Genomic DNA, 144,179 nt, shown 5'->3' with positions numbered 1-144,179 from the left:
TTATCTGCTCTGCTTGAAATGCATTATTTTTTTTCTGTTTTTTTGGCTCATTAAAACGCCTCAGTCTTCTATTTATTAAGGGTGCTCTTTGGCCGGTGCACATGAATTGGTCAGCAAATTATCTACTCTTTTAGTTTTCCAGCATAAAGTTCATTGAGACTGTTAGAAAAGGAAAACAAGCTCCAGAAAAACAGTAAAAATTTAAGGCTGTCTTTGTTCTTTCGATTTGCGACAGACATTTGTTCTGCATTGGTATTTGTGGGTACATGTTCTCTGTAATGTTCCATGTTAAGTCACATATTTCATACACAAACCTTCTTCCATAGTTTATGAGGGAATGATATGTTTTTTTTGTCATTATTTTCTTTCCCTGGATGTTGAACAGCTTTCCTTGCATCCTGGTTAACTATAAGTCCGGAGTTTGTGGTTTATTGGAAAACTCACTGTGTATGTTCTATTATTCCTTCTCTCGATGCTCATAAACTCCATTTACGTACCATATAAAAAATGAGACAAAGGCGTACTTCAGCCGGCTGCAGTAACAGACACCACACATCAACAGTGAAATTCATCTCTCCTAACTTCTTTCTCTTTCGGCTTTTCCCATCAGGGGTCGCCACAGCGAATCATCCTTTTCCACCTCACTCTATCATAAACATCTTCTACCCTAACGTTAGCCAACTTTATGTCCTCTGTTAAGACATCCATATATCTCCTCTTTGGCCGTCCTCTTGCCCTCCTGCCAGGCAGCTCCATCTCCAACATCCTTCTACCAATATATCCACCATCCTTCCTCTGAACATGTCCAAACCATCTCAGTCTGGCTTCTCTGACTTTGTCGCTAACACAGGCAACATGAGCCGTCCCTCTGATGTACTTGTTCCTTATCCTGTCTAACCTGGTCACTCCTAAGGAGAACCTCAACATCTTCATCTCTGCTACCTCCATCTCAGCCTCTTGTCTCTGTCTCACTGCTACCGTCTCTAACCCATAGAGCAGAGCTGGTCTCACCACTGTCTTGCACACCTTTCCTTTGAGTCTTGCTGGCACTCTTCTGTCACACAACACTCCTGACACTTTCCTCCAACCGCTCCAACCTGCCTGCACTCGCCTCTTCACCTCTTTTCCACAATCCCCATCACACTGAACTGTTGACCCCAAGTACTTAAACTCCTGTACCTTCTTCACCTCAGTCCCCTGTAACCTAACGCTTCTACCTTGATCCCTCTCGTTCAGACACATGTATTCTGTCTTACTACGACTGACCTTCATACCTCTTCTTTCCAGAGCAAACCTCCACCTCTCTAGCTGTTCCTCCACCTGCTCTCTACTCTCACTGCAAATTACAATGTCATCCGCAAACATCATTGTCCAGGGAGATTCCTGTCTTACCTCGTCTGTCAGCCTGTCCATCAGCATAGCAAACAAAAAAGGACTCAAAGCTGATCCTTGGTGTAGTCCCACCTCCACCTTGAACTCCTCTGTCTGACCTACAGCACATCTCACCACCGTCATACTTCTCTCATACATGTCCTGAACTACTCTGACATACTTCTCTGCCACTCCAGACGACCTCAAACAGTACCACAGCTCCTCCCTCGGCACCCTGTCATACGCCTTCTCTAAATCTACGAACACACAATGCAGCTCCTTCTGACCTTCTCTGTACTTTTCCATCAACATTCTCAAAGCAAAAATGGCATCAGTGGTGCTCTTACGGGGCATGAAACCATACTGCTGCTCACAAATCTCCACCTTCTTCCTAAGCCTGGCTTCCACTACTCTTTCCCACAGCTTCATTGTGTGGCTCATCAACTTTATTCCTCTATAGTTGCTGCAGTTCTGCATGTCACCCTTGTTTTTAAAGATCGGGACCAGAACGCTTCTCCTCCATTCCTCAGGCATCTTCTCACTCTCTAAAATCCTATTGAACAACCTTGTTAGAAATTCCACTGCTGTCTCTCCTAGGCACTTCCATACCTCCACAGGTACGTCATCAGGACCAACGGCCTTTCCGCTCTTCATCCTTTTCAGAGCCTTCCTAACCTCATCCTTTCCAATCTCTGCTACTTCCTGCTCCACAACAACCACATCTTCCTCCCTTCTTTCCCTGTCATTTTCCTCGTTCATCAGCTCCTCAAAATACTCCTTCCATCTTTTCTGTACACTCTCTTGGGTTGTTAGCACCTTTCCATCTCTGTCCTTAATCACCCTTATCTGTTGCACGTCCTTCCCATCTCTGTCTCTCTGTCTGGCTAGCCTGTACAAGTCCTTCTCTCCTTCCTTTGTGTCTAACCTGTCATATAGCTCATCGTAAGCTTTCTGTTTGGCCTTTGCCACCTCTCTCTTCACTCTACGCTGCGCTTCCTTGTACTCCTGTCTACCTTCCTCAGTCCTTTCTACATCCCACTTCCTTTTAGCCAACCTCTTCCTCTGGACGCATTCCTGTACTTCCTCATTCCACCACCAAGTGTCTTTACCGTCTTTCCTCTTTCCAGATGACACACCTAGCACCTTCCTACCTGTTTCCCTTATAATCTCTGCTGTAGTTTCCCAGTCCTCTGGAAGCTCATCCTGACCACCCAGGACCTGCCTCAACTTCTGCCTAAATTCCTCACAAGTTTCTTCATTCTGTAGCTTCCACCACTTGGTCTTCTTTTCTGTTTTCCCTCTCTTCTTCTTCCTGACCTCCAGAGTCATTTTACACACCACCATGCGGTGCTGTCTGGCTACACTCTCTCCTACCACCACTTTGCAGTCATTAACCTCTCTCAAATGACCTCGTCTACATAGGATGTAGTCCACCTGAGTACTCCTACCTCCACTTCTGTATGTCACTCTATGTTCCTCTCTCTTCTGGAAGTAAGTGTTGACTACAGCCATTTCCATCCTCTTCGCAAAGTCCACCACTATCTGTCCCTCCAGATTCCTTTCCTTCACACCAAACCTGCCCATCACCTCCTCATCACCTCTATTGCCCTCACCAACATGGCCATTAAAGTCTGCTCCAATAACAACTCTCTCTCCTCTGGGGATACCCTCTATGACCTCATCCAACTCACTCCAGAATCTCTCCTTCACTTCTAACTCACAGCCAACCTGTGGCGCATACCCACTGACTACATTCACCATCACCCCTTCAATTTCTAACTTTAGGCTCATCATCCTGTCTGAGACTCTTTTCACCTCTAGAAATTCATCTCTCCTAACAAACTCTTAAAACAGACACAACTAAACATAAATTGTATTTATTGTATTGTATATTTCACAAATCTTGCTATATCTTGATATATATTGAGTTCTAAAGATCTATTTCAGAACCTTTGATGCTCCCGAAGCTTTTCGAAAGACTACAAGCGTCCACTAACACTAGTTTTTAAAAACGGAAAAAAAAAAAAAGAAGAAGTTAGGGGGATGCACGGTGGCACAGTGGTTAGCGCTCTTGCCTCACAGCAAGAAGGCCCCTGGTTCAAGTCCTGGCTGGGGGACCTTTCTGTGTGGAGTTTGCATGTTCTCCCCGTGCATGCGTGGGTTTTTTCTGGGGTCTCCAGCTTCCTCCCACCGTCCAAAAACACGCTTCATAGCTTAATTGGCAACTCTAAATTGTCCATAGGTGTGAGTGTGAATGGATATGTGATTGTGGCCCTGCGACAGACTGGCGACCTGTCCAGGGTGTCCTCAGCCCTGTGACCCCGAAAGGGACAAAACAGAAGAAGATGAATGAATGAACAAATCTTGCTGGTTGGTGTCCCTCAACAGTATAATGGCTGCTAAATGCATAAACCTTTTCCAACTCCTGTCATCCTCAGACGATAAGCTGTGGAAACTGCCAGTTTTCTGCAACAATCCAGGGGTTTAACCTTTCACTAACAAGTTCTATCACTGCATGAAGGAGAAGATTTAATATTTGAAGAAAGTCGGGAGCTTGACAAGAATCGTTTATCTTCTAAACCTGTTTTGTCCCTTTCGGGGTCACGGGGCTGCCGGAGCCTATCCCGGCCACTCTTGGGCAAAGGCCGGGGACATCCTGGACAGGTCGCCAGTCTGTTGCAGGGCACAGGAATCATTGACTGCATTTATACAGCAATCCAAACAGAAAGGTTGAACTTCCCCTCCAAAACTGACAAATGGTAACTGTTAACTTGTGTTAAGATTTTGCCAATTTAATGACATGAAAAATACCACTGTCTGTTCCAGCCTCACTGAGCTCGTCATGACTTACTTTAATTTTCTGGTGTTACCTTTGGTTTTGTCTCCTTCACAGTTGGCTCAATTTTATAAAGAACAAGCTTGCAAAAAACAATAATGGATGACTTTTCTGTAGTCACTACTGTAATTAAATCATACATCATGGGATGTTGTTTTGGTTAAAAGCCTTCTTGTTTCAGCCCAAAAAACTTATGGAGGTGCCAGTTGTCTAAAATTGACAAATGCGTCCCAAAGATTTTAATTTTCAGCTAGTTTCATACACAATGGGCCACCTAAGGTTACTTGTGTTGAAAAGATGGATCACTATGAGGTAGGATAGATTAATTGGATATTGTCACACATTTTAAATGAGTCAACTTGGCGACTTTCTCACTTTATTTAGCAACTTTAAAAACCTCTTTTGCAACCAAACTGGCAACTTATAATGTGGCATGGTGTAGATCCTCCACTCCACTTTAGCTACTGGGGTAGCTGACTGTTCACATTGCCCTCGGCAACACGCGTTCAAGCGTCAACCTTTAATGAAAAGTTGATGTAAATGTTTGTTCTGGGCTTCCCATTCAAAACTCTTGAGTTGACCTATAGCCATGCAAATTTTTCTGACTGTTCTCAAATTCAACATACAAGTGCATGGCCATTGATTGCACGATAAAAATTAAACCAGGTTCATCTTTGACTATTCAGGGACTCTGAATTGGTAGTGAGGTATGGATGACGTCCCCTTTAATTCACTGAAGTGCCAACCGTTTGAAAATCGAGTATGGAGGACAAATTATTTATTGAGCTTGTTAGCTGAGAAACCTTAAATGTCAGAACAAAACATCTAAATTACATTCAAGCAATTGGTGAAAAAGTACAGAAGGCGGTACATAATTTCATTTTTTTTAATTCTCGTGGCAAACATTTAGTAAAGATTTTGTAAAATAAAGATAGAAAACTTTATTTGAGATGGTTTTCTTTCTTTTGCTTAAAAAAAGTTCATTTTTTATTTTTTATTCAATCTCACGCATGCTCATATTTTTACACCCCTTATATTTAAATAGACTTCACAGTTCAGACAATTAAAGTAAGTTTATCATTGCAAATGCCTATTTGAATTAAAAAATACTCGAGAATGACATTTAGCTGTACCTGGGTATGAAACTCAGACTTAGACCTTGTTGGAAAGGTGTTGATTTCAAGAATCTATTCTGTGCTGCGTTCCACTCTTGAACTAACTGTGGTATTTGCTCAGTTTTCAGTTTTACTTTAGTTAGAATGTGCTTATTTGCAATTAAGGTCAGTACAAGGCAATATCTCAAAAAATATAAAAGCAAGTGAAAAAATATGATCATTTAAAATTTAAAAAGATTGCATTAGTCAGTGGGTCTAGAAAAAGTTAGAAAAGTTAAATTAAAAAATACAAAATATTTTCTAACATTGTTATTTTAACTGTGAAAGAAATTGAGCAACTGTAAAGAAGAAGGACAGAAACCTCCAACAGTACCAGACTCATAAAAGAGCATTCTCGTGGCAGTCTGGGTTAAAATTATGTTTCTAAAAAGACTGAATGTTGATCTCTCACCAGTAGTGAATGTTTGTGGTCCAATAAAGAAGAAAGGATCCTTACAAAATCCTTTTAAATGTAATTTACTCATTGAATTACTACAATTAGTACTCTCACAATCATCCTTTTTCTTACTTTATACAGAATGTTGTTCCTGAAAAAAGAATACCAAAACTTTTAAACATTTATCTGCTTTTGTACACATGGTTTGGAGCAATAGGTGAAGACACCTCGTTTGAAATTAATTCACTTCAGGGATTTACCCTATTTTTTGGAGCACAATGCCTCATTTCCACTGAGTGGTACAGTATGGTACGGTCTATTAGGCAATACATCCATTAAGCCGGACCAAACCGTACCATTTTTATGCCCCGGATGGTTGTAGGTCCAGATAGAATTGAAAAAGGGTGGTTAGGGCGAGCTACCGTTGAAACCCGTTGATTGGCTGACAAAAGAAAGTGCCAAGAAAGCAGCTGTATTCCTGTTCACCACCCACAATCTCCTCTCAAACAACATTTAATGCTTTGTGTCTACCAAATGTACCAAAAGTCAGACGGAAAAAAATGAGTGGCTGAATGACCTATATGGTGGTTGTCAGCTTAACCCTGAATGCTCCGTGACGGTCCAACTTTGAGTGGAACTGCTCACCTGAATTGCCAGGACCATTCTAAACCATCCTGTATTGTTCCATAACATTTGAATTTTCAACCAAAAGTGTGACGTATACTCCAGAGTGACTTATACATTTTTTCTTCTTTGCAATGCATTTTTTGGCTGCTGCGACTTATACTCTGGAAAATACGGTAGTCAGTTGGGGATCAAATAAAGAGAATTTTCCTTTAGTAAAACTTTATTTGAAACAGTTTAAATGTGGGAATTTGTTCAGCGTCACTAAAGGACAAGTTAGTTGGTGCCCTTATTCTAAAAATTGAGCCTGTTTTTTTTTAAATTCTGCCTAAAAATCGTATTGTGCTAAACTCCCACGGGCTGTAAAATATACCATTACTGCCAGTAACTCTTAATACAAAGCAGAAAAATGCAGAAGGGTGATATAACCTCAGTGCTTTTTTTGTTGTTTTTTTTTTTTTTCAACTGAAAGCAAAGAAACTGGATCAGGGATAAAACCTTTTTTTTTCCCAAAGCCCTGAGCCTCATTTAAAAGTATGCTATTGTTGATGCTGCTGAAATAGGAGATGTTCGCTCAATCAGCCTGGAAAGAGATCACATGTCTGTTGCCAAATTAGGCTGTAGTTTGTTTGTGCAGCAGGTGGACTGTGTGCAAACAATAAAAATCAGCGCGGTCCAATTTGGTTTTTGCCATGTTGTTCAGCACAGATAAGCGAGAATCAAAAAGCATGATGCAGTCCAGAAATGAAAGTTGTGTCTTGGGAAATCACACACTTTAAGCTTTGAGAATCAAAACACTTGTTTTTATTTAAAACATTGAAAACCTTTTAAGGCAAAGAATATAAAACTTGGCCGAATATTTTTCTGCAGCCTTCATTAACAAGATGAAATAAAAGGAAGTAATTAGTGGGAAAGAAATCCGCCCGCATTGAAAAACTGAGTGATATTAGCTGCATATTTTGGGGAGCAGTTTAAAGCCTCCAATCCTGTCTATGTCCTTAAAAATAACATTTAAAAACAACAAAAAAGCGCCAAATATCAGCATGAAAAAAATTGAGCCTGGGGCTCATTGTAATTTTTCCAGAAAACTCAGACGTCTGGGCCCCAGGGGGGGGTTAGACATGAAGAGACCGAGCAGAGAGCTCCGTTGCTGTCACCTTTCTCTGTTTACTCACTTTTGCTCTGTCAATATTCCTCCCAGGGCCTGCTGACGAGATGCCGCTCACCGCTTTTCCTTAGATAGCCCTGTTTCCCTGTTAGCGTGTTCTGCTGCCTGGTGACAGAGATGGCGTGCGTTGATTTGTGCTCTGTTATCCACACATCCATTATTTCCAACTGTGCTCTCATGGGCAAAATACAAGAGCTCTAATTCTTCTCCTTGTGAACCCCAGCAGACTGAGGCAGGTATTCATTATGTGCTGATTGTGTTTACTTTCTCAGCATGCTGTTTTTGAATTATGCTAACACAGCTGAAAGGAACCAGTCCCGACTATTTATGTTACTCTTAATATGTAGGTTTCTAATTTGAAAACCCAAGAGCATTATAAGTAGCATTCATATTTTTTTTTTTACCTCTGTGCTGGTGTTGTGCTGTAAACATACCATCATAACTGCAACTACTGTGATGTTGCAAAGTTGTGTTTGTTGTGTTTTCACGAAGTTTCTTTTTTCAGGTACATGAAAATTGCACAACTAGAAGTATTGGTGAACATATTGTTGGCTAATAGATTTTATATCTGCAGTCACTGAAAAATTCTGGATATTTCCTTGGTAAACGTTGAAATATTAGCTTTTCAAGGACAAGAAAAAAACCTTTAATGCTTCAAGCTAACTCTGGATATGTCACTTTTTGTTTAATGAATTATAATTTGATCTATTGTAAAATTTGTTTTTTAATTATGACTGTCATTTTTGGCCAAAAACTAAAAACTTATCATTTTCTAGGACATAGTTTCTGCAGAGCGGCAGTAGTTGATTTATAAAAATTGCCTCTCAGTTGTGGATGTGACCGCTGGTGCGGAGCAACCCGGGCCCCCCTTTCCCTTCCCATTACTGAGAGCTCTCTGTTTACACTTTCTCCCACTAGATTACATCTCATCATGACCCAACCTTATCATTACTGGTGCAATAGAAATGGAAAGCAAAATTGGAGCTATCCAATAGTACAGTTTTGAGCCACATACCAGCTCGGACAAGAAAAACAAAGATGTACACGGATCTATTTGTCTACAAGTAGATACGTTAGAATAGAGTGGAGCAGAGAGCTTGTGGCCCCACCAGTACAGTTTCTACATCACAAATATGCTCTTTTTTAAACTGAATTTTTGAAAACTCAGAAATGCAATATTAAGCCTTATTTTCTTATTATTTGTGCTCCATCATCAGAAAAATGCTACAAGAATGTGTTTTAAAAACACAAAAAACACTTTTTTTTTATCAAAGTGAGTCTTTAAATGCAAATAAAAGCTAAGAATTTTCACAATGCTGCCCCTCGTACATTGTCTTAGTACCTACTGGGAGGCATCTGTGTCATTTCCAATCAAGAAGAAACTTTCTGTTTGATTAAAAAGTAATTTTCCAGTGGACTGAATAATTTCGGTCAACACTGTGGATGCTGATGAAAACTATTTTTTGTTGTTGGGTAAGTGCTGTTATTTCATTGACCGAACTATCTATCCTATGTATATGGTCCCTTCAAAAACCCAATAACTAAAATAATCCCAAAAAAATGGATATTTGGAGTGCATGTGAATGGGCGTTAAAATTCCTCATTTCACCTTTCATACTGACCATGCGGTTTTTACTAGCTCCTAAGTTTTTCGGAACCCTGTAAACAAAAAAACTATCAATGAGCGACATTAAAGGGGAAATACAATTTACGGAATACAATTTACGAAATATAACAAAACCCACATCTGCCAACTCATTATTACCAGATAACAAGTTTCCTTGAAATGATATCATACATTATCTGGAGATTTGAGGAAGACCATAACATTTAATTGCCGATGTGAATTGTAATGGCAATCACAGGATCATGACTAATTGATCAACTTAAGATTGATTATTTTAGTCGTAATCTAACTCAGAGGAAAATCTGTACAAAGTTTGTCGGTCAGAAAACACTTCTAAATCAGCCATTATTTGAGAGGAAGATTAGTGCATCTATGGCTGCGCAGACAACTGCAGTTCAGTGACCAAGAAGTGGTTCGTTTTTTCTATTGTCTCAAGTGTATATATATTTTCCTTCAAGATCACAACTTGGTATTCATTTTCTTTAGAACACAAGCTTTAAAAAAACACACACAGCTGTTCTTTAGTAATTTTGTTCCTTGTCTAAAAGACAGGTTTCCAAGTGGATTATTTGAACAAATAAAGGCTATGCAGCTTTTTACTAGAAGGTTTGCTTTGATTTACCATTTTGTTATCCCCTCACAAGAGTTTCACAAACTAAAACTCATCAGAAAGTCTTGCCTTTGCAGAACAGTCAGAAGGGCCCCGTTTCCTGTTATTTTCTTCACCCTTTTTTTCCCCACAGTGGTGGGCTGAGTTAGCCCCCTAACCCAAAATGTAACACAGCTCAGTGGTGCTCTTCACTCTGGGCAGCTCCCAGAATTCAAAACTGTGTATGTGTGAAGAGGGTTACTGGTAAAAATAAGTTGAACTTCCCGGGTATAACCAGGGATTATAAATTATGCTTCAATCGATCTTGCAGTTTGGTGAAAACATCATGATCCATTTCAGCGTTGTTTTAGAATGAATTAAATTGTAGCATTTGTAAGGAACTGGTGGTGTAGGACACAAGCATCATTAAAAACACTACTCAAAACTCAAACTAAACTCCAGAATCCTGACAGTACCCCACCCCAAAAGGGCAGATGCCCAGACACAATACAACACTTGGGAGGAAGGGACCTGGAGGAACAACAGATTAAAACAATAGATAAACAAGAAAAGAGTTCAGGTTCCTGCCGCCCAGCAGCAGCGAGGGGTGACATTGAGAACCCCTACTCAGGAACAGGCATGAAGAGGAGCAGTCCCAATGACTCAAGTCAGGGACAGGGAAAAAAAAGGGGAGCTGCCTCGGTGACCCTCTTGGGCAGCAAATGGCCAAGATGGATGAACAGCAACCATCCTCAGGAAAAAACACATGAAGGGGAGCGGCCCTGATGACCTTCTACAGGAATGGGACAGGGAACATGAAGGATTGGCCCTGGTGACCCTCCACAGGAACAGGAAACTTGAACGATGGTCCTGGTAATCCCCCTCATGAATGGATTGGCCGAACATGGAATGACATGACTTGAACTTGGCTACAGGAAAACCCATCTGAAGTAGTGTGGCATGGCAGGGACTGCAACTGCAAGAACCCACTACTGCAGCAGGAATTCTCCTGCTGGGTCCAGGGTGATCAGGTCATTTTGTCAGGAACTGGTGGAGCAGGACCCAAAAAAACAAAACCTAACCGCAGAATCGTCACAGCATTTCCCCAACAAATATTTTGTGGAGTCTCCATCTGGCTGTAATACTATTTTTTTTTATGTCAATGAGATTGATGCTATTTCCTTTACTGAACGTGTGACCTGAATAACAGCTTCATCCATCACTCAATCCCTGCTTTCAGTAATTGTCATTTTGATCCAATCAGGAAGCTCTAAGTGACTCCAGATAGAGCAGAGATTGGCCACTCTGTTTCATTATGCAGCACTTTCTAAGCTCCTAGTTCTCTTATGTCTGTTTTGTGTTTTTCTTGCACTCCTCATAATTACAGATCTCTCTGGTGACTTCAGGGTGAGATGATTAGTTGCGTCTCATGTCAGCACACCCTGGCATTGGGGTAGAAACCCCACACCTCCTCCGAAAACACAATTTTTTTTCAACAAACAACAGCCCACCTAGAGCTATTCATGTACTCTTAAACTGGCTCTGCTGTTCTCTGCTCCCCTGAGCTGACAGCATGGCAGGGAAGGTGAAATCGTTGTGTTCACAGGGACTGTGGAGCTGGCAGATTTGATTAAAGCTGCTCCCTGCATGAACTCCAAACAGCTGTGTGAAAACACGGTCCGCCCTTCTTGAGAACAAGGGCTGCTGGAACTCTGCGGATCCACAGCCAGTAAGTCGGTGTTTGACAGGGTCTCCAGATGGCAGCAGGCTAAAGGCCACGCCCACATGGCTGACCTGTTCAGTGGCGTGCTCGAAGGAGGAGCGCGGCAGTATGCTTTCTGTCTGCCGCAACAGCTGCTTGAAAAGTAGAGGAATCAAGCTCTAGATGTATGTTTTTAGATTACTCATTTTTGTACTAAGTGATATTTAGCTTTGTGGAGCAAAATCACATGCAGGCTGGAAAGTGATTGCTCCTCTGTGTCTTTTGATGTAAATGTTCTCTCTTGACTTAATGAATTTGATGCATTGCTGATCATTTCAGTCATTTCGAGACACTGCAGCACCACTCTCGTTATGCGAGCTCGGTCACAGAGCCACGCGACTCCACATGTGAAAAGAAAAGCTTTCTGAGACAATTACTTGGTAAAAAAAAATAAAAAAAAGGCTCCCAGGCACCAGAGCCACTCTTCCAAGCAAGTAAGTTCTTTAAAGGTCTCTTTACTTTTAGGGTAAAAGTCCTCCAGGGCTCCAAAGCTCCCATGAAAGCATTTCTTTCTTTGGGCTTCATTCATTGCTTTCTAAGAGACTTTTTTTTTTCATAAACCACAAAGGCCAACCACATGATGTACAAACTCATAACACTACCAGAAATGTGGGACTTTTTTTTTTAAATCACAGTTGCACATAAAAACAGAGAAGAGTATGGGATAAGATAACTGTTAAAATGAAACGTACTGTATGGATATGAGTTGTGCACACTTTGGAAAAAAATGTGAATACCTTTAGTTTAACGTTTAACATGTCTGTTGTAAATACTGTTGTAAATGCTGTAAGTACTGAGGCTCAACTAAATAAAAATAGAATTGAACTTTGGGAAATTAATTTGTTACCATAAGGCTGTTAAAATAAAACGTCTATCAAAAGAGGTTCATAATTACGACGGAGTATTAGGGCCACCAAAAAAAAAGAAAAGTCAAATTACGAGCGGCACGAGATAAAAACTCGTAAATTTATGAGAAAAAACTCGTAATTTTACAAGATTTTAAGTCGTAAATTTATGAGAAAAAAACTCGTAAATTTACGATATTAAGTGGAAGTGAGCATGCAGAGCAGCACGCCGCGCAGCAACAGAGCAGACCGACTAAACTTAGTTGAACAGGTGATCTGAATGAGCTTGAACGTTCCAAATATCTGGAAGCGCATTTGTTTGATTTACAATTTATTCAAGTTTTATTTATTGATGGTTGGTTTGCAGGATCCCTGCAGTCCGATGAAGCCATCCGTGTCCCTGCAGCTTTCCACTTCAATCCTTTCTTCCTCCACCAAAGACAAGATCTCTACGTTTGTGTGACGCTTCCGTCTGAGGAGGAGGATCACTTTTTTGGCATTTTCAACGTTCTAATGCTAATATAATAGACTATTTTCATTCATCTTTGTTGCTTAATGATATAACGGGACGTTTACTTCCGCATTGGTGTTCGGATCTGATGACAGGTTCATGACGTAAGGTGACAGATGAACTTCAGGGTTTGTGAATGAAAAGGAGAATAAAAGCTGCAGCGGTTCTCTACACCCAAACGTGTCTCTGAGCTCCTTATTTTACAGATGAAACTCCGCTTTACTGACACTGAACCCCGGAAAACCGGCTCCACTGACAACAATCTGATTTTGAGTCGCCAAAGGTTCAGAATCTCTTTGTTTTAAACCTATAATAAACCTGGAAATAAAGCTTCACAAAAGGCTCCAAATCTTTCATCTTCAAGCGATGCTCCGATGAACGGACAACTTCGGTGTTTTCTCCTTGTTAATCTATGACTTTTTTCTCGTAAATTTACGAGATAAAATGTCGTAATTTTACTTTTTTTTTTTTTTTGGTGGCCCTAATACTCCGTCGTACATAATAACGGAATAATGACACAAAAACAAGAAGCTAAAGTAAGTGCAGCCTACTGCAGCGGTGGTTAATAAAAAAAACAACAACAACATTAATAGAATCAAACTATCTAACTTTCTTTCTTTTTCATACAATTTTGAAAACACGTGGCAAGATTGGTTTGTTTTAGCTGCATACACAGCCCTAAATGTGGTGTAGTTCTAAACTACGCTGTCTCTTCTTCATGATGTCACTACTTCAATATGAAGGTTGGTGATGCTTTGTCGTATAATATAATAAAGTAATATTAAAAAATACTACAAAAATACTACAGTCATTTATAAAATGTGCCTGATTGTTCTCCATTGCAGAGGCATCTTTTCTTCTTGACGTTAAATCTTTGTTTAATCAATGTTTTGTGACTTGATATACATGCCTGTGACCCCGTGTCATATTCATGACATTAAATTAAATGGGGAAATTTTGTATTCAAGGCAAAGAGAAGTCGCATTCAAAACAACAAAAAGTGGTATTCAAAAACAAGAAACAGACATATCGAACGTAAAACCAAATGTTGTATTCATCTATATATATATTTTAAGTGTGTACAACTTTGTTTAGGAGGATACGTTTCTTTTTATGAGTAATCTTCCCCCATAGCAGAAGTCTGGTTAAATGCAGAGTGAACCATCTGGCAAAACGAGCTCTGAAAATATAACAAGTGATCAAGACTTTGTTCCCAGCTGCCCAAGACCAACAAGATGTTTGCGTGGACAAAGATCAGTCAGTCAGCCCAAAGGTGAGGATTGCACAACCAGTAAAGTGACAGGATGGAAAGCGACATGCAAAAACAGATGTCGCCAGGAAGCTCGCAGTGGGAGAAGATCAATGGTGCCTTCTAGAATTTCATCAAAGTTTCTGGGGAGCAAAATGTGTCTGTGCTTTCTCACAAACCCCCCAGAGATTTATTTGTAAATGTCACACTTGTCAAATCATCAGCAGATGCATCTCCTGTGGCTGCCTCATCAAACACGGTGGCAGATGCAAATTAAGAAATAACCCCCCTGACTTTATGGATTTTGTTTTTTGAAGTATTTTTTTGGGGGGGTAATTTGCTAGAAAAGCTGTGCTGAAATGAACATTTTCACTGTAATTTCAACGTTGAGTTAAAAACATATTCAGACACACAAAAACACATCGCTTGACAGGCGTCATTCAGGCACTTCTCAGACACGTCTTGGTTAGTCTCATTAAAAATGTCTGCCTGAATGACACCAGTCTGACTGTGACCATGTCGTCTGTCCTGTCAAATCTCCCTTTTGTTTAAATCGTATTATTTTTCAAGTGAAATGAGACTAATTAGGAAAAAAAAATGCCATAAATGGCAAAACTTCTGTTTTGCATAAAAAACCCTAATGTTTGTAATCATCAATAACAGAGGGTTTAAACTAAAGAAGAAAAACATTGAAAAAAAGCACAAATAATTGCCAGAATAATGGCCTTTACTCTGCAAATCAAGTAACTCACTTATATCCAAAATCACTATGTTGTTACCATATTGCGTTTTTTACACGTTTTTGTCAGAAGTCAGAGCTCTATCTCCCCCTCTGGTTATCTTCGGGAACCATCTCTAGAGTTCTAGATGTACTACAACTCCCAGAAACACCAGCGTGCAGCATCACAGTACTGCACACCTGACTCTTTTTGATTTGATTTGAAATGGTTTATTTCAAGCAATCAAATAGAAATAATACACAAAAGCAATATAATCATCAGTTATACATTCATACAGTAACTAATCAAACTTAGGATAATTAGACATAATTAATAAATATTGCTTGAAAAGGAGTGGAAGGAAACGAACTTATATAATCCCACCCCGTTATACTATAACCATTTTATTACATGATTTATCAATATCCGGTTCCTAGGTTTTATCAGACAGAATTAACAATCATAAGGTATCAATAAAGCACATGCCAAAGATGAATTACTTAAGTACTACGTCAAAAATAACTATTTTAGAAATCAACATGGCAAATGCAGCATCTGAAATATATGCAAATTATGTTACTTTTAAAAGTCATTCATATGCTTTAAAACATAATACTATATCAGTAAAATAGACACAACACTGTTACAGAAATTTTCATAGCAAAATTTCATCAAGTATAAAAAGTTAAAAACATGTGCAAAGTTATGCTACATTAGGAAAGATTTTTGAATCAATTTATCAATTTTAGGAGCTAGTGAAGTAATATCATCAAAAGTCAATCAATTTAACAATTTTCAAAAGTGATTAATCATTTGTTTTACTCTTTTTATATTTTTTTTGTATTTTTATTTTATTTTTTTTATATAATAAAGTAATGCTGTAGGGGAAAAATAAAAAGGGTCCATAAACTGTCGAATTGTCCAAGGTTGGCATTTCTTCTTTTACTGATAACAGCCGATTTTCTTGGTTTAAACAGTTAATAGTTTTCTTCCATGTTATGTCTGCAGACATTAGATTCAGGTCCATATCCTTCTTCAGCTGATATCAGCTGCGGTGAAGGTTGAGGTCAAGTTGTCTGCAGGTCAGAACTCTGCTGTTATTCAGGTTACGTCAGACATACAGAGAAAGTGATGATTCCAGGTGTCATATTTCTTGAAATTATTTGGCTCTTTGATTTATTACTCCACGTTGTTTCAGACAACCGTAATCAAGCACTTCTCAAAGTCCTTCATGGTGTTCACGACCAGAACCTTGGCCCGGTCCTCTGGACCGAGTGGTTTGACGTAAATCCTGCTGCCTTTAACCCAAGTCTTCTCAATCTGCTTACGCTTCCTGAGAAGCCGTGCATGTTTTGAGATTTCAGCATTCCTTCTGGTCAGATGGTCGTTCAGATAAACAGCAGATCCTCTGAGATTTTTGCGTTGATTCATCAGAGCTAGCTTGTGTTTGTGATTCACAAACCTGATGAGGATCGCTGGTTTATCCGTCTCCTTTCTCCTGGGGCCTCATTTATAAAACTTTGCGTAGGATTTGCGTCAGAAGTGGCGTACGGATGAAACATAGGACGTGCGTACGCACAGAAATATTCGGATTTATAAAACCGTGCGCACGCACATCCTACGCATCTTTCCCTTTATAAATCACAACCGATTCTAAATGCAGCGCAGCTTTTGCGGCTACATGACACGCCCATAGTTGCCCATAAATAGTCCGTGAAACGCCCACAAATTAATATTCATGGCTTGCTAAATCATGGCAAACACAGAGGGGAAATAAAAAAAAAATGTAACTTCACTCAATGTGAAGTAGAAGTTATCGTTGGCGAGGTGGAAAAGAGGAGAAAAGTGTTGTTTGGAGGGCACAGTGTGGGCATTACTAATGCCAAAAAGGCACGTGAGCGGCAAACGGTGGCAGACGCCGAAAATGCTGTAGCCTCACAACCTCGGACCGTGGCCGAAATAAAAAAGAAATGAAAGAAATGATCGGACATAAAGGCGAGGCAAAAAAACGTCTAGCGCTGCATCGGCAAAGTGTGTCCGCCACGGGGGGGTGGGGGTGGGGGGGGACCGGAGCTGACCCCTCTTGATGAGAAACTGGCCGCTATTATTGGGGGAATCCCTATTAAGTCCCCCTTATCGGCGTCCTCCTCCGCCTCAGTCACCTGACTGAGACGGAGGGGACGCCGACGCGCCAGGGTCAGGGTGACACAGGTAAGAGAAATAATTAAAATGAATGCAGTCAAGTCACATGTATGCAGGCTACACAATTACAGATTATTAATATAGAACAATTTTATTTTAGTTGCTGGGTGTTCCAGCGGGGCCAGTGGTTACGATGCTGCAGCTGAGCAGCCGTCTGGCCCCAGCGTCTCCGGCACGCGGCTCTCAACCCTCCAGCAGTGGACGTGTCCTCACCGATGCAGTCCTTGAAATGCAGAGGGAAGTCAGTAGTTCAATCAGAGAGGTGGCCAAGGAGTTGGGCGAAATCAAGATCGCCCTGACTGAAATAAACTGCACGATGAGGGAATTCTTAAATAAATAATATTTTCCACACCTTTTGTTGTTCTTTACAAGCGACGCATCACTTCCAAACGCTGGCGCACAGCAGCAGCATTTGGCTCAAATGCGTGGGGATGGGGTTCAGGGTCGGGGCCAACATAGCAATCAGCGCCAGGGGGTAGAGGCACGTTTTTAAGCTGTGCCACATTGTGTAGCACAGCACATCCCAGCACGATGTGGCACACACTGTCACTTTCACGTGTTTCTTCCATCTGCCGACGGTGTCGCCGTTTCTCATTTCACCCGTTTTTGTGCGTACGCCTGGGTCAGAGCTTGCGTGGAGGACCGCACATTTTCCCGTCAAGTTTGCTTTTTATAAATCTCAACTATTGCGTAGAGAGTGGCGTACGCCTTCTTTTCTGCGTACGCAACGTTTATAAATGAGGCCCCTGGGGAGCAGGTGGCAGGTCTCGATGGTATTGAGATCCAGGGAAATCCCTTTAGATGTGAAAAATGAATGTATTTGCTGTTCCAGCGACGCTGCACCCATCTCCGTATTAGAACTGCTAGCTACGCTAGCGCTAGCATTAGCAGTACTAGCTCCAGCTGCATTCAGCTTCGCTCGAGGCTTGATTGGTACTCCAGTGAGAATGACATTATTCATCCTTACTTGCTGTTCCACATCGTCCAGTCTTTTCTCCAGAATCTCGACCCGGTTTTCTCGCTGCTCGTTTTGAGCCCGAAATCTTCGGAACTCTTCCATCATATCCCAGAGTGGTAAGCTTAGCCAACACTTGATCCATAAAACTTTTCAGCGTTTCTTGAATAATGTCAAGAGACTTTTTGAGCTCTTCGTATTCCTGGGGTTTCTTCGGGGGCATGGTCAGCTCTCTTTTTTGGAGAAAAATCAACTTTTTAAGTAATTTGAAGATAGTTGTATTCGCAGAGAGGCACGCCACGCGTCCTGCTGTATAACCCGGAACCGGATTATACAATTGCCAAATAAATTACAGCATACTTGACCCTGGTATTATCCTCAAATATTACTCAGACATTTCACCCTTGGGGTCAATTTGACCCCAGGGATATTTGCGATCAGAAAATGATTTATATAAAATTGTTTACCAAGTTTTTGTGTCAGGCACATTGTTTATTTGTTGAATACATAAATACCCCCATGATAATGAAACAGATCAGTGGGTTGACCAGTTCTCTAGCGCCACCATCAGGCCAAACTTTTAAATCAGAATTAATGTAGCTTGAAAATTTTTCATACTAATCTTCTCACATTTACTGACAACATTAATGACCACAAGAGTTTGAACCCTATTGGTTTTGGTGATGATATGACGCTTGCTATGGCGCCACCACCAGGTCAAACTTTCAGCTTTAGAGTTAATCTTTTCTAATTTGGGGTCCACATTCATTACTCTCACAAAATAAAGCATATTGGCTGATGTTAGTGCACCCCCTTTCTTTTCATGAACGTATTTATTTACTTATTTTTATCACCATTTTTGTGACATATTTGTGGTTAGTCACTATAAAGTCTAATTCACCCCTCTTTTGTTATCCGGGCTTGGGACATTTTGGCAGGCTCTCACACCTCACCATGAGAAATGTCAAAGTTCTCGTGGGAAAGGTTGTTTTCCCCACCCCCTTGTTATGTATCAACTCAAAAATATAAAGTCTGCACCTGCAGGTGTGGGGATGTTAGGTCACATGCACAGACAGATACATTTTACACAGCCAAAATAGCCTGGGGTCAAATTGACCCCCGAGGAACACCAATGTATGCAGTATGTAATTAGCACATTGAAAAAAATATCATCATGATCATTTTATGCCTAATTAGTTGTACCCATCATTTTAGGAAAAGTCATGAAGTAAAAAGAAAAAGGTTAACTTTTATTTTTTTTTAATGACAATCATTGAATTGGGGTCAAATTGACCCCAAGGATAATAGGAAGGTTAAACACCGTACTGAGCCTCACTCAGTGCGAAATATTGTTTGTGCCACTCTGCCTATATTACCAAGTGTATCTGGTTAACTAGAAACTCAATAAACTTTATTAAAGCAAATGTTAAAACTGGCAAAACTGAGATGCAGAGAGTGAATATTTATATTCATATTTTGATTAACAACTGCAACAAAAAAAACATGGTCAGTTCAATGTAGTGTATCTGTTGTCCATCCTCCAAATGTTCATAGATCCAGCTCCAAGTAGTTCAGCGCAAGAAAAGTTCAGAGGATAAATCCACCAAATCGACATATGGATCCAGATTACTCTAGTTTCTTCTCTGATGCTCCCATGATCGTTGTTGACCCCTGCCTGCCTGACCCTGTTGTCTTTGTGGACTTTCAGCTGAGCTAATAAACCTGCTGTAATTGGATCCAGCCGTCTGCCTGTTTTTGTGAAACAGTGTGTATGTTACCAGCAAGGAGGATGTATCCAAGGAGGAAAGAAAACTGCCAGTTGGAAGATAAAGAAAGGGAAGTGAATTAGAACGTGTTTGGGTTACGATGCACAACAGAACTAGGCTGTGCTTTGGTGGTCCTCAGTGGAGTCATGGGGATCAACACAAGAGTTTGATCCAGGAAATCAACACACTAATTACACTTTGTTTCTTCTGTCAAACCACAAATAAAGTCAACCTGCTGTGTGACATGAATGCTAATAAAAGACTGGATGACTCTTCGCTTAACATTTTTTTTGACCAAAAATAAAATCCAGATTTACTTTCTCAAAAAAAGACAAAACAAAAGAACAAGAGAGATGAATGCACATCCAAACATTAGAATGATCTAACTTTTATTTAGCAGAGTTGAGAATAAGTCATTAACCCTTACACGACACCGTTGAAGTTCTTGCAACAACCTTAACTTTTGAACCGTTTGCGCAAATAATGTAATTCCAGCAGATTCTGTCATGGAGAAAAGCAGCTTTGCTGTTATGCAAAACTGTACGTCTGCATTGTGTTGCATATTGGTGCAAAGCCAATACGAAAAAGCCGCTTTACTCCACAACAGAATTTGCTTATCCATGTTTGTCGCGTAAACGGTACAAGTTTTACGGTAAGAGTGTAATGTGAGCGTGTGTTATTTTTTACTTGCCAGGACCAGCTTCAGTGATAAAGGTCCCTGCCAATAATTGGCGCCAACCTATGACCACCAGAAGCAATGTGGGATTCAGTGTCCTGCCCAAGGACACTTCGTCACATAGATTAGCGAGGCAGAACCGTGATTTCAATCTTCTAATTAGAGTTTAAACCGCTCTAACTTTGCACAATGGTTGGTAAGTGGTAAGCTTTAAACCTTTGGAGCACATTTACAGCTACTCAAACTAACTAATGTCCAATGTCCACCATTTAGATTGGCACACCTGTTAATCTTGTGACTCTTAATTACTCCTTATTAACCTAACATTAGAAGTTATGTGAATCTATAAACATATATTTTATAATCAGTATTTCCTGAACTGCAAAAAATTGTTGACATTACTAAAATATTGTAGAATTCCGTGAAAATGGGCTTGGGTGTTTAATAATCATTCTGGCCATTGCTGTTGTGATCCTGTGGGCATGCTCTCACCCAGTGCCTGAGCCACACCTGCACCTCGTCCTGGTCACACACCTGCTCCTCATCTGCTCCTCGTCAGCCACTCTACCTAAACCTCACAAGACCTGCAGCCAATGCCAGACTACTGTTCACTGCCCGATGACCGACCGCCCGACCGACCGACCGACCGACCGACCGACCGACCGACCGACCGACCGACCGACCGACCGACCGACCGACCGACCGACCGACCGACCGACCGACCGACCGACCGACCACCCAACCACCCACTCTTGCTTTAACCATTTATCACCACAGCTTTAGCTCCAGTGTTGACATTATTTCGTCTATCGTAACTCTTCAGCCGTTTATGCAATTAACATAATTCCAGTGGATTTTGATGCTGGGAAAAGCAGCCTTGTGCTGATACGCAACACTTATGTTAGTAATATGTTGCGTAGTGGTGCTAAGCTGAAATGAAAAGCTGCTTCTCACCTCGCCAGGATGAGGGGATTCATGTTGATCGAGTAAACAGTCAAGAGTACGTCAAAGAGCGCGTGTTATTTATATCTAGGTGTTAAAGGGTTAGGTTGTTCAGTGAACATCTTGTCTTGTTTGAAGTCTGCACTGAACCAGCTCTAAAAGTTTAGTCCACTTTTGCCTCAGTAATGGATTTTCTGCTAGCATGTTGTGTGTAGATCAAATGTGCGTCATCCCATAACAAAATTTTTCCAAATCAGTTCAGTAAAAAGGGCTTAAGTATAACTTCCCATGTCAACAAAGGGAAAAAAGTTAAGGGATAAAAGTCAAAATATGGCTTTAGAATGTTTCATAGAGCTTTTTTTTGTCCTAATACTTTATGAGACTTTTTGTAGAGATGTTCTGAGGTTTTAGGACAGTTTCCCTTTCTTCTGTGTGGTCCAAACTGGAGTTGTGTTCATCCAGCTGCAGTAAGTCTGCATGTTTCTCATGAAATCAGCCTCTCTGATGCCAACTGTTGTGCCGAGTTTGCTGAGCAGCAGGGGGGCCAGACTTTCACAGTGATTCAGGGTGCAAAGGCGTTGAAGTTCAGCCTTCATCCCTGCTTTTGACAGACGACATTTTTTTTACGGCCCCATAACTCGCCAGGATTGGAACTGGCAGAGCAGCCGTATAAATCATGAATCAAACAGTTCACTGTAGGCGTGAAATAACTGTTTTTAAAACAGATGACTCAGTCAGAACGAAAGGAGGAGAGACAAAGAGATTTTACTGCTCCCATCCATCATCTAATGTTTGTGCTGCATTAGTTAACCATTCATGGTTTAAGATTTTTTAAAGATCTTTAAAAAAAACTCTGTGTTGACCGAGCTGCTCACTACATTAAACATCAGGGATCTTTCCGTTTTTAATGTAAATAGTGTTGTTTCTGTAGTGTCAGCCCGTGCATTTTTGCACCTAGACCTTCAGTTACACCTTTGTTTGCCCTACCTCTATTAATGTACCTCACAAAATTACAAACATAAATTACAAACAACAAAAAAGCTTGAAGTTGTTACATTCAAACTACAATCAGCTACCTGCTCCGCTCCATTCTGATGCCACCAGTCATAAACGACTAGATCCATGTATGTCTTGATATTCTTTGACTGAGCTGGCATCTGGATCAAAACTGTACGGTTGAATACCACCATTTTTGTTGCACTGCTTATGTTAGTTTGGGGTTGTGAGGGGCTGTAAACCAGTGGGAGAAATTGTAAAGAAAGTGATGATGGGAAATGAAGGCTTACTCTGCACCAACATTCCCACCCACAGTACAGAGGCAAATTACTAATGAACTCCTGCCTCTCTGCAGAAACAATGTCCAAAAAAATGACAGTTTTTTTATTTTGGCTAAAAACGGCATAATCATGATTAAAAAACACTCTGGGAACGCTTTAACAGTGGATCAAAATGTGATCAGAGTGGGACTTTAGTGCATTTCATTTTTATTGTAGTGATACGCAAAATACACAACCAAGTTTTAATTAAAAGCTTAGCCTAGGTATAGGAGGACACACCAGCAGCACAGGAAACACTGAACAACAGAAACTCCCAACAGCTGGACAAAAGCACAAAAGCGATAAGGTGATTTTTTTATAATGAGCTCAAAGAGAATGAACAAGAGAGAAATCAATCATTCTTGAGATCTTGTGGACACAATCTTGGGCTGACACAAGTGCGACTGAGTTTAGAGTTAGCTGAAAAGGCAATTTGATAATGTATCCTACCCTCTAAGTGTCCCAGAGGTGACGAGATTGAGTGACTGGACCAAGCCAGGGGAAAAGAAGAATCCACAGCCAAAGGAGGTATGGAGTGTTTCCTTGGAAAAAAGACTCCAACGCTTTGAGGTTGTGATAATTAGTCCAGTAATGAAAAGAGGGGGGAAAAGGGATCCTTAGGGAAAGGTCCGCGGACAGACTGCAAAAGGAATTGTTTTTAAAAGACAATCCACATCTGGTAACAGTGACCAAAAAGACTACAGGGCCAAAGGCAAAACCTTGGCAGGGTGCTGAAATGTTGTCGGTATACACTTGGTTTGGTTTGAAGTGTGGGACATGCACAAGACCTACTATAACATGGCAAGCTCATAAACTGAAAAAGAACAAGATTAACAGCAGGACACAGGTGAACGACAAGTATAATAAGTGTAGGGGAAGCCAGGATGGCCAAAAAAAAAGGAAGAAAGAAGCCAAATTCCTGAAATCTACTTAATACTAATTGAATGGACTGTTTTGTTTGACTTATTTAGATTTTCTTTTTCTTTTTTTTTAGTCTGGGTTTTTATGATAAAAAATAGTGCTTGTTGAGTTCTTATCCAAACACTGGAGTTGTGTATTTGATCATCCGTGTAAAGCCTTTGATGGCCTTATGTCTCAGACTAACTATTCTTAATGTTTGAGAAAAAACATTTCTTTCTAGATGACAAAGTACAAGAATTGAGAAGTTGAGTCTTCAAAAAGAAACATTTTTCCAACCATAAAAAAAGCTATTGCAGGAATTGTGGACCATGGAATATAAAATTAAGGAATGGCGGATCTATATTATACTCCCTCCAACAGTATGAACAAATAAATATTAGAAAAATCAAGAGCACATTTGTTTATATTTATTCAAAACTATTTCAAAGCCAATTGTTAGTTTATTGTTAATACTGCCACATGTACGCCACTATATTTTCTCCACTATGAGGCGCACTTAAAGCCTTCATTCTTTTCAAAAAATAACAGATATTATAAAAACTACAAACAAATTAAGTTATTAACAGATGTGAATAAAGTATAAATATGTATATAAATGTAATGCCGTTGTAAAAATGTGTAACTATTGCAGATATGGTGTCCTGTAAATGGCTATACAAGTAACTGAACAGGTAGGTAAAAATTGTTGTTCACCTTTCAGCACATCCCTTCAGCTTTTGCTGATTCGCACAGGTGATTTGGCAGAGATTTTTACGTCGGAAGCCCATCTTGACATAACCCTGTATTTCATCCGGGCTAAGGACTGACGCAGGGAGACCCAGGCTTGGGCCCTCTACTGGCTAATTAGGCAGTAGTGTGAAGGGTCTTCCCCAAGGACCCACACTGGATGAAGCTCATCGTACCCCCCTGGAAATCAAACACTGGTTTTCCATACGCCAGTTCTACACGCAGCCATCTGAGCCATCCAGCCGCTTGAACAGGTAGATAAATGAGGTAGCCAACTGTCTAAAGCTTCATAAAGTGATTGATCCAGTGAATGGTTAGAGAGGAGTGAGACCTAAGGTGCAGGAGGTCATAGGACTGGGAGCGAGTTCAGTTTCCTGAAAGCCTGGTGTATAAAGCAGTCCTTCAATCATGTGGTCTTTACTTGGAGTCTCTGCAGTCTCCTCCTTGATGGAAGCAGAAAGCTTTGTGATAGGTGGACGGAATTACCCACAATACAAAAGGTCTTGTGGGTGAGACAGGTGCTGTGAATGTCTAGAGGGAGGGAGTGAGAAGGACATCAACGATATTCACAACTTCTGTGACTATTTAGGGTTATTCCTTTTTATTACGAGAAGGCGTTTAGCTAAGTTCGTATATTTTTAATGCTTTTGGGGTTGGTGAAAATAATGATTTTGGTCAACTAGTGCAGTGTATGTGTGTGTCATCACTTTAGCAAAACAAAAGTCTGTCCTAGCTGTTGCTTACTCTATGAATTTTTTTAATTAAGTTACTATGTTGTGATGCAAGCTTTCATTTATGTTGCAGATATTTTAAACTTTTACATTAATCAAATGCGATAATAATGTAAAGTAAAACTGACTTTTAAGTTGGTATATTTATTTACAATTTTGTAGTATTAGGATTTTTATTTTTGTTTGTTTTTAAGCTCTTACATTGGTTTATAGTGGAGACCAAATACTTTTTCTGGAATAAACATTGTCAGATTCATTTCTATTCAACTGCTACAACAATAATAATAATAATAATATGCAAAAATCTCAATTTTTCTTCATTCTGATGAGATTCCATAAAAAGAAAACCTACTAAGATTGAATAATGTAAGCAATATGTCAGACTTCATTGCCTTAGCCTCTGATGGATATCAGTATCACACTGTTAAATGAGCACGATGACAAAGACAGATGTGTCCTTCAACTGCACAGTGCCATTCATCATTTGTGAGTGGCTCTACCTGCCATCCCGTCAACACACACCAACACGCTGTAACATTGCGGGACTCAATGAGAAACTCAGCAGGAGACCTTGTTTTTGTGTCCTCGTCCATCCATCACAGCTCCTTCAGCCCCGGTCTGCTCAGCAGAGCGCTCCTCCTGTTCAGATCTGCTTTGAAAACCCTTCACCCCACTTCACCAACAGCAAATGCTCCCTGTTGAAAGCCATAATCCCGATCTCTCCTTTCTGATCAATTCAGTGTTTATGTGGGCAGTGGCCTAGTTTCATTTTAGTTTGTGACTGATGGCTCCTTCCATCACCTCAATGTCATGATTCAGATGCGTTAAGTAACTTTTGAGGAAAAGTGGGTCAAAAGAAGGAGAAACTAGGGTGTGAACTTTTTTTTTTCTTTTTACGGGAGGGGGGGCTGCATCGGGATGTTTGAAGTCTAGCTTTGGCTCTGCGCCATGTGACAAATCACAGCGGCACTGGCGGTAATGTCAACGCAGTAACGAATTTAACATTATATGGGTGAAATGGAGAGCAGCGACAGCTAAGGTGGAATTTACCTCGGGGTCTGGGAAGTTAACATCTAATCCTGCACCGGAGGAATACCTGATGAGGATGTGTTTATATGTATGAGGAGGGCTGACACTTTTTATGTCGCTGTGAAATGGTGCAGCAGATGGTAATAAAATTCACACTCCAACACAGTTCTGTTTTGTACTGAATAAATATGTGTTTGTGTGTGCATCAGAACCACAACCCTCCCCTCTTGTTTTTGTCATTACAGCTTTTTTGACAACATAAAATCGTATATGAAAAGGGGCTGAAAACATCCGCTTTTTATAGTCTCTCTTAAGTTGAATTTAAATTGTACTGGGTTTGGTTGGAGAGTTATGGCAAAAATGCAAGTTAATGCAAACCAACTCTGGAATTAATGGAAACATTAACATGCAAACATTAAACCATGTCATGACAACAACAAGAATCAATCCGGTGAAACTGCTGGTTTTGCAACATCCTTGCTACTATTAAGCTTCTTTTCCTCTGGTCATAAACATCTCAAGTTACGTTTCTACCTCCCAGGACTACAGCATCTCATTACATTAATACTTTCAAGACACATAAATGCCATTTTGGATGTATTTTTGGGGGCTAAAATAGATTTTGGGGCCACAATAAAAGAACAATTATAAAAAATGGGAATAAAGTCATACAAATATGAGAATAAAGTCAAAAAATTATGAAAAAAGTCAACATTTTAAAAGAATAAAGTCGTAAAATTATGGGAATAAAGTCAGCCTTTTGTTAAAATAAAATTGTACATCTATCATTTGAAGCTCAATTTTACAAGGAGAAAGTCTTGGTTTTCTGAAAATAAAGTTACATACATTCATCCAAATAAAGATAAGGCTGCACATTTATAAAACAGTAAAGCAGATTAAGCGATCTACTTAAGCAGTGTGATTTCCATCTGAGTTCTCTGAACATTAATGAAACCATTAATGTTCAATTAACTGAAGACAGTTGTGGTTAACTATTGAGTGATGCCAGGTGAGACTGTGACTTGAAGAAAAAAAAAAACAAACAACAGAGTGGGATAGCTGTACTTATCAATAACACAGACAAAATAAAGTTTTCTTATATAAATGTCGTAAGATATTGAAGTGTCTTCTCAAAATTTGTACTCATGTTTTATGTTAGGTAGGTTCATTATAATTATTTTATCCACCCATCTTCCAGTAATGCTATTGTGACCTTGTTGTCTTGGCTGTTGCTAAGCTACAGACACACCTACCCCATTACATTTGTAGTGATATCTGGAGATCCTAATTACAGTATGCCTCAACCTGATTTACACATTTTAGTATTACAAATTGTTGTCCGAGAAACATCCAGGTCTCCTGCAGGACTGTGGTTGGGAAACATGGACCATAAGCTAGGTTTCTATGCTCTGTGGAGCAGTGGCGGTTTTACACTGAATTACTCCCCAGGCGAGAACCCCCCCACACACACACACTTAAATGTGACTCAAATGGTGCTCACATCCCAAACGTGCTCTATTGGGTTGAGATTTGGTGAGTCCAGTAAACTCATTGTCATGTTCAAGAAACCAGCCTGAGATGATTCCAGCTTTGTGCCCCGTTATCCTGTTGGAACTAGCCATCAGAAGATGGGTACACTGTGGTCATTAAGGTATTAAGTACTAAGGGGCCCAAAGTGTGTCAAAAAAAAATCCCCACACTTCCCCACCAGCCTGAACCATTGATACAAGGCAGGATTCTTTCATTTTGTTGACACCAAAATTTGACTCTACCATCCGAATGTTGCAGTAAAAATGAAGACTCATCAGACCAGTCAACATCTTTCCAATCTTCTCTCATCCAGTTTTGGTGATCCTGTGTGAATTGTATCCTCAGTTTCCTGTTCTTAGCTGACAGGAGTGGGACTCAGTGAGCTCTCCTGCTGTTTTATCCCATCTGCCTCAAGGTTGGACGTGTTGTTTGTTCCGAGATGCTTTTCTGCAGACCTCAGTTGTAACCAGTGGTTATTTGAGTTACTGTTGTCTTTCTAAAAGATGGAACCAGTCTGGCCATTCTCTGATATCAACATTTCCGCCCATGGAATTGCTGCTCGTTGGATATTTTCTCTTTTTTGGACCCTTCTCTGCAAACCCTAGAGATGGTTGTGGGTAAAAATTCCAGCAGATCAACAGTTTCTGAAATTCTCAGACCAGACCATCCGGCACCACCAACAATGCCAAGATCAAATTCCCTTCAATCACCTTTTGCCCCCATTCTGATGCTCGGTTTGAGCTGCAGCAGATCGTGTTGAGCATGTCTACATGCCTACATGCCTACATGCCAACTATTTTTTCAGTCAGCTCTCTTTATAAAAGCTGAATGAATCATGGATGTTGCTTAAATTATTCAGGTGAGAAAAACATGTAAGTTTGTTGCTTTGATAACAGTGGCTTATGATGCCAAGTTAAGCAAAGAGTTTGGGTGTCTGTTCAGCTGCTTCCCAAACTTTCCCTGTCAACATTGCAAATCCGAGTTTACGAACATCCCAACCCTGGAGGGAGTCTTCAGTCGGCAACTGAAACTGTGTTTGTAGATGAAAGACCAAGAAAGTCAAAAAGCACCACACACGGACAAAGAGGAAAAATCCAAATAAAATAGGAGATAAAAAGCTGCAACAAATAGCTTCAGATTGGAGCACAAACAGACTGGTGAATACAAGAGCAGGGAAGAGGGGGAACTGTCTAAAAACCAATGGAAAATAATAAGTTTCACTGTCAAAAACATCAAAACCAACTCTATAGTTGTTAGTTAGATTACACGTACTGAAAAGAATACTGGCAGTGATTTGTTTAATTGCTTCACCCACATTTATATCACTGTTCAAGAGTATGATTCACATTAAAATAACTTTAGTGAGATACTTAATTCAATCCTGTGTGTTGAATATTTACCTTAGAGTCAAGCAGGGATAAAGGCAGCATGCGGTTTTACATGCAGGCCATCATTCAGACGCCTGAGACGCTGAGGACAATTAATTATACGTAGATGCTAGTTATTTTGGAACGTGAGCCCATCTGCACACTTCAGGCCTCATTATGAGTGATTTGATCACCTCTGTCAGAATCTATTGCTCATCAGCACAAGCAGCACTTTCACAGCTGCAACACTGATGATAAAAAAGTCACAAAGATGAAAAAAATGCTTTTTTTGTTCTGCACATTCTGGTTATATGTCTGGCTATTCCAATCTGTCTTCAGTATGTGATTGCTTTGGTAAGACACAGAAATGGGGTTAACCTCACTGAAACTATACCTGCTGGTTGGAATATACAGCGATAGTCGTCAACTGGAAATATTGCCACCTCACACATATTTCATGTGCTCCATTTAACCTACAGTTTTTCTATTTCTGTCACACACATTTTGGGTGATGCTTCCCCCATCAAAGATGCGACTAACCGAGTGTGATGGAAGGCCGAGAACTCAGCATCAAGTTTAATGTGATGAAGAATAATGTGGCAAAGGGCTGCAGGTTAGAAGAGTTTGAAGCTGTTCCGCATCATTTTGTAGTTATAAAGGCAGGACTGATAATCCTCAACAATCCAACTGGTTTTCTCTCAGAACCTTTTGTCTGGTAATCCAATACTTTCTTCCTACATGCAAGATTTCATGTTTTTTTTCATAAATTTAGTTTTCCATGTACTTTCTCAAAGTAGACAAGTTGTACAAAAACCATGAGCTTCATATAGCAACTGGCACAATTTATATATATATATGTACATTAACAAAAAAACATGCCTATGACTTGGAGGACCACAGTGTGTGACAATTCTAGACCAAATTTAAAACAAACAGATGCATGAATTTGAATAAATGCATAAAAATGAAAAAATTATTTTAAAGCAGCAGATGCAATTTTTGCTTTGACAGAAGAGAATATGAGAACTTTGGGGGGCCGCAGGCGGGAACTGTCAGTCTGCACCAGGGCAGCTGTGGCTACACCAGTAGCTTACCATCATGAAGCATGAATGAGGGGTGAATGAATAATGGACACATTCTAAGCGCTTTGAGCGTCTGGAAAAGCGCTGATAACTCCAATCCATTATTATTATTTAACAAAAAAGGATCAATGTACGGAGCCCCTAAAGCAGGGGTGGCGAACAAGTTTGACACCAAAAGCCAAATTTTTTCACTGTGAGAGTCAAAGAGCCACACCACACATTGACCTGCCAAGACGTACACACACAAACATGCAATTAAAGCCATATTGTTTTCCATAAAACACTCCTCTCCCTACAACGCAAAAGCAAGTTTCGTACTTGTGTTTATTTCATGGAAAGTGTCCATCCTCAATACACACATCAAATGCAGCTTAGCCAGAGTTAATACAGCGACTACCCTGGAGGTCAGATACCCCTTCCACACACACAGGCACCTCTCTCTCATTTAATACACACACACACTCTCTATCTCACTCTTTTCTCTGCCTCTCTCTGACACACACAACTACTCAGTAACGTGCAGTGAGGTTGATGGCTGGTGAAGCACCAACTCCTCTGAAGTCAGATTTATGAAGATAAAAACAGAATATTTCACCATTCATCCAACATTCCTCTTTCAATGACCCTTACACCAACAAACACACAAACAACCAAGTAATTCATATTCACAATAAACACATGAAATACATTACATTTCAGACGTCTGTAGCATAAATTAATTTTAACCTTCATTAAATAATGTTGCTTTTGTACATTTTTTTTATTTTGAATTTAATGACTGACTATTTGCATGAAAGGCTTATAATTGATGGAATATTAAAATATTGCAATGACTCAGCTCATACATAAATGTTGCAGGCAGGTGGGCGCTGTGCTGCTAATTGGTTAGCTGCGTTAGAGAACCACTTGTGCCGCTCCTGTCCAGGATCAGATCCCATTTCATGTATCACACAGTCAAACAACATGGACCTCTCTTCTGCTCTTAGCCCCCTGGATCATGGTTTTACATCCAAGATTCCCCACTTCCCATGAGTCTTAGGGGCTAACCCCCGGGCCAGTCGTAGCCACTCTGAGCAGTTCCTTTACGTAAGTGTCTGTCAGAACGGACCAATGCCTTGATTTCAGGTGTTTCCGTTCTCCAAAATGCAACAGGGCCTTCTTTCAAAAGAGATTTCAGCAAAATCATCTCCGGCTTTTTATCGCTGCCTCATCAGTGACAAGCGGGGATCTCAGGCAGTCCGTCTCCGCATTAAAGGGTCGATGACAAAGTGATCTGCGGCCGTTTCTGCGGCAGATCCTCAAACCGCAAAGTAAAGTTTCCGTCCAGCAATCAGGGTCACGTTCTGCGTTTTACTCATTTGGATTGAAGCCTTCTGCTGTGAGCTCCGCAAAGAAGGAAAGTGGGAGAGATTGCCGTTTTGAAAGTGCACTTTGAAAAGCTTCAACTTGTTAATAAAGGAGACAATTTGTGAAAGATCAGGAAGAGTTTTTCATTTTCCCCGGGATACGTTTTGTTCTTTTCTGCCATGAACAATTTTACTGCTTCCAAAAGCTCATAATATTAATAAACATAGTGACTTGCCATTCCGTTCAGTAAAAAAGTAAGAATCTTCCCATTCTTCCAGAAACGTCCCATGTTCATCTTTATACTCTGAATTTCGCCATTTTGACCATGAGGTCAGAACAGTCTGCACGAACATCAAATGTTTACCGTAGTTATTTTTTCCAGCATTGGGCGTAACCCGCGCAAATGATTGGCGGTCACTTATGTGTTGGGAGCAGCATCAAAACACACACTGCTAATTTACTTTTATTATTGCTTATTATTAATACCCTCTGATGGATTTGAGTGTGGTTTCAGAGGGAAAAAACTATGAAATGAGGCACAGTATATAGAAAATATGATGAGACGCAAAGAGCCGCATGATTATTGACCGAGAGCGCATGTGTTCACCACCCCTGCCCTAAAGGGACATAAAAGTTAAGAAAAGCAATTACTGGTTTCTCGCACAAGAAAGAATGTTGTGCGCAGCACGCCATTTGATCAAAGCTGGTGTATATCCTGCACCACAAACACAGAGTGAACCTAAGCTCAGTCCAATTGGAAACAAACTGAGACCACATCGAAAGATGGGTCCAGGGTCCACTTGGGTGAGTAAGGGTTGTTCCAGATTATCAGGGGAAATGAACTCTGGTTTACCTTAAGCAAACTAAATGTGTCCAGTACTTTTTTTACCTCTATGTCTCTATTAGCCAGGGGTCAGGAACCCATGGCTCTATTGATGGCCACATCTGGCTCGCAGACAAATCTTTAATTGTTAAAAAAAAAGTTTAATTAGACCAGTCCTTCTCGGGCGCGATGCAATCCCAGTTTGTAATGGCCTGAAACTTGTGAATTGCTGTCCTGGCAGAAGCGCACTCCCGTCTTTGAGAAGGAGTCGCGTATGAGAAGGAAAAGGGGAGGGGTGTTGGGCACAGGCAGCAAGGTGAGCGGCGCTCTGATTAGAACACGCTGCCCGTCAAATACCACACACTGCAACGTGTGAATATTGCTGTACTGACAATGTTTGGCTCCACGTCTGCAAGTGAGCAGTCTTTCTCACTTCTGAAGAATATTAAGACCAACCTACGATCACGTTTAAGGGATAGAAGTCTCAACGCCTGCATGAAGCTTAAACTCACCACGTATCAACCAGATAAGACCATCAGCAAAACCACCATGCAGCACCAGAAGTAGCATTAATGCTAAGAAATACTCATTTATTAGCAACAGCATAATGTACCATTCCTTCCCCACAGTGAGGCACAGAGACTTAACCTCTTTTAGGGTTCTTTATTCTGGTTACTGCAGGCCGTAACCAACGGCGTACAATTTATTCACCAACTCCTGAGACTCTCCCGCCAAGAGTGCTCCCCCAACTTTTTTCTACCCCGCTAGCCCTCCTATTTCCTTTATAGCTTACCCCATTGGTCCAAACTACCCAACAACAGGCTGAGCAACAGAACTGAGGGCCGACCAGCATCTCTGCTTGGTGCGTTCAATGAACTCCGGAACCTAGAACGCAACCCAACAGCCACCGAGTCCAACTCAGTCGCCTACAATAACAATGTTATTAAAAAGAACCCGCAGACTTATTGTACTTTAAAAGTGTTGAAATTACATAAAATGCACACATTCACTTGTATTTTCATTTTAAAACGTATTGTTGGCCCTCACGAAATTACATTTAAAATTATGTGGTGTTAATGGCTATATGGCCTCCGTCACAATTTATTTATTTATTTATTTTTAATAAAACATTTGCTGTTTTTTATCAGATTGGAGCAATAAAACATTGGAAATGAAAAAACACCCCACAGAAAGACATTTGTCCAAACTGTTGCAACTTGATGTAAAAGAAGAAATCCTCTTCTGTGATTTCCATTATCAGAATTGAAGACAAACATCATTTGCAAACTCCCTGGCAGTGCTCTATTTTTAACTTTAAACATGCTTAGTAAGGGTTGTTGTTTTCTCCATAAATTTCAATAATCCTGACTTAATAAAGCATTTGTATGTCCTCTATACCCAGCATCATGTATTATCCAAATGACTCATTTCATTGTGGTTCAAACTAAGATTTACACCACAATAAAATGAACGCAGACACTAATTTATTAAAGCTATCCTCAGTAACAGTCCCTCTTATCTTGTTGGACTTTTAAGCCCGTGATTCTCTGACCCCTGTATAATTCCTCTCTGGTGATGCTCTGACAGGTCCACTGACACGCAGCAAACGCTCCCCAACTATTTACATCGTAACGATCATTCCAGGTTATCGCACACTCAGAGCGCTACGCTAATTGCTAAATTTCTGCGGTGAACATATGGCCCCGTGAACTTCTGTAAAGCTAAGCCACAGTCCATTAATCAGTGGTGAAACTAAAACATCAATCACATTAAAAGCGTGTTCTCTTGTTTTCCCACAGGACACAAGTCACACAAAGAGCTGACTTCTGCAGTCATTAGAATGCCACGGTTGGTTCATATATCATCTGTTTATACACATTGAAAAAGGCTTAAACAAACTTTTTTTTTAATCCTGCAGAAATTCTAATAATTACTGCAATAATTCTTCTAATTACTGCAGTAATTCTTATCTTTAGAATTAAAACATGCGTTTTTTTTTATCAGTCTGGATGCATGTTAAAAGTGCATCTATTCTGTTAGCATGTTTTTTTTTTTCATGTGCTATAGGCTTTTGCAGAACTTGATTTATAATCACTGCTAACTCACAGTCATCACAGCATTCGGTGGGTCAAAATGAATCTGCTTAGTTATTTTTTTTTCCTGCAGGCTATAATTTTGTAATAAATTGCAAAATATGTTGAAAAAATCCTACATGCCTGATAAATAATCTTTCATTCAGAGCACATACAGTAAAACGTGAGAAAAACAACTGAGCCTGAGGGCAACCAACTGATGAATATACGCAGAAAAATTTGAAGGAGGGGGACTTGTTTTTTTTTTTTTTGAAGAAAAGATCAAATGCATTTTCATGAAGAGCCAGATTGACATGCAGGACAGAAAGCAGACTGATGTGAACTGGTGGGACAGTGAGGTGAAACCATCAGCAGGGAGAGTTTGTGGCTTTTGATGCTGAAGGCAGCGATGGAGCAGAACAGAGCAGACTTGAGCGGACAGTGATCAGTGGTGATATGATCTGTGTGCAATCTGCACCCATTAAAACATCAAGGTTAAATGCTGGATGTGGGGGTAAAGTTCCACTCCGATCTTCTTTTGATCTATTGTAAAAGCGTTCCCAGTGATCTTTTAATTAGGATTTTTCCTTTTTTAGCCAAAATGTAGGACATAGTTTCTACAGAATGACAGTAGATCATTAGAAATTAGCCTCTGGGTCGTGGGCGGGATTGTTGGCACGGGGCAACACCACCTTCCCTTCCCTTTTCTGTTGCTGAGAGCTTTCCGTTTCAAGGGGAGTAGGGAGACTGTGGCCCCTCCCTTGTCTTTTCTATGTAACACAACCTTTTTATAACTGCGTGTTTTAGTCTGTTCCTGATTCACATCGATTTGAATTAAAAAAAACAACACAAAAATGCCATTTTATAATTATTTTTTTTAAATGTCCTCCATCATGAAAAAATACAACAAGAACATGTTGAAAGCACCAAAAACATGATTTTTATTGTAGTGGGTCTTTAAACTGTTCAACACCAGAAACAAAAACGCATTTTAGTTTAAATATGAGTTTTCTGTTAATTATGGCAAGCAATAAGCCCTATTTAAAAGGTTTACACACAAGATCCTTAAAACTGATTAGAATGGATTTGCACGTTTATCCTTCTGCAGTGCTTTAAATAATTTAGGGCACCCATAGGACCTTCCGTGAGTGACAGGATATGCCACTCAAACTCACTTATTCATTCTGCCGAGATAAGTCGCTCATCAGCCTCCTATGTATACACACACGAAAAGAGTCACTTATTTAACATTTGCCAAGCACCACAGCAGTGACTAATTCAGGCATGAATAAACTTTTTGACTTGTGGGCCAAAAAGGGTTCTAGAATTTGACAGAAGGGCTGGACCGGGAGCAGATTTGTAGAGTGTTTTGGTAAGACAAAGAAATAACGTGGAATCTGGATGAAAACATGGTTTCATTTTGATTAAAAAGGAATATAAATACTTTAAAGCAGAACATTTTGAAGTTTTTATTTCAAAACTGTGACTTTTGTTCTCATTTTAGTACCAATTGCACCATTGGGTAAATATAGAAATGCCGCGGTCATGTGGTGTTGGAATCATCGGAAAAATTAACGTCAGAAAAACATCAAATCTTCCAACACAACACGAATGTAGCATAACATTTTGCAACTTTAAAACTTTAATAAGGATTATTAATATAATTTATTCCAGTTTGGCAGGCCAGAAATAAATAGTTTAATGGGCCGCAAATGGCCTCTGGTGGGTAGTTTGCTGACCTCTGGACTAATTCAAGCAAATCTTCTATATTTTTATCCAAATGTCTGCGGACTTATGCAACCAAATGACCTTTTACAGAAAATTTTCTGAACAGCCTGTTTATCTGCTGTTGCAGGAATATATTTATGCTGACATGATCCTGATTCTGAAGCCAATAATTTCAGCAGGCAAAACATTTTTTTTTTTTTTGTAATATTGTGCCAAACAAGAAAATTGCAATTTTAGCCTGGCTTTGTGTCCAAATGAGCCAGGAGAGAATTGGGGTAAACATTTCAAAAGACTGTTTCCTTCTACGATAATCAAATCATGAAAAAGTTGTCACATGTCCCAGATCTGTTCTGATACTCGTTGTTCCACCTAAAATGTGTAAAAACTAAAATACTCTATAGGTAATAGACACAACTTCCTTCTAAAAGATGGCCTTTCAACAGAAGTCTGAACTCCGTCCCCCCCCCCCCTCTGATCACCTGCTGGAACCATCTCCAGAATTTTAGCCACACTTCCTGGATGCTGCACGCCTGATTCTCGTTCACTCAATCAACTACAGGATACTTCAGCACTGCCTGAAGCTCAGCTCAGTGTTAAGTATTGTTTGTGCCACTCCACACTCACAATGAAGCAACTCAATGTATTCAGGTATGTAGACATGGTCAAGATGATCTGCTGCAGTTCAAACCGCAGCATTAATTCTCCATTAAAATGGAGAATTACAGGTGATTGAAGTGACTTTGAACGTGGCATGGTTATTGGTGTCAGATGGGCTGGTCTCAATATTTTTAGAAACTGATGATCTGCTGGGATTTTCACCTACAATCATCTCTAGGGTTTACAGAGAATGCCCAAAAATGGCAGCTCTGGCCAGACTGAGGACTGGAGAAGACCATCTCTCAACACACAACCCACCAAATCATGAGGCAGATGAGCTACAGCAGCAGAAGACCACACCAGGTGACAGACGTGTCAGCTAAGAACAAGAAACTGAGGCTACAATTCACACGGGCTATCCAAAATTGAACTATAGAAGATTGGCAAAACATTGTCTGGTCTGATGAGTCTCTATTTCTGCTGCAACATCCAGATGGTAGGGTCAGAATTTGGCATCAACAACATGAACGCATGGATCCATTCTGCCTTGTATCAACGGTTATGGCTGGTGGTGGTGTAATGGTGTGGGATTTTTTCTTGACACACTTTGGGCCCCTTAGTACTAGTTGTGCATGGTTTGTACACCACAGACTATCTGGGTATTGTTGCTGACCATGTCCATCCCTTTATGACCACAGTGTACACATCTTCTACTGGCTACTTCCAGCAGGATAAGGCTCCATGTCATAAAGCTGAAGTCATCTCAGACAAATATCTTGAACGTGACACTGGACTCAAATGGCCTCCACAGTTACTAGATCTCAACCTAATAGAACACCTTTGGGATGTGGTGGAACGAAAGATTGGCATTATGGATGTGCAGCCGACAAATCTGCAGCAACTGTGTGATGCTATCATGTCAACGTGGACTAAACTCCCTGAGGAATGTTTCCAGTACCTTGTTGAATAAATCCCACCAAGGATTAAGGGAGTTCTGAAGGCAAAGGGGGTCCAATCCAGTACTAGCAAGGTGTAGCTAATGAAGTGGTCAGTGAGCATATTTCACTTTATTTGAAACATTCTGAAAGTCTTTATCATTATAATTCATCTGCAATAAAAAGTCATGATAGGAAATATCTTGGTCAATTTACTATCACACTATAATTAAAAAAATTTCCTGCAGTTATTATTTTTATTTCAATGTTGGTTAAAAAGTTGAAACTTTAACAGGAAAGGCAAAAAGACAAGTTTAGAGTTTAAGACATTAATTGAGAATTACACATTTTGTGCTAACTGTGAAAAGATTTAGGGATAGATTAAGTTAAAATAAATTCAAAAACATTTCAAAGCACTTAAAAAGAAATAGAACGATGTCCTTTTGAGTACTGAGACATTTTTCAGACAACACACGCAGCAACATCTATTCTAGAGACATCCATTCATTTCCAAGCAGATATGCTAATGCTCTTCACACCAAAATTGAAGCCATCAACGGAGCAGAATGAGGAAAACAAATCCTCCTTGAGCTGCTTTCTTTTTTATTTTGTCAAATTTTTATGCTCCACCACTTTTGATATTGATTGCAAGTCATTCACGGCTATAAGAAATATTTTGATACTTTTCTTTTTAATCTGCCAGCAAAATACGAGCTTGTGTGTGTGTATAGGGAGCTGCCTATGTGTGCATAAATAAAACATTTCTTTAATTTAGCTTAGTGAAGCATGGGGACTCACGCCTTGCGCCAGTGTTCATTTCATACTCCCATTTGTGCCGCACATTTGGAATGTAGATGAGCTACACTGCTGGTATTTTAGCTCTGGCTGTTTGGCTTTGTCCTAATGAGGCATCAGTAAATGGGGTTCTATTAATCCCAATGTGATGCTCAGAGGCAAGACAGAAATATGTTGACAAAGACCAGGATGACGATCCTAATGAGCTTCCCATTTTGGAAACGCCGATAAGAATCGTGTCACCAGGTTTGATGACTTGCAGAGTCCGATGATAAGTGACCTCTTTAGTTTGCCTTAAGGGCAGCACTATTTCAGTGTTAAACTGCTGCCTCCGAGTCCATACTTACACTTTAAAATGAGAGCTAATGGGCCACCTGCCTGAGACATATGAACAAATATTAGTTTTATTGCTCGAGCAGAAATTTCCCTCCGCCTAGAGAATGTGCTTCTCATGACACAACCAGCTTGGTAGTGAACACCCTAGCTTGCAATCTTCTGTCGGCTGTTCAAGGCCCACCCACACCAATCTGTATTGCGCCAGAGTAGGTGTGACCTCACATGGGACCCGTCCTGGAGTCGATTAAGAGAAGAGTTAGCAGCTCTGGTGTAATTTCTGAACAAGCTGAGGTGCAGATCTCCAAAGTTTTCACATTGTTTTTGTCTTTGGAAGGATAAAATTGCATTTAGGTGGACTTTTTTATCCTCTTTGCAGAGAGGCCAGACTTAGATGGTTCGGACATGTCCAGAGGAGAGACATTCTCTAGATTCTCTGGATATGGATTCTGCGTATTTGCAGGTGTCCCTGGTCCCTAAACCCCGCGAATACAGAGAGAATACTGTTTAGGACTTTTAGTTTAACTCATTAGCCTATCATGAACTAAAGTGGAAACCGTTATTTTATTTTCATGAATTTAGGCGAGGTAAAATATAAGCAAATGTCCTTGTGAAACCTAATAAAGAGGAGTTTGAGTTTTGAAAACCTGTTCTTGTGAAGTAGTAATACAACATTTCAAACCAAATCAAATATCAACAGACATGACTCCAAAAAGTACTATCTTAGCGTGTAAGACTCTGTTGGAGGCCCTAGGCGATCGACTACCTTTGTCTAATGTTAAGTCCACCACTGGGAAGAAGGATGCTGAGTCTACAGCTGCCAGCCAAGCGGTCTAGAGGAAAACCAAAGAGGAGGTTTAGGGATGCAGTGATTTCAAGTCTGGTTTAGCAAATTTAGGCATTTCTTTAATATACAGTGGCACTTGGCACTTAGACCTAACTATAAAATAATTACTTTAGCATTTTAAGGTAACATTTCCAGCTATGTATTGAACATTTTTGATAAAGCATACTTTAACTTATTCAACTATTTCAGCATTAACAAAAGTCCTTTAGCATTTTCAGCGTTTAGCTTCGCATCGTCAGTGGCCACATTACAGCATTCACACTTGCATTATTGCAGGGAATGCTATATATCTAGTTATTTATTGTTTTCATAATATTTCATTTTGTTGTTTTATTTATTTAGCTTTAGATTTTGCTTTGAATCCTGAGCAGAGTGTCATTTCCTTAAACCACAACAACTTTTCCTAGAGAAAATACGGTATTTGCATATGACAGTTATTTAGTAAAAAAAATAAAATAAGTAAAACCGTGTTATCCATGAAATCCTACATACTTAAAAACTACATTTTATCCCATTTATTTCAGTAGAGAAAGGTTTTTATTGATGGATTTGAGGTCAGGAGGACTTGGTGGAAAAACGCTTTCACACTGCAGATGTTACTGGGCCCACATACCAGCTCTGAACCACAACAATGATCGCTCTGGGATCGCTTCTATACCTGCATGTGCTTGGAGTCAAATTTATCATTAGCTTTCCAGCCTTTTTTTTGTCTAGTGATCTGCAACGTTTTCACAAGAGTCAGCAGTGACTGTTGTGATTAATTAACTGCACAGCTGCCACACTTGTTGACTTTCTCCCGCTCTACTTCACACTGAGCTGAGAGCTCAGAGGAGACGACGGCAGAAGGTGTGTGATTAAATTCAACCACATTTATTATTTTAGCCCAATCAACGGAGACATTAGAGTTTGTGATATTTACTTATATGACTGTACGTAAATTTATTGGTTTAGGTCAAACAAACATGACTCTCTGTAATATTACGATTGGCATATTTTCTCTCTCAACTCAAATGAAATATTTATTTTTAAAATGTATCATTTACATAAAAATCCAATTACAATTTTTGACTCAAATCCAATTCCGTTCTCTTTCAGTAATGTTGTTCTTCATCCAGCTTTAAAATCATGAAGAACTTCTCCTATTGGACGGTTAGACACACTTGGAAGTATTAAAGGTTGATGCAGGCTAATATATGCTTATTATTAAATATTAATTTTTTTGTGGGATTTTATCTGAAGATCCAAAGGGTGGAATAGTGGTTAGCACCCTCACCTCGAGAGGCGAAGGCCCTGGTTCAAATGTGGAGTTTGCATGTTCTCCATGTGTTAGCATGGATTTTCCCTCAGTCACTCCGGCTTCCTCCCACATCAAAAACATGAATCATAGATAAAAATGAAGGTTCCAAATTCTCCCTATGTGTGAATATGAGATTTGTGTAACTCTGCAACAGACTGGCCACCAGTCCAGAGTGTATCCATTGACTGTATATCAGTGACCCCTCCCTCCTTGCATTCCAAACAGGAAGTACCCACTGGTTCCATGATGCCAAATCTCATTTAGATTTCTATTTTTGTTTAAATGTTCGTGCTAATCCTAATGTTTACTTATGCTATTTTTGCCCTTGTTTACTAGTTATTCAAGTTTTAAACTGGCCATTCACATGCCTTAACAAGAGTACGTTGAGCCTGCTGGCCCCACATTAAATTTTTGAACTGTTTGATTGACAGGTTTCTGACCAATCACTGCTTACTGCCAACCTGGCGGCATCCATTTGGCAGCAAAAAGATAAATGCCTTGGCTTAATTGAAGGAGAGCTGGATGTAAGCCATTTTCTATGGATGACATCACACTCACCCACATCCAGTTTTTTCATACAGTCAATGGATGTACCCCCACCAAAGTAGCTGGGACAGCTAATATGTCTTCAAGTGGAACTGGGCATGCTCTGTACCTCAGCATCATGTCCTCCAGGTTTTAATCCATGGTCTTTTTTAAAATTATGTAAATGATAACTTGGAGACAAAGAGAAGTAAATTATTGCTGATATTTTAATATCAAGCAAAAATAAATCAAATACTTTAGGGCAAACAATCTGAGACACATGTTTACACTGATTATTGAAAACAAGAAACAAACTGTTATCTCCGGTTATGTAACCTATAGAGGAAAAATAAAGTTCTCTTTTTTGTGACTAAAATGTCTTCCAGAAGCTTTGACAGCAGCTTGTGCATCTGCTGAGCGCTGCAATTTAATGTTAAATCGAAAAACTCTTCTTTTATTACTGATGGATGTTCTACTTAAAACGTACCTGGATAATAACATGAAGTGGACACTCAACTGTTCGACCTAGACTTTACTTTATGGATCACTACAAATAACTATTCTCAGATGTCGCTCAGCAAGGTTTTAATAAAAATCTAATCTGATGTGGCACAGCCACAGTGCAGTGCAATCCACGATGTGTTTAACCCTTGTGCTATCCTATGACCGGACCCTTTCATTGACATGTTATCCATATATATACTATGACAAAGATGGAAAGATTTCATGTAATCCATGGACACCAGCGAAGATCACAAATCACTGAAGAAAAAAGGTTCAGCACACTGTCTTGTGGGTCCAGATGACCCCACTCCCAATGTTAAAGTGCCTAGGATAGCACAAGGGTTAAATGTTACTTTTTTTTTTTTTAAATGTTTGCTGCTCCACAGCAAAACTAGATGAAACATTCTATATCATTTTGTCAGCCTGACTTTTTGTTTTTGTTTCTGTGGATTCCAACATATTTCTGTGACAACATGTGAAGCCACCATGCATGAAAACAGCAACAAACATCGACTGCATCTAAATGTGCACTAGTTTGGGATGCTTTGCATTTATTTATATTGTTTTCTAGGACAGAAGAATGCTTATTTTGTACACCCCACAAGAATCTCTGGATCAACATGCAGGTAAAAATGTTCACAGTGATTATAAAATAGGAAAACACATTATCTGACCTGAGCTGTTTGTTTTTCTTCAGACCTTTGCTGCCATTGGGACCTAAGTTTCACAAGGGCACCTTTTCCATAAATTGGATCCACATTTTGGTAAAGAGATCAAATTCCTGTAGAATGCCAAACATGTCTTATCCATGTTTCTATACAGCCGCTAGTTCACAAACTCAATCTCCTTATTTGTCTTTAGAAAACATCAGCTTGTAGAGAGTTGATTTTTTAGTTTCTCAGCACCAAACCATGGCCCTAATCCTCTTCCGTATACTATTATACACAGCAATTGTGTTAAATAAATATTTTAAATTTCAAACCTTTAATGAATGTTTTTTTTAAATCAAAATAGCTCAGTGGTCTTTTTTTTTTTTTTTACGTTGTTTTCTCTTTAAGCCCCTCGCTCTTGGCTTTTACAGCTTCAGAGGATAAATAACAGCAGTAAAAAACGTGTTTGGAGTCACCCTGAGGACAGAATTCTGCAGAAATGGCAGCAGAGATTTTAATGTGAACACACAGCCGCCCCCATTGGACCTGCAGAAGTTGAGGGCGTTTCCCAGGGCAACAGCAGTAGGGTAGCGAGGGTGGGACAATAAACTGTTGGACATCTGTCCCATTTGGGTTTATTACTGCCAGATCTAGATCTTGAACCAGCACCTCTGTTCTACATGCCATAAGAATGAGATCCTGTAACCCAAGCAAGGACACTTGATCTGTCTACACACGGTAATACCTGCTTTTTTAAGAGAAACTTAATACAGTTTGAGGCAGATGCCAGCTCAGACGTATAGATGTCTGAGCTGTAGACGTATAGATGCATGTGCATCTATACGTCTACAAGTGGATGCATCAGAATGGAGCAGAGGAGGGAGCCTGTGGCCTTTCACTGTAGCACCTACATCACATCTACAAGATCTTTCAAATGGCATTTATTGGTCTGCTCTTGATTCACAACAGTTTGAATGAAGAAATAGTCATAAATGCCATTTTAATCTTAATTTTTCTTATATATGTCCTCCATCATGAGGAAAATGCAACGAAAACAAGTCAAAAACACTAAAAGCACATTTTTATTGGAGTGTCTTCCAGAACACAGAGGCACTCAGATTTAATCCTTATACATTTAGGAAAATTTTTAGAATCTACTGTACAGCTGTGCTGTTTATGGCAAGTTTGTGACAAACTGTATTTAATATTCATTAGGGAGTTTCTAACATTTTTGAATTAGAGCTGAACTTTCTCCTGAATGGGGTAAAAAAAAACAGGGTCAAAGTTATAGTGTCAATTCAGTGTCTAAAGAATTGCGCATCAAAACCGTAAAACCGCGCATCAAAACCCCAAATCTGCTTTTTCTTTTTCAAATTAAAATAAAAAACAAAAACAAATCTGTGAATCAAAATGCATAAATTCAGAACCAAAAATTTGCAGCAAAATACGATTGCCAGGGTCGTAAAAAATAGACTTTGTTTAAACCATAAAAGTCGTGAAAAGAGCTGGAAACACCGCTAGCGTTGAGCTAGCATGGCTAACACTGGAGAACATTGTTTACAATGAATGGCAATAGTTTTTCATGCAAGGTCTTACTTTCTAACATCTTTTTTCACTAGCAGTTACTGGTGGAGCTCCTCATCTTACTGTGGTGGCGTCCTCCGGTTACATAAAGTACACGTTTGATCGTTTAATATAGTAAAACATTTGAAAAACATGAAGGACTCACCCTTTGAAACTGGTATGTTGACTTAAGACTGAGTTATTCGGTAGCCAATGAGCTTCTGAATGTCGGGGATGTCCCGCCTCCCCTCCCCTTGACTGACGTGTCCATGTTTTTACGTGTAGACAGGTTTTAGAATCAAAACCGCAAAAAATAAAAGCGCAACTCAAAAAGATTATTTCAAAATAAAACTGCAACTCAAAAACAGGATTTCAGAATGGCGAGAAAACAAATCGTCAACTGAGAATTATGATTGTGCTTTGGGTTATAGTTTTTGGTTGCAAATTATAGGTTTTGGTTCTCAATTTATGTATTTTGATTGGCAGATTTGGGGTTTTGGGGCGCGGTTTCACGGTTTTGATGCGTAATTCTTTAGAAGCTGAATTGACACCATACTAAGTGAACTATCTTCCTAAAAGCAAATAAATCCTTAAAAATTACTTTCTAACCTGTTTTTTGAGGATGAGTGAACCCATCGACCACTAGACAGCATAATCCCCTAAGTAACAGAAGGAGGTTTTTTTTCACATATTAAATGTGTCACAGAGTGAAAATGCACTGAAAGCAAACATTGCATTGGTATTTCACCTTGAATATAAAGCATGAATCTTTGCCTCATCCGAGCTTTAGTGTGTTTGAAAGTGAGGGGCTCAGATTAACAGATAGAGATTTTCACAGAAGCCGGGTGTACTGGAGGACGAGCCAATGAAAAGAGGAGAGACTTTCAATTCAAGTAAGAGGCTTACTTTTAGTCAAAGGACTTCTTTTAGTGTCCGGCAGTTCTTTCTGAAAGCTGTCAGGACAGATAATCCTGACAGCGAAAGGGTCAGACTGAATGTCATGTCATGTCTGTCTTTGAGCACAAAGCCAAACAATTCCTCACATCAATACACTTCCCTGTGATACAAGTCAGTGCCAGACACAAAAATGCTCTGTGACATTCTGGTGAAAAAGTGTTTGGCTTTTAGCTCTGAGACAGGAACTCTGGTGATTTGTCAGAGAAAGAAAAAATGAAAATGAATGGAAGACTTTTGTGGTTTGTTGACAGGGCGGTGTACTTTATCCAAGTCATCAATAATGTTACTTTGCTGATGCAATACATCAATTATAGAGACCACATCGGTTTTGTTATAAAACATAAAACTACGTAAAATATATTTTCATAAGAAAATAATCTAACTGAGACTTGTCTGGAAGAAAAACACAGAATTAACATAATTTTCTCAGAAACAGACGACGTAAACTGGAGTGCTTGCAAAAATTTTCAGTGATTTTGTTGCCCTGGTAACAGAAAAATATTATCTCCAAACTAAAATGATTCAAACATGACTATATGAATTGTTGGTAGTTTTATGTTGCTAATTAAGACAGTTTAGTTTTTTTGAATCAAGGTGATTTAGATCATTTAACCTCTTCATCCCTTAATTTATTTTCTGTTACATAAATAAAACATACCGTAATCTTTTGGGATTTTTCCTTTAAAGGTGATGCTAAAAGGTGGACTAAATGGCAAAAAAAAAAGAATTAGTGACATGTGGCATGAAGGGAATCATAAAGATTCTTTTTATTTTGCACACACAAACACAGACTTTGTAAGAACCACAGCCATCAATCCATCCATTTTCTTAACCTTCTATATCCCTCTCAGGGTCCCAGCCACTGTTGGGCGGGGTAAACCCTGGACAGGTCACCAGTCTGTGGCAGGGCACACAATAAGAATTAAAGATTTAAGACAAATCAAAGCTAATAAAATATAGAATTTGTGTGTTATGAAAGCAAAGAAAATTGATCTAAAAGGGCACAAATCACAAAAGGATGAAGAATATCTGTAAGAGTAGAGTTAATAGATAAAGACATTTCTCATACTTGTGTAGCAGGACTTGACAATTGTTGTGTTTTTTCCCCTATCATGGGCAGAGCTTGTTTTTGGCACCAACTGTGCTGCTCAGTTTTAGCCGTCGTAACCGCATCGTCTTTCTGCTTCAGTCCTTGGGTTACACATTAGAGATAGCATCATTTAAAGTGAACTGCAGCTGCTCTTCCTCAAGGCTTGGTTACAATGTAGTAAACAATTTAAGGATTTAAAATTTGTTTGTTTAGTAGTTTCAGAAAAAAACTAGAAGTGCATAAACCTGGAAGGGAAAGAGACTGTAACAAACAGCTAAATCTACTCTTTTAATAGCCAGCTAGCAAATCCACTATTTTGCACATTAGTGTTTTTAGATGCACAAACCTTTAGTAAATTGTGTGTATTTGAAGTACTCAACTATGGTAAATGTTAAAAAAGAAAAAAATAATCATTTTTACAGCTAGCAGCTTCTTGTAAAGGGCATCAAAATCAGCAAGCAGATGTTAAGTCTGACCTTACCTTTCCAAACTATACTTAACCAGTGAGAGTGTCTCCGGCAGAGAACATTTGGACTAATTGAGTCTTAATGAATTAGTGGCCTAACCTCTTCAAAATATGAAGGTCACAGTCATTAAAAACCTTGATATTGGGCTTTTTTGGGAGGTAAAAACAATCCACTGATCTGAGTGTGATCTTACATCAAAAGGAGATAAATGAAGTTGATGCAATTGTTTGGATTGTATTTTCTGATATAGGTGTTTAATGTAAACACTTCTTATGCAAAAATTCCTGAAAACAGATTAAGAGCAATGATGACGCATCAAGAGTAGTAAATGGCAGTCAGAGAGATTTTTTATGAGGGCCAAACAATGACAGCTTCCTTCTATACTAAATAAGTTTCTTAAAAAGACCATTCAGTTGAGGTTTGAGACTTTTTCTGTATGTCTGTGATTGACTGGCTGCCCAAACCACCGAAGCACAGGACCGACTCTTCGCCTGTGAGGACCACTGTGTCAATCAATGGAGCAGCCAGCATGAGAAGTTCATTTACGTTTCACACTTGACACTGAGAAAAATAATGATTTAAAACCTTACAGATTAGAAAGATCAGCAAAACTTTGTCAGCTCTGACAGTGATCTGCCTGCTTTACAGTCAACATTCCAGAAAAGTTGATGACAAAGCCATGCTTTTGTAATGCCTGCTGAGAACAAAGCCTTGAAACAGGCGTTACCTGGACTGCTCTGAAACAGTTATAGAAACGTCAGCATTCATGGCATCCATACCATTAGAAAGACAGATTTTTAAACTAAATGCTGGTTACACGATGGGAAGTCTCACTCGTCTTTGCAGGACAGTACACAGCATCCATAGCTAACACTGGAAGAGCATAATTGAAATTTTTGGACCAAAAACCCTTTTTAACACTTTGAAACAGTTGGTTTTGATTTTGTATTGGGCCTCAGAACATAACTGTACTTTTGACCTATGGCTTGCCTTTATGACCCAATATTAGTGATGTGGCATTCATTTCGATGCTTTGAGGCATGTACTAAGTAGAGAAAGGGGGAGTTTTATCGGTGTGCATGTTGAGGCTTGTTTCATTTAGGGGAGGAGCTAAAAATGATCTGAAGCCTCATTGCCTGGCTGTACCACGTCTCTGATTCAGGACGTGGTTCGGATTGTGCGCAAATTTTGACATCAATAGCACAAAAGAGTGGCAGAAAAAGCAATTCCTCTTATAAAACCACAATATTCACTCAATAATGGAACACTGTTCATTGACCCAAATGCAGCTAAAAAGGACCAGATCAGATGTGATATGGGGGATCCATCGTTCTTGGGCACCACCAGCTTGACCTGTAGTTGCTGTGGTGCCCGTTCTGGTTGGGCGGGCTGGGGTCCCACTCTGTGGTCTAATAGCCATGGATGGGGCCCTGGGCTGCCCTGTGTTGGGCGGGCGCTGCGGTAATGGCCCCTGTGGTCCGGCTGGGCCTTGGAATGAATGGATCCCCATGATATCGTTTCCTCACAGCAGTACCAAGCCAGACCTTCTTCAACTGCAGTTATTTGTTTCTGTTCACTGTTCTACTGGGGTAACTGGGTGGGTGGGGATGGGGGCGGGGGGTGGTGAGGGAGGGGTACCTTCTTTGTGGGATTGTCCTTTGTTTTCTGTTTTGAGCAACTTTCATATTTATGACTGTTTTATCTGTTTTTATGTTAAGCGCTTTGTGTTTTTAACCAAAATGAAAGGCGCTATATAAATAAATAAAGTTTGAGTTTGATTACATCCAACACCAGAGGGCACATCTGAATAAACATGCCCTCTGGTTGAGGCTGATTTGAAAAATAAATTGATGTGGAGCCATGTCAGTTCATCAAGCAACCACTAGGGGCTTTTTCCACAAGCATTTACTCTAATGTGAAAGGGCCCACCCTCAGTAACCCTTGTGCTATCCTAGGCACTTTAACCTTGGGAGTTGGGTCATCTAGACCCACTCGACAGTGCGCTGAACCTTTTTTTTCAATGATTTGTGATCTTCACTGGTTTATCCACCTTTGTCATAGTAGGAATAACACGACAATGTAAGGGTGGGGTCATCTAAGATAGCAAAAGGGATAAAGAACAGGATTTTTACTCAGATCTTCTTGATCAGATTTACAATCCAAGAACACCACACTGGGATAAAACAATTAAACCTAATTCACTTTGTATTTTATATTTGATGTTGAAATTACTCTCAAATGAGAAAAAGAGAAAAATCTCAAAACTAACGTGCCTATCCCAGTAGTGGAGAAGGTGGGGGGGGGGGGGGGCGCTGCAGAAACAGACGTTGACAATTCAATTCAATTCAATTCAATTTCATTTGTATATTTGTATAGCCCAAATTCACAACAACAGGCGTCTCAATGGGCTTTCTTATAGGTCGACGTGTCAACATTAGATGAGTCATTTTAAGCTTTAGTTTTCAATGTCAAACTATTTAATGACAGACAAACAGTGACAGAGCTCCCCCTAAAATTGTTTTCATCTCTCACCTTAAAATGAAATGAATTGAAATTTGTACTTAGTCTGCTGTCCACTCATTTCACAACTAAAAGGGAGCGGATCTGAGACTGATTTCCCACTAAATTACATCAAAACATATAACTGAATTATTGAACCTCCAAACAATTGTTGCAGAGGATCAACATGTTCTTGCTGCTTTATTGGAACTTCACAAAGCATCCCAGCCCATTCTGTCTATTTATGAAAAAGGCAGGGGTGGACAAAATAATCTATAGACTGAACCAAACATAGGCTATGAGTCACATAAAACTTAAATTAAGTTAGTAAGTAAATCTTAATTTATGAAGCACTTCTCACACAGTGCTTGTTAAAACAAGATAACACCAAAGAAAAAAATACAAGCCGCTTATAGCAGGTGAACACAGTAAAACATGTTCTAACTTAAGTAAGTAAATCACAAACAAAAGATAGCAAAAAAGATAAAAATGTCAACTAAAAGCTCTTCTAAATAAAAAAGTTTGAACTTGACTTTTTAACTTACTTTAATCTGGCGCACAGACAGAAGGAGGGTGGCATAATTTTGGACGGTTTGCAGGTGTTTCAGAGACCACTCCAATGAAAGTTGTCTTTGAAGTGTTTTTAAAATGTTCTTGTGACAATTTTCTGATGATGGGGGAGTTATATATCACATAAAGAAAATTGAATTTTTGAGTATTTCTTTTTTTAAATCGTTGTGAACCAGGCGCAGACATAAACATTTAAGATCTTACTTCTAAAGTCTAATAAGATTTTAGAATGTTCTTGCAGGAACAAACAAAAAAGGAGATCATTGTAATCGTTGTCACCGAAGGAACAATAAAGCTGAATTTCATCAGCATATAAATGATCTGAAAATTTGGCAGGATTAGATGATTTGTATGGACATTTAATAATTAAAAGCATAATTAAAAATAAAAGTCAATACCAGAAATGCTTTTTCATTTTCAAAATGAAGCTGCATTTGTTGACTCTAAATTAAAAAGAAAAAGCAATCCGCCAAACCGCTTTTTCTTTTTCTCTTTTAACACCGCTTATTCTGTCACTAAATTAAAATGATAAAGAAAATGGTATTTGACATTTTATTTTCAAAAAGTTCTCTAGTAAATGTGTAGAAAAATTCATTTAGAAATGTCTACTTTGATCATTAAAATGGATTAACAGAAATGCTTTTTCATTTTCACAATTTAACTGCATCAAATGACTCAAAAATAAAATTAAATGTCATTCCTTTGAAATGCTTTTCATTTTATTCTTTAACATCGCTCATTCTGTGACATAATTAAAGCGAAAATGCATAGAGGGGATTGGATTTTCATTTTCAGATTCACCCCGCAAAAAGTGTAGCAAAACTCAATACCAATGAGCATTTCCATGGGGGAGGCGGGGCGATGACGTCGGGTTAAAAGTAATAATGCACACTTCGTTGGCAATTAACCCTTACTTATGCTCCAGAAAAACTTCCATAGATTTGTGTCTCAAGAGAGATTATATAGAAAATGAATAAAATGGGGCCCAGAACCAAACCTTGGGTAACACCACTAGATAGGATTTTAGATGAACTGTCAACAGTTACTTTGTAGATTGCTGTTTTCTCTGTTAAAGTGATGAGGTTTAGTGCAGGGAGGGTGTGGATGTGTACTGCGACACAGCCATATGAGTTTAAAAAACACAGGTAATGCTGTTCTCTTCCCATCAAAATGATCAAAATTATAGTTTCAGAATATGTCGTTTTTTGCAAAACTGCAGAAAATATTGATGATCAAAAAATAGAGTCAAACCAGAGTTTTGAAAAGTAAAAGACAAACATTCAAACCTCAACTGCAGTAGTGGCCAATAATTATTCTGATGCTCTTCTGTTGATTGACCACATAGATTAGACTATAAGGGCTTGACTATGATAACAGGAACATCTGCTTAAAACCAATAAACTGCAGAAAGCTCTGATGTCTTATAGCTTTCTCATACCAGATCAAAGTAAAGAGATTGCTGCTTGTTATGTCTACCCCCCCACACACTCAAACAAGTGCTAAATTAGCATCATAAAGAAAAAAAATGAACCATTGATTCAGTTAAAATTCAAGGTGACTGTTCAACCTCTATAAGAAAATAGCTTTAATATATTCTTTTAATGTCTCTAAACCTTATTGGGTCAAATTAAAATAAAAGTTCAAAGGCATCTTGCCTTTAAAGTCTGGTTTGATTTGGTGTTTTAGGGGAACATGCAGGGATATTTAACCCTTTAGTGGTGTTTTTATGTATTCTAAGGTAGCAGTTTTTGTTGCATTTTTATCTTCGCCTGTTTTTATTATGATCCAAGAATTGTCAATGATTTTTTTATTTCTTTGCGCTTTTTAATATTTTGACTCAGAATTCTGCTATTGAAGATTCTAAAGCACGAAAACATGCTCATTAAAATCTAAATTTCCATTCCCAGTCAATTATAAAGTTAAAAATAGGACATGCGATGTGATGTCACCATGTCATTGTCATGTTGTTATTCCATTACAAAGCATAAATTAAATATATATTAATTGATAATTACATCTAATTTTTAAAATTGTACTTTCTATACATTATATATATATTAGAATTGCATACACGAAGCCCATTGAGACGACCAATGTTGTGAATTTGGGCTATATAAATAAAATTGAATTGAATTGAATTGCATGTACTTCTTTAATTTACAGAATCTTGCTTACAATTCAGACTTGAAAAATAAACTTTTTGAAATGTTTTATCTCTTGATGGAAAAACAGAAATAATTGGTGTGCTCGTTGGATATGTGCACAGACATGCACCATATGCACAAGTTACTGACATGCAGACTTTTCACAAAAACATTTTTCTAACAAACAGACACAAGCTCAACATCTCTGAGCTTATGGAGCTACCAATATCCTCACTCCATTAGACAAAAGGATTTAGCCCCGTTTAATGAGAACTTTTTTATTTATATTTAGAAATATATAAAGACCAAGAAAGTCCTGTCGGTGCAGAAGTGTCCAAAGGTACAAACTACCCTAATTCTTCAGTTTTTTGCATGAAACTTCAGATATTATGTACTGAGACAGGGAAGGGATGTTAATATTTTGTTTTTAATATGGAGCTGCATGACTGATGAGTCTGTCACCAAACTCTGTGTTATCACCTTTAACACACACACACCAACACACACATTCCCCTTAGCAGGAAAACATCCGAACATACAAGCTGTATTCAGAGAATTCAAAGCTAAAAAAAAACAAAAACACACAAACTGGAGTCAAAAGCCAATGATCCAGCAGTGGTGGCTTTTGCAAGCTTTCAGATTTTTAATTGTTTATTGTGAGTGTGTAAAAGGCCAAGTACTGATTCACATAGTTGCACTAAACATAGGATGGGAGTTCAGCAGCTCAGTAAACATTGATTTCAGCAGTAAATATGAGAGACCAAGTCCAACTGAATTGATTTGTTGATGAAAAAACTCCTGTTTTCATCCTTTAAGCTGCTAATCAATTGAGATAGGGTTGATTCATTGGTATTTTGAGATCACTTTAGCAGTTTTGTACTATTGTATTTGAACCCAAGTCAAATTTCCATTCAAAATGGCAGGCAAAACAAAAGTCATGTGATTTTTGAATTCTCTGTTCACAGTTTTGTTGCTAAATAACTTGAAATAAAGAAACATGATTTCAGTTGAACCAATCTGCCATTCAAGCAGAAAGGGGCTTTTTCTTCTTCTTCTACTGATTAATAGCGCATGTTTGCCAACTACGGCTGGAAGAGGCTTGTACAAAATGTCAAAGTGGTGCAAATCTTGCTCCAGGCTTTTTTTTCGCAGCTCTATTCCCATATATTAAAGAATTGGTTTCATACATCAAGATTCAGGGGAGCACTCCAGTTCTTCACTCAGACTCAGCTGAAACAAGGGGAGATGACAAAGCGTGACGTGACAGTCACACGTCGGCTCTTCAGAGTGATGGAAGCTTTACTCACCAATTTAAAAAAAAAACATCTTCAGAAAAAAAAAAGAGAACGTGTACATCTGGAACAGATTTGTGGAGAGCTGGGTTTTGTGCCATGTATTTTGCAGCCCTCCAATATATAAGATATTACCTCAAAAATGACCTTCCTGTCATTTGTAGATCATCACGAAAAAGAAACAGCTCTCCGTCAGTGACACAGTAATGATCCCGGGCACAAACCGCAATTATTTATTTCTCTACAAATGGTTGGCACTACCGGGAAACAAAAGAGACGGCATTCATATGTATCTACCAAAACCAAGTCCCTGATTGGTCAAAGTTCAACCTGCTTTAACTTGCAATGCTCATTCAATGGCCACTCCTTTATTCCATAGAGCCCCAAAACTGTCGTGGAACCATGTCCAGCTACGCGTGAATGGGAGAATTTCAAACACACAAGCCCGAAAAGCATGATAATATAAAAATTTTCATTGGAAGTAGATGCCCTCGGCTTTGCAAGCACACTGCAGCACACTGGGATGCTCAAAACTGAGCATTTTGAGGGTTTAGAAATATCCTTTGTGTGTGTGTGTGTGTGTGTGTCCGGTTTTTCAAACTTTGACAATGCTGTAGATCAATAATTAAACAGTGAACCAACTTTTTTGATCCATGGAGAAAACGTCCAAAGAGCCAGTTTTGGTCAGGATAAGGATAAAGCTAAGCTAACAAGATATGTTCAGCTGCATTTGCACTAGATGTTTTGACTCAATTTTGCTGCTATTCAGCTTGTTCTCGTTTGTTTTTCCATCACACTTGAGTCCAATTTCAGTGTGCAACTGTTGTGCCCTGGCCCTGATTAAGCTCAACAAAAAAAGGAAAAATTAAGTAATAAAATTAACAATATTCATTAAAGGATTGAACATTAAAAAATAGAGGTAACACATAGTATTGGTTTACCATCAGCATGCTGGTCCAAACCAATGTCTCTCCTATGGATTAGATTGGACATCCCCTGTATGTTTCCGTTTTCACTGTGTACCAATCACTGTAATAAACTGGTCTTAAAAAGTTTAGCAGATGGGAAGTGTAGGAGAGAGCATGCAGACCAAAGCACTAGGGAGGGGTCAAAGAATCAGTCCTTGCACTACATAAAGTTTCCAAACTCTGATATAAAATATCCTTCTTTATGACTCGTGGAGGTGAAGTGGTTTTAAAAATCAACACCACAGTGCGGTATGCCAGCTTATGTAACCGCCTGCAGCCAGACCAAGACACACTGAGCCATCTCTAAAGGTCCATAGCTGAGTCCTTAGGACAAATTTTATCCACAACTTTATCCTTTTGGTGCTGTTAAGGAATATTCGGGGCCTGTGACATAGATAAAAAAATTTTTTACTTCGTTCCCACGAAATAATATTTCGTTCCCATAAAAGAATTAATTCGTACCCACGAAACAATAATATTCTGGTATACATTTATCCTGTTGTATTTGAATGCACCTCAGTTACTGTGACACGTTGATTGGTCGAGATGCATTATGGGATATGTGTAATGCATTATGGGATACATACGAAGCATGTAGCCTTTTGATGTAAAGTTACGAGTTTGTTAATAAAAGACGAGTTACCTCAGCACGCCCGGAACATTATTATTCCTGTTTGAGCCTAAAGTGTAACACCCGATGCCGCAGCAGCTCTCCATCTGACGGCCAGCCAGCCAGCTGCCCGGATTCTGGCATGAAAAGCAAACAAGCTTTGAGGCCGCGCGTTGCTCGTCCCACAGCCGGTGTGGGTACCGGATGTTCTCGGGTTGCCGGATGTTCTCGGGGTCCTTCGGGGTCCTTCGACCAATGATGACGTCACACTATTTGATTGGCTGTAAGTTGCCACGACCAATGAGTTAACGTCGCTAAGTTTTTTTAAAAACTTTATTGACAATTGCGGTATCATACATTAACAATGACATTAACGTTAACAACGAACAATAACGATGTAATCAATATTGCCTCGAAGATCAGTCACCATTGCCAAATATAACATATTGACATAGAAAATAAAGAATAGAGGGGAAAAAAAGAAACAATGAACATAACACACAAATAAATAAAAACATAAGTAAAATAAAATAAAGGAACATAGAAAAAATCTAAGTAGTCTAATACTAGTTAAGTTAGGGGTACTCGTGAAGTTTTTATTTCTGAACAAAACTAAGCAATTTCAAGCCATTCTTCTTTTTCATATAATGAAGTGATTGAAAGCAAAAACAGAGCTCTTTATTAAATGTTAGAAAAGTGGTTTGGTCTTCAAAACTTGACCTCACCAAGATGGCGGTGCTCTCCTCCAATGAGGAACCACGTGATGTCTCCTCTAGTGATATAACTCATTGGAAGGACCCTGAAGGACCCCGAGAACATCCGGCAACCCGAGAACATCCGGTACCTACACCGGCCGAAGTTCGCCCATGGGCGAGCAAAGCATGATCTGCGACCAACTGGAGCTCATTTGCATGTCATGGCGGCATTCAGGCAGCTGGCTGGCCATCAGACGGAGAGCATAGGAAAGCAGCAAGCTCGGGCATCCTACATCTTATATTGTTCCTACATACTTAGAAGGAGGGTCTAAGGGCCCAGTTTAGCCTGGTCTGTTAAAACTTTTTAGCAAGGCAGGTTTTTTTCAGGACATAATATATTCAATTATTGAAACAATATACATAAAAATGAGTGTTTATAGCAAATCTTTTGGTTACATTTTGTTTTAAAAGGGCAAGACATCACCTACTGTATTTTTAAAAAATCCTAAAACAAATTCTACCAGCTCTGTTGGCAGATCAACTTCACGCACAAAAAGGAAAAAACATCTTGTGTTCCATATTTTTTACTTGTTTGGAGAAAGATGTTTTTTGTAGTATTGAAACCTAACTGAATTTTGTGCAGCCAATGATATTTTTACTAAAAATGCCTCCACATCATTAGAACTGGATTTGCAGCAGCATCCTGCAAGGATATGAAGTACTTCTTCATCTCAACACAAATGTGAAATATTCTGATGCAACCACACTTTTTTTGGCTTCTTTTATCTGCGCTGCAGTGAGGTTCCTTAATGGCGGCGATGCACTTCAACTCTCTGTGCGGCGTTAGTGTTCAGCCACCTTTTCTTTTGTGCAGGGGTCCTGTTGTGTGACAGGCTTTCAGTATTCTAGGTCAGCACTCCAATGTGACTCCTGAATGAAAGGGCAGGCACAGGGATGAGGCAAAAAATAGCAGCTGGGCCTAAAGAGCCAAGCTATGACGAAGACCTGAACGTGTACGCTCCCTGACCTGATTGACCGAAAGAATTGATGGATGATCAGCCAGGTGGACCTGAAAAATGGTTTGTTTCCTTTGATATTTACTCCTGAGACAAATTTTAAAAAAAACAATCCAAAAGGCTAAGTCAATATTGTATTCAAAACATGTTTTAAAAAATGTCTTATTTTTAGACTTCAACAGATGACCAGTAGGGGGGCGCTGTTTTTTTATTGATATTTGAGCATGTAATGAGCCGGTTTAGCTCGTGCTGGTTTGCGGCGCCTTCCGTCCGTGAAACCAGGGTTTGACTCCGGGCTGCTTCCTGTTCCCTTCTCTACTTCTGTGCCGGTCCCAACCCCGGTTGCTTTGAGACGGTTGCGTCAGGAAGGGCATCCGGCGTAAAACATTGCCAAGTTTACCATGCGACTCGTTCGCTGTGGCAACCCCTGATGGGAAAAGCCGAAAGAGAAACATTTGAGCATGTAATATTTCTGGATTATTTGCTGTTAAATGTTTTTCTTTGCCCCTATATCTGTTTTATTAATTAAATAAGTCTTTTTTTTCCCTTTTTTAATCAAAGGAAGGACACTGGTGAGTTAAAATAGCCAATTATTAATGATCAAATCTGACTCTCACATGTGCAGAGGGTTAAAATGTTACACTTAATGTTAACAAAAGATCTTTATGACGGATCAAAGTTATGCACTTAGAAATTATTCTTCATCAGGGAACGTTTTTTTATTCAATTCTTCTCAAAGTTAAATCATCCAATCACAAACTTTTCAAACTAAATCTTCCTGAATTAAAAACAAGAATAATGAAATTGAAAAATTACATCTGCCTAAAAAAAATTCTTTTTCAATTTGCACTACATGTATTTTTTTTAAATTAAAGAAATCTTTTTCATTATATCTTCATTTGAGGATCAAACAAGAGGATTTTCTTTTGATTTTCTTCAAAATTAAATGTAATTAGCAAAGCCGAGACTTATAATTATCTGCTCCGGTCTGTTTGTGTCAGAACATTCACCCCCTGCCAAGTCACACTGCAGCTCCATTTTCAAGAGACTGTCAAAGAACAATAAGCATAGTGTGGCCATGATCTGCATTACACTATGCCCATCATGTTCAGTTCCTTCTGCATCATAAAAGAAGGTTTGGAGGAACTCATCAAGAGGCAGGCTGTAGTGACTTATCTGAAAAGACATGTGCAGAACTCTTGAGAAAAATGATTCTTTCTTGAATCATTTCAGAGTTTAACATGCACGCACTGCCTCTTTTTTTATGCTAAATATGTCGAGTCATTTAATGTACATCTGAACCTCATTCTCCTCACTTCCTGTGGGAGGAAATCACAATGTCACTCTGGGCTCTTTATTACTTTGCCTCCTCACACATGCCCGGGCTGGAAGCGTCGGTTTTCAGGCCGGCTGCCACGTCACCCCCTTTCACGTCGTCTTCCTGGAATTATTCAGAACTTCTCCGCCCCATCTCATCTGCTCGCAAAAGGTGAGATAGCAGAACGTCGGGGAGTAAATGTTCCAAAATGGCTTGCATTAATCCTAAAGCTCAGCATGCGGCCGAGGCGGGAGGGATCAGTCAAACTAGAGATAACAGAGAATTTGTGCAAAGCAGAAAAAACAAAGACTAAATGAGAGGAAAACAGACTGTTTATTGAGGGTGAGACACAGAAATGCAAATCAGTTTGTCTGTGAAAGTGGGAAGGAAATGAAACTGTGAAATACAAAAAAAGTAAGGACGAGTTGCTTTATTTGAGTAACTGCACACCCCAGCTGCAAAAATACTGATTTTAACAGAAGACAGCAACTTGCAGACCACAGAGGAAAAGGTTTATGAGAGAAGGCCTCCAATAATTTTCCATCTACTCAAATTAGAAAGCTAATGTGGCAGCCACAAACATTCTCCTTCTTTCATTTTGTAGCCAACATCTGAGAATTTGATTTGGCTTTCATTCACATTCATAAACACATTCAGGTTAATTCATAACAACATACAGTGTAGTGATAATCTTTGACCTCCTTCTCTAAACTTTGAAGATCGAAAAAAGGAAGTCTCAAATGCTGCAGTCGTTGTAGCTCACCTCTCCTGGCAAATCTCCCACAGGATAAATGTTAAAGGGATGTGAGGGGCTGTAAGCTAGCGGGAGAATGTACACAGATAGATGATGGGAAGTAGGAACGGGCTTACTTTATGCCAATGGTAACGCCCACAATTCAAATTTAAATTTCCGATGGACAATCACCGCTTCACGTTTGTTTTGACTTAAATAAAATCCTACTGTAAACTCCTAAAATATCACAATATTAGAAATCCTGCTTTTAGTAACTGATCATAACAAAAGAAAATATGTTGGCATGAAAAAGTTTTTAAACATTTAAATGGACCCTCATTACTAAATAAATAAATGTCAATTAAACCCCCTTAAGCCTCTGGAAAACAAAATAACAACCACAATGTGCTGTTTTGTCCTTAACTCAACTGGTCATTTCCTGGGCAAATAAAGGTTAAAAAAAAGGAAGTAAGTGATTTTTTATGGGTGACGTCACAGTCACTCAGTCCAGTAATTTATACAATCATTGGGATCAACTGGATTCTCTAAATTTCAGGTGAATTACAACAAAATAGGAAAGTCATTTAGCAACCTGAACTTAAGACATGTTTGATTTTCAGTTCCTTGGCAGCATTTTTGTGTTAAAAATTGATGTTAAATTAAGTTTGTTGGAACTGTGTACCAGAAAAAAAATATATAGTTGTTTTATATTTGACAGAAATAATAATTTGAACAATCCTTTAGCTTTAAAAATCCACTACTGGATCTGGCAAAGCGATGTTTATTGTCCTATTTTTTCCCATGCCACACAAGGGTGCGTGGAAACTTTTCCACTCATGTCATCCGTCTTTAACCTGTGTGTGAAGGATTGCCTCAGATGGCAGAGATGCTGCCACGAGCAAAACCAGGGGAAAAAAATCCAAATCAGCTTTCTGCACTGTCAGCTGCTGCTGGCAGAAATGAAGGGGATGATGGGAATTTTAATAGTAGATGTGATTACGGCTTATAAATAACAATTTCAGCCGCAGTGCATTTAAACTGGGAAGCTCCAAGCTTCCGTTTTAACTAAAATGTGCATGGCACAAGAAAACCAAGGAAAAAAACGCATTTAAAAGCCAATTTACGCAAACAAAAATTGCCACATTTTCATTGAATAAAAAAACGAATTAAGCCATATTAGGATGACTGCCACAATCCTCATCCTCAGGAGTGTTAAAAAAAAACTTCATATTCATCAGGATGCTCTCGCTCGCCCTTTCGCTATCTCACTTGCTTAAAGAGAAAGTCGGGAAGAAGAAGAAGCGCTCTCTTTGTTAAAGCGCGCTCATTCAGTCGTTTTCCTGTACATGGTATCGGAGGGAAAGGACGACAGCAACGCGTCTGACTGACTCCAGTTTGCGTTTCTCTGCGGCAGCTGAATGGATTTAACCTGCTGCGCTCCCTCTCTGTGGTTGCGTCGGAGCGCGCGGACATCCTCGGGATGAGCTGGAGCTTCTCCCTATACGCACGCGGCGCATGCTGGATCATATCCCTAATCCAAGTGAGCGACAGCAGAAAGAAGTTGCTGAGGCTCTCACGAGGACTCTCCGCGGAATTTGTGGGATCCTTGAATCAGAACACTAATTTATTTTGATCATTTTCTTAAAATCGTTGGATTTCAACCTTTTTCGAAGATCGTTTAGTTCTTACAGCAAAAGCAGGTGAGTTTAGTAAGAGTGCAATTTAATAAAAAGTGAGAGTGAACCCCGGTTAGATCCACCTGGAGGACCTTGACAGTGTACCACATCTGCGCAACTTTTCCTTATTTTCTTCCTCTCAGTCTGGAGAGAATGAGGTGTCGCTGGGTGAAGCATGAGCTGTCAGAGAATCAGTCATAGGCGGCTGTTTCTGTCATGGGAGGGGCTCGCCCTCAGCCTGTGGCTGTGCTGCTGCGGCTGGACCTGCGGGGTGACCCCCGCCGGAGCCGCGGCAGCCGGACCAGGCGACAGCGCGCCGCGCTCCCTGGAGTGGCTGCTGTCCGATAAAGGGCCCTTCCACCAGAGTCTGGAGTTCACGGAAGCTCTCGAGAGGTACCAGCAGGGCTTCACAACCAGATACAAGATCTATAGGTAAGACCTGCACATTTGACACATCATGCAATGGGTGAAGCATCTCCTCTTCAAAATCAGGGTTTATATGCTGCCTTTTAATCCCTTTGTGGAGCCGGTTTTTTAAAAACCAAATCAAAGCTTTTTTTTAGAAGGTCACTGCCTCAGAATGACCCTTGTAGCATGAAGGCATCCCCTGATTTCAATGTAAAAGTGTGCAACATTTAGTCTGCTGTTGTCTGTACAGGTATGTGTGCTCACTTTTCAGTGGCACACATTTATCAATCAGTGGATGTAACGTGCTGTGTGGGGTTCAGCTTATTGCCCAAGGACACGCTTAAGTGGAATGCAGAGATCAAACTCCCAACGACTTTTTGGCATCCTCAAATCTGTCAAATATTATTCACATCTAATTCTGCTTTGAAATTCTTTTCATTCATACATAAATATATATTTTATGACTTGATGTTTTGTCCTATGGATTTTAGTTAAAGAGTAAAAGGTTTATTTTTTTCTAGTGGCAAACAACCAGTGGCTCTAATCAAATGGAAAAAGCACCTAGTATGCAACTCAGGCAAATGAATTATTTGCTCTGTTATCCTCTCTCATGAATCTTTTGGACTGCTATGTTTAGTGCAAAATGTTTTTTTCGCCTGCAGCTACAGCCTCACCACAGTCCACTGACACCGACCTCTTTTCCTCTAATTAGTAACAGTAATCGGCAGTTACAAAGAAGCAAGCGGTGCAAGCTGCCAGAGGTGTCAAGCGTTTGTCCTGGCTGGCTGACATGTTTTAATCTGGAGCAGTCGGTCGTGTTTTGTGTTAACTGCAGGCTCGCTTTTTCAACTCTCCAGCTAGTTCTGGAATTAGGGATGCATAAAGATGTCGCTGCAGAAAGAGTTGATGGTCGATTTGTGTTTTTTAACAACGAAAAAATGCAAATTCAAAACTTGGGACGGTTATATTTGAACAAAAATAATTAGATTTTATTCATGTGACAGTATTATTCCATTTGAAATCTTATGTCATCTCAATCTTACATACTTTAATGCGATCAGTATTACATTTGCATTGATTCAAATAAGTAAAATGCACTGTAAATCTATCTTTTGATTCTCTCACTTCTGTCTGTTTTTAGCTCAAAGGTGTCCAAACTTTTCAAAGTGAGTGAAACCTCTAAATATCGGTGAAAGTGTGAGGGCTGGCTTTCCAGCTGGAAATGTTCTAACCACCGTCATAAAATGAAAATGATTGACTAGCATTGATAGATATTAATCAAGTCTTCCCAAAATTACTTTGCTTTTCATAATTGAAGGCCAGGCTAGACTCAAAGAAGCATTTAATGCACAAAACAATATTTCGTTTCATTTGAAACATACTGTAAATGTGGAGGCAAAAATGCTAAATTAGATATTAAATGTAAAACATATTAACATTAAAATAATACTGTTATGTTATTCAGATGTACTAAGTAGTAGTGGTTAAAATGTGTATCTGCACATGGATCTTCTTTACTTTTATTAATAAAGTCACAGAAAGGACAAAAACGCAAACAAAACATTTTACAGCCAACTGCTGTTCATTAAAAATTGCCCGATTTAAAAAATTAAAAAACAGCATTGTTGCCTATTAATTCAGAGTTTTGTTCACAGAGATGTTCTTTAACATGGCTTTAAGAAGCTGAACAAGAGGCTTGTAGCCAAAGGGTCACCGGTTTAAATCCCATGAGCTTGGGTGATGTTGAGACCCATCTTACATTCATGCTGTACTGTAGGTTTGCAGAATTTGTCATACGCAGAAAAATAACTCACACAGCACAAAATTCTGCCTGCCAACTTTGCAAGCCTGTTGCAGAATGCTTCAAAGCCTTACCAAAACCTCCAAGCAAAAGAAAAATTCTGTATGACATTGATCCAAGTCTTTGCTGGTTCATAAACAATCAGACCCATTTCAAGATAATTCCTTTTTTTTTAATTTTCACTTTAACTCTTTAAATTCTTTTACATTCTTTGGACTACTATAACTTTTCAAATATTGATATAAAAAAAATAAAATTCTGAAACGGGAAAAGCAGCCTTGCTCCTATATGCAACACTTTATAGAGTAGTAAAGGGATTATTTAATCAATGTAAAATCAGTGGGATCTGCAGTGTTTCATAAAGCAGCTCCTTGCTGTTATGAAACACTATTTTAGTAATGTGTTGATTCACTGGGATTATGTAAACGGTTATAGAGTAGCAGTATGTCAAGGAACGTGTGTTATTTAGGAGACGTCTTGGGTGTTAAAGGGTTAAGTTTGTGTTGTTTAAGGTTGCCTGAGAAGATCAGCTAGAGTTACTTTGTTTTTGTTTTTTAAAGTTCTGTATATTTGTCTTAATATGACCTTTACACGGCGTGCAATTAGCTCTATCCAATCTGGGTCCTTGAGCAAGAACCTTCATGTTACTTTCTAACTATGTAGCCACAAGGGGGCTCATGTCTGGGTCTCCCTGTGCCGGTTAATTTTGGTCCCAAATCTAACTTTTCTGACTTAATCATTTTTATAGTTTCTTGTGTTCTTAGATCTTGTGTTACAGGTGTGTGTGTGAGAACTAATAAATTTGTAGTCGGGTTGGCTGTTTTATACTCGAGCCTGTTTAAAAGCCATCCAGGTTATTACAGTGCATTGTACATGAGAGAGCCCCTGTGCACTCTGTACATGTAAGCTAAGGTTTTTAGTGCCTCCACTAGCAAATGTTTTGCTCTAGGGTATGTTGACCCGTTAGCATGAGTACAGTAAGGGTTCCCCCTGCCCCATCACGCACTCACCATTTGTTAATGCACATGACAACATTTTCATTTAGCCTGCCATACAGATGAGTATCAAAAAACATACAGACTGCAAGCCAAAAACCCCGGTGCCCTCTGGTAACTGACTAATAAATATATGAATATTGTATGAACAGTTGATGGACAGTTGATGAGGCTCCAACAAGGTCGAAAATAATGTTTTGTCCTAAGTTGTCTGGGGGATTAAGGTAACCTGTTTTCCGCACTATAGGGTGCCTTAGAAAGTATATCGTCATTGAATGGTCTATTTTTAAACTTATGCCTTCGATAAGGCGTATTAGGCAAAATAAAGGAGTCAGAAACAAGTCCATCCGTCAGTCAGACTTAATCAAATGCATTGACAGTAACTCTAGAACTTGTTTGTAACATGCTACATGTTAGCCATGCAAGCGTATTTAGTCTACAATACCTGTAACTCCCAACCTTGTTTGCAACATATAAAAAACAGACTGATACCACTTAAAGAAACTCTACTGTGACTACGCTAACTCCCAACCTGCATTACCTACAGCAGTTTACATTACTAATCAAACTGTTTTTTTTTTTTCTTATTTCAAAACGTTATTTTCATCCACAACCATTTTTACTCTGCACAGAAAAAAATCATGTTTACCAAGTTTTCTGACTCCCAAGATATTTTTATCTTTGACTTGTGAAGAAGAGACTTTCACCTCAACCAGGCTCATGTCCCATATCATCAGCTGCCACTGTTTGTCATCCGATGCCCTTTAGAGACATGTCTTGCTGAACTGTAAGCCATCTCTCTGCCTGCATAACCCCAGTTAATGCACATTTGTCAGTGCGCCGCCTGTCGCTGTGTAAGCCTTCCTTCTCCTCCTGGGAGACCATCAAATCACTGCCGTGAGAAAAACGAGCGACTGAGAAATAATTGGGGTACTGGGACAGAGTGGATGGTGTCATTATAGGCCATCACTGTATCGAAAGGACGGGCAGGAGTGTCCGCTCAGCTGGACGGATGGCTGTTTAGCCTCCAGCTATTCTATCAGCATGCACATGAAGCAAAGGGAGGACCTCTCCAGCCACGGGGTGAAGCAAAAGATACCCCAAAAGAATCTGTCACAAAATGGAGTTCAGCTGTGAATCAAGGTTGTCAAAAAAATCCACAGATTTCAGAATGTTAGTCAATGGTGTTCAAAAGAGGAGAAAATAAATCAGATCAACAAAAACACAAAATAGATGTAGATTTGAAAAACACAAATCTTATAGAACACCTAATCTGTTCTATAATCCCAGAAGGTTTAGTTGGAATCTCAATACAACAAATATTTAATAAATGTGTTTATCTATTGTTGCAGGGTTGCACATTTATTAGTATATGCTACTTTTATGGGTCAGCACTATTTTAACACCCACAAACCTGTCAGCTCATGGAAAGTGACAAAAACGTATTATTAGATGTAAAATAGAATTTGACAGACTTTACAATTGGAAAATAGTGATAATGACCCTTAGGTCAACCGATTCCTGACAGCTTAAGGTCATGGCACAGCACAGCCACTACAAGCATTTTGCACATTTTCCACACATGACATTTTGGTCTTTCATGATACATGAATGATATATGTAATTCCTGAGTGCCTTGCATTCGTTGATGTGCGCAGATGATTTTGGCTGACAGGTCTTTACGTGAATTCAGTTTTGAGCTGTTCAAAATTTTTGGTTGGTTGAAAATTACGCAGTTTTTTTACATTTAGATTTAGTTTATATTCAATTATTATGTAAATTGTGCGTGATTTATGCGAGTTGCATATGTAAATTTACGGCTTTCTACGACCGTTCCGTGTATGTGTAACAGACTTTTTACGCATGTACCACGATATATAACTTTTATACCGTGTATACGGCGCACATATGTTAAAATGAAATAATTGACACGCAAATCACTAATGAATATAAACGGCGCAATAATCACACACTCTTCATGTTCTACGTTGGCATTCACATATGACCAATTTTCATTGTAGCAATATGCGTAAAATGTACATTGTGGCTGTGGGACATTGTCTTTAGGTTGTGTTGGGATCTGTATGGTTTTCCTCTCCAGTTCTGCACAAGCGGGGCGTAGAGTATGATTTCTGGATCTATCTCGCTCTACCAATCCCACCTCTGACTCAGCTGTTGCCCATTCTCACTCATCAGGACTCCAGTTTATAAGCTTCACCCTTTCCTTCCACTAGCTGCCAGACTGTATCGAAGCTATCTTCAGTCTTCTTCTGGATTCTCAGCTTCTGAAATGACCAGCGAGCTCCTCCCAGTCCAGCCCAGACCAGCCTGCCCCAGACCAGTCCGGCATGCCTCAGCTCAACCCAGCCCAGTCCAGCCCCTTCTCCTAATAAGGACTTGTGGTCATATAAACAATTAAAGCATTTGATTGTCTGCCGTTTGCTACTTTGATCCACCAGACAACAGGTTGGGTGTGTTTTCTCCCCATGCCAAGACATCTGCCTGTATATTTGACAGATTTCCACTTTTTCTACAACATTTTTTGAAAATCTCCCACCACATTCATGGATAATGCAAAAAGACCTGTGCACAAACATCTTCATGCACATATGCTGGCAAAGGACAAATGCATCGTCAAACTAATGAGTCATATGTTCTGTAATTCTTAAACAACTTAAGCCTGACATGCTAAAATGGAAATTTAACCAATATTCTGTCGTTTTTCAATTTGTACCTACATTTGTTTTTCACCAAATCTTATTTGAAGGTGGTTTCTGTATGTCAGGTAAATGCAGAGCTTGTTATGAGATTTGAATTGTAAGATTTCGAGAAGAAAAACATTAAAAGATCATCAATGTTTTTCCTTCACAACACGATGCTGTCCTTTCTTTTTTCATCTGTGGAAAAAATTGATAATTTTCTCAATCTGGAAGAGTCAACTCAGAAAGCATGTAAAACAAGCGCACTGATTCCTGTCCTTACTTAGAGCTTTTTGTATTCTCTTTTTTTAAAAGCATGTATTTTTTTTACTCTATAGGACTTTTTCAGACAACTGATGTCTTTGCTGAGATTGGCGAAAGAATAGCATTTTCGCCTTTCACGTTGAGCTTCTCAATTTTCTTGTCTGTAACACTCCACTTCTTCCTTGCGCTTGCCTTAACTGCTACATCCATTTAGTTTTGGTGCAAACAATGTGTGCCACATGCAAATGGAAAAATAAAGGAAAACACATGGATAAAATTAAGTCCATACATGTTCAGACAGTCTCAGCACGCATGGATTGCTATTTCTGGAACAAGCTATGTGAATGCATGGTTCTGTTGTGTACAAATACACAGACATGAAACCAGAATTTCATGCTGTTAAAAGCTCTTGCAGAGGCAAAGCTCTTAGGAAAATTTGCATGACAATCTAAAAATGAGCAACTGTACAGGAATAATTTACAAACACATTGGAGGGAAAATTATCCTGAAATGAAGATGCATTGTTGGTACCTGCATTTGCTTGTTTAAGTGGAGTTACAAAAATTTGGACGAAATTTTGACCATTTCAGGTGATTAAAGTCTTTTTAGATTTTGTTTTGTTCTCCTTTTTTTCTGAAGATGCTGTTTGTAAATTGTTGCTTTGGTGAACTGAAGTGAAAAGCATATTGATTTTCACCTTGTAGTTTAAATACTGTACATGGTAAATTTGCAGAGGAACACAGGACAAACTACACTTCCTGTGGCTCTGCCGGTGCTGGACCCAAATTCCTCCTTAAACATTCCAAAAGGCAAAAACAGGAGTGCTGCTTGGTCAGAGAAATTCCTGTAAGAGAGGTGAACAAATGTCTGCTATTGTTGTGCTTCCAGGGAGTTCGGTCGATGGAAGGTGAACAGCCTGGCTGTGGAAAAGCGAGTCTCTTCAGGAGGCAGCGAAGGTTTGGCCTTGCCACTTGACCCCGACTTCATGCACACCATTCGGCAACTGGGGCGAAGGCCAACCCTCCAGATGATTACAGAGAGTCTAATCAAGAAATATGGAACCCACCTCCTGCTCTCTGCCACTCTGGGAGGTAAAGAGCTTCAAAGCAGGCCAGATCCGCGTGGCTTCTAATGTGATTTTGTCCTGTTATCTTCCTGCTGTGGTTTTACCTTCTGTTGCCATTCAAGAGACACATTTTTTTCTCCTTTTTCTGAATTAGATTCATGCAACTCCCAAAAAGATCATGTGTAAAGCAAAACATGTAAAAGAGGCAGTGAAAAGAGACATTATTTTCATTCTATCCTTTTCTTTTTTTTGGTGCTTTACACTTTAAGGATTCACAAATGGATTTTTCAGTACTTTTCTTGTGAAGTTATTATTTTGAGATGACAAAATAAGAAACACAGGACATCTGTCAAACCTGTATTTAGATAAGAAAAGGAGATAGCATAAAAAAGTTAAAAATCAGGACATGATTGGTTAAACCTTTCTGGGTTTTTTTAGGAAAACAACAAAGGTTAAATGCAGCCAAACAAACACAATGTTAAAAAAATAACTAAATCTTGAAAGTAAAAATAAAGCAAAAAGATGGGGGACAGAACAGAACATAAAGATGAGCAAGACCATGCAGGCAGTTTAGAGAGAAACAACTGACATTAGGTAGTTATAGTGACTGAAGAGGTGCGAAAAGAAGAAGCAGGTGTAAAAATGTAACTGAAGCCAGGTGAGAACAATCAACAGGAAAAATATGTGCAGAGCTGAACAGAGCAAATAATAGAAATCTGAGCAGGACAAAGACAGATAATTGTTTTTAAAAACTAAGTAAAAAAGAAACAACTTTAAAAACCCATTCTTATTAAGAAACTGTGTTTTGAATGTTTTTCAAATGTTCTTGTGGCCTTTTTCTAATGGAGGACATAGGTTATATTGAGAGAATAATAAGCTTACAATTGCATTTCTGAGTATTTTTTATTCAAACTGTGAATCAGAAGCAGACAAAAAATACCATTTGAAAAAGATTATGAAGCAGGAAAAACGCTAGGCAGGCCGAGAGCTCCCAGCTCTCCATTCTAATGCATCCACTTGTAGACAAATAGATCCATGTATGTCTTTGTTTTCCTCGTCCTAACTGGTATCTGGTTCAAAACTTTGCAGCTAGATAGCTCCAGTAATGCTCACCATTTTTGTTGCACCTGTAATGTAAGGTTGGGGTGTAAGGGGCTGTAAGATAGCAGGAGAGCGTGTAAACAGAGAGCTTTCAGTAACAGTAAGGGCAATAGGGGACAGATTTGGTATGTGCCAATGGTCCCGCCCACAATTCAGAGATGAATCTCTAATGAGCTACTGCCACTCTGCAGAAACCATGTCCTAGAAAACGACAATTCAAAGACAACTGGGAACGCTTTGATAACAACTCAAGAGATGACGGGAGTGGAACTTTAAAGAAACAGAAATTGGCATGACTCAAAAACACTCAAACAACAAAAGTGAATCAAACTTACTATGCGTCACTCGCATGAGAGAAACTTCTGTGCATAAATAAATCCAGTTTTTCTGCTTTTGTTCTTTCTAGCAGGTCATTAAAATGTTTCTAAACATCAGAAAGTTGCAGTTCTGAGATTAACGAGGAAAGGTTTGCCTCTCCTACATGATGTGCGCTTTAAACAGCATAATAAACTATTGGAAACAAAGTTTTTTTTAACATGATAGAATTTTGCAGTTCCAAAAATATTTACATGCTGAAAATCCTGATGCCTGGGAGTCATTAAGCAGTTTGGTTTTATGGAGGTCACGTTTAACATGCTTTGAAGGAATACCTTTGCCCAATTTGAGTTGGTTTTTGTACTTTTATCTGGTCTGCAACATCTGCATGTTTAATACTTAAAAAGATTTCAGGTAAGGTCACAAGTTAGATTGTAAATTGTAGCTGTGGTTAGGCTTCCACCAAGATAGCACAAAAATGTTTAAAAAAGGGGGATTTTTTTTTGTCAAATTTCCAAAAACATCACCATTGGGAAGATATCCTATGACGTGAACTGAAAGTAAGGGTTGGTGGTGGCTTTAAGGTAAGGTTTGCAGATTGCTAAGTGTGATTCGCAGCTTTTAGTTGATGTGTCTTTCGACAAGACCCTTAATCCCAAATTGACCCCGCTGTCTTCATCAGTGTGTCAGTATCTGCAAGTGTGACAATCTTTGTAAGTCGTGCTTGGGGTAAAAGCGTCTCCTAAATTACCTAATGCAACTGCAAAGCAAATGAGAAGCAAGCCAAGGGCGTTTTTTAACAGGAAGAAAGCTTTAATGGGAGTATTTACATGCACTCAAGTAACAGGATTATAATCAGGGTTTTAGGCTAACCTGGTTTCTTGGGGCCAATTTGCAGCAAAAACATCTGTGTCAAATCTTGGATTGCTCATCGTCCCAGAATGTAATCAAACTCTCCTGCATGATTGGTGCATGGGCACAGTTACAATGTCCGTTGGTACAGTAAATGGTAGTGTATCCTCCGTCTGTCAGCGGCGAGTCTGAGACGCGTCAATTAGCCTAACACAAAAACACAACATCCAATGGTTCAATCACCACCGCCTTTATGGCTAGATGAGGAGTGTCTGAAAAAAATGGACAAACTACTGATTTGAATAACAATATACTCAGAAAGGCAATTTTGATCCTAATTTTCTATAGATATGTCCTCCATCTAAAGAAAAATGGCACAAGAACATGTTAAAAACATCAAACCGCGATTTTCATCAAAGAGGGTCTTCAGGATTTGCCTGGAGTGGTCTGCTCCTCTCTTCAACCCTCCATGGGCCCGTACAACCCAAGAACTTGCAAGCTACCTGCATGTGACTATATTTGTGGTCTATTGAAACCAGGCAAATGAATGACCTTAGCTCCAGACCTTTTGATATTATGTTTGTATCTTTTTCCTAAATTAATGCTCTCTGATTTACTTTTATAAAAGACTCTTTACATGAAAGGTGCTTTAGAAATAAAATTAATTTTAATTTGATAAAATACTTTTATGCCACACGTTATGTGTGATACTGTACTATTGCATAATTCATTCCATAACTGTGACATGTTTTGCACTCACAGCAGTGACAGTACAACCGTGCTGTTGTAAAGAAAACAGTTGTGTGTTACAATTCTGCAAGCAGGTGAAGGGTTTGTGCCTAAAAATGAAGAGAAACTAAACAAACCATACTTAGGGCACATATAGATTTAAGCACAGAAAGAATTATGTTATGAGCTGGCTCTTGAAAGGCTGTGGCACCAAGTTTAGAGTGGCATGTGTGGCACATTCAGGAACGTGGGTTTTTGAACATGCTTTTAGCATATGGTGTCACACAGATATGTCTCTACCTGATATTAGCGCATTCACTCGCAGTTTTTCTTTGACACCTCTGTTCTATATGACTTGTGTCCGATAATAAACCACTATTATTAATTTATCCTTCAAGACTAATTTTTAAACAGTTGGTAATTCCGTGAATTGAAAAGGACGCTAAACATACAGCACTACTAAAACCAAGTACCTGATTTGTCAAAGTTCAACTGGTTTAACTTTTGTTGCGCATTCAGTGGTCTCATGTTTTGTAAGTAAAACTTGAAAACTGACTTAAAAAGTTGCGAAGCGAATGAGTGAATTTAATGGTTTTGAATACGGAAGCCTGAAACGCGCATAGATGCCTGTGTACATAGAGTTTTCATTTGATGTGGCCACTCAGACGTACGTTTCCGAGCCCCGTGTGAATGTAGCATCAAACTTGATTTAAGTGGAAAAGCAATCCCAAATAATGTCCTCATCTTCATTTGGTTTTGTCTTCTTCACACACGGCGTTCTCAGGGATGAACCAAAGTTTGACCAAACAACCAGCAAAATGTCACAACAATAGCATCTGCTCACTTTGGAGCAATACTGCATCAAAAGATCTGTCCAGAGTTGAAGAAAAGCACAAAAAGGAAACTGGCTTGTCCCACTATTCTTGGATAATCATACCTAATGAGTAATGTACTACTTGTTACGCACAGCAATCTGTTGTTCAATCTGTTCGATCCATTGAAGGGCCATTTGCATTTATTTTAAAGTGAACTGCACACCACTCTGCTGCTCCACAGCTCTCCACTCGATTTTTTGGGGCTTGGAGTTGTTGGTGTGAGCATTGCATTCACCGTCTACACCATGAAAACCAATCCAGTGAAGCTGCAGCTTCAGGGTCTTTGTAATTACAGCAGTGCTCTTGGAAGTCAGTAGATTCCGCAGAGAATAGATGACGTTCACGTCCCATTAACCTGTTCTTAAACATTCTTTTTGTTCCAATATGGAATATTCTGCAGGGATTCCAAGTATACTCAGATAATCCTTTTAGAGATGGTGTCCTTTGATGGTGCCACCTGTGAGGAGGCAGTTTGAACTATTTGGACAGAAGGCAACGACATGATGTTAAAGTTTGCTCAGGATTTAAGATGAAAGTTTGCTAAAGAGCAACTTCTGCAAACTGCTTACCCTTCCCCTGAGTGGAACCTGGGTTACTTTAGAAAAAGAGCTCAAGCTTCACAGCTTTTTCAGCGCTGGGAACAAATGTGCTGTTACCACCACATCGCATCACAAAGAGGGAGACATTTTCACTCTTGGATAAGCTTTAAACATGTTCAAAAAAGGGGGAAAAAAAATAAAGAGGGAGGATTTGTCTGAAAATTCTAGTCATTGGAAACTTTCTGTTTTGGGAAGAAGCAACTGATCTGAGTCCTGCTTTTTTTTGTTTTTTTAAGCTTCTGGCCATTATAATTAAAACAATTAAAGTAATTAAAGCAAATTAATCAGCGATCTCCAATAACCTTTCTTTATTCATGAGGACTTTAATGGATGTGGAGACCTTGTTTGTGCCTTTTTCCTCCAATCATCCAAACCATCAGTTTCTTCACAGCACCTAATCACTGCTGCACATTTCTCTCTGAAAAGATGCTAATGAAAGTCGATTAGCTCTGCTCCATCAGAGCTAATGAACTCTCTCTGCTTGACTGTCACCAGGGGAAGAGTCTTTGACAATATTTGTGGACAAACGGAAGCTCAGCCTGGAGTCATCTACCACAGGGGATGAAGGCAGCAACAAGATCACCAATGCCACCGGCGCCGTGTCTCTGGAAGCTCTTCATCAGCTGGCTGCTTCGTATTTTGCTGACAGAGAGGGCACCCTGCGCAGGCTGCACCACCTTCAGATTGCATCCACCGCCGTGCGGGTATGTGAAAAGTATGAAAACACAGCAGAGGTATGAATACATTCTCAATGCGTGACGGCAACTGGGTCTCTCTTCTGCCCTGAGGTTTGTTAGAAAAATAAACAAAAAATAAATAAATAAATAAATAAATAAATAAGCTAATGTCAATTGTGCATAGGTGCTAACCAGAAGAGATTTGAATGTTTAAGGGAAAAAAAATGTTAACAGAAATATGTACAACATAAGGTGTTATAAAAAGGGGTGGGATCATACAAGATTTTTCTTCTATCCCCTCCTCTGCAAGCAAACTATTTTGTTATATGTGTCTATTTTAGAGTGTTGTGTATTTTCATTTTTTTGTTTGAAAAAAATCAAAAAAATAATTAAAAAAAAGAGTACAAATGCCAAACAATACAACAACTTCCCTCACACTTGCACCTATGGTCACCTTACATTCCTCTTTCCCACCGACCTACTTGCCACAGTCTAAAACACTCTTAAGATGAGCACACCTGTGCCAGGTGAGTTAAATAGGTCACATGAAGCAGTTCAGGCAACTTGGTGACATGCAACAAGTCAGAAAGCAAATGTGTCCTAATGAAGGTGTTAAATCTTTGGCACTTTTTGTCTGTTTGAATTAAACCTGGGGGACTATTCTAGTGTAAAAGCAACCTTAGACACTTTGACACAAAATGTAAAACAGTTTTATCAGACTATATAAAATCTGGAAAAACAATGTTTGCATGCATACCAGGCCCGGTTTTAGCCAGCCCCACTATAGAGAGCAGGTAGAAGGTAGGCAAGTCTGGGCGTGCTAGGGTTTGGGGTGTCGAATATTCTCATGAGCCCCTAAAATGCTTAGAAAACCATGCAATCATCATAACAGCTCATCTATTCATGTTGTCCTTTGATTTTGTTGATATGTCTGTAACAATTAATGTTGAAAGCTCTTCCTGACCCTTTACTGGGCTTGGGACCTGCACAAGCAGGGCACTGGTTTGTGCCCTGCTGAGGGTGCATTAATCTTTTTTTTTCTCTTTATGCCTTTCTGTCTGTCTATCCTTATGTTTTTCTTTTCATTTTTTTTTTATTTCAGTATTTTTTTGCTCATTTTGTGTGTGTGTGTCGGAGTGGGGGTTTCTTTGGTTAATTGTTCAATTCAATTTTTTATTTGTACAGCCCAAAATCACAACAACAGTCGTCTCGATGGGCTTCAAAGTAAAACATGAACTCAAAAGGATCATTAATACAAATAATAATCAATGTGGGCTTGCCCATGCCAAAATTCAATCTTGATGCTTTCCAACGTTCTGATCTTCATCCGATTAAGCTCCCATCAAGACTTAGACACTTCAGCGTCAACACACTTCTTTCATGTTGTTAAAAAGAGTCATATTTTATCACATTTGCTGCAACTCATGTATTCCTTGACTGATTTAGGATGGTTTATTATGTATTGACAGGATTATTTCATGGTAAAATTGAGACAGGCGGAAAGTTTATTAGACTCTTTTTGGGTTCGTTGAGTGAAAACTGGACATTTTTGCTCAAATCCATATATGTCAGACTCTAACCTGAGGACTCCTGTCCTGTTTTTTTTTTTAGTATAAGGAGATGCAATATCAGGGGGGCGGAGACACACTACCCAGCTTCATTACACCACTTTTAGCATGACTAAAAATATGTCAGTCAGTTTTAACAAAAATATAGTGGACACGAAAGTGGGAGTGTGATGCACAACACAAACACTTCATAATAGCTGTCAAGGAGCAGCAGAATCAGAGAATGTTCTAATTTGTGTGCTGGAGGGCTGTAGAGGCAGATGTGAAGCCATCTGTCTGACGGTGTTTGCTGGGCTATAATTTTTTTCTTTTTCTGCAACAGGACAATGAGATGAAGCACAGCGGTAAATCTTCACTAGAATGGCTGTTGCAATGGCTCACTTAAGGACAAATGACTTCCACATAGATGTCTTGTTTTTGTTGCATTACCTCAATATTCTGACAGACATAATTTGCATTTTAAACATGCAATTTTCATAACATTACTGTAATATAATGTCTTTGATAAAAGAAAAAAGTAACATTTTATAGCAACAAGTTTAGTCCTAATCTAATAATAATATTAACATATTAATAAAAAATAAGAGTTTCCTGGGGCTCCCAACACAATAATATGCAAAGTCTTAACTTGCCGAAGTAAAAAAGCTAAAAAAAAAAAAAAGTTTCTAATCCTATAAACCTAGGCAAAGATTAGTGGGGTTGTTAAGTGTCTTCATTTCCTAAAGTCTTTGCTGCGGCTTCATAAGCACCCCACAGGTCTTGCCTGAAGACACTGAATTTGAAATCCCTTTACGTGCTTTCTTCTTGAAAATCGCTCCTGTTCTGGCTGCTGGATGTCTATGTGTTTATTGAGTCTCTTCCAAAAATGATCATTTGGAATTACGATGAACTGACAAAGTCCTAAAATATCCAACAATCTGGATTTTACTTTAAAAATAAAAGTGCTAACGTTTCAAAGGCTAGTTGTCCTTACAGAGTGTTGGTTAGGTGGTCTCTGTGTAAATCCTTGAACCTGTGATCATTTGATAAGGATTATGTAATCCCAACTTTCCAGGTTATGAATATGATGTTGTAGAGCATAATTCTCCATAATAATGTTATTCACCTCTTAGTTGTGGGGTTGGTGCGGAGCCCCCCCCCCGTTCCCTCCCTTTTGGTGAGGTTTGTAGCATAAGGCTAGTGGCCTGCACACGGTGCCCAGGGTGTTTTCTCACAAATATGCTCTCTTTAAAACTGCTTTTTTTGTCTGCTGCTGATTCAGAATGATTTGAATACAGAAATACTCAGAAATGCAATTTTTAGCTTTATTTTGTAAATATATGTCCTCCATCATTAGAAAAGTGCCACAATATATCAAAAACAGTAACACTATGTTCATGGGAGTTGGGTCTTAAAGAGTAAAATAATTTAATGTAAGCCTATACGATGAGTAAAAACATGGAAGAACAAGAATGGTGACAAGACAGGAGAACCTAAGCAACCTGGACAGAGACAGAGAGGTTTTTCCTGCAGTGAGATGTCTCTCGCCTTCGCCACACCATGACTAATTCATCCTGTAACCATAACCCCTCCTGTTTAACTTTTCTAGAATTGTTCATCGTATGTCCCATGTCAGCTTGTTCATAAGAGTTCTCCTTGCCAGGCATTTTTTTTTCTCTTGATAGCAGACCCACCCGTTTTCTGTTTGTGTCAGATTTTGAGTTTGAGTTACTTCCCTTCAGTGTTTTTGAAAGTTTGTGGTTTTTCAGTATCAGATCCTCTATCTTGTGACTTTTTTGTTTTTTGGTGAAAGAACAAGTTTTATTTTGAGTCATGTTAAGTTATTTATTAAATTATTTGGATCTCCATCATCCCGCCTTCTGTTCCTTTGCGTCCTCCAACACACCCCTTCATGATAGAGTATTTTTCTCACAGAATGTAGGACAGAGCTATCATGACCGGGTGCATTTATAATGAAGGGGAAAGCCCAGTGACCCAGTTACACCAATCCACTTTCTAGTGATTCTTCTTATTTATAAACACGCTTGTAGCACAGAAGACTTTTTCTCTTGCACGTCTTTTGCACAAAGCACATGCACATTTTTAGATCGACTTGTGTTTTATTTAGCATACATTCAGAGTGTCATCATTTATGATGCTTTTACAATGTTGCAACAAATTTTTCATCATTCAGAGCCCAGCATGTCTTCAAGACTCTCCATGAGATTGGGGTCTAGACTCTGTGGGTCTTCCATCAGCATAAAGAATTTCTGACTCCAAAGGCTAGTTCATGCAAGACATGACGTCCTACACTCACACAGATGCAGGAGAATACTTGTATTTCTGTCCGGGAGTTTTCATAATTTATAGTAAGCTCAACAGCAGAGGACAGTCAAGTTTTTAAGGAGATGAATACGATTTTTTGTGAACATTAGAAATGTATTAAATCTGTGATATAGATGCAGAAGTCCATCAAATCCAACTCTCATCCTGCAATTGAGAATCACTCTTTGGTCAGCGTGCGCCCCCTCATATATGACTTTGACTACAATGATTTGGCAAGAATGAGCTTCAAAAATGACTAATACTCCAAAATAATGAGATCAAAGGGTCTGTCAACGATGAAAGGGAACCAGCTGGTATGCATTCGACTTCTGGTTTTAGAGGCTGATTCACTTCTGACGTTGTCCTCTAAATGCCGTCAGGGGGCAGAATCTCTATGAATAGAAACATATGTTCATGTGTAGGTTCCAAAATTGCCACACTACATTGTCAAACTTTGATCTGAAAAAATGTAAATCATATTAATGAAGTAACTTTAACACTTTACTTATCTTGAGCCTTAGTCACAACTGACCTTACAGGATACGGGCTAAAATGGGTAAACCTGCACCCGGCATGCAAGAAACACCAAAGGTAAGTGAGCATGAAGTAGGTGGGACGTAGGCGGTTCATATGGATTTTTTATACTTTCAACCCCCTCCCAAAACCTGTCCACTGCGTAAGGAGCCTGTTAGTGCACAAGCGTGTGCTCTTTGTGACTGTTAGAATTTAGGCAGTTACAGTGTAGTTTGTGTGGACATCCTACAGGCGTCTAATGGGCACTTAAGTATCACTTGCACACCCCGTGTATACAGCATTTGCACGCGGTCAGAAAGTAGCCAGTAGATGCACCTTACTAACAACTAAAGTGCTGCATAAAGGCCATCGTACCACAGAATCACCTGTACATGATAAGTGCGTGCAACTTACATTGTCCTTATGAATAATTCACGATACACTTGCCCCGCGACGGGGGGTCTAAGGGCAGGGATGCCAGTTTAGCTTAGTCAGTTTGTCAGTTCATTTTAGTATTTTCCTATGTAATTCTATGTATTCATGATCCTTTTGACTTTATGTTCCACTTTCCACAATTACCGAAACGAAGCCCATCGAGACGACTGTTGTTGTGAATTTGGGCTATACAAATAAAATTGAATTGAATTGAATTGAATTGAATTGAATTGAATTGAATTGAATTGAATTGAATTGAATTGAATTGCGCATAACAATGCTACAATCCATTTTCATGAAGTCTCTTGAGGTGGCCACACGAGCCTCAAGGGAACTGCAAGACTCACCTCCGCCTCCTTTGAATAGTAGCCACAACTCTCTGTAACCTTCTACGGTCCCGGACAACACAAAAACCCACAGTGTATCGTCATCCTGAAACGCTGTGAAATTTTCCGATATGAATAGATGTGACTAAAGATTTAGAAAACCTCACCAGGATGACTAAACTATATGAATAGAGAAGTGTGTTTATTCAGTAAGTTTAACTGTAACGTACGGTGGCCCAGAAGGGTCACAACACAACACATTAACTTTATACACAACACACTAACTTTACACACAACACATTAACTTTACACACAACACATTAACTTTACACACAACACACTAACTTTACACACAACACACTAACTTTACACACAACACATTAACTTACCTCACAACACATTAACTCACAACGGAAGTAAAGCAGCAATTGAAGTGCTTTTATTCTGAAATTTCTACTGGGCTGAGCAGCTAACTACCTAACAGAAAGTAATGTCACAGTGAGCTGTGGAGGGAGCTGCACGCCGCTCCTCTCCTCTCCTTTTTTCCGCTCCGTCCTCTCACACAGGCACGTGCAGTCCCCAACACACACGCACACACAGGACGGAGCGGAAAAAAGGAGAGGAGAGGAGCGCGCGTGCAGCGACAGAGGGGGGTGTCAGAGCGGAGGGAGGAGTGTGTGTTCATATTGTGCGTGTTTAGAGGAAGGAGAACCGTAGTAAAGACAAAGTTTCTGGCAACACTGCTGCTAGCTTCTCGTGTAGCAATAACATGCTCCCTCCACAGCTCACTGTGACATTACTTTCTGTTAGGTAGTTAGCTGCTCAGCCCAGTAGAAATTTCAGAATAAAAGCACTTCAATTGCTGCTTTACTTCCGTTGTGAGTTAATGTGTTGTGAGGTAAGTTAATGTGTTGTGTTGTGACCCTTCTGGGCCATGAGTTAATGTGTTGTGTTGTGAGTTAATGTGTTGTGTTGTGAGTTATTGTGTTGTGTTGTGAGTTAATGTGTTGTGTTGTGAGTTATTGTGTTGTGTTGTGAGTTATTGTGTTGTGTTGTAAGTTAATGTGTTGTGTGTAAAGTTAATGTGTTGTGTGTAAAGTTAATCTGTTGTGTGTAAAGTTAGTGTGTTGTGTGTAAAGATAGTGTGTTCTGTTTAAAGTTAGTGTGTTGTGTGTAAAGTTAATGTGTTGTGTGTAAAGTTAGTGTGTTGTGTATAAAGTTAATGTGTTGTGTTGTGACCCTTCTGGGCCACCGTAGTAACGGCCACACGGTGTTGTCAAACTTTGATCATATTAAAATGATATAATGGACCAATTTTAACACTTTTAAAGCTGCTGTGCCTCACCTCCATCAAGATGCTAATGGTATGTAGGAATCATATTGTTATTGTGTAAAGCCATTGAAACAAAATAAAAATTAACTAAAAAATGGCTGACCTTTTGGATGGGTTTTATCAGAATTATGCGAGACTTGCAGTGTGGGGGAATGTGGCCTGTGCAAAGGTCTTATGACGCCTCCTGTTCATAACTTTTTATGGACAGAAGTCAAGAGACCAATTAGATGGTGAGTTGTTTCCAGCTCAATGAGCACAGGATTACATCTCTGCTTCATGCAGACAGTGTGGTCCAGTTGAACTCTGGGGAGGTTTGGAGCCAGCATAAGAATGATCACCTTGAAATCTATTGAGTCGTAAAATCTAGATTTCCCTCTTAGATTTTATGGGCAGATATCTGTTTGAACTTGTAGAAGTTTCGAGTATTTTGCTGTCTCAACACCTTCTGGTGTGTTGTGGTAAATCAGTATTTCTGCTCACATCTATCCTGTTCTTACCATCAGAATGACATTGTAAACTTTAAATTTGGATAAGTCTTTTTAGTTCAGATTGTTAAGCACCTCATTATAATCCTATCCGAATTTCTCGGAAAAGTGGGCATTGTATTTTCATTGACAGATAACAGTAGGCTCCTGGACATGTCCAAACATTCATCATGCCTGAGCTTGTCATTTCCAAAAAGGATTCTCTGAGCTCATATCTGGCCAAGATGGGGACAATCTCAGAGCCATAACCCTGGCTATAAAGCATGCCGAAATGGGTCACATGAGGCAGGCACTAGTGTGGATCTCAATGTAGAAATCATACTCTACACCTTAAAAAATCATCATCAGTGTGTCTCTAAGAGAGCTAGAGAAAGTGTGTACAGAGAGGGCACTGCACAAACTGTTGTCCCAATTCCACATTAGAAATAGCATATTAGCAAAAGGGGAGCCGTGGTGCAGAGGTAAAGTGGTCAACCTCTTATCAGAAGATAAGGAAGAGTCGGAAGGTTTAATTACTGCCTTCCCCGCCCCTATGTTGAAGACACTGAACCCCACATTGCTATTCGTGGTTTTAGGTTGGCGGCAGTATTAGGCAACAAAGTTTGTGCATGCATGGGTGAATGGGACTGTGACTGTAAAATGCAAGGGTGTGATCAACTTATGAATTCATGATTATGAATCGATTAATAATCCTACAAACGAATTGACCTTCAACATTTATTTCAAAATGCAATAAATCGCTTATATCAATATTGGAAAATACCATTGGGATTGAAGCAGGATGAGTTTATTTTACTATAACATAAAAACAACAAGTGCCATATTATCTTGCAAGAAATACAAGGGCTCTGAAAACTTCACCTGCTCTGTCCAGTAACTGTCGTTATTTATCTCTGAGTCACACTGGTTACATTTTTGACCAAAGATATCCTGGATTGATTCTAGGGCAGTTAAACGGATTGTTCAAAATGAACCAATATTGACTATGAATCGTATCCACAACCTCAAATTAGGATATGAATCAAATCGTTGCTAAAATAAAATCATCACAGCACTATTAAAGTGCCTTGGGCCTTTGAGGAATTTGGAGAAGTGCTATAGTTTACACCATTTACTATAAGCAAGTATGACTAATTACTTTTTCTTTTATGTGGTCGAACTTATAAAAAGTTCTACATACAAGTAAATTTCTCTAGTCATGTGTTATATTTCAGATTAAGTTCCCTGTTTTTAGTTTCGAAGGTTTGTACTGTCAAGCTAACAATAAACTGACTGTTTTTAGGGGCAGAAGAACACGGTCAGCATCACTTCTTGCAAATGCTTTCTTTGTAGCAAGCTTTAAATAGGAGAGTGGAGAGGCAGACTAGAGCAGCAGTTGTGCGTCCTGTAATAAAAACACCAATCATCCATTTTATCATCTGTAGTGGGTATTAGAGTGTGTGCATTAATCAGCCTGAGGGGGGAAAAGTGGATGCTAAAGTGAGTGGCCACTGATGAAGACAAGTGCGCCCATCCAAAATGAGAATGTGTTAGCCTGGTTATGTATCAGTTTTATGGATTAAAGATATCAATCCATTAATTTCCTGCCTGAGGGACTTCTATTCATTTGCCACTTTGCAGCGGCTGCAGAGTTCAGTCAGATTGATGATCGGTTGGAATGAGAGCCGGAGAGCCAGATGAACGCCACATTTTATGAGGGATGTAAAGCAGCACCTGCAACACATGGACATTCATTAACATCGCATATGGGCTACTCAGGATTCACAAAAACCTCAGAAGGATTCCGAGCAAAAATCTATGCTACTAAAAAACTATGTGTTCATGAATTCCAAAATGAGGAATAATTCATGTTTAGGAATACATTTATCCGGGCAACATAATCAGCGGAAAGTTTGTGCTGTGAAGTTTTTTCACGACACTGAAAAAGTGATCCTGCCAGAGAAGGAAACAGTTGCTATCTCAATATCAATTTGTAGCTTTTCATATAATTTTGCACACAACTTTTTACTAACATGCAATTAAAGTAAATTAGTTAAAGAAATGTCTTCTTTCAATGTGCTTTCAGGTGACCGAGATGAGAACTGGGCCTCTTGGGTGCAGCAACTATGACAATCTGGACACAGTCAGCTCTGTTTTGGTTCACAGTCCAGAAAACAAAGTTCAGCTCCAAGGTAAATGTCTTTTCTTGTGTGGAGAGCAAAGACGAAAGTCATTACTGTGCCGGTGGGGTGCCAACGCAGATAAACTGAGCTAAAGAGAACGGCTTTCTTGCTTTTTAACATAAAAGCTTAATTCCGACTGAAATCTGTCTGGGATTTTTAAAGAAGCAGGATAATCAGAGCTAATCAATACTGTACCAATTTAAACTAAGGGCTACAAAAAGAGACCAAGACAAAGACAAGACAAGAAAAATAGACTGGAACACACTAATGGAATACAGCATAATATAGGAATTTTTACTCATTAAAAGATCGAGACTAGAAGGTTTTTCTGATAAACTCTGTAGCTCTTTAGTCTCTAAATTAAAATCCAGCACATCATTTGTTTTTTTCCAGAATTCATTTGACCTAAGGGTGTATTCACACTGGAAGAATAATTTGGTCCGCTGGGTCTGCTTAATTTGTTCCGGATCAAGTCCTGATCCTTGCGTTTGGTCTGTATCCAGGCTGCTGTCAGGCGGCATTTCCTGATTTGAACCAAAGCTTATAAACAAAACCACGTGACTAAAAATCTCTTCGCTCATTGGTCAGGAATTAAAGCAACTACAGGGCAAAAATTATGGAAGTCCTGCGCTTCACCATCCTTGTTGGGATAGTTCACTGATTGAAGCTTTGTATTTTGCTGACCAATTTTTAACTTCTGTATTAACTTTATACTTGCCTTTTGGTCCGGCATGCTATAGGGTGGTTACTGACAAGAAGACGACTAAGAAAGTATGCTAATAAGTCTTTATGACATCTAGATGTCAGGAAAACAGTGAGAAGCAGTTTGCATCACGTTAAAAATGTTTTGATTAGTGTGCATTCCTCCAATCACATTTCAAAAAGGGGATGTAAATCTAATGTTATTGTTTTGTTTTGAGAAATGGCAAGCCACAAGCTCCCTGCTCTGCTCCATTCCAATGCAACCATTTTCCGACAAATAGACCCATTAACGTCTTTGTTTCCCTCGTCCATGCTGGCATCTGGCTCAAAACTGTACGGCTGGATTTAAATTGCTCGCCATTTTTGTTGTGCTGGTAATGTTATGTTGGGGTTGTACGGGGCTATAAGCTAGGTAGACAGTGTTTAAACAAAGGGATGATGGGAACTGAGGGTGGGCTTATTCCACACAAACTCAGAGGCAAATTTCTGATGAATACTGCTGCACTTCAGAATCTACAGCATGTCCTAGAAAACAATACAGGATTTTTTTATTTGGGCTAAAAACGTTGGTGATGCGTGCAAACTGTGACATGTGTCATGGCTGACAGCAGGAGTAAACATCGCCACCCACTACTGGCAAAAGCCAAATGCTAAAGTGAGTGGATCAAAAGATGGTCAGCAATGAAAAACCTACGTTTACACCAGGCTCAGAAAAGGGCGTTCAAGCGACTGTTTTCAATGAAAAGCGTATGTGATGAGTGTTTGAGGCTTCCCTGTTCAAATCTCTTGGGTTCACCCTTCACTACGCAAGATTTTAAGTTGGTTTTCAAGCTTTACATACAAAACATTCAACAATTGAACATGTGCTGAAAGTTAAACCAGGTGAACTTTTATCAGGGACTTGATTGTGACCCATGGGTAGCGTCTTTTTAGCAAAATACGAAGGTGCATACTGGTTAGAAAATAATGTAAAATAAAAAAAAATTAAAAATCGACCATGAAGGCACCAAGTCTTTCATAAACCTGAATAGAGCTGTGAAAGAAAAAGCCTGGAGCAAGATTCGCATGATTTGCACTGGTTTGACATTTTGCACCAAGGCTCTTCCAACTGTGAGTACATGCGCTAGTATGGGGTAGCTACAGACCTGTGTGAACACCATATGCTCAAAGCGCATTAAAAAAAAACTGCGTTCAGAACATTATGGAATCTGCAGCACTTGTCCGGTGTGGACGTAGTCAGCTTCTCAGCATGGTTTGGTGCAGATGCTGTGCTATAAGTTTCCTAAAATTGCCACATTGCTCTTTAAAGGTTTTCTCTCTTGAAACAAAAAATACTTGTTTCCAAGAGAGTATTGCAGCCAGAGCGTACCGGTCTCGCACTTAAATGCTAGGAGCACTTTGGCACATCTTCTAACTGCGCTCAGGCTTAATTCTTGAATATGAAGATGTTCTGCCTTTTTATCGTGAAAACACTTCGCTCTTGAACCCCAACTAATAGGCACACTTATAAGAGCAGTGTGCAGCATTGCTGGTGATTAGCATAAAAGAGACATTTTCAACCCTCTCTTTTGCTGTGGTTCTTTACGCATGTGACACATGCAAGATCCGCCATGGTGTACTGCAGACGTAACCTCATTACATGTAATTACAACTAGCTGATTCAAAATGATAATTAAAAGAAAAGCCTAACAGTAAAAAACAACAGGAGATAAATGTGGTTCAAAAATCTGCTTTGACAAGTATTTACCAAGAGCACAAAGCTTGACAAAGATATCATTTTTATATGCATTGCTAGTAAACTTTTGCTCTTTTTTTTAAATGGTGTTGCATTTTCATTTATTTTATTTCAATGCATTCCGTTGCGTTACCGCTGGAGTGCGGAAACAAGGCATCTGTTACACTGTGCCACAGCTAAGAGTCACTGTGTTCTAAACTAAATAAAACAATAGTCTGCAGGTGAAATTATAAGCTGTTAAAAAAAAGAAAGAAAAATACAACTAAATTGGTTTAGTTTGAAAATATCTAATTGGTTCTAAAGCTGAGCCTTATCTATCTTTAAAGTCCCACTCCAATTATTTTTTTGCTATTTTTAAAGCGTCCCCAGTAATCTTTTAATTATGAGTGTCATTTTTGGCCAAAATCAAAAAAATCGGTGACGTTTTCTAGGACATTTTCTGCAAAGCAGCAGAAGTTCATTAGAAATTTGCCTCTGAGTTGTGGGCTGGATATTGGTGTGGAGTAAGGCCAACCCCTTCATTTCATCCATCTGTTTTGACTCTCTCCCGCTAGCTTACAGCCCCTCGCACCCCAAACAACATTACCGGTGCAAGAAAAATGGTGAGCAATATCCAGGCTGTCTACAGTTTTGATTTAGATGCTAGCTTAGACGAGGAAAACCAACATGTACATGAATCTATAGTTAGTTGTCTACAACAGATGCATCACATGGAGCAGAGCAGGAACTAAACTAAATTTTTTGTCTGCTGCTGATTCACAACAATTTAAGTAAAGAAATACTCAGAAATGCAATTTTAAGCATAATTTTCTTCACACATGTCCTCCATCATGAGGAAGATACTACAAGAACATGTAAAAAAAACAATTTTCATTGGAGTGGGCCTTTAATCCCAAAAACATCTATTTTTTTATTTTATTTAATATAATTTTTTTACTGTATTGGGCTATCAGCATCCTTAGTAACCCTGAAATTCATGAAAAAAAATGTTTTATTCATTTTCTTTCCGTTTATCTCCTTACGGGGTCACGGGGCTGCCGGAGCCTATCTCGGCCGCTTCCAGGCGAAGGCTGGGGACACCCTGGAAAGGTCGCCAGTCTTTTGCATGGCCACATATCACACACCCATACGTACTCACATTCACACACCCATGCACACTCACACTCACACCTATGGGCAAATTTAGAGTAACTAATTAACTTATGAAGCATGTTTTTGGACGGTGGGAGGAAAACGCGACAAGTTCCTTTGTGCTGCCCAGTGCTGCCTAGAAATGCACCTGCCTTGTAAATAGTCATTAAACTGCAACATCATAATGTAAAATATGTCAAAAACAAACTGGATACATAGTCTGGTCTCAGTAGTATTAAGGACCAAGTCAGACTGGCCACCATGCTGTCTAAATTACTGGGCTTCAGCATTACTGAACCCACAAATAAATGTGATGTAGATGTATGACTTTTTATCTAACTGACCCCTCCCACTGCACAAGGCGTTCATCACCTCTAAATACATGCTAATGAAAAGCAGTGCAAGGAGTAAGATTGTCTTTGGTGGTTGTGTGTAATATTTGTTGAAATGCCTACCTTCTTTTTTTATAAGTTTATTGTAACAATTATACTTTTAGGAGTTAAAAAAATGTAACTCTAATCAGTGTGACACAGTTAAAGCATGTTCTTGAGTCAGGGAAGCAGTTGTTGAACTTAATCTCGGATAAATCAAAAATGCCTTTTTTCTACCAAAAGCTAAGGTTTTGCTTTAAAGGGACACAATCCTTTTTCTTTTTTCGAAAATGCCCGCCCTTCCCTGACTAACAGGCCTTCAGCTCATTCTTTAACACTAAGGATATAAATCTTTAATCTTTTCTCAGCTTTTTGATCTCTTTTGAAAAAAGATCAGCCGATGCAAACAGAAGTCTGTCTATTTCTGGGGAAGGTGTTTCATTCTATAGGGGCATTTTAGCTTGCATCCTGTGCATTTTTGTGAAAAGAAACAACTAAATATTGTCATAATAATTTTCGTTATGTGTGTGTCTGGGAAGATGTCTGGCAATACGATCACGCTACTGTATCGCCATATGATCCAAGACTCTACCAGAGACAATATATCACAACTTTTTTGGAGTATGACTTTAGAAATTAATATTAATGCATCTTTTACATGTATAATATTGTAGAATATATTTTACTTAATGATCAGAACAGTAAGCAATCCCACTATATCTCATTTACAAGTTGCTTTTGACCAAGCAAATTAATTGTGTTTTTTGTTTTGGTAAATTAAAAACTATTTTTTTCAACAACAACAAAAAACACTAATCATTTTTTTTATACAGAAAAAAGAAAAAATGTCATTTGACTAATAATCTTTGCTCATAAATAATTATTGTTTTGGCATCATTTAAAATCAATACAAGTATTGAAATGAAATATTGTGATATTATTCTTCCTACTTTCTACCTTTCCTTGATGTGTCAGATATGTGAGGATTTCACCTGTTTCACATTTTGACATATTTCAGAAATAAGTATGATACATTTCTCTCCTTCTCTGCCATTTCTGGTTCACCACAGGGCTGCAGGCCATCCTACCAGGCTACCTTCAGAGCTGCTTCATCCAGGCGGCACTCAACTACATTGGCTGTAAATCTGAGGGTCAGTTTGTTTGCCAGAACAATGACTGCTGGTGTGAGTGCAGCGCGGCTTTCCCGCAGTGCAACTGTCCTCTCTCTGAGCTGGACACCCTGGAGAAGAGCCTGCTGCACATAAGAGACTCCTGGAGGCAGATCAACAGGGAGTTTGAAGAATCCGGTGAGTCAGATTATAATTGTTACCCTTTTCAAAACAAATTTGAAAATGTCATATTAAATAGGGCTTTCAAAACATTCAAAAAGAAAAGAATGAAAGTGATTTACATTTTCCCCAATTTGGACTGCAGGACAGCACAATTGTGCTTTCAAAAAGCACATTATTAAGTCAAACTTGACTTTGTGAACTTTTTCATTCTTCTCAAAGCACTCAAGGCTGACAAACTAAAAGTCTCTGGAGCTCCAACATTTATTTATAAATGCTTACACTAAAAATATAAAGTATTTCGAGGCCTTGGTACTGATGTGTTAAAATGTCTGCAACAGTAGTAGCACAAGCAAACACACTTATTTTTTCTAAACAGATACATGTTTAACATGCAAAGTAATATGTGCTCTTTTTTTTAAGAAAATACACATTTTTGATAAATGTGCAAAAGCTTGGAGAAGTAGTGGCATACAGATCATTATACCAATTAAACAGGGTGTATTGCAGCCTAAGCACATGGTAGAGACAGGTGTTTACTGGCATCACTTTAGGCACAAAGGTTGCATTTCTTTTAAATCTCATTATATTGTGTATAATAACAATACAGGCTTCCTACAGTTGTGAAGCAAAAAGGGGAAAGACAACAGGAGACATGACAAATAGAACACATCCTTTTTGCTAATGTAAATAATTTTGTAATGCTAAAGGCAAAACATTTTTGTGACATATTGTCATCGCTGCTCCTGAATGAATTAGAAACTGCACCTTCCCCCAACATGGAGCAAACGTTGTCTGAATTTCCTTCCTGAAGTTGAAAAATCCTTGTATATGATCTGAAATTACTTTTGTAAGAAGTCTTTATTGTGTGTGGGGTCATGGGAAGTACGTATTAAGGGAGGGGAGAGGGGTAAATGGTGGGTTGGGTGTTTTTATTTGAATTTGTTTGTTTGATTTTGTTTTTAATAGTAAAACGTTCTAGATTCAAAAATTTAATTGCGCAACTGTGTACCAACAGTCCACTTTCATAAAAACTCAAAAGAAGTACTAATAAAATACACATTTTTATGTAGTTTTTTCTGCACTAAGCACTTTGAAACTAGAATTTTCAAGATCTAAAGTTGTTCCACTTAAAGTGTAGATTATTACCCTTTTTTGTGACATTTTTAAATGGGATGTTTTTCTTCTGTGTAGGTCATGTAAAGGTTGCTTTTCTCTGCCAGACTTTTCAACATATTATTGCAATTTAAGTTTCCAAGACAAAAAATTAATAATTTGTTCAGTAATAGTTTAAAGAGAGAGAAAAAAAAACATTTACCACAGTTTGACTAAAATGCTTTAAATTTATTTTATGATAAAAATCAGTTGTCAAAGCCAGTCTTCATAAAACATATTAGAATGATTATATTTGAAGACCTTGATGTCTGCTAAGTCAGAATGCAGTGCTGTTTCAATATTAATATAACACTCATTCAGGTTTCAAATCTGTGCTGACTTTTTAATTCAAATGAACCACTATGACTTTTCACAGTCTTTCACTTTGGCAATGCTAGACTTGCTATACTTCAGTTTTCACAGTAAACTTTCTTATAAAGATGATATTTCACAAACATCTCATTATAAGGGTGGTATAATCAGCAAAACCTCATAGAATAACTGTTTAGAGGAGGTTCAAGTTGTGAAAAAGAGTTGTAGAGAATGTAAACTCTCTGGGCATTCTTCATTTTTGTATTCACCATTTTTCCTCTCTCCCACTTTAACATTTCAAAATATTTACGCAGTTATGAGAGCTAGCAGCAACACAAAGTCTGATCTGATTCCAAGCTCATTGGAAACAGTGCTGTGCTTACTATAAACCATTGTGGAAATAATAGGGAGCTTTAGCTGGTGTTTACACAACTGCTTACATGGATTTCTAGGAGACATGATGAATAAAAGGATCACTAGCTGTTAAAAAAATTTCAATGATGTTTAATAGGAGTATTTAATTCCATTCAAACTGTCTCCTCCAAATTGTTGGGTTCTTTGAAAATCACGTAAAACATTTTTGATCCGACTTATGGCAGCAGAAGAATGATGCAAACCTGAGTGAAGATAAAAGTGAAGGTCTGGACGGTTTACACCTGGACTGTATAAAAGAACTGTGGACTGAGCACGTGCGACGTCACCTGTAGAAAATGTCTTTCTTACTTGTCTCACTTGCTCCAAGGAAATTAAGTTAATTTATTTTTTCACTGTATGGACGCCGCCATGTTGGAATCAGACAAGGTCAATAAGCAGTGATTGGTCCGAGTCAGGCTGAGTCAGCATTTCTATGGCTACCACTCTCTCCAATCAGGAGTGAGCTTGTTGGAAATCCACACGCGTACAACTTAAAAGTGGGCTACGCTAAATCTGTCAATCAAACAATTGGTAAATTTTACGTGAGACCATTTAAGTTCATCGAGGAATCTGATTGGTCAGTTTATAACGTGCACTACGAAAGAAAATCATCAGGTGGCAGATCAAGGATGATTAATCTGACCAATAGAATTACTGAGGCTATGGGATTTTGGTTTCTTGCAACCAGTTGGTACTTCCTGTTTAAAACACGAGGGGGGAGAAGTCCAGTTCTCATAAATATTCAATGATTCTGATCAGTTTAAGATTGGAAAAGCTCAGTAGCTGATTTGTTTGTCCCAAACAGTGATCCGAGAGTGTGAGATCATAACCTGTTTTTCTTTTGTGATCTTGTTGTATTTATGTCATTACAGAAACTGTACTGTTGTTGAGTTTTCTTCTAAAAGACTCATTTATTAAAAAGCTTTACATTAAATTGAAAGACAGATATTGATTCCAGGCTGGTCTGACTCTAAACTGCTCACTATGGATGACTGTTGGTTCCCATCTTCTGACACCGTGTTGAAGGCATGTCATTTGTAGGTTGTTGCAAGACTGAGTGTGATTTACAAGCGTGCACATTTAGAAAGCCTAAACCATGTTGCTCTTGACGTACCATTAATGGGAAATGGGTGTTTTTGTCACATTTTTGCAAAAAACTTGGAAGAGAAGATGTAAACAAATGCATTTAGCACACATAATGGGATTTATGAAATGTGAAACATGATTACAGATGCTATTTTTTCATCCATTTATCCAACGAAAAAAACAAATGCAAATAAAAAAAAATGCACTGACCCAACTAATAGCATGGTCTTTTGATGTCAACAGAAAAAAAAAAGGCTGATGGAAGTGAAAATCCCAGATAAACTGTACAGCAGACATTTAGGTGATACTCAAGAAAGGAGAATTGATTTTATTTTTCTTAAGATGCTGAAAAGTGTATTGTCTTTAAAGGGGAATTTTTCTTTTATTTTTGATATTGGAATGGTTCCCTTCACTGCAAGGCAAGAAATAGGCAACGTGCATTGTGGGAGTTCAAGTTTTATGTTGTTTTATTTAATTCTTTGAGTGTTTGTCATGGTCTTTATTTAAATAAATGCGTTTTTTTTTTTACATATGCTAAAGTTCAAGTTGAATATATTATTTGTGAAGTTTTTTGCTAATAAGGTATCATTAGCTCTGTCTCCAAGAGCCAATTTTTTTGTTTGTTTACCATATTTATTTTTTTAAATATCATTTTATGTATTCTAAATCTTTGTGCATGAAACCTTTTTGGTAGTAAAAGAAACCCGAAAACATTAGTACAAGTCTGTACTTGGCCTTCCAAGATTTGAGCCTCTTATTAAAGAAAGGGGTTCCGAGCCCGGTTTGAGAAGGTTGTGTCAGGAAGGGCATCCGGCGTAAAACATTGCCAAATTTACCATGCGACTTGTTCGCTGTGGCGAACCCTGATGGAAGAAGCCGAAAGTGGAAGAAGATTAAAGAAAGGAATGTCAAAAGCAAAATGTTTTTTTTCTGATTTTGAAATGTTTTTGACACGGGTAGTAGCTGTAACCACGGCAACATATTGCTTTCCCAATTATTATTGATGGAAAAAACGGTTTAATTTTATTTTGATTTTAGTGATTTATTTCAAGCATTGTAGTCAAAGCAATAAAGAATTTACACATATTTATCAAACTCATTACAGAAATGATGAAATGCATAGATTAAAAAGACAGAAAACAAAACAAAAACGTCAGTTAAATCATATATGCTTAATTAAATACAGTGATCATAACTGAGGTATAAGTATAGTTTGATTTATTGCTTGAAAAGGAGTGGGAAGAAGCAAGCTTATATAATCCCACCCCTACTCAGTTCATTCATTTGATTGTTTAACAGTGTTTTTAAATCCGGTTCTGATCAATCAATTTAGCTTTTAGTTTTACTCAAGTAAAAAAAGCTTAGTTCTGTCCAGTTTGTTCTTCCATATGATCCGAAAACTTTCAACCTGAGAAACATTTTTATGTAGGCAACATTTGTAGATAATATTTTAGCTTTTTAGCAGCTTGATTTCAAGTGCCAGCAATTGGAGGAGTTCATTTTAATCAGATGTTACCCTGGAGTTTGTAGCCACATAGAACCTCTGTGATGTTTGTGTTCTTCTCAACAGAGGAGTTCCAAAGCTTTGTAGGGAAACTGCCAACTCATTACGCTGTGAACACCTCAGTGGTGGAACACCTGTGGAGGATGGATGCTGGGTTGCTCCAGCGCTACAGGCAGCTGGAGAGCAGCAGCAACCAGCTTTTCTCCAAAGCTCATCGCACAACTAACAAGCTCTTCAGTCTGAGCAGGAGATGCAGGAAACAGCCTAAAATCACGCTGCCAAGTCCCAGGTAAGACAAGAGATGTGAAGTAGCTGGAGGGGAATTTAAACTGCTGCATGTTAATCCATCTGCTGTGCTTTTTAATTATGACAATGATTTATGTGCAAAGTACAGAGAGAGAAGGACCAGAGCGAGGCAGGTCTTATTAGAAGCCACTTGATGGAAGGTAGTCATGAAGGGAAAACTGCTGAGTGGAGAAAAGCTGCTTCCCTGTTCCAGCCAGTGAACAACAAAGTGGATCATGTTAAAAAAATAAATAAAAAAAAGAGGCTGTACTGTCTCTACTTTAAGTTACTATCAGTCTGCTGTCATTAGGTGAGCATCTCATGTTTTATTCATTAGAGTAATAATCTAAAATTTGTGTAGCCTAGTAGAACAGAAACTGTAGGTTAAGGGATTCTTATTTTGAGCTCTGTATGTAGATTTACATTAAGTTTCTGAGGCAGACCATGGGTGGGAACAATGTCACATAGTTACAACAGCTGCTTTTTGGCACATTGGCCTTAATGAATCCTAATGTTCCTTTGAAAGTTGACGAAGGTTATTCAGTTAGACCATAATAACTTCGATAAAATTGGTTTGGGTATTTTTCACATGTTCTTGTACCATTGTTCTCATGAAGAAGGACAATGTGTGTGTGTGTGGGGGGGGGGGGGGGGGGGGGGGGGCAATGATGGTTCACTAATTTGTAGAGATGTCCGAATCTACAATTCTAAAACCCAGTGCCCTAGAAATTTCCCAGAAGTCTCTGCAAAAAACCAGTGTGCATCGATGCTCACTAGATTGACGACTGTAGACCACAATAGATTGCAATTTAAAGATTTTTTTCATGTGGAAAAAAAAAAGAATTTTAATTCATTTTAATTAAACATCCAAGTTTTCATCATCATCAGAACACAGTGGATTCATAAATAGCCTTCATAAAATATTCATATTTATTAGGTTTTTGCTTCTCAAAATCAGTGACGTCAAATTATAAAATTCAATGTAATTCTTTTCATAGTTGGGTAATAGGGAGGGAGACAAAATCTTTCAAGACTAACTTCTTTTCCAATTGAGTTTTCAAAGTTGATACAGGACATAATATCTCAATAGTTTACTAGGTTACAATGACTCTTCAGAAACTACATCTTCAAGACATTGGACACGTGTAATAATAATAATATACTGTAAATGTGCTCATGGAGCAAATCAGACCTAGCTTTAGACAGGTTTTCTTTCCAAAATGAAGGTTATTCGGCTTAAATGTTACCTACATCAAAATATATCAATAACTCCACCAGGTTTGTGCAAAAATAATTCACATTCTTTATTGAATTATTCACATTCTTTATTGTTTCAACATCAAAATGAAACCTGTATGGTTGGCTTAAGTCTTAATTCTAATTTTCTTTATTTTATTAATACTTCTATAAATATAAATTGTGAGTTCATTTGTTGATGTAGAAAAAAATACGAGCTTCATGTTCATATATATCATTAGTGCTAATAGAAACACATGTGGTCTCTTCCTTAGGCTGGTGCATTTCTGGGTGAGCTACGCCCTTTCCATGTTGTACTGCAGTGAGAACAAGCAAGTCGGTGTCTACAGTGAAAGGAGCCGCAGCTGCTCCTGTCCCCTCAATCGTCCAGCATGTCAAGGTCTCATCCCCTGCTCAGTGGGTGACGGTCCCCACTGTTCCTCCTGTTCCCCAGACAACCGGACACGATGCTCCAGCTGCAACCCAGGCTTCACCCTGACCCAGGGAGCATGCCGGCCGGCCGTGCCTGACCCAACAGACCCTTATCTGAGCATGGAGAGTGACAGAGATCTTCAGGATCTTGAGCTGCGCTACTTGCTGCAGCGGCGAGACCCACGAATCACTCTGCACGGTGTATTTGTAAGCAACGATGTACGCATCAACACCTGGTTTGATCCCTCCTGGAGGAAAAGAATGCTGCTCACCCTCAAGAGCAACCGGGTCAAGTCAAACCGTGTGCATGTGCTGCTTGGACTGACACTGCAGTTCTGCCTAACCAGAAACAGCACTTTGGAGCCCACACTGTCCCTGTTCGTCAATCCTTTTGGGGGCAGCCACTCTGAGAGCTGGACCATGCCTATTGGTCAGCATGGATATCCCGACTGGGAGCGAACCAAGCTGGATATTCCCCTGGACTGCTACAACTGGACACTAACTCTTGGAAACCGATGGAAAAGCTTCTTTGAGACGGTACACTTCTACCTGAGGAGTCACGTCAGGGATTATGGGTTTGTGGCAGGAGGAGGCAGGAACACCACGCTGTTTGACGAGGACATGGAACCAACCAATAATATCGGTTACATGAAGGTGAACAGCATGCAGCTGTTTGGATACAGCGTCCATTTCGACCCTGAAGCCATCCAGGACCTGATTCTACAGCTCGATTACCCATACACTCAGGGATCACAGGACTCTGCCCTGCTGCAGCTGGTGGAGCTGCGCTATAGGATCAACCGCCTCTCGCCTCCAGGGGCCCCGCATGTGGATCTGTTTTCCTGTCTGCTCCGCCACCGACTCAAACTGTCCAGTGCAGATGTGACCAGGATACTCACTGCCCTGCAAGCTTTCAGTGCCAGACAACCAAACTACTCAGAATACGAGGCGAATAAACTGTGTGCCTAATGGCCACAAATTCATGCCTTGAAATGCTTCTGTGTTGACAGAGACAGGCTTTTTTAGTCAGCTGGATCATACCGTGTCAAGTGTGTGGTATGTGCTTTAAGACTGTGTTGTACATACACAACATGCAATTAAATTTGATGTTCCTGTTTTCTATTTGAGTGTATTTTTCTATATTTCAGAGAGAAAAGTCCCCCATAAACTGAGGATAATAAGTGCAAAAGTTTGCCTCATAACAGTTGCAAATATGTACGTCAATGTTTGCATTTTTTCCAGTGTTGTGTTTTCAGTGTTTTTGCAGAAGATTTAAAAATCAAAAACAATTAGGGAACATGATAAATTGTTGATTTTCAGTCCCTCTAAAATCATTTTTTTTCCGTGGTTCTTTAGGGGTACATTTGTGCTTAGAATACAGTGCCTGTGGAATTTTTTGTGAAAGTTTTTTTTTTTCTGACTGACTGCCCTGAACCACAAGAGCATCTGAGTGCTTGTCCAAAGCTGGGTCTTTTACACTTTCATTCCTCTACACTGTCACATTTACACTTTTTGCAGTTTGTTGACAATCTGCTGGATTCTTGAGATACAGGGAGACGGTTTTTCTCAAGAGACAATAAGGCTGCTCCCCATTGGGTTATAAAAACCCAAATCTGTAGATGAAATTAATGAATTTAAAAACTACATGTGCATTTATTTAGATAAGTGTTTTTCCACTAGTGTACCGTGGGAGATGGTCAGGTGTACCATGGGAAATTCATTTTTGCTGATCTAAAACATTTACATACCATTGCCAGGATCATAAAAGACTTTTTTCTTTGTGTTTTTGTTAATTCTATTAAAGACGCTTAGTAGGAAAGAAGATTTAGACACAGCTTCAGCTTTGTTTATGGAAAAGTCCTGCCTGTTCAACTGTCTCCGCCAATCAATCTTGGAGGTGTCATCAGTCTGACCAATTGTTTTTAGCGGTGTACCTTCCTGCGGCTTCCTGTGTCAGACCGTGGAAAAAATAATGACATTGGATTCAAGGTCGAATTCAGTAACAGACTTTAGCCACTTTTGAAAACATGGAAGTTAAGCTAAAGAGAAGTAATAAAAAAATAAAAGAAACAAGATTAAGGTGAAGTGGCCAACATACCATTTTAAAATAAAATAAAACCATTTATGTACCCAAACATAATTCAAATATTTTTGTTAAAGTTTTCAAAGACTACATTTTTGATTTAGACAAAAGAAAAACAAATAAACTTCAACATGTTCACTTTTTGTGAAGCTACAATACAACATAAACATTAATACAATGTTAGTCTTTTTGAGTAAAGTTTATCAACCATGTTGTGTTCATATCATTCTTTAAAAGTACAGTTACTCTTGCACAAACATTTGAAAAAATTACTGTTTAGAAAGAATATATTAATAGTTTTGTTTGCAATTCCAGCTTTAACCTGCCTCAATTATCACAAAAAAATGCACGTAAGAGCGTGGAGGGACTGTACAGCAATACAGATTATGGAGTTTCTCCTTTTTTTACATTTTTGAATGCTGGTGTGCCGCGGGATTTTACCTTGGCTCAAAAAAAGTTGAAAAACCCAGATTTAGACAATAAAGCTATGAATGTGTGCTTCGAAGGTTCATTTCATTACTTTAATTTGCTGGCTGATTATTTTGTCACATCCAATGCAAGTCAGCATACTTTTAGAAAACATGTAGCATCAAGCCCAAGTTTCATAAAAACTTTGCCCAATATTATAGCTTTCTTTTAATGCTTAATCCTACTGCAAAAAATGAATCTTAGGAAAGCAAAAAGACCCAAATTGTCTTATTTTCTGTCAAGCAAGAAAAATAATCTTATTCAGAAAGTTTTTAAAAAGACAAATCATTTCAGTTTTAGAAAAAACTAGTGACTGGATTTTTTTCTTTTTTGACTTATTGAAAGAAAATGTTTCAAGTTTTAAGAATTTTTGATTCATTTCTAATTCTGCATACATACCGGGCATGTGACACACATTCAGGAACGCATATTTAGCATACAGTGTTCAAATTGGACATGCGTTACTGCTTACTAGTGCATGTCCAACACCTACAAGATAGAAGAGGCTTGGTGCGAAATAGGGAAATGTACTCAAGGATTTTTCTTTCACAGTTCTATTGCGATATATAAAAGACGTGGTGTCATATGATTCCAGCCAGACACAGACTGCAATTATAAATATGTTCTCCATGATCATTATTTATAAATGGTTGGTCATGTATACGTTTTTTTTTTTTTTTTTTTTTTTTTTTTCTAACTTGTCCTGTCCAACAGCTGGGCAGACAGATGAAAGCTGAGGGCCTCTTGTGTTGGACATATTTTACTTTAACAAGAGGGGTTATTAATCTTCAGACAAACCAAAGGTATGTCTGAATAAACCCCTTTTGTAATTGAGGCCAAACTTTATTAATTTCAATCATGTCTGAAAATTTTTGGTGTTGGACCGGACGGAAAAGGAAAGAAGGGAAGAAGAGAGAGGGACGTTAGAGAGAGGGGGGGTAGGGGGTGATAATAGGAGGGGAAGGGGGATAAGACCATGAAGCAGCATAAAGCAACAAGTTTACTGGTTGTTAATCATTATGGTAAGGTTCAAATGTAGAAAAAAAAAAAAAAGGGGCGGAGCCTGTCCTCACACACACTCAAATGTATTAAACACACCTGCTAGCTGCAAAAATGTCCACCTGTCGACATGTACACAAAACAGATAGTGTCCACACGCATACTTATGCCTTAAAACCAACTAGTGTGAAATATTTCAGTCATTCAGTCATGCAAACTGTTAGTGCAAAGGTGAGCTAACACCAGTGCTCAGGTGAGTGTTTATATTCTTCTAAAATGGGTGGTGGAACGTGAAAAGAAGGAGGGAGAGTGCCCAGCCATCCCCACCCCAAGACCCCCACCGCAGCAGCAGCGGCAGCCGATATCGCCCCAACGCCACACGGGAACCGGCAGGGAACAACCGCCGCCCGGGCGACCGAGCCCGCCACCCAGGCCAGGGCCAGCAGGGCCGCCGCAAGGCCCCCAGAGCCAGAGGCCAGGGAGGCACGGAGGGAAAGAGAGCGCCGCCCCAGCCCAACCAGGAGAGCAGCCCCCCCGCCGGGAGAGCCCAACACAGGGCCCCACCCGAGAAGGGTGCCCACAGCCCCAGACGAGCACCCCATCACCACCCAGGAGTTTTGGGCATCCCCCCGCCCCAACCCCTGGTACGAGCCAGGACCCCCCAAGGGAGACCCGCTCCGCACTTCAGGCAGCCATCCGCCCGGCCCACGGTTGGTCCAGGGAGGAGCGAGGCAGGGGCCCGCCGCCCCCGCCCAGGAGGGGGGAACCCCGGGGAAAAAAGAGGGCCCACAAGGGGTGTTGTAAATATGGCCCGACCAGGCTCGGCCACAGTTGGAACTTTGGCGGGGCCCAGCACTCAGGAGCGAGGACCAGAACCCACCCCCCAGGGACCAGACACCCCCGGCTCAAATGTAATGTGAACCCCCCCACCGTGCGGAGAGAGCACCGCCGGGCCCAGGAAGCCGGCACCCCGGGGTATACGTTTTTAACGAATCCGAGTCCTTGATTAGTCAAAACAAAGAAATTTGGATGTGAACACGAGAGTTTTGAACGCAGAACCCTGAAAAACACATTTACGTGCTTTTAAAAAGACTTTTCACTGGAAATGGTCGCTTGAACGTGTGTTGCCGAGGGCGGAGCAAACATAGTTTTTTGTAGTGCATATTTTAGGATACTTAGAGTCTGGCCTCAAATGTCGGCATTCGCATGTGTTTTTGCAAATAAATCAATTTTTTTACTTGTAGGGACTAAGTCAAATATTTTTTCACTAATTTTAATCTCCTTCCCCTTTCCCCGAGGACAGGCTTCTTTATAGCCCATCTGGAGCCTCAGAACACAAGGTCTCCATTCTCCACTCAGGGAGCGGCGTTGGCAGAGATTACTAAGTGTATAGTGAGGGAAGGGTGGGTTGAAAGTAGCCTTACACAGCCCTTCTGCCGTCCTGCCACGCCATTCACAGTTACTGTGATCGATGAGTCGGCGAGCTCCTGAGACATGCCCAGCATCACACAAGGGCAAACAAGGCATCAGTGACAAGGATGGGACTTTCACCCAGAATCAGGGCAGCCTGAATCCTTTCGAGGGGGGGGACTCTGGCTAAAAGGGAAATCAACTTTAATCCTCCAAGGGCTGACGGCATCGGAGCCGCAAGCCAGCGGCGTGGTGCGGCTTTGATTAGGCCGGCATCACAGTGAGCAAAGACGTGGCTTCATCAAGATTCCCCAGACATGTTTCTCCTGAGATTAAAGGCATACACGGTTTTCTCTGATGCTGTCATTCAGAATGAATGCGAACGAGGCTAGCCACACACTTTTGATGCAGAGATGCAGCGTTCTTCCCTGCTCCTGTACATCAGTGAATGATGCTGGACTTTTTACAGTTCAATCAGTTTATGTGGCTCTGAATCAATGGACAAAGCTTTAAACTGGACTCAAGGCATCGATTTCATTACAAGTTATAGCACCTCTGCCATACAGTACACTGCCTTTGAGCCCAAAGATTGATTCTTTTTCAGTGTACTAGCAAGTTTTAAGACAGAACTTTGTCTTCAGGCTGCAAGTCCAAGTTATCAGACATGCCTTTATAGTTCTACTTTTTCACAAGTCAGCCTTTCCTTTTTTTTCTGGTGTCCTCATTTTTAAAAACTTAACAGAAAGTTTTAATCTAGAAGTAGCGCTGCATTTGAACACGCCAAAATCTGACAGTGGAAATGTTTCGCTGCAGGGAAAAAAAACACTGCATGTGTGTGAGGGAGATACTGAATCTGGACCATGTCCCAGTGAAGGGTTAATTCCTCCGGTTAGAAAGGTGCTTCTGCTGTGTTTTTCCTTTCTTTTGTAAACCAAATGTTCTGCATCAGGCTGTGAAAAAAAGCACAGCCGCGTTGTTGGAGGCAGACCAGATGAGCTCCAAGGTGCATCAGATGCAGGAAAAAAACAAAAAGATAAGAGATTAATGAGCTCAGAGTTTTTGAGTTTTGGTTTGAAGCGATGCACCTCTTTCAAAATACCCGTAAGTAACATTTTCACCTTGTTTTTAGCTTCAGATTGAGTTTGATCAAACAAGTTTGTGTTTCATTAGTGACTGCAAATTTAATTGATAATAAAAGATAACTTACAACAACAACAAATCTGAAGAAAAAGCTCAGCCTAAGGGAAAACTGTACACGCAATCTATAATAAACATTAGCTAGGCATTTCCATGTCTGTTACTGAGCCAGAAATGGCTGCTGTTTGATGCAAAATTGTGTGCCTCAGAAGTACTGATGTCTTCTGGGAGTTGGGTTCCTGCAAAAGGACAAATGTGAGTGAAAGCAGTGTGGGAAGGCTGCAGGAATACAGAGCTAGGGTAAAAAAAAAAGATGTTTGATGTTATCAGACAGATTGATCCTAAAAAAAGAAAAATAACAGTTACTCGTTTTTGCATATCTTTCTTCATCACGACGCCTTGCTGCCTCTGGAACAAACTGAAATCAAGGCTCCTCTGTTTTTATGTTCACTGTGTCTTTGTGACAGCAATAACAGTTGTGACCGTTTTGACCAAAGTGACAGAGTAATGGCCAAAAAGCATTTTAACCTTGAAACTAATAATCCACACTTAAATCTGGTGGCAGTCATTCCACTTTTGACCAGTTTTTTAAAGACCCACTCCAATGAAAATCATGGTGTTTTTAAATGTTCTTGTTGCATTTTACTCATAATGGAGGACGTATAAAAAGGAAGCTCAAAGTGGCATTTCTGAGTATTTCTTTATTCAAATTGTGAATCAAGTGCAGATGAAAAAATGCTGTTGGAAAATCCTGTAACTTTGACATAGGTGCTACAGTCACAAGCTTCCTGCTCCGTTGAGAAAGGACAGTGTTAATTGGCTTGAATTGGTTTTTCATTCTAAGATTCTTCAGAACACGAGTGACATGAAAAAGAAAGCATCAAACAAAAGTGAAAAGATGTTGCTTGTGGTCCTTTAAAGATCAAAAGTGGAAAACTGCATAGAAATGTGGGCAAAATAGGGAGGTATGGTATAAAGTGGAGCGTGCTTGTTCTTTACAAAGCTTTGCTGCTAAGCTTATTTCTATACAAAGACTTCAGGTCTGAAGCTTTCAAGGGTTTTCGTAACTTTGAACCAAGATAAAGCAAAGCGTAATTTCTTTGGCTAAAAGCACGAAGCATTTAACAGAGCTGTGCTTTAAGGATCAATGGACTTGATCTTCAAGGAGATCTGAAACATTTAACGTCAGCGACACAAAGTTTAATCTGTGTCTTTTGTTAGTGCAAGCGGGTGATAGCCCATTTTAGCAAAGCTATTCAAATCTTTTTAGTCAGTTTGGCTAAGATGTATTACAAAATGCTGACTTGCTCAAATCCTGCAGGATATGTCAGATGGTCAATTTAGGCATGGCACAGATGCTTGGATTTGGTATTTGCTCATAATTGCATATTTTACTCTGCAGCAATTTCAGCTATGGTTTTGAAAAACTTTGAAATGTCTTCTGAAAAGATTTACGGTTTAAAATACACTTTTTTTAACTTGTCCTGTCCTATTGCTGAGCAAACCGATGAGAGCTGAAGGCCTCTTGTGTTGGACATATTTTACTGTTACAACAGGGGGTCATGAATCTTCTGACACACCAGAAGTATATTTGAATAAACCCCTTTTGTGATTCAGACTAAACTTCATTCAATGATTCATATTCTAAGCTGTTTTGTCCCTTTCGGGGTCACGGGGCTGCCGGACCCCATCCCGGCCACTTGTGGGCCAAGGCTGGGAACATCACCAGTCTGTCACAGGGCCACAATCACACACCCATGCACACTCACGTTCACATTCACACCTATGGACAATTTAGAGTAACCAATTAACCTATGCAGCATGTTTTTGGACGGTGGAAGGAAGCCTGAGTTCCCGGAGAAAACCTACACATGCATGGGGAGAACATGCAAACTCCACACAGGAAGGTCACGGGACTTGAACCAGGGGTCTTCTTGCTGTGAGGCAAGAGCGCTAACTGCATCCCCATGCAGCCCCTTAGACTAAACTGTATTTAATAATTTATATTAATCATGCAAACATCTAGTCCCCCCCCAGCATTGGACCCAGGTCACCCCAGCCCTTGAAGCCTTTTGATGTTAACATGCATCAAACCATTTCTGATCCAAACGTATCTTAATTTAGCATGAACTTGAAAACAAAAACGGTTTCCATAGCTTGACATAAATTCAGGCGTTAAGGGGATATTTTATTAAATTTACATGACCCTTTTGTGAGAATGTTACTTTAAATAATCCTTACTCAAAATGAAGTAATATTTGAGTAAAAAAAAGTCTCATAAATAACTGTATCAGTGTTTAGAACAGACAAAAATGTTAGCTTTAATGCACAAACCCACAGCCTGGTGGTTATGGAGCCACTTTTTTAGCCAGTCTAAATTTAAATATTTAAAAAACTTATTAAGAATTTTCATCTTATTGTTTGCTGTTTTTCAAGCTAATTGGTGAAAGAAAAATGGAACAAACGTTCACACCTCCAGATTCACACATCCATGTGGTCTTTAACAAAAGATTGTATCATAGTGACCCACAGGTTTCTTACAGTTGAAGCCAATTTTAAATGTCTCACCTATGACTTTCAAGAGTAAAGGTGATGCCTTGACTGAGTGAGAAGCCAAAAGTTTCTCACCCAGTGAGCAACACCCACAGACTTTATTATGAATTCTAGACTTATGATGAATCTGCTTTAATTCATATAGGATTTTGGTATGCAACGCTATAAAAAAAAACACAAACTTTCTTGCCCCTAAAATGCATACAAAGGTTTTTACTTAAGATGTAAAAATAAAAACCAAAGTAGTTTTTTTCTGATCAACTATAACCTTCCCATTAAAATAAAGCTGTATGTGTATGATAACAATTACTGGCCTCTCTTATTTTTCTAAGTAGGAGAACTTGCACAATTGGTGGCTGACTGAATACTTTTTTGTCCCACTATAGCTTTGGGATCTGTGCATTTGCATTCGGTACATTTGCATTTGTCCTGCAGGTCAAACGATGCTGACAGAAACAGAATGCAAACAATTACACGGAGAAGTTTTCTCCCAGAGCCGAGCCGCATGATTGAATGCACCCACACACGCAACGAGTCGATTGGGAGCGATAAGCGGGAGCCGCAGGTCGTTGGGCTTGTGGGCCTCAGCGGAACCATGACTTGGACTAATGCACATGTCTGTTTAACAATGAGGAAGGGCGAGGGGAGGCGGTGCTTCTGTGAGTTCACGGAGAAGACGTGTGATTCCTCATAAATGACCCCATGGGAGGCATCTGGAGTGAAGGCTAACAACAGAGAAGCTCAGGGTTCTTTCTTTAAATACTTAAAAGAAATCAGCCCACCAAAAAAAAAAAAAAGAAAAACTGTATTTTTACATGGAACAGCTTGTAAAGTTTTTGATCATTTGTTTAGCTCATGATGTGGGTGGGCACTGCAAGCCCTATGAATCTTTTTCCTCTTTCAGTGTAAATGCCATCTTCCAAGAGCCATAAAAACCCCATTAAATAAGCATAAGGGTATCTTGATTAAAAAAATATTAAGAGTTTGGCTGTGCCCTGCCTGCATTAATAAGGGACCTAATTGGTGTGGAATAATAAAACATCAAATGATAGGTCGTCATTCAAGCCATGTAAGAGAAGGATAACGTATTTAAGAGTTTTTTAATAGTGGAAGACTGACACATTGGACGCCATGCTACTTAAAAAAAATATGCATGCTAATTTAAGGGTTTATTTTGTTTCTCTGGAGAACTATCCACTGTGCCGTGCACCAAATCAAGCTCCCGATGATGAGATTCTTGGGAATATTTCAGACCTGGCTGTTTGCTTCAGCTCTTATCAACGTCTTCATCGTATTTCATTTTAAAAGCTGCCGTCTGCACAATAAACGGATGAGGATCGCTGCGTCGCCTCAATCAACAACAACAGAGGCTCTCGGATTTACATTGAGTCCCTATAATGAGCTGTGCTGGCGCGCGTCCTCAGCACAAACACGCACATTCACTCTCATACAAAGCAGAGTAACCGGGTCGTTGCAATTCCTCACCCAAAGTTCTCATTACCGCCGAGGCACTAATGACGCAGCGAGGATCAAGGTGCTGCATGGAGATGAAAGTAGAAATGCAAGGATTTACAATACTTCCAAGATCACGGATAGAGCGCAGCATAAACAAAAGCTTTGCCTGAGGTTAGCACCACCAGGGGATTTGGATTTAGTCTCCTAATTCAGGTCGATTCATCCTCTTTAAAGTTTCTGCACCGAGGAAACAGCTGATGAAGCCCACCAAAGCTACAAACTGCAAGACCTGAACACAAGAACTCAGTCGAAATTTCCAGGGCTCCCGCACAGCGTCTGTGTGGCACTCATTTGTAATCATTATGCCGTCGCCTGCAGAAACCTCACTGTTTCCTCTTTGTGGCAGTAGAACTGAATACACTGTGTAATAGTTCATTAATCAGTGGCGCGGGAATACTTGTCAGCTTGGAACTTGAGGATCCTTGAAGTGCAATCATACCTAATTATAATCATCAAGGCCACTTTTACTTGCAGTTAAGGTCCCAAAGGCCATGAAAACACAACCGGGATGGCTCCGCTCCCGAATTTTCTGTGAGTGACACAGAGAGACGCAGATGTGCTGTAAAATACTGGAAGATGTTTCATCATCTCATAAATATGTAACTATCTTTTATCATTCAAACCTTTAGCCCTCAACCAAAAAAAAAAATCCCCAAACATTATGTGGGATCCTGTGAGTATAAACTGACAGTTCCTCTTCCTCAAGGGAATAATGTAATTACATCAAAGTCCAAGCGTGAGGGCAAAGCATTTATGGTGTTCGTGTTAATGGTTATAAAAGTCTACAGCTCTCACTGAGCATATTAGTTCTCAATAGGGGCTTGAAACGACTGTCTCATAGTTTCAGCTCTATTAATATTTCAAATCATTAACATAGAATTAGTTCACTTTTGTTGTTCTGAAGTGGCACATTTGAGTCTGGAGCCCGCTTCCTTTACATTAATCATGCTCATTAATATAAAGGCTTCTAGTCATTAAAAGATCATAAAAAATGAACTTTAGTTGCTCTGATACTTTTTTTGTTGTTGCAAACCTCTAAACGTATGCAAAAATGTAAATTAAAACTTCAATTTAGAATTCGAGATTCAACAGTTTTTGTGTATTCAAATTGACTGAAATTTCGCAGAATAATTGAAGCGTCGAGAAACTCAGAAAGGGTTAGGAATTCTTTTTCAAACTAAAACAAAAGACAACTTTCATTTTGTGGCTCGGCTGCAGCTAAAAAGCTCAAAACTATGACTTCTACACTCAGACTGCTTCTTGTACCATATAGTGAAAACTGTACAATACTTTTCCATTTTTAAGCTAATTGTTTTGGTCAATGCTTTTGTGCGCCCATGCCGTCTCAGCATTCAGTGGGATGCCCATTTAAAAATTTAGTTTCACTGAACTGATAATAAAAACAATCACATTTAATAAATGTAAACATGTTTTGGGTGTTTTTTACTTGTTCTTGTGGGATTATTTTCATGATGGAGGACACAAGGAAATTTAAGCTTAAAATTGCATTTCTGGTTATTTTTTTATTAAAATCATTGTAAATCAGGAGCAGACGGAAAAAAAACTGTGTTTGAAAAAACACAGGTGCTACAGTCGACAGGCCACAAGCTCCCTGCTCTGCTCCGTTCTTAGCCATACAGAATGTCATTTGCACTTCTAAATATTTTTTTTAATAACCCATGTTGTAATTTCTTTGTTCACAGGTTTTAATTAACCTTAATAAAAGTTTCAACTGTTATTTCAATGGAAAATAACAAAACAATTGAACCTTAAAACTGTGTGTGTGTGTGGATGTGTGCGTGTGCGTGTGGGTGTGTGTGTGTGTGCTTGCATGCATGTTTTGGTTTAAATATTTTCTTTAAAAGCTATTCATAAGATAAAAAAGTTTATTATTGTTTGTGTGAATGTCACCATTTCTGGTTCCTGTAATTGTTTATCTGTAAAATTGATTGTTGTAGATTTTTAATATTCAAAAATCTGACCAAATAAATGAATCTCTGAACATTTCTATTCCGTAGAAAAACCTGTAGTCAAGTGGCTCTGTGTAAAAAGCCTAAATGAGTTTATTAATTACATCTTGGACTTCTTTCATGCTTCACCACAAGTAAATTAACGTCACCTTTTGCTTTTTGCAGCAATCAAATTTGAAGCTTTTTCCTTTGCACTACAATGGTTCATTTAAGTCATTCCATGTAAGTTTTAGGCTCTTGGATCAAAGGGAAACTGGATGAAGTCACATTACTGATGACTCAGGCAGCTCAAGTGAAAATAAGCCACTCATCCAAATGGCCTCTGAGAGCTGTGCCCTCCTTCACTAAGCTGCCTCCCCAATTAACTGGGAATTTGGGAGAGCAAAGCCAGGTTGTCTACACAGCAGCTACACCAGCAACCAATCATTCAGCTTAACTGGGTCACAGTAAATCCAGTTGGCTGGTCTTGAGCACTTCAAGGTTTTTTTTTGTGCTTGTAGGCCACAGAGCTTTAGTCCAGCAGCACACATTCAATCACTAGGGGGGCTGACACTGATGAAGTCCCTTTTCTGCACCATAGTTTTAATAAAAGCAGCTGAAGCAGAGTTTGGTGTTCAGCATGAACACTTGGCTCCTCAAAGCAGCTTAGTGAGCTTTAAAGCCAAGCAGGTACATAACTGTGATCCATATTTAAAAATCACAGTTTAATAAAAGAAATGTTTCTGTTACATCCATCTACTTGATAAAACTTGAAATTCAAAGGAGGAAATGCAAGATGCAATCATCCAATCGTATAGAAAAAGGTGCATCTAGACATTTTAAATCCAAACTCTCCAAGTTTTATCAAAGCAGAAGATCATTATTTAGAGACCCACACATGATCGCTCTCTACATTACAACTTGTACCCAAAAGAGAATCATAAAAAATAGTAAATAGGGTGAACAATATATCTTAGTCCCGCACAATGAATATATCTGTACACCAATAAACGGACAACAAATTTTAACTTTATTTGGGCATTCAACATGAATGACTTTGCAAAAAAAAGTAGCTATGGGCAATGAAAATTAAGATTTTTTGTATTGCACATCATATACAGTCTTCTATAGAGATGCATGAAACATTTTACACAATGCAAAAAAAAAACCTCATACTTTAAAAAATAAAGCAAAAAGTAACAGTGATGCTTTGTTCATCACTGAACGTTCAGGCAACCACTTTCAATGTAAAGTCTATGTATATGCACATACAGGGGCGCAACTACCTAATTTCATAGGGGTATGCGGCCACATTACCCCCCCCCCCACACACACACACACTCACACACAAACACACAGACATAAATACACATAAAATGGTCCATCCACCCCTCCTGAAGCCATCTTAACATCCACACAACACTTTTATTGTTTAAAATTATAAATCTCATTACTTATCTGACTGGATTTGACCCAGCAGAACATTTTTGTGAGCCATTTTGAACTTTGTTTTGCCTCATCGATTCCCCAATTTTGTGTGTTGAAGGCCAATCAGAAGGATCTTCTGAGTAATGCATTGCCCCAGCCCTCTCCTCTGTACCTCTCTGTTCTTCTCCTTCTTCATCATCAGCTGATCCTCTCTCTTTCTCTCTATCATCATCATTATCTGAACCTCTCTCCTCGGTCTTCTCTGTTGGGACTGACTTGTCATGTATGTCTGCACTTGTTTCCCTAAAATAAGTGACCAGGTGATCAGAAGAAGTGTAAGCCGGAAAGAGCATCTGGATTTTTGTGACTTTAATAGTTATTCCTACCTGAAGTCATCTCTGCTCTCTTTTCTATCAGATGCATCACCAACCTCATGTCTGTCTCCTTCACCTCTTGCCTGTGTTCTTTTCCACTAAATCATATGGCCAAGCAACAATTAATGTTTAAAACAATTAAACGTCTTGCTAATGCATGGTTTTTTTTAATGAAGAATACTATTTAAAATTGACTAACTTTGTATGAACTGGCTTTGCCCTGAACGTCCATCGTAAGACCAGCCTGTTTCTTTCCTCCATCTGTCCTGACTCTTTTTCACTCTTCTTTTCTTTCTCTCCATCTTCACAGCTGTGTGACATAAACTTTGTGTGAGGAAGATTTTCAAAGAATACAGTGACTAAACTAAACTATATGTAAAAATAAAAACATTTTTAATTTTAAATTATATTTGTATTGGATATCTGTGGTTGATAGAATAAAATAGATTTCTTTATTGTTGTTCAACATCTCCAAATGTTCAGCTAAAATCCAAAGTGTCGTTCAGCCAAAGTGATATTAAAAGCAAAAGGCTGTGAACTAAATAGCCGCCCAAAAAAATATTATTATCCAAACTTTTAACAGTATAAAAAGAAACAAAAACACCATCTAAGCCACCATCACACATACTTCTCCCTCCTTCTACCCATAGGAGCAGCTTTAATCATTATTTAGTGCCGTTACAGTCAAAGGATAAAAACCTTTTCAGTGTTTTGGTACATCTAGTTAAAAAAATTATTTAAAAGAAAATCAGCACAAACGAGCTCCTTTTTCCTCTTTATGATTATTGATACTGTAAATCAGGGGGGTCAAACTCATTTTCACTGAGGGCCACATCAGCATAGTGGCTGTCCTCAAAGGGCCAGATATAACTTAAACATGTCACTTCATGTAATGAAAAATAAACGTAACAACTCCTTAATGTTAAATAATATTATTTATTTATTATAACCTTTTTAAAGTGAAAATCACAGTTGCATAGAAAACATATGTTTGCTTGTTACTCTAGCATAAAACCTTTTTAAATTGATTCTGTCAGGTTAATGGTCCTAATGTATAATTGCCTAGTCTGATATTTCAAGTCCAATACCCCCTAGATATGAATAAATACACACCAATTTTTATTTTTATTTTGAGAAATTAAAAACTTTGATGCTCTTGCAGGCCACATAAAATGACATGGCGGTCTTCATTTGGCCCGCGGGCCTTGAGTTTGACACATGTGCTGTAAATCCTGTTCAGTACAGCTGCAAGACCCTTGATAACACAAAGGATAAACCCACATGAACAATGTTATCTGATGCTTCCTGAGATCACAGATCTTCCAAGTGTCGTTTCTCCGTGATGGACTCTGTTCATTTTATCGTTTTACACAGGAATGTAAGTCTGTCACTCTGACTTTTCAGCATTAATTTTAAAAAAATAAATCTTCTTCAGTAATTGGACAAATCTGAAGGTAACTAATTGTCACCTTCTCCCGTTTCTCACAGCCAGGGTGCTTTGTGTTGTTAATGCCTCCTCTGTGTGACGCCAAATGCAGAAGGACGTCAAAAGGCAGGAGGAACGAGACAACAGGAAAAAGGGATTGTTCTTTGGAAATGAAATGTGTCATTTCTCCTTGCAGGTAAACGAGTGTGCCCGTGCACAGTTTTCAAATGATTTTGATGAAAGAGTGGTTTCAAGCCCACCAGAAGATGAAAGACATGTCTGCTACCCTCTCCGGATTCATCACTCTCAATTCAGATGTCCTTTATGCACTCCTCTTCCATGTCTTCCCTCCATCCTTGCCCTCACAAGCCCTCAAAGGTAATCAAGCGCTGATCCAAATCTCCCCTGCTCATGGTTCCATGAAGCCATCTTCACCCAGAAATGGGAACTTACTGGACGACACTACGCTCAGAGGACTTTGAGAGGCAAGGTAAGGAATAACAGCTTCATTTCAGAGGTGAAGAAAGTGAACGTTTTTGCAAAATATGTTTTCACGCAGCAATAAACTGTAATATACTTCTACAATTCCTATTTGAATTAGGTTCTTAAAAAGGTTTACAGGACTTTCCATCTTTTTATTTTCTATATTTTCTTGTCTGTGCTCCGCAACACTCACAGTGAGTAAATTGGGCGAGGTTTGATGGGTGAGGCAGCCTGCTGTGCTGTTTCTCTTTGTACTTGACTGTTTCCTTGTGTTGTGTTTTTGTTTTCACATCGTATTCCATCATCATTATCGTCTCTGACTGTCTCCATCCGATTAGGTTTGAGTTTTTTCTCTAGACTTGGCAGAAAGACTGTTGAAGGCCACTTTATGCATGCAGTAGGTAACTTGGAAACATCAAAACAAGTTGAAAACCTTTTTATCTGATTTTTTGCTTTTTAATAAAAAGCTTTATATTTGGCATTGCATGATTTTTTAATAAAGAAAAAGCAATTTGTTTCTTTAATGTTTATTTGCAATTTAAGTGAATTTCTTTGAAACAAAGAGAATAAAAGTTTGAAGAGTTGCTGGTTGTATCATAAAGTCAGAAATGCTGTGGTGTCATTGGCCTGCAGAACATGGCTGCAGCCCTTCCTGAAAGGCTTGATAACCTTCTCATGGCCACTTTTTTTTCTGGCAGAAGGGCATAAAAGGAGAGAAGAGGCCATAGAAAACGGAGGATCTATTTCACAGATCATCAAGCATCAAAGGCATGCAGTGTGTCAACAGCCGGTCTAAGCAGAAACACCGTCATCATAAATTCCTTGAAGATCCCCTAAAGAAGATCGAGTGATTTGGGAATTTATGGGAATGAATTTCTTTTTTGTCCTGGGACCTCCCCTTCATCTATTGAGAGAGATAAATGAAAGCTGAGGGGATATGTGTTGTGCAGGGTGATGAACTGTGTGAATGCTCAGAATGAATCTCACTGAACCTGTCTGTCACACACACTTACTGTCCTGTAAAGATGCTATTTATACTTTCAACCCGTTCAGTAAAAGAACGCATTTGGAAAAGCTTCTTCTTCTCCTGACATTCGTATACTGATCTTCACTTTGGATTTTCATCTCAGTTGCAATTGTCTGTGCAGATTCTCATTCATCCGGGTTGATTCCTTGCTGCGATCCAGCAGATAAGTACCACAAAATGTTGTGTTATTTCTGGGCAAAAAATGCATGAGACAACATTAAACGTGATGAGTTGTATGCTCAAACATGAGACTGCAACATGTTGAAATCATTGGAATGTGGTGATTAGCTTCATGAATCTGACAAGATCCACCTTTAACCATAGACAGTAAAGCTCACTGGACAGCTTGACCCCTCCCCCCTTGTGTTCCAAACAGGTAGTACTTGTTGGCCCCAAGAAGCCAAAATCCTTCTATTGAGAAATAAACAGCTAGTTTATTGCTAATCCTATGTTAGTTCCTATTAAACATTGCTAATCCTATGTTTTGTTTTCATTATATTTTTTCTTTATCGCAAGTTAATTCAAGTTATAAACTGTTATGAACAAGTTATCAAGTGTTGTCCGCTGGCTCCCACCGTGAACGTTTGATTGGCAGATTTTCCCGAGCAGCTTTCAGTGGAAAGGGTGTGGACTTCAGACAAGCTTACTAATGTTTAGGGACAGTTGCCCTAGAAACGTGACTCAGACTGACTCAGACCAATCACTGTAGACTGGCTCCAAATGGCGGTGCCCGCATCACAGAAAAATATGAACTGAAATGACTTCATTTTGCTAGATGTTGTCTACAGTACATTTTTCATTTATCTTTTCATCAGTAATAAAGTCATCATGTAATTGTGCATAACTATCCCACAAGCTTTATTTACTGTAGTTTCCTGAGTTGTTGCATTCTTAGTGTTTCACCGTAACGACAATAAAATTGAAATTATAAACGAATGACTAATATAATTTGCAATTTCGCATATATACTACTATATAGTATAGTCTACATTGTGCTTTTTCCTCTGGGTTTTTTAAATATTTTATATATATTATAATATTTTTTTAAGTCTTTTTTTATATCATACGGTAATTAGTGTCACATACTCCTTTTCTGTCCTCAGATGCGCTGCTGAAGTTTCTCAGTTTGTCCTCTGCAAATCCTCCTGTCACTTCCACATCAGCAGCTCATCTCAGCACTGATGCGGCAGCATCAAGCGCCGCTCCAGTCATCTCCACCTCAGCGGTGCAACTCAAAAGTGATGCAGCAGCATCAAGCGCTTTTTCTCCTCCAATAGACCCAGGTCACTGGCCATCTCCTCAACTGGGTAAGGTAACTGCAGGCTAACTGCTACCTGCTTTGAGAATCTCTGCCATTCTTGAAATCAACTACAGTACAAGAACGTCTAAGTGGATTTGCCATGATAAGTGTGAACCATGAGGTTTAAAAACAATTGCCACATGATGAGGTTGTGAATGACTTTGCTGCAATTAAAAACAGGAGAGTAAAGCTGTTGCAGGTTTAGTCAGATTGAGGAGGAGGTGGAGTTGTAGGTTTTAAAGAAATTCAAATTAAGGCTGTAGCAAGACCACCTTGTCTTTGTAAGATCAACTTTTAAATACAAAGAAATAATTATCCTTTTTTGTGTCTACTTGCTTCTTTAATATCTTATTTTTATGAGCTAATATCACATTTTTACATGTTTTATTACTTTAAGCTACAGTTTTTATGTTGTAATTAAAATTTTTAAATTGTTATTTTTTTGTATTTGTTTCTTCAATTCCAAGTATTTGGATGTTCAATTGCATTATTTAAATTGAAAAATTGCATAGACAAAGTTTTGAAGTGGCTTGTGAGTATGTGTACACCAGCAGTGAAATTTACTGTGATCCAAGGGGGCACCACCAAAAATCTTGCCTAAGGCACCAAATTGTCTAGGCCCGGCCCTGTAAGTACACCTTGAAGTGCAGAAAAACGGTTGTGTTAGGTTTTTAGATTTAGCTTTTTTCCCCTCACAGAAATGCTAAGACCATATTACACTCTCTACATATTCAACTGCAACTCTTTTAGTGTCTATTAGTTTAGGGTTTTGAAAGTTTAGTTTTAGCAGTTTTGTCAAGTTTATATTTATTTTATAAAGTCTACTCTAAAATCTGCCATCTGTTTGCCTGACCTGAGTGGTTTCTGTGTTATAGGCCGACTCATAGCTTTAGCTCCATACCAGTTGTGGCGTTATTTGATAAGCTTTTATGATCCTTCTTCTCTCCTCTATTCTTGACTATTTATTTATCATTTAGTTCTTGATACCTTCATGAGTTGTCCCTCTTTTTCACTCCCCTCCAGGGGAGACGGAGTCATTCCAGATTCCTGTTGGCTTGTCCGTGCTCCTGTACTTGGCCGTGGATCTCGCCTCTGGCTCGTCTCACGCCCCAGCCGTCCCCCAGTTCCCTCTTGATGAAGCCTATTTGCTGGACTGTTCAAACATTTAGTTGTAGAGTTAGATAAGCTAAATCTTCTCTAAGAGTTCTAGTACATTGGCTATCCATCCTGGGAGAGGATCCCTCCTTCATGTGGACATCCCTGAGGTTTTTTCTTCTTTTTTTCCTGGAATCTGTTTTTTTAGGAGTTTTTTTCTTACCAACAAGGAGGTCTAAGGCAATGCCCAGTTTAGCATAGTCTGTTTAGTTTATTTTAGAGTCAGCTATTGTATTTTATAACTGATTTTATGTAACAATTGATGAAGCCAGTAGAGACAACTGGGTTGTAATATTGGACTATATAAATGAAATGGAGTTAAATTGATATCTCTAATATAAACTTAGATCAAGGAATGAGCATCTTCCCAAATAAAGAAAGCCCCAGGAATGCTTTCACATTAGTCAAGGGACGTGAATCATTTTGGCGAGGAGTGATGAAAAACTGTCACTCGAAATTTAATTTAGTTTGATTTTACACCTGAGTGAACCAAACCAGGAAATAACATGCAGTCACAACAGCTGCTCATGTGCAGGTGGTGCTTCAAGTAAACAGCTCTAAGTCTATATAAAGAAATCATTGTTGTGTGAATAATGCATTTTCAAAATTAGCTAAATGTCAAGGTTACATTCTTAAAAATGGGCAACTTTTCAAAGCCAAAGTATTTTAATAATCTCAAAGCACCCTTCATTGTTATCTTTTATTTTATTTTAATAATTTTTTCCAGTTCCTATTTCATTTAATAATCATAAATTAATATCAAATGAAAGATTAATTTGTGTAAATATAAAATTTGAGAGGCCAAGGAAAGTGTGTCATATTGTGATGTCTTGCTAGGACTGATGCAGCAAATAAATGTTTTTGAGAAGAAAAAAAAAACTCTGGAAAAAAGCTAGAAATTTCATATGAAGCCTAAATTTGTTCTGCACTACATCCTAAAAAAATCTGGAAGTGTTAGTAAAACTTTAAAGGCTCTGATATTTTTTTCAGAACACTCCTTGACATTGCTGATTTCAGAATAAAAGCAGATTTAATAGCTCTTTAGCTAATTGAAGGCTTAGATCACTGCTTTTAACAGTGCCGTATTTTAGACTTTTTTTTTTTTAGTCTTTTAGTGTACAAAAAGGAAAATTAACACACTTACCGGGTTGCTTTTTTGTTTTGTAAGAGCTCAATTGTGCCTTTTGAGGGGTTTATTTTTGATCAGTTGGATTGCCCCAAAAACTCTCACTTCAATTTATTTGGTACACTTTCATTTTTTCAAATGAAGTGTGTTATAATGTTCATTCCTAACTATGACCTAACATGGGTAAAAAAAAATAATGAATTCGATCCCACGAAACAATAATTCGTTCCTATGAAATAATTTGTTCCCACGAAATAATGATTCACGTGATAAGTCGGATGTGAGCAATACTCGGAAAAGTGCATCTTGGGTCAAATTATATTAAATTGAAAACACTTTATTTTCAGAGTCAAATGTAAATTTGTGTTGTGGGTTCTACACATTTCCCTTACATGGGTTTTCCTGTAGTGTGATTCTTTCCCAGTCGTTACTGCAGTTTTAATGCCTTTCGCTCAGTCCTCGGCTGGCGAAATGCAAAAGGTTTACAAGACTTGACAGACTCAGCCATTAAAGATGGCTTCTCTTCGCCGCTACCTGGCATGCTTTTGCAGTAAGTGAGCATAGCTGTCAAATTTGGCTGTCTCTGAGCAGAGAGTTGTCCTCCTGTAATTCAGGCAGACTCAAATTGTGTATTTTTCCTGAAATCCGTGGCTGTTAAAACCATTTGTTGGAATTGCAATTGAGTTCCTGTCATTATTGACATTGGATTGTACAATATATAGGAAGTGAAAGATGTTCTTTTTTACTCTGTCTTTAATAATCTGGGATGTTAAGCCAACCCTGTGGGGCAAACTACAAAAGCAGAGCCTATTCTGATCTGAATGGGGGATCTAAAATGAGAAGAAGGTTTTAGAAACCTGGAAGACAGGCTGGAACGAAGGTGGAGCTGCCCCTTAGTCGGACAGTTTGTGACCTTGACTGTCTTAACACGTCCTTGGATAAAGTTCCTAACCCTGTGCTGCCGCTGATGTGCTCATTATGTGACAAATGAAGACTTCAAAAGGCTATTAGAGAAAACTGTATGGAATTAGATGCATTGAAAAGTGCTTTGGGTGGTGAACTAGACCTTACATGCAATCCATTTTCTATTCATAAAGCTTAAATGCTCCAAGATTTCTGCTAGGCTTTAATAAAGGAGTGCTGTAATTACCATTCGTTTTCTCTCTAATTATTCTTTCAGTTGTGCGCTTCTTTAGGAATTCCATGCTCACAATCTCACTAAAATCATTTTAAAACAACCAGGGTTGACAAAAGTGGTGCGCAGATTCTTCATACTACTACTTTTTCAGGTTTAGAGGACCCTTGCTCTTTACATTTTATTTAAATCAAATAAAAGAAACAGATAAATACCCTTGGAATTTTATTTCAAATGACAGTCAATGATGATGAACCCGCCATTTCCAAGACTCTACTTTTGGGTTAGAAATTTTAAACATAAGCTTGAAAAAAAAAAAAAAAAACATAAAATTATCAACTTACAAAATTACTGCCGTTGTTTAGCTGTCTGAAAGCAGCTAAGGGACTAAATCAGGGGTCTGCAAACTGAGGCTGCAGAGCCACATTTTTACACTTCCATTGTGGGTCTCTGGTTGAAGAAAAATAAAGCGATTTTTATTTCTTAAAAGTAACACATTTTTCAAATTAGAAGATGCATTTCGTGAAACTAAATAGTCAGATGAGTCAAAATTGATTCAATTCATTCAGCAATAATGCTCCTACAATTCATCAAGCAGTACAGCTTTGTAGTTCATCAAAGTCAAAGCAAAACAGTTTGACAGATGTTTGAGTGCAGTGTACCACAGAAAATCTGTTCAAGCACAACTTTAATTCATACATGAGATGCGCCGGATTATAAGGTACTGTTCATTTTTGAAAATCAAAGGATTTTAGGTGAGCTTCAAGTTCAAAAATAGGGTAAGGATCACTGGGCTCTGATTGAAATTTGGTTAGGTTTACAAATTTTCGGGTAAAAAAACTGTCAAACGTTATCAACTCTTTCATATTTATCAAAACAATATGCCAATACTTTCTTTATGCTTATGTTTTTATTCATCCCAACATAATTTCAAAGCAGTGCCATTGTTTTCGAAAGGGGGAAGTCAGATTTTGTGGCTCCTGCCAGGTTGAGGTCAGTGAGAAATCAATCTAAGTGCCTCCTTGAGTGTTGAAGGTTGCAGACCCCTGGACTAAATCCCCAAAGTAGAGATTTCCTGATGCTTGCTATCAGCAAAGCATCCCTTGTAGTGTGAGTGATCCACTCAGATTCAACACTTTTGTCTCAGGCCCTTCCTTTTTCAAGGATTTATTGTGACTCAGGGAAGGTACCGGCATTAAAAAATAACAAATTCTTTTTTCAGCGAAGACCTAAACTTTGTACAAAATCAAATAAAATGTGTTCAAGAAATGTAAGAAATTAATTTTATAAATAAGAAATTCAGGTAAAATGAGCTTGATCACATTTAAGCCTTGTGCCATCCTGTGGGGTCCTGATGACCTGATCCTTTCATTGACGTGTTCTCCCTACCGTGACAAAGGTGGATAAAGGTGGAAAGATTTCATGTAATCCATGGACACCAGTGAAGATCACAAATCATTGAAGAACAAAGGATTAGCACAATGTCTTGTGGGGTCTAGATGACCCAACTCCCAATGTTAAAGTGCCTAGGATAGCACAAGGGATATCATGTAGAAGAATAAATAGGTCTAATCAGCCAACATAAAAAGGATGTTCTGGCCAACCTTCTTCTGCTTTGCAGCTTTTGCAATACCTAAAAAGTAGGTCAAACTTCTCTGAAGTGCTTCAGAAATGCCTCTAGTGGAAACAAATTTCGCGCCTGTTCCACTTCAGTGATTAGATTTGAATTAATTTTTGCAGTATGCCAATTTTTGGAGATAATATTTCCAGAAATGTGCATATTTTCCAACAATTTTTCCCATCTCCAAGCTTTTATGAACCCTCATCATTTACAACAGGGGTCTTTGAAATGACGCAGGTCTTACCCTCGGTGGGGTAAGTAAGTCATTCCCTTCAAACTATTAATTAAACATGATGGCACAATGAATCTTACATTCTGACTTCATAACAGCTCTCTGGGGTAAAGTGAGCTGCAACACAACATAAGAGAGCTCTAATCTGAGCTCCATTTATGGTGATCCTCACTGACCAGCAAATGCGTGAAAGAAGTGAAAGAATATGCCGTCCTCGTCTTTATGAACAGCAACAGGAAGGAATTTTAAGCTGCTTTGTGATTTGGATCACAGCATCCATATAATACGTACTAATTTGGCAACTCATTACGGGGCAAATTACTTTGTGGTGGAAAGCCATATCAAGGTTTTATTACCGCTGTGGCAGATGGTTAATGGCCCTCATCTGTGATAAGAAAAAGCTTATAATGATCAAACATTCCAGGAGGGGGTGCTGTGTGATGGATGACAGCTGAATGATAATTCAGCAGCGCTTTGTCGGTGCCAAAAAAACGGAAACATTTCGGATTCATCAGGAAGACGGAATCGCAAACGCACCGTGAGCGCTAACAAACACCGCGACTCATGGTTTGAAGTTTGTCTTCTGACCGACAGCCTGAGCCAGACAGCCAGCTCTCATATCAAAGCGGAAGATCTCATTAAAACAACATCTAGGAAACACAAAGCTAAAATAGCAACAACTATCACACCTGAAATTTCACTGCTCCTCCTGCCTTCCTGCAATCATAAATAAATCCCCATGAAAGCCTTTTCAACGGGAGAGCATTAATGTCATGAAAACATTTGGAAAACTGATCTTGTTATCTTAAGCACTACATTTTTTTTACCTTAAATTCATTCATTTTTGTATGATAAAAAGTAGATTGATCTAATTATTAGCGTCTTCAGCTAAAAAAAAAAAAAAGACTTCTTTGTGAAGGCTAATAGTCCCTTTTACAGAGAAAATGGTCAAATTTCTTTAGAAGAAGACAAATCGTTTCAATGGCTTTCATCTCCATTTAGGAAATTACCCTTTTAGCTTAAGTGCTCAGATGAATCTGCTTAAAACTAAACTTATCACAGTTTGTGCTCCGCCCTCTTCTTTGTGGTCCTGGGTGACTGATTTGTTCCTGAAGTCGCTGTTATTGGGTTTTTTTTTATTTTCTTTTTTTATTCTTTGACAGTTTAAGTTAATGAAGGGAGCAAAGCTAATGGCTGGTCAGAATGTAACTCATCTGATCACCTCAGATAAAGCCAACCTATTAAAAGGATTCATATAAAAACAGGGAGCATTTGAAAGGAGCTGGAACTCTGATTGCAAAGAACTTTATGATGTAAAACAGACAAGTCGGTGTGGGTTTGCATGAACCCCCTACAGCTGTACTTCTATTCACCATTTTGACTAAACCATTCGACTTCCCCGTTCCTGCTGTCTGCCGCTGTTTGACAATGGCAGTCCAGGCCGTTGGTGACTGAAAATTGTGTCCAACTTGACTCAGGTCATTTGGAACCACAGGCAAGGAGGCCCTCTACTGCACTGGATCATTTTTGGTTCAAACCAGTAAACTTGGCAACACATTTAGTTTTTTTAATCCTGCGGTTGTCAAAATCACAAACTTTGTTTAAAAAAAAAATAATGCTAGAATATGGCCACTGACAAGTAGGGGTGTAACAATTAATCGACTTCAAGAATTGATTTATATTCCGACAATCCGGCAAGGTGCCATCACAGCGGACATCACACACGTGATGCCATCAACAACAAAAAACGATCAAGCCATCATTCCAGTTCAATGTGTGGAAATTCACTTTGAATTTAGCAAAGACGTGAGGTCAATTTAATGTGCACTTAATAATCTTGCAATTAACAAAATGGATCCTGGAAAACTTCGCCTGCACTGTGTTTTGGCTAACGTCCTGGTTCCATTTTTAGGTCAGTACATCAGATTGTTCAAAATAAACCAATACCGACTATGAATCGGATCATCAACTACAAATTATATTTTATTTTAACTTTTTGCCCATGTTTGAAAAGATTTGATGAAGGTGGCACATCTAAGAAGCCTATTTAATGGCTCCAAATGAACCTAATGAAACCAGTTTGCCATGTGAACAGTTTGTTTACTTCTTCTGGATATTAGTACCGATAAGCAAATAATGTTTTAGAGTTTGATAGAAATGCTAAACCATATTATGTAGGAGTATTAGCATTCTACAGAATCACAGAGAGAATGAAGCAGAATGACTGGGCTGTAGCATTTAGCTCAAAGCTCCATTGTGCCAAAAAATACTCCCCAACAAAGCTGCTCTCTGCTGCTTCTACTCTTGATCCTCAATCCAAAGTGTTTACATCAATACTGGATTGAGTGCTGAACAAGGGTGATAAAGGACTCACAAAAACATATCTGCTTGGTTGGAAAACTTAAAGGGAATCTTGCTGTTCCTTTGAAACTAAAGCTTGGTTTCTCCGGGTGCAGAATCCCAGATAATGGGGTTGCAAAAAATAATGTGATTCCAGACGATTTATAACAATCAAAGCAAGAATCCACCAAGAAAGATGGAGCTATTTCACAGACCAAGAGCTAGACATCACCAGCGCTTTAAGTGTGGCTCTTATTTCCACTTTTCATTGCAAGAAAGAATAGTGATTTAAAGCTTCATCTCCAGACAGGTGCTCTCATAGCCATCATCCATTCCCATTAGGCTTTAGTCACACCCACTGATCCAAGTGAAAAATAAAAAGAAAAGGTCCTAAATGTTTGAAAGCATAAAAATCCCTCTTTATGTAGAAATATCAAACTTATTTATTTTGTTCTTGAACATATAACAAGGAGAAAGTTTAAATTAACGTCTTTCTTTAAAGCTAAACACTGGCATACATGATGAAATATGCCTGCACATCTGTTCCCTCTGGATTACACATGAAAGCTTTATAAATATTTCTCTGTTGTCTGCAATGGAAATATGATAATGTGGCCCTTTGGGGCTGAGATGCATGAAGACAATAGAAAGAATCCACGAATTCTTCCGGGTAGAAAAATTGATGTGGAAAACAAAAAAATCCACACACAATTGCATCTTTCCACTGCAGTCTTCACTTCTGGTATCTGCAGAGACTAAAGCTGCTTTTAGTTTCATGCGCAACCCCTTTTAAAACGGTTTTAGACACATTCAGTGTCCTTTACGCATCTTACAGCATCTTCACAGAAGACAAAAAAGCTAGTTTAGACTTTCAGTTTTCTCACTTTTATTTATTCTCGTATTTGTGGTTCAAATATAGTATTTTTTTTTCTACTTCACGACAATTTGAATAAAGAAATACTATTTTAAGCGTCTTTTTTTTCCATCATCATGAAAAAATTCTACAAGAACATGTTAAAAACACCCAAAAATACAATTTTCAACAAAGTATTGTTGAATATTGTTTGAACCCCGTCTGATGCTTCCCACATTCACATGTATAAAACAGAGGGCAAGGAAAAGGAAGGGATGAGACAAACTGCAGAAATTTGCCTCCATCTGCTGGAGGAACTGTGGCATTACATTTATCGGCCTGGTGAACAGGAGATCAGTTTACTTTCTGGTCTATTGATCATTTAAAACTGCAGAAATAATTTCTTAAACAAACTTTTTAAACAGGGAAACTCATTACTTATGAAAATATAGACTGCTATAAAAATTGACATCTGGATTCCAGCCAAAGGTCACAACTGTTGTGAAGAAAGAAAAAAGTATGATTTTGTGTTTTCATTAACAAAATTTCAGTTACATTTACCTCACAGCTGCTTAATACGACTTGAATTCGTTAAAGAAAAAAATGAAAACAGACTTCCAATTAAATGATCCTCAGTCAAAGCAAAGCAAGCAAAGTCTCAGTTAAAGCAAAATAAGCAAACATGGCCTTAAGTAAACATTAGGTACTTTATTGGACCTTCGGCTATTGTGAGATTTTAAAGATTGTGCGTTCAGAAGGAATAAGGATGCTTTGGGTTTTTTTCATGATCTTTCTTTTTTTCAGCATCACTCATCAACTTGTACAGAAATGTCAATTGTGCTTCCAGAAACCACTGTGAGTGAACACAAACCACAGTGTTGGAAGATACTGTTTCAAAGTACAGAGGGGTTCTGTGGTCACATGTCCAAATCTGACATAAAATGTGTGTGTTTTTTAGGGTCTGTCATGATCAACATGTGGTCTTATGACGTTGGCTGTTCACAATGACGTAGGATTGACACTGACCCCTTCATTAATCAAGTTTTTATTCAAAATTGAACGTGAAGGTTTCAAAAACGCTTTTAGCTTTGACATTTTTGGTTTGAAACAAACATAATCACACTTTCTTTTTTTTAAATTGAGTTAAGTTGCTGATATTCCAATAAGTTATTTATTCCATGTTTGTCTTTTAGTTCCTGGGGAGTTATGAATCTTCTATCAATAATTAGGGGCTCTAGTTGTTTTACGCCCCCTGCTTGCCAAGCTGGGAAGTGTATCATTTTTTTGTTTATAAGGGTGTCTGGGTTGTTCCATAATCAGACTTAACGCACGTAATTGTGAAAGCCATTGGAATAATTCTTTGGAAAATTAATTTAGTGGAGCTTCGTCTGACTTTTTTTAGACGTTTTTTCACATAATCTTCACTTTTTTGTTGCTTTGGATAGATTTATACATTGTTTTTCCCACGCATGTTTGATCTTCTTTCAAAAAACATAAAAAATGTCTGATCTCAATTATTGTGAATTTTGCAATTTTAAAAAGGACAAAAGTGTGGAGCTATTGTGTAATATATGCATGTGTGTGTGCGTGTGCGTGTGTGTGTGTGAGATTGGACTAAAATTAATCACTCAACAACTTAATTGAAACTTGACTTAAAAATGCTTCCTTTATCTGGTAAGTCATGTCTTTAACTTTTCAATTTTTACCTTTTGTAGTTTACCAAATGTGTTTTCAATGAAGAATCTACAGGTAATTTCTTTTTTGTGTTTGTGAGTTTTCTGTTAGATGATCACAATAAGCTTGAAACATCCTGCTCCCATTTATTGTGCAGCACCTTTGACAATCTGACTGCTGTTGAATTGCTCGGTGTGATTGTTTCTGGTGATTAAAGTACGTTCCTCCATTCGTTTCTTGTATTTTTTATTCATTGAGCATGTTTTGGTCGAGTCTTTCATGTTGGTCATTGTAATAAACAAATGTTTCCTCCATGTTTTTATCATATTGTGACATGAATCAAGCTTTAAATCTTACTTACTTTGAATCCAATAACACTGTGTGTTCTGCATCCTCAGGGGGAAAGCCAGGTCAGAGGTCAATGCTAATGGACGTCGCCCGGGTGGGATTTCCACTATGCTTCAACTTCAGATGATAAAAAAATAGTCCTGCATGTGATCCATTTTGTGTCATGGAGTGAGGCATGCCTCCCCTGTCATAGGGAGGACCAAATTCCCACGCTGACGCCAAGGCCTTACAGTCTGAGACCAAGGCAAAACAAGGAAGCCTGGAAAGAGGGAATATGGGAAATATGTAGATTAAGCCTATCACAAAGAATAATTCAAAGAAAAAGACCACTCTAATTCAATGAAACTCAATGGAGCCATCATTTAAAGAACACAGAAGATTTTCACAATCAATTTAATATTTTTAATATTAAATGTCCAATAAAAAAAAAACTTAAATTTGTGTTTTTATTTATAGGAAATGACACACTTTTTACAGAAAAATCTGTTTAAATAATGGTAAATTTATGAGCTGAACAGTTATGGGTTATTTTAATCTGTTTGTTTTTCAATTCCACAACTTTTGGTGCATTTTTAGCCCTTAACTCCAGCGAGGCAAGCAGAATGAAGAACTGTCTGTTGTATCAGGGTATTTCTCAGTGATTCAGCAGCACTGAGACTCATTGAGCATCAGTTGCTGTGTGGGTGATTCTCAGTGGCCTCGAGAGGGTCTCAAAGTATCTGTGTGAATTCTGTGTCATGACATCCTGCACTACCACTGTGATTTTAAAGTAGTCTTTTCTGCCATAAGTTTAGCCACAGTGGGGCTGCCGACTGGTCATACAACGAAAAAAAAAAGTCAATTGTATGTCATTTTAACCAGTTTAATAATGCCATTTGCTTTCAATACTAAATTTCTGATCACACAGCTATTACAGAATATCCTCTTTTGTTTAACATAATGATATAACATACCCATTAAATCTTTATTTAAATGGAGTTCCCTGTGAACAAACTCATGTACCTTATGTAACTTATATACCTTACATTTTGTTATTGGGACTCACACGGTCTAAAAATCAAGATACGATTAGATCAAAAACTAAACAAAGATTTCTTATGAGAACATTTTCATCAAAATTAGAACTTTTGCTGTCGGAATTTTGTCCCCTTCTTACCTCAATCTGGTTTATCAGCAGCTTGGACATTTTTTTTTTGTTTTTTGTTTTTTCTTTTTTAATATGAACGATCTGGACTGCACCCAGAAACTTCCAAACCTGGACTCAAGAACAAAAGGCCTGCTTTTGTCAGATGCTTGCGGTTTTGTGCATTTTGCAATCTTTTCACCCACTCTTTCACAGCAAACAAAGCCGTTGGCCATCTTTTGAGTAACTCTTCCTTTTAAAAACTTTAATCCTGTTACAGATCTGACATCAATTAACTTAATTAGTTGTGAGCCGTTCTCCCAATTGAATCTTTTTTGTTTTGTTTTTTTCAGCCGGTTGTTAACCCTGTGACAATTTTGAGCCCTTGAGGGGACATAATCATAATTAGTGTTCTGTTTGGGAAAGATATGAATTCCAGGGATTTATAATACTTCTTGTTTTCATTTTATTTAAATGTGAAGAAAAAAAAACATCTCAACCTTTCCAGAACGTGGTTGTGACGCAGGTTTATTTATTTTTTGCTTTTGATTGAGAAGCTCCACAAACTAACATAATCACACACCTTCCATAATAAGAATTGTTCTCTGTGCGACACAATCATCTCAATAGATTTAGCCAAAAGCCTCATTAAACCACCACAGTCAACACACAAGTAAAAAAAAAAATCATGTTTTACTTTTTCAAATGAGGTTGCCATTTGTTAGTGGTCAGAAGAATACTGCTTCCCTATTGTGGACACAAATATCAGGGTTCTTTTTGTGATGCATTAAATTAGACAGATAGGGGTGTCAGGATCCAGGCTTCAAGGGCCGGTCGGTGTCATGTTTTCCAACCAACCTGCCATGGAATCTCCTTATTGGCCAAACACACCTGATCCAGGTAATTAGCAGCAGATAAGGCAGGATTTCTGGAAAGCCAGCAGGAGACCAGTCCCCCACGCCTGGAATTTGACACCCCTGATTAGTAGAAGGTACCGGTCACATTTTTTTGGGATCATCAGAGAGTCTGGACTTTTTAACATTTAAACTGTATTTGTGGATTCAAGGCATCTCTTATTCGAACATAAATTAACCTCACATACTACCGAGATTTCCTCTGTGGTGTCTAAAGTTTTGTTTTGACGTGCCAGTCCACCTTTTCTCAATACTTTGTAGGTGAATACTAATTTTGGGATGTTTGTATTTTTTATTAAATTTTCTATATGTTGATCATGAAACTGAAGAATAAATGTAGACAATACAGCAGTGGGGGTTGTTTGAGGCGGTCCCAGCTTTCATAAAACAGAACTAGACTGCATTTCCATCACAAAGCCATAAACAGAGACAGCAGCCACACACTGACTCCCAAGAGGAAACGAGAGTCACCAAATTAACAATAAAGCACGTGTTTGGATTGGAGGAGGAAGTTGGAGAGCACAGAGAAAACTCAAACATAAACAAGGACTTCCTTTAAAAAAAATGCCTTCCAAGGGGGTATTCCAGAAAGCATGTTTAAACTACCCTGACTTTAACCCTGAACTCTGGCTGAAGTCTGGCTGAACTTGCTTACTCTGGGTATGTCGGTTCCATAAGACAGGTTATGAGTTGGCGTAATTACGCTCGACTTAGTAACCCTGGGTTAATGTGTGTGCACGGCAAGTACATAAAGGCATTCTGAATGGATCGCCGATATCCAGAGTCACCATGGAAACGCGTAGAGAAAAGAGAGCGCTATACTTCAGTGAGACAGAGTCAGAGATCAGCAACAACAAAAAAAAAAAAAGAGTTTCTGCTTGGAGAAAAATAACGGACAAAGTAAATGCACGAATTTCAGATCTTTTTACCAATTACACATACATATATATATATATATATATATTCAATTCATTTAAGTTGGATAAGTTGTGTATATATATATATATATATACACAACTTATCCAACTTAAATGAATTGATTCAATTGGGAACAAGTAATTGAGTTAAAAATTTTGAACCTACTTTCTTATGTCTATTCAACTCAATAGTTATTTATACAACTCAAATTTACAAATTTATCTAACTAAACGTCATATTATTCCAATTCAATTGAATGTTTTTCCATGTTAATTTGTTGTATTTCTTGAACTCTCATATGTCTAAGTTTGAAGCTGCAGATTTTCTCATTTTTATAAAATTAACGCAAGTGATACACTGTGGGTTTGCAGTATCCAATGCATGTACTTACATTATTTTACAGACTTTGGCCATGACTTCACTTCACTCATCCTACTTATACACTAGGGCTGCTAAATAAACTTATCATCCCCTACCTCCCTCTCACTCATGGTGCAGAAAGAATTAAACATAACAGGACAAATAACTCGGCAAAACACAGTAAACCAGCTAAACAACTAAACACATTTGGTCAAAAACCCACACTTTAACCCAAATCCGTCCAGACAGGCAAAGGTAATAGTATCCCACAATCCCTTGCTGTGCCGATCTAACAGCAGCACTAAACTTAATTGAATTAATTTGAATGAAAGTAAAATAACTGTCTTATAACTATGTTATTTTTAAGTTGACTGAACTCAAAAAAATGATTTATCTTAACTGAAGTAAATAATTAAGTTAGATCAATGTAAAAAAGTTTATCTTTCCAACATCCAACGTGGTCTTATCACCCTCTCACGGTGGAAAAAGTATTATCTGAGCTTCTTCATCCACTTAATCATGTTCAAATGGACACACCATGCTGCTTCACCTCTCTGAAAACAAACTAACCTTCAACTAAAGGAGATTAGACTCTGACATGAACTTATTTGGATGTTATAAAGATGAATAGAAAAAATCTGAAATGACGGCTGCATGGTCTTTTTAAAAACCCGGGATTTATAAACAAGTGATGTAAAGACATCAAGGAAAGACAATAGTTAATCAATCATTAGGTGGGTATTGTATTTGAGATGTGGACATATTAAGCTCAAATTATGTCTGAATTCAAATAAAGTCTCAAAGAGCTCCAGAACTGGACCCAGTCTTGTATATTTCTAAAAAAAAAAGCTATTCTTCTCTCAAAATATGCTTATTCATTTTAACAGCTTGGCTTTTATTGTATTAAAGTGCTGAAAAACGGTTTTGCTCATTCCTAATTGGAAAGTGGGGAAAAAAATAGTTACCTGTAGTTTTGTCAGTTTTTAATGCACTGTTTTTAACTTTAAATCTCAAAGTTTTTTTTTTTATATTGTCACTGAGTTGCATGAAAGTTAACATTTTGTTTCAGATTGTGGTTGTTATGTCTAGGGAAGAAGAGCATACTGACAAACTTGTGAGTCTCTCAGATTGTGTGATAAATATGGAAAAGACCCCAGTGGCTCATCACTGTAATGTGACATTGCTGTCCTGATTCCTGGTACCTCATTAACCTCATGTTCCTACTCAGCCTAATCTTGCACAAGAGGTTCATACGGCAGAATAGGAGAAGACCCATTACTGTTTAGTATTTCCATCATTTCTCATGAAAAAATATTTATGCTGCCTGCTGTGGATTTCTGGCAGTGTACCTAATTTACTGTCACCTGCATCCTGCTGGTGCATTGTTATTCCGGCGTGGTTGTTTTTGGTGTCAGCGAGTGCAAAGTCATTAGCCTCCTGCCGAGAATTCTTCAAAAAACTCCAACTTTTTTTTTTTAATCTGCTCTATGATTTTTCCCAGAATCCAGAGAGGCAGCGCATGTAGTACCAGACCCGTTCGCAGTGTGACACAACAGTCCTGCGTGCAGCCATGGAAGATGCTGCTGTTACGAGATAATTGAGCTAATCTAGTAAATCTGAGTCAGCCAACATTTTCTGCAAACATACTCGTACACATTGACTAAATCCATGTGAAATACAGTGCGTGCACGTACTAATAGTTGGTTAAACTAAAAACACGTAGTGCTTTCTTTGATTTTTCTGTGCACGCTCTGAGGAGGTGGATGAATCCGTGGATCTTCCTTTTGACTAAAGCCACCGACACTCCAATTAACCTGAAACTGGTTAAAATTGATTTGTCTCCCTTTTTCGCTGTATCTTAGGATGCTTGATGCATGGCAAGAGGACGTTTGATAATTCATTAAAAGGATCACGAGTGCGGGCAGTGGCCAGTGGTCATCCTAATTAAGATGCATTAGGTACGCTACCAGCTGCTCTGGTAAATAGTTTCTTGTGTGCAAAGCGTGGTTTCCCTGTCCACCGGCAGATGGTTCCTCTTGAACCGCGTGTCCAATCCACTCTGATGAAAATCATACTTTTTTGTTTTTAACATGTTCTTGTGGCATTTTTCTGCTGAATGAAGGCAAATATAAAGAAAATTAAGAGTAAAACTGCAAGATTTTCTTATTTAAATCGTGAATCAGGAGCAGATGAAAAAATGCAGATTGAAAATGAGCGTATTTGAAACATAGAAAAATACGCCCAAAGCTCCCTGCCCTGCTCCATTCTGATACATCCACTTGTAGACGACTAGACCCATGTACGTCTTTGTTTTCCTCACCTGAGTTGGAACCTGGCTCCAAACTGTACAGCTGGATAGCTCCAATATTGCTTGCCACCTTTTATTGCTCTGGTAATGTTATCTTGTGTTATGTGAGGGTCTTTAAGCTAGGGGAGACCATGTTAACAGAGAGCTCTCAGCAAGTGAAGGGAAAGGCGGGGTGGGGTTGCTTCATGCCAACAGTTCCACCCACAACTCAGAAGCAAACTAGTGCCACTCTGCAGAAACTATGTCCTAGAAAACAAAACATTTTTTTTTTTTATTTTGGCTAAAAACAGCATAATCCTAATTAAAAGACCACTGAGAACTCAAAGTGGGTCTGAGTGGGTCTTTAAGCAGAAAAAAAACGACAAAAAAAGAAGCTTAGTTATTTGTCTAATAAATATCTAAGTTTTTGCTGAACACCAGACGATGACTTTCCAGAAGCCTAAACCATGGAGTCTAAACAGTAATCCAAGTGCAGCAGCCAGACCAAACGAAGAAGCCTTGAAAGTCTTCCAGATAAAGGCAGGGGTCACTTCATCAGGGAAATGGAGCAGCGATCTGGGAATTTCTTGTTGCTGTCTGCTTCCCGCATTAGAATGACCCTTCCAGGAACCCGGCAGTGAGTGTGGATAAGTCAACACTGTCACAGTGGGACAGGAAACCTTGTTCTGTTTGTCAAGTTCATCAGAAAAGACGGTGGTAACATTGGAATTACCAAAAGTTTAACTCTCTGAGACAGCACTTGTAAGTGTTTATATCGCAGTCTTTAAATTCTACAATCTTATTTAGCTTTTGCATCTGTGCTGAAATGTAGCATCAATTTGAATGTATTTATTGTTTGACTGTTGGAAGACCATTTCAGGTGACGTCCTCTTGAAGATCATCAGGAGAATGCCAAGAGTGTGCAAAGCAGTAATCAAAGCAAAAGGTGGCTACTTTGAAGAACCTACAACATGACATATTTTCAGTTGTTTCACACTTTTTTGTTATGTATATAATTCTACGTGTGTTAATTCACAGTTTTGATGCCTTCAGTGTGAATCTACAATTTTCATAGTCATGAAAAAAAAGAAAACTCTTTGAATGAGAAGGTGTGTTCAAACTTTTGGTCTGTACTGTATATATACAGTATATGGTTTGTTGCAACTTAGCGACACACAACACAACAGGGTAAAAGTTATTAAAAATGCAGTTTTGGGCTAAATTTAATGTTTTTTATTACAAAGCACAAATATATAATAATAATAAAATAATAATGATAACACTCAACTCTACATCGCTGTGTCTCCTGATGACGAAGAGTCGGTCAACACACTCTTAAAATGCATTTTAGACATTAAGTCTTGGATGGCAGAGAACTTCCTACAGTTAAACCAGGACAAAACAGAGGTTTTAGTGATCGGTTCTGAATACAAGAGAGAGATTGTTTTATCTAAACGAAAGAATTACAAAACTTCTCAGTGTGTAAGATACCTGGGTGTTATTTTTGACTCCGAGATGAATTTTATACCGCAAATTAAAAATATCACGAAAACAGGATTTTATCATCTAAAAAATATTGCCAGAGTCCGCCCATTTCTTTCTCTTGCCAGCACAGAGGTGCTAATGCATGCTTTTATTTCCAGCAGATTAGATTATTGTAATGCCCTGCTCTCTGGCCAGAACAAGGATATCAAACCTTCAACTGCTGCAAAATTCAGCAGCAAGCGTATTGACGAGGACCAGGGGGCGGGAACACATTCCACCGATTATAAAATCGCTGCATTGGCTTCCTGTGCGCTTTAGGATTGATTTTAAAGTTCTTTTATTGGTTTATAAATGTTTTTATGGTCTCGGGCCTTCATATTTATCTGATATTTTTGATTTGAAACGGTTTATTTCAAGCAATCAAATAGGAATAATACACAAAAACAATACAATCATCAGTTATACATTCATACAATAACTAATCAAACTTAGTATAATTAGACATATTAATAAATATTGCTTGAGAGGGAGTGGAAGGAAGCTAACTTATTTACCGTAATCCCACCCCTGTTCTACTGTAACCATTTTATTACACTTTAAAGTGACTTTAAAGTATGAGCCCTCGCGGACCCTGAGGTCCTCTGACACAGGCCTTTTATCCCAAAGGTTAGGACTAAAACGTACGGCGAGGCCTCATTCAGTTATTATGGACCTCGCCTGTGGAACAGGAGGATTTTGTGCGGTCCAGAGAGCCTCAGGGCCGCAGAGACTGTTCATGTTTTTAAAGGAAGGCTCTAGACCTACCTTTTTAATTTGGCTTTTAGTTGAATGTTAGGAATTTATTTGATATTTTAATTATTTATGCTCTTTTTACTAGTTTTATATGTGTACGTATACACATGTATTTATTTATTTAATTATTTGTGTTTATTTATTTTTATTTTTTTTGTCACACTTACCATTTTATGTGTCTATCAAGGTTTATGTAATTATTTGTTTCTTGTTCATGTTTTAAAGGTATTCTAATTTTAATTTTATTCCTTTTACATTTTATTTGTAACTCCAGTGTTTTGCTCAGAGGGATCCTCCACATCGGACTGACCCTTCTCAGTGAACGGGGTCCCTGCAATGGGATCTCCCACGTCTGACTCTTTTGATTGAATCTGGGGGGGTCCTGTGGTTGTGTACTCCGTGAACTTGAGTGGGGGGTCACTGATGTGGACATGTTGCCAAAATATCGTTTCCCCACTTCAGGACAAGGCCAGATCTGTACATTCCATCATTTTATCACTCTTTTTATCATGTTGTGTGTGTGTGTGGGGGGGGGGGGGGGGGGGGGGGGTTGTCGGCAGTGTTTGTCTTGTCATTTTCTTTTAAAATTTGATTATATTCTATGCGAAGCACTTTGAGTTACATGTGTTGGAGAAGTGCTATATAAATAAAGGTTGATTTGATTTGATTCAATACCTTTACAGCAGTGCTTTTTGTGAAAACAAATAAATTAAAAGTGGAATGCATCTGTTGTGCTCCCTTGCTATATCACGATTCACCTTTCGTAGTCTCGCACGTTATTTTCAGCCCAACCTTGCATCCTTTTTAAACAGCGCACTGTGTTCTGATCTTGTTAATCAACCTCTTCTGTGCGTGTCTCTTGTACAGAGATGTGGCTGCTGCAGCTTGCCAGAGTTATATACCGGTAAATCTTCATTGCGATCAGATCTTTGTTTTCATTCTATAGGACTGGATCCATATTGCTACGAAGATTTGAATTCTAAGAGTTAAAGAAGACAGGAAAGTGTGAAAATGTTCATGTATGTCTGTGAAAGGTGTGTAAAGTGTGTATTGAGGAGTTTTACTGCCTTAAAACATGTACACTCCTACTTTTCGGATGTCACCTATTGCGGGTTATGGAACTTATCCCCCACGATAAACAAGGAAATGCTATACTTGTCTATTGGTTTTCTACATTGATTAAGACCCAACATGCTTAACAGTCTCAAGTCCCATTCATCCATTCCCACACAACTCTACTGCCATCTAACGTGCCAACCTGTCACAGATTCAATGTGGGTTCAGTGTCTTTCCCAACGACACTTGACGTATGGGCAAACAAGGTGGAAACTGAACCTAATTCAGCACTTCGACTGTTGATGGGTTAAAAACAGTATTTCCAAAAGAAACTCAAAGTAGGACATGAGTTAAGCTGAAAGAAAAAAAAACAGGGAGTCCCACAAAAAGGACCTACACATCCTTTTACAGTGCTTTGCCGTAAGACATTTATACATTTTATCAAAATTGAAAATGTGAATGCGCCCTTGGCTTCACTGCTCATGCTTTTATTTCATTCTGCCCACAGCACTTCTCTGCCCATAGTGCAGGAGAGTGGTTGCCAGGTATTATTTCCCCGTTCCTGTGTCAGAACAGCACCTGTTCCATATGATGATGTATCATCTGCTACTTTTGTCTTTGTTGAGTTAGAACACAATTATGGTGAGCTTGGTTCAGGTTTGAAACATGAGCATCCGGTCATTCTCTTGATACTCACTCATTTCTTTATTAGAGTAGTTCTCTGAAAAAGCTTGATGGTAACTCTTTAGAGCTCATTTTACTTTGTGAGGATCTTTTTTAGTTTGTGACAAAATTCTCTATAACAAATTTTGATTTTTGACAGTCAAACTCTTCATCGGCGTAACAAATATCTTAAAGCCTGTCAGTTTTTTTCAATTTGTTTTTTTAATCAGTGGAAACATTTTGGAAAATATTTAAAATCGTTACGTCCAAGAAAGAAAGGATATAATTATTTAGTGTTGTACAGCCCATTTTAAAGTAATTAAACACAACTTTCAATTAATCTGAAGATAATGCAATCTCTCTGTAGTTAAATACTGATCGTGTTCTTTTAATATCTCACTCTTGAATGGGGACACTCGAGGTGCTTCCATGGAAGTTAAATCTTGGTCTCTTCTTAAATAGTCATTTTATCTTTTACGTCATGGTGTGAATCCACATCAACACATAATATTTGGATTTTAGTAACATTATCAGACTTTTCCAGAGTGACTGTCTGCAATTTGCATCATCCAAAAATAAACTGTCAATTATTTTGAATTACACATCTGGAGCACTATATGTTCAAGCATCTTTCTAAAAACTAGCTACAACCCAAGTTCAAAACTGCATTTTACTGTTATTCCTCCATTGTATCATTTTGGATACATACAATCAATCATTGTGAGAGAATGTGAAATTCTGACTCTACTGTCTGAATCTTATTTCCACTTCACTGAGGATTGTTACGGGTTCTTTACCATCGTGCAGAAGCTGTGTGGAGCTTCTGTTAACTTTTGTAACTTATGCAACATCTTAAGCGTCTCTATGGCAAAGTCCAGTTTAGAATGGTCCAGGCAATTCAGGAAAGCATTTCCATTCAAATTTGGACCGTCACAGCGCATGCGGCGTGTAGACTGCGTAATGGTAGCGTTAATACAGCAAAAGTGAATCTATCAACAACAACACAGGTCATCCAGCTGCTTAATTTTTTAATCGCTGGTTTGGCACTTTCTTTTGTCGTAATCACCTTCCACAAATCAACAGGTTTCATCAGTAGCACCGCCCTAAGCGGTCCATTCTACTTTTCTATGGATCTACAACCAACGGGGGGCACAAAAATGGTATGGCTCGGTCTGGCTTAATGGGTCCATTTTATAGTGGAAACACTCAAAATACTGGACTGCTCAGTGGAAGAGTTTCCAGACTCAAATCAGGTGGAAAAAGGATTTTTGTGCTTCGTCTAATTATTAATTATGTTTTCCTGCACAAATAATGTCTAAATTTGATCCCCAAAATGTTTATTTTCAGAATGAGCCATGCTAACTTCCTCGTTTCATTTCCTTGTCATTGAGTATTTGCTGATTCTCTTCTTTTTTTTTTTTGGCTTTGTTTTGAACAGAGGGATTCATCTGAACAGCTGTTAACCAGGAGTTCAGTCAGAGAACCCCGATGATCATAGTCCGTCTGGATGAGGACACTGATCCGCCTGATGGTTGCTTCTTCCAAATATTCAGCCTAATGAGTCATAAGAAATCAGGCCAAATTGAAATGTGGCTCTGTGTCTCAGACATCGCTCCCCCTGCATGCATCAGCAGCATCATCTCATCACTCGGTAGACATGGAAACCCTGATAATAGGGAGATTCTGATCAACAACGACTAAAATGAGGAATATTAATAGATTATCTGTGGAAATACATATGATTATGGAATTATAAAAAGTCAAATTTATGATGGTTTTTAATTAAATCGCTGTCAACATTTGACCAAAGTAGATTAGGACAGGGATAGAGACAGATATGTCATTGTCTGACACATTAAAGACCATTACAAAAGAAATGATATATTTTACTGTAAAGAAAATATGATTTCTAATTCTCATACAAAAAGGTGCAATTAAGGTCTAAAAACTTCAGAATATCAGCAAGTTGATATTTTTGTAGAAAAGTCTCAGTGGCTTTATACGCAGTTTGAGCCTCCATTTAGTTTGTCGATGGAAATTTATAGTGAGAATAAAGCATGATATTTGTTTTAGAATTGTTAAAGTGCTGAAAAACATAACTGCAAACTATGTCTGTTTAAACCTGGGTTTGTATAAAGGTAAAAAAAACACACAAGCTTTTGCAGTTGAATGAATTAGTATCTTTGAATTTTCTAAATCCCAATTTTAATCCTAAACAGTTTGCTTTTTCATGTTTGCCAGACTGAAAGTTCCTCTGAACTCTGATGTAAACGATGATGTGGGTCTGCAAAAAGTAGTCCATTTTAGTGTACCACAAGTATCTATCTTCAAAACAGAATGCTGTTGTTTTAAACACATTTTTACCTAAGACCACCAAGTCTATGCTAAAATTTAGGTAGTATTTTATTTTATATACTATCTATATATTGTAAACCTAAAGTCCCACTCTAATAATTTTTTGATCTATTTTAAAAACTGTTCCAAGTGTTTTTTTGGGCATGATCATGCTGTTTTTAGCCAAAATTTTAAAAAAAAACTTGTCAGGGATTTCTGCAGAGTAGCTGAAGTTCATTAGAAATTTCCCTTAGAGTTGTAGGAGAGACTGTTGGCACGAAGTGGGCCCACCTCATTTCCCATCATCCATCTATTTACACTCTCTTCCTCTAGCTTAAAGCCTCTCCAAGCCCCAACCTAACGTTACTGGTGCAACAAAATTGGTGAGCAATCCTGGAGCTATCCAGCCGTACAGTTTTGAGCAAGACTCCAGCTCAGACAAGGGAAACAGAGATCTAGTCGTCTACAAGTGGATACATCAGAATAGAGCGGAGGAAGCTGCGGCCCTTCCGATTGTATCTTCTACATCACAACGTCAAGTGTTTTCCAACAGCAATTTTTCATCTGCTCCTGATTCACAGGAATCTGAATAAAGAAATACTTAGAAATTTTGAGCTTCATTGTCATGTGTCCTCCTCCATATGTCCTCCATCATCAGACTAATGGCACAAGAACATGTTAACACCAACACCATTTTTGATTGGAGTGGGTCTCTAACTTATACTCAAGTATACGTACTTCAGTTAAAAGGGACACCATCCACGCCAACCTGTTTTGGAGAACACTGCCCCCAGATGAACACCCGGTCCAATTGTCACTTTAATTTTCTGGGCTGCTTGGTCTAGTCTGGAATGTAAGGAAAACCAAACAAGGATGTGGAACCTTTTCTTCATTTTCTACCCAATTGGATTGATTTCACATGACTATTCTCATGTCACAGCACATGTTTCCATTATCTTCCATAACATGTTTTTTTTAATCCCAGCATGATTGTGCAATAGTTTTTTTTTTTCTAAATGTCAGCTGAACAATAATTATTCCCAGATGTTGATACAAACTAATCTGTAACAGAAACAAAATCCTCTTAGGGGCATTTAGGAAGACTGCTGTGGTCAAGAGAGGAAGTGAAGCACCCCTCCAAGACTTCTGTTACTAATGAATTCTTTAAGATACACAAAGAAAAAACGTTTGATTGTTAATAATGATATCAGCAGTTTTTGTGTTTTCAATTTAAAGAAAATAGAAAAATTGCTAAATAGATTAAAAAAAAAACGTTTTTTTTATCTTTAACGTTTCTTGCCTAATTTTGATGCAAAGCAAATTTTCTCAGATCAATCAAAAACACTAAAACATGTTACTCTTTATATAAAGTAAACATTTATGGGTTATAGTTTTTAGTGATAGAGAGATTTCATAACCTTGCCTGTCAGGTTTAGGTTCCCTAACTGACCTAGTTATTGGAAATAGTTTAGCGGCTGCCATTTAATGTCCTTTTAATGAATGTACAACTCATTTTGTACAAGTGCTATTTTTATAACTCCATAACATTGAGGTAATGATAATAATAACAAGAACATACACAAAAAATGTACTTTTGATGGTACTCAGGTAAATAGGTAAAGATCTGGTTTGGTTACTGGATTATGTTATGATGGTGATGTAACTAAAATGATTTTATTCTGTGTGTTATTGAAGGGAAATTGCTTTAATGCCACAGTTTTCTCTCCAAAGAGCAGCAACAAAGCGTTGATTATGAAGGAAACTTGAAAAAAAATACATTCAGTGTAAAATGGCTCATTGCATTTTCAGATTTAACTGGAATTTTTCATTTGAGTTATGATTCACACAGCCAAACAATTCTCAAATAGAAAACTAATAGTCCTCTCACCTTGCTGCTGTTACAGAGATGATGGAGGCTGTAATGTGAAAGTTTTAGAAGAATATAGGATCTCTTTTATAACACTTCTGTTGACCCATGATCCATCTAAACTTGTTTACTACAGCCCTTGTATGTTCAAAAGCAAGGCATCCAATTGGATCTGCACTAGAACATGTCCTGGGAAAAAACTAGTCAGAAAAAAATAGACTCTCCCCTCTGAGAGTGCTGAACTTTACCCCAGATTTGAAGCTGGCATCCGAAGAAGAAGCATAAAGTGGAAGACGATTGGTTAACGGCTATTCAAACATTTGGGTTCTTTTTTTTTTAGAAAAAAAAATTGAAACCAAAACATATTCTTCCTCAATTTTTCACCAAAAGCTGTTTCATTTTAGACACATGTATGAGAGCTATATGTCACAATTCTCAGTTTCAAACCGAAATTTATGTCTTGCCATTCAACCCAGTCATGGGATAAGTGAATCCTTGCATCCCCATGCTACCATACCAGTAAGTTGAAAATGAAATTTAGGAAGGATTTGTTATTTATTGTTCATTACATCAGGCTTAGTTAAAGCAGACTGAAAAGTGTGCCTTCATTGTTACTTTACTTGCTTTTTAACAAAGAAGAAAGGGGGGGAATCAAAGTTTTTTTTTTTTTTTTTTTAAACACACCAATCATATATCGAACCAAAACAGAAGAGAAAAATGGAGGTTTGAACCGAATCGTAGAGAAAGTTAATCATTGCATTCCTATTAAGAGCCTAAAGATTTGGAGCTTGATGAGAAAGTTGATGAGAAACATCTGAATATTTAAAAGATACTGACCCTCCATGTCAGAGATGGTAAATAGTGCTACTGAGGGAATGTCCATAAAGAAGAAAAAAATACCACTGAATCAATGTTATTGGATCTATTTCTTCCATTCATTACACACGTCTCTCAAACTGTTGCAGCAAGCTTAATGCTGGTCTTTGTTGCTTGGAGATTTCCAACTCTAAAGATGGTTTTTAAGTTAGTGTGTCTGGTCCTGTAAGCCCCTAACACCAATAGTTTATTTTTGAGTGAAACTTTCCCATCACACCTTTAGAACCAAAAAAGCAAAGTTTACGTTTTTCCTCCATCTGTTTGCTTACTTTACAATAATTCCACATTCATTTCTGCTAATCCGTGTTCTGTATATTCTCGTAACTGTTGCTGATAATATCCTTTACACGCTGGAAAATAAAGGTTTTCTCGAAAAAGGTAAAGAGTGGGACCCCTCTCCTGCAGAGAGTGCATTACTCATTCCTATTCCCCTGAAAGTCCTATAGTACCACGTCATTTGATGGTTATTATGTCTTTGTAAGTTGGTTGAAGGGGGCCTCATTCTTTTCCAAAGAAAGTGACCTCCTGTTAACATGTGTCGGACAATGCAGTTGTTCTGAGGAACTAAAGGAAGTTGCCTCCGACGCTGTAGGGGCTGAAATTCTCATCCGGCATACTAATTTTCCTCTTCCTTTGAGAAAAAAAACAAAAAGGAAAAATCACTCAAGCATGGCTAATAGAGTTTACCGTTAGACCCCCTTTGTTGTCCAGTCTAAATAAAGATACTTGGATTTGGCGGATGATTGTTTCACAACCGTGAAACCGTAAATAGATTCAGCCATCTCTGCCTGGTCATACCTTGATAGGAAAAAGTGGAAAGACAAAGAAACACACAATGATGCTTTAAAATGACAGCTCCTTAATCAATGGATTTCTGTTTTCGGAGATACATTGCAAAAACAGAATCTTAAGAAAGTATAAAGACCCTCGTTTCAAGAAAAAAATGTCTTAATTTCTGTTTTACGATACAAAATATCTGTATGAAAAAAGTTTTTCAATACCAGACTACGGTAAACTTTTTTTGAGAAAACATGTCTCAGTGACTAGAATCTTTTTCTTGAAACAATAATAAAAACGTTAATTTTTAGAACACTTTACTTCAAACTACCAAAAGGATAATCCGCAAACAATACCATATTATTGCATCTATAATTCAAACATCTCTATAATGAAGAAGCTGATCAGTTTCTATAGACTTCTCCTTCACAGCTGCTGGACACAGAATGAAACTTATACAAACTTTTATCAAAAACATGTGGATATTTACTGCATGAATTCATGTTTTTTTTTCCTTCATAAGAATAAAAAGACGTGATTAATGCAATATTTGTCATTGCATTGAAATGGTTTTGTATTCATTGTACTGATTTTTACACTGTTTCACTTTTTTAAAATGTGTTACACCATTTGTTAATATTGAATTGTCTATGTGTGTGACTGCAGAAGGAAATGAGAATGCTTTTCTTTGTGATCAACACTGCTGCCCCCGGCCTGGATTTAGCTAACCCCACTATGGGGGTGCAGGTAGAATATCAAGTCTGGGTATGCTGAGAGTTTGGGGTGTCATATCTCTCCAAGTCCCCAGAATGCTTCAAGAAGCATGTTATCATCATGTCAGTTCATCTATCCATATATCGATCTTCTACTTTGATGTAGTTGATATTTATTATAAATTTGATGTTTAATGCTCTTCCTAACATTAACATGAGCAATTACCGGGCTTGGGACAGGCAAAAGGTTTATGCCCTGTTGAGATTGCATTTATTTTTTTATTTTTGTATATTTATTTGTCTATCCTTTTTTCCTTTTGTCTTTTGGTTATTAAGTTGTTTTGTTGTTGTTTTTTAAATCTTTTTCATTTATTCATTTTTTATTTCTTTAGTTAATTTTGGATTTTTGCTGGCTATGACATTTAGGGGGGCAGTCACGGCCCAAGCATAGATCTGACCTTGTGCTGCATTTGGTTCCTGTTCAATTCAATTCAATTCAATTTTATTTGGTTAGCTCAAATTCACAGTAACAGTCATATCGATGGGCTTCGTATCGGTAATTGAAAAAGTTAAACATAAAATCAAAAGGATCATGAATACATAGAATTCAATAGGAAAATACTAAATTGAACTAACAAACTGACTAAGCTAAACTGGACATCCCTGCCCTTAGACCCTCTTTCGCGGTAAAAAAAAAACTCCCAAAAAAACGGATTCCCGGAAAAAAAAGAAGAAACCTCAGGGGTGTCCACATGAAGGAGGGATCCTCCCCCAGGACGGACAGGCGATTTACCAGAACTCATAGAGAAGAATTAACTTATCTAACCCTACAACTACATATTTAAAGTCCAGCAGACGAGCTTCATCCAGACGGACTTGGGGGGACAGTCAAGGGCGCGAGTCGAGCCGGAGACAGGATCCACAGCCAGGTGTAGAAGCAGTAGTTGAAGCGAGCCAGAGACGAGGTACACGGTCAAGTACAGGAGCACGGATGAGCCAACTGGAATCTGGAAGCACTGCCACTCCCCAGGAAGGGAGAGGGAAAGAGGGACAGTACATGAATCGCACTGATCCAAACAGAGGCATGGAGAACTAAATGATGAATAATAATCAAGAATAGAGAAGAGAGGAAGGGTAGAAGTAGATGAAAATAGAGGACAGAACCCCAGAGCACCATGGTTTCCCCAGCTTCAACTTCTAGCAGCCTACTAAAAACTAATTGTTATTGTTATTCAGTGAATTTCTCCTTAACGTAAATATTAAAATATAAAACTTTGATGTAACAGGTATGATGTACAATCAAATTTGATTTGTATAAATTTAAAAAATAAGTCATAAAATCGGCTTTACCCAGTTGGGATATGTAGTTTCAAATAGATTTGTCTTAACTTGTATTAAATACTTTCAAAAGAAGGCTTAAAGCAGAATATGTAAATCTGAACATGTGTAGGTTACCTGTTTTTATAAAAAACTTCCAGATGAAACCTCAGGTTGTGGAAAGCAATGTTTAAATGTGTTTTGGCTTAAATACTTGTTGTTTTCACAACAGCAACTTTAGGGGTTTTCTTTTTTTTTATCTGTTTGACTTTTAACTTCTTCAGAGGTCAGAACACGAGCCAACAAAACCTCCAAACTCATTTGAAAGAAGTGATTTTTCCGCCTCTTATGAGAGCAGACAGTTTCCCTTTAGGTGCTAAGCCACACAAACACACACACACACACACACACAATAGCATGCACAAGGTCGTGCTGTGAGGCGGCCCATTAACTGACGAGTCATTCCGCAGTGAGGAAGTGTGGAGGAAAGCGGGCGTCGAGGAGGCTCCCCATCCTCCCACTCGCCTGGCGTTATTGGCTGAATGCTGTGATGTCACAGCACACTGCCTATAAAAAAGCCCTCCCAAGCAGCAGAGCAGTCAGAGCTCATTCCCTTACTAAGAAGGCAGTTCCTCCATAAAAACCTGGCAGTCTTTCGCCTCTGTCCTTGGAGTTACTTGTCAGAAGTCATGTGTCGAGGACTCGAATCGCTGCCCATCACCTGCCTTGAACGGTGAGCCTCATGCAAGATTTCTTGTCATTTTTTGCAAGTTTTTAAAAAAAGAATAATTTTATCATATGAATGCAGTTCTTGTGGAAAACGTATTTTTACTCATTCAATGTTTTGTTTTGTTTTACAGGGCAAAGGAGCTGAGAGCTTTGTTTGGAAGTTTACTACAGAAGTCAGACCACAGCAACTGTGGCCAGTCCAAGAAAAATGACAAACTCAGGTAAGAGACTCATGCAATCTGGCTTTTTAGGAACTCGCCGTGAAATTTTAACATTTGTCTAATAAGTTTGTTCTTTTTTTTTTAATGCAGGCTAAATGAAGTCAATGAGCCTCTCAAATGGAGAGAATCCTTCGAAAAACTCTTGTCCAGTCAAAGTAAGTTTCTCTCAGATGCTTTGTTTTGTCCAGAGGTTTTGAAGGTTCAGATGCTAAATGCTTGTCTCTTCTTTTTTAAGATGGACTCTGTCTATTCAGAGCATTCCTGGTATCTGAGTTCAGCGAGGAAAACATTGCCTTTTATTTAGCGTGTGAGGACTACAGAACGTCCAAACCTTCCAAACTGGCCAGCAAGGCAAAGAAAATTTATGAAGAGTTCATCTGCTCCGACGCACCACGAGAGGTGATTATCAAATTTCACGCTCAGACACTCCGTGGTGTGGGTTTTTTCTCCTTATTTTTTAACTTTTGCTAATAAATACATGCTTCTTTTATTTGGCAGGTAAATCTCGACCATGCAACCAAAGCAATCACCATGGAGAACATGCAGCGACCTTCTCTGTCCTGTTTCAACCTGGCCCAAGCTAAAATCTACACCCTGATGGAGAAAGACTGCTACCCTCGCTTCCTCAAGTCCTCAATGTACCTGGACATGACCAGAAGGACAGGTTAATAGACTTGAAGAAGAAAACAAAATGAAGAAATGATGCATACAGACTCAGAAAGTGGCAAAGCTGTGATGGGACAAACACAACTTTAATGAAGAGCTGTGGAGTTATTTTGGGAAACAAGATGGGGCTCCCGGGTGGAGGCCGGAGTCCACGTGAGGCTGTGAGAGGACACTGACAGACAGAAAGCACCGCGGGCTACGGCAGCCTCTGACCAACACACATGCAGTTTACACACAGACTGATCAATGCCAGGCAGCCTGGCAGGAATCAAGAGAAAACGAATGATGCTGTCACACAACAAAACTACCACTGATGCTTCTGAGTAGCATTAATTGTTATTTAAGGCTTATTTATTTAAAGTATTTTTTTTATTAAATGTTTGCTGTGCAAATATTTTTGGAAAATGCGTTTGTGTTTTGTACATTGAGATGCATTAAAATGCATAAAATGAATAAAAGTGGAAAAAAAACATGAAACGATTCAGTTGTCTTATGAAGAATGAGTTCATCAAAAGGGTGGATGTGAAGGAGTGGAAAAAAAAGGAAAACTTGTTCTGTTTTTCTAATTAACCTGTGCCCTATAAAAAAATTCCACTTCACATGTAGGTGACTCCTTAACTCTGATGTAAGGAGTCACCTTAGCAAAGCAAAACCATGAAGTGAGAGTTCATGAGCATAAATTTGAGCTTATCAGATAATAATAATTCTGGCCGAAGGTGGGGTTTTTTCTGATGTCTTTTATATGTAAGGATTTTTCAGGGAGAAGAGAATCTCCAAAATGTATGATTTTTGTCTTAATAGAGCAGCCTTTGTAGCACACCGGTAACCCTTGTGCTATCCTAGGCACTTTAACATTGGGAGTTGGGTCATCTAGACCCACTAGACAGTGCGCTGAACCTTTTTTCTTCAATGATTTGTGATCTTCACTGGTGTGCATGGATTACCTTTGTCATGGTAGGGAGAACACGTCAATGTAAGGGTGGGGTCATCTAAGATAGCACAAGGGTTTAATAAAGTTAAATCATAATCTTTCAACTGACAAAAAAAAGAGAACCTTAAACAACTGAAGCCAGTAGGTTCAAAAGAAAAAGTAAATCAGGAAACACAAAGGTCATGTTTGACATTAAAAGGGAAGTCACTTCTGGTTTGATAAAACAAAAGAGTCACATCTGCACTGCCAGGAAAGTTAATCTAAGTGGGTAGACTGATGGATAGTGGAGCATTTTTCCAAAGAGCTGAGTCTGGGGACACAGTTTGGACTCAGAAGGATATTAGTGAAATATGTAAATGTTTCTGTCCAGTTGAGAAGCTGAGGAACAACAGAAACTCAAGAAAAAATTAGAACAGTACCTTTTTTATAGACGTATGACATTTTTTACAATGTCATCATTTAGTAAGTAGTTTTAATGAACAAACTTAGTTTACTATAAAGTAAACTTCCTAGTTTTTGAGAATACAAAATAGGAAAAAATTCAAAACTGAAGTGGGCAGAACTTTTGCAAGCCGTTGTGAAAGCAACACCAGATTGGAAACGAAAGGATCCACCTAGTAACTAAACAAACAAACAAACAAACACAGATGTAATCGAAAGAAAAAAATGATTTTTTTCTACATTATAAATTTAATAATAGATGAAGGCATAAAATGATCATATTAGTTCAGGTTATACTGCAGCTTTTCTCCTTTCTGCATCCGTCAGTCTCTTTGTCTTTTCCATGCGTTCCACTCAGCCCACGCAGTACGTGTCTCTGCTGCAACACTGCAGTGTGTGTAATTACCTGACGTGACACGCTACAAAAATCTACAGTGTTTGCTTCACTCTAGGCACTCTTCATTCAATTCTGAGTGTTTTTAATGAGCAAGATTAGGCAAGAAATCCCAGGTGTCTGCAGCGCAGACTGTGAAACATCCGCTTCTTCCAAAAATGAAGGCCTGTCAAGACGTTTTCTTTTTTTATTTGCTTTTAAGATGAACTTGTTGAGTTTGTTTGAAATCTTTAATCTCCAATATACAGCCACTGGGATTCTATCCAATCTTTAGTAGGCTACATTTTTTAGAAGAACACAGTTAAGGACCTGCACACATGGGCCAGTTTTTGCCATGACCATACAGCATTACCGTACTCATTTGGCTGATGTGATTTTTCCACTTCTTCAGAATGAAATGATTTGGGACAAAGGAAGCTTTCAGAGATGGCCCAGGATGTTACATTCTGGTCTGGTACGGATCTGATGGGTTGCAAAATGTGCCTGGCTGTCATAAGAACGAAGATCCTACATTGTGTTTTAGTTAGTCAAAATGACGCAATATAAAACCATTAGATCAACCAACTTGCAAACACATTGTGGTCTGTAAGATAAGCCAAATAGGAAAATAGAAAATACACTATAAGTCTCTGGTGCCAAGTCCTTAGTTTGGAAAGTAGCTGCTGACTGTCTAAAGCTTTGTTCATACCGCCCTCTGCATCGCGTAATTAAAGCAACCACTTCCAATAAAAAGTTGATGAAAATGCACATATAGGCACATTTTGAGATTCCATGTTTAAAACTCTGTGATAGACTGGTGACGAGTCCAGGGTGTCCCGTGCCTTTGCCCGCAAGTGGCAGGGATAGGCTCCGGCAGCCCCGTGACCCTTAAAGGGTAAAAACGGATTGGAAGATGAATGAATGAATGAATGAATGAATGAATGAATGAATGAATGAATGAATGAATGAATGAATGAATGAATGAATGAATGAATGAATGAATGAATGAATGAACGAATGAACGAATGTTTAAAACTCTTGTGTCTCATGTCGCTACACAAATCTTTAAGACCATTTTCAGGCTCTATTACAAAATGTGCAGCCATTAAACGTGTCTTGAAACTTTAGTCACTTGAACTTTTGCTAATCAGGGACTCTGATTTGTGTAGTGACGTATGGATGGTGTCTGCTTTCATTCTCGGAAGTGCCAACTGTTTGAACTTTTATCACGCAGGAGAAATGAATCATTTGCTGTTGACTATAAAGGTAGATGTTGCAGGATGACATTTTCCTGTATTTTTATCTCAAGGTCACATAATTGCAAGAAAGATCTTAAAAAGAAAACCAATCTTGAGTCAGTAAAAGAACCCATTTGGAAGTACAAATTCCTGTAAT

The 144,179-nt window shown here is 38.7% G+C and overlaps 2 protein-coding genes and 2 long non-coding RNA genes across 5 annotated transcripts; 3 read left to right on the top strand and 1 right to left on the bottom strand.

Annotated features, from left to right (window-relative positions):
- The first annotated feature begins 59,779 nt into the window (after positions 1–59,779).
- LOC101156849 (BMP/retinoic acid-inducible neural-specific protein 3) lies at positions 59,780–94,427 on the top strand. Its single transcript, XM_023965379.2, has 8 exons — positions 59,780–60,170; positions 60,290–60,578; positions 67,202–67,404; positions 72,346–72,554; positions 81,557–81,662; positions 86,663–86,899; positions 91,419–91,641; positions 93,149–94,427. Exons 2-8 carry the CDS (start codon positions 60,322–60,324, stop codon positions 94,272–94,274), a joined length of 2,361 nt encoding a protein of 786 aa, XP_023821147.1. The 5' UTR covers positions 59,780–60,170; positions 60,290–60,321; the 3' UTR covers positions 94,275–94,427.
- A 2,523-nt stretch (positions 94,428–96,950) lies between these two features.
- LOC110016860 (uncharacterized) lies at positions 96,951–113,491 on the top strand. Its single transcript, XR_002292173.2, has 3 exons — positions 96,951–99,366; positions 108,844–111,464; positions 112,481–113,491. It is a non-coding gene; the product is annotated as an uncharacterized LOC110016860 (long non-coding RNA).
- LOC110016859 (uncharacterized) lies at positions 99,432–123,623 on the bottom strand. Of its 2 annotated transcripts, none has more exons than XR_013650473.1 (3): positions 123,098–123,623; positions 121,955–122,200; positions 99,432–99,641 (listed from the first exon to the last, which is right to left on the bottom strand). It is a non-coding gene; the product is annotated as an uncharacterized LOC110016859 (long non-coding RNA). The 2 variants fall into 2 exon arrangements; XR_002292172.2 differs by lacking the exon at positions 99,432–99,641 and adding an exon at positions 103,627–103,999.
- Positions 123,624–140,002: 16,379 nt separating this feature from the next.
- Positions 140,003–141,516, top strand: rgs5b (regulator of G protein signaling 5b). Its single transcript, XM_004079001.5, has 5 exons — positions 140,003–140,156; positions 140,284–140,373; positions 140,464–140,528; positions 140,609–140,772; positions 140,872–141,516. Exons 1-5 carry the CDS (start codon positions 140,113–140,115, stop codon positions 141,040–141,042), a joined length of 534 nt encoding a protein of 177 aa, XP_004079049.1. The 5' UTR covers positions 140,003–140,112; the 3' UTR covers positions 141,043–141,516.
- Positions 141,517–144,179: the final 2,663 nt, after the last annotated feature.

The sequence above is a fragment of the Oryzias latipes genome, chromosome 17, assembly GCF_053564925.1.
Source record: "Oryzias latipes strain Hd-rR chromosome 17, Olatipes_Hd-rR_3.1".
In the NCBI taxonomy this organism is placed as follows: domain Eukaryota; kingdom Metazoa; phylum Chordata; class Actinopteri; order Beloniformes; family Adrianichthyidae; genus Oryzias; species Oryzias latipes.
This window is presented reverse-complemented; position numbering and strand designations above follow the sequence as displayed.

Bases quoted from the DNA above. Each gene is read 5' to 3' on its own strand.
- LOC101156849 (XM_023965379.2), top strand. From the start codon at position 60,322: ATGAGCTGTCAGAGAATCAGTCATAGGCGGCTGTTTCTGTCATGGGAG. The intron at 60,579-67,201 runs GTAAGACCTGCA...TTGTGCTTCCAG, and splicing joins ACCAGATACAAGATCTATAG to GGAGTTCGGTCGATGGAAGG. The intron at 91,642-93,148 runs GTAAGACAAGAG...TCTCTTCCTTAG, and splicing joins ATCACGCTGCCAAGTCCCAG to GCTGGTGCATTTCTGGGTGA.
- rgs5b (XM_004079001.5), top strand. From the start codon at position 140,113: ATGTGTCGAGGACTCGAATCGCTGCCCATCACCTGCCTTGAACG. The intron at 140,529-140,608 runs GTAAGTTTCTCT...TTCTTTTTTAAG, and splicing joins AAAACTCTTGTCCAGTCAAA to ATGGACTCTGTCTATTCAGA. The intron at 140,773-140,871 runs GTGATTATCAAA...TTTATTTGGCAG, and splicing joins GCTCCGACGCACCACGAGAG to GTAAATCTCGACCATGCAAC.